The sequence below is a fragment of the Hakea prostrata genome, chromosome 9 (assembly GCF_041222555.1).
Source record: "Hakea prostrata isolate BN-2017 chromosome 9, UWA_Hpros_2, whole genome shotgun sequence".
Classification (NCBI taxonomy): Eukaryota; Viridiplantae; Streptophyta; class Magnoliopsida; order Proteales; family Proteaceae; genus Hakea; species Hakea prostrata.
In genome coordinates, this window is record NC_142608.1 from 7225823 (window position 1) to 7353102 (window position 127280).

The 127280-nt window shown below is 37.5% G+C and overlaps 11 protein-coding genes, 1 long non-coding RNA gene and 1 other non-coding gene across 14 annotated transcripts; 8 read left to right on the forward strand and 5 right to left on the reverse strand.

The window, feature by feature from the left end:
• Window positions 1-319: 319 nt before the first annotated feature.
• On the reverse strand, window positions 320-1547 carry LOC149004390 (protein VASCULATURE COMPLEXITY AND CONNECTIVITY-like). Its single transcript, XM_089135557.1, has 3 exons — window positions 1380-1547; window positions 1072-1280; window positions 320-641 (listed from the first exon to the last, which is right to left on the reverse strand). The coding sequence occupies exons 1-3, from the start codon at window positions 1500-1502 to the stop codon at window positions 425-427; spliced, it is 549 nt and encodes a 182-aa protein (XP_088991683.1). The 5' UTR covers window positions 1503-1547; the 3' UTR covers window positions 320-424.
• A 4096-nt stretch (window positions 1548-5643) lies between these two features.
• On the reverse strand, window positions 5644-7407 carry LOC149004391 (protein VASCULATURE COMPLEXITY AND CONNECTIVITY-like). Its single transcript, XM_089136074.1, has 3 exons — window positions 7251-7407; window positions 6925-7130; window positions 5644-5910 (listed from the first exon to the last, which is right to left on the reverse strand). The coding sequence occupies exons 1-3, from the start codon at window positions 7347-7349 to the stop codon at window positions 5667-5669; spliced, it is 549 nt and encodes a 182-aa protein (XP_088992200.1). The 5' UTR covers window positions 7350-7407; the 3' UTR covers window positions 5644-5666.
• Window positions 7408-8992: 1585 nt separating this feature from the next.
• On the forward strand, window positions 8993-16616 carry HSA32 (Aldolase-type TIM barrel family protein). Its single transcript, XM_089168832.1, has 5 exons — window positions 8993-9302; window positions 14683-14874; window positions 14974-15184; window positions 16085-16308; window positions 16413-16616. The coding sequence occupies exons 1-5, from the start codon at window positions 9180-9182 to the stop codon at window positions 16521-16523; spliced, it is 861 nt and encodes a 286-aa protein (XP_089024958.1). The 5' UTR covers window positions 8993-9179; the 3' UTR covers window positions 16524-16616.
• Window positions 16617-17827: 1211 nt separating this feature from the next.
• On the forward strand, window positions 17828-21061 carry LOC149004393 (uncharacterized). The gene is made up of 3 exons (XR_016175681.1): window positions 17828-18148; window positions 20045-20220; window positions 20316-21061. It is a non-coding gene; the product is annotated as an uncharacterized LOC149004393 (long non-coding RNA).
• A 9597-nt stretch (window positions 21062-30658) lies between these two features.
• On the forward strand, window positions 30659-35164 carry LOC149004394 (uncharacterized). The gene is made up of 2 exons (XM_089169523.1): window positions 30659-32084; window positions 32798-35164. The coding sequence occupies exons 1-2, from the start codon at window positions 31418-31420 to the stop codon at window positions 33424-33426; spliced, it is 1296 nt and encodes a 431-aa protein (XP_089025649.1). The 5' UTR covers window positions 30659-31417; the 3' UTR covers window positions 33427-35164.
• A 336-nt stretch (window positions 35165-35500) lies between these two features.
• Window positions 35501-38902, reverse strand: LOC149004395 (NAD(P)-binding Rossmann-fold superfamily protein). Its single transcript, XM_089168939.1, has 6 exons — window positions 38609-38902; window positions 37743-37910; window positions 36544-36761; window positions 36261-36420; window positions 35961-36171; window positions 35501-35867 (listed from the first exon to the last, which is right to left on the reverse strand). Exons 1-6 carry the CDS (start codon window positions 38838-38840, stop codon window positions 35717-35719), a joined length of 1140 nt encoding a protein of 379 aa, XP_089025065.1. The 5' UTR covers window positions 38841-38902; the 3' UTR covers window positions 35501-35716.
• A 13444-nt stretch (window positions 38903-52346) lies between these two features.
• On the forward strand, window positions 52347-55256 carry BAN (NAD(P)-binding Rossmann-fold superfamily protein). The gene is made up of 6 exons (XM_089167921.1): window positions 52347-52585; window positions 52780-52946; window positions 53042-53242; window positions 53325-53484; window positions 54508-54721; window positions 54997-55256. The coding sequence occupies exons 1-6, from the start codon at window positions 52474-52476 to the stop codon at window positions 55136-55138; spliced, it is 996 nt and encodes a 331-aa protein (XP_089024047.1). The 5' UTR covers window positions 52347-52473; the 3' UTR covers window positions 55139-55256.
• An 842-nt stretch (window positions 55257-56098) lies between these two features.
• Window positions 56099-63160, reverse strand: CRLK1 (Protein kinase superfamily protein). Its single transcript, XM_089167920.1, has 8 exons — window positions 62929-63160; window positions 61795-62157; window positions 61064-61217; window positions 58382-58508; window positions 57547-57632; window positions 57378-57449; window positions 56929-57132; window positions 56099-56688 (listed from the first exon to the last, which is right to left on the reverse strand). Exons 2-8 carry the CDS (start codon window positions 62103-62105, stop codon window positions 56350-56352), a joined length of 1293 nt encoding a protein of 430 aa, XP_089024046.1. The 5' UTR covers window positions 62106-62157; window positions 62929-63160; the 3' UTR covers window positions 56099-56349.
• Window positions 63161-70837: 7677 nt separating this feature from the next.
• Window positions 70838-75751, forward strand: LOC149004398 (putative amidase At4g34880). 2 transcript variants are annotated; one of them, XM_089169468.1, is made up of 6 exons: window positions 70838-71423; window positions 72833-73047; window positions 73752-73994; window positions 74343-74541; window positions 75165-75332; window positions 75427-75519. In XM_089169468.1, exons 1-6 carry the CDS (start codon window positions 70893-70895, stop codon window positions 75430-75432), a joined length of 1362 nt encoding a protein of 453 aa, XP_089025594.1. In that variant the 5' UTR covers window positions 70838-70892; the 3' UTR covers window positions 75433-75519. The 2 variants fall into 2 exon arrangements, with proteins under 2 accessions (XP_089025594.1, XP_089025593.1); XM_089169467.1 differs by having other exon boundaries at window positions 75165-75751.
• A 383-nt stretch (window positions 75752-76134) lies between these two features.
• On the forward strand, window positions 76135-76206 carry TRNAP-UGG (transfer RNA proline (anticodon UGG)). Its single transcript has one exon. It is a non-coding gene; the product is annotated as a tRNA-Pro (tRNA).
• A 7193-nt stretch (window positions 76207-83399) lies between these two features.
• Window positions 83400-86966, forward strand: LOC149004400 (chitin-inducible gibberellin-responsive protein 1-like). Its single transcript, XM_089169112.1, has 2 exons — window positions 83400-83508; window positions 84651-86966. Exon 2 carries the CDS (start codon window positions 84797-84799, stop codon window positions 86528-86530), a length of 1734 nt encoding a protein of 577 aa, XP_089025238.1. The 5' UTR covers window positions 83400-83508; window positions 84651-84796; the 3' UTR covers window positions 86531-86966.
• Window positions 86967-100273: 13307 nt separating this feature from the next.
• On the forward strand, window positions 100274-104549 carry OCT4 (organic cation/carnitine transporter4). The gene is made up of 2 exons (XM_089169663.1): window positions 100274-100930; window positions 102563-104549. Exons 1-2 carry the CDS (start codon window positions 100510-100512, stop codon window positions 103723-103725), a joined length of 1584 nt encoding a protein of 527 aa, XP_089025789.1. The 5' UTR covers window positions 100274-100509; the 3' UTR covers window positions 103726-104549.
• Window positions 104492-121641, reverse strand: LOC149004402 (histone-lysine N-methyltransferase ATXR3-like). The gene is made up of 20 exons (XM_089169662.1): window positions 121412-121641; window positions 118836-121177; window positions 118617-118673; window positions 116485-117675; window positions 115371-115747; window positions 114714-115283; window positions 114505-114605; window positions 110061-111111; window positions 109842-109913; window positions 109515-109625; window positions 109276-109376; window positions 107645-107744; window positions 107460-107555; window positions 107013-107180; window positions 106802-106927; window positions 106590-106643; window positions 106200-106447; window positions 106004-106112; window positions 105603-105908; window positions 104492-104765 (listed from the first exon to the last, which is right to left on the reverse strand). Exons 2-20 carry the CDS (start codon window positions 121066-121068, stop codon window positions 104589-104591), a joined length of 7248 nt encoding a protein of 2415 aa, XP_089025788.1. The 5' UTR covers window positions 121069-121177; window positions 121412-121641; the 3' UTR covers window positions 104492-104588.
• Window positions 121642-127280: the final 5639 nt, after the last annotated feature.

Below are 127280 nucleotides of genomic sequence, written 5' to 3' on the forward strand. Positions count from 1 at the left end.
TTTACAAAAATAACTCCTTGTGTTCACCCGAGAGCACCAAACTGAGATGCTACATATGGGATATAAGGATTATTATTATATATATTTTTTTGTGGGTTTTTTGGTTTGTTTTTTTTTTTTTTAAAGGGTTTTTTTTTTTCTTTTTTTTTTTTTTTTTTTTTTTTTTTTTTTTTTTTACGCGTTTTATTAGGGTTGGGGTGGAATTAAGGAACTACATATGCCGCCGGTAAGGATTGAACCCACAATGTTTCTGCTGGGAGGTGAGGTTCTCAACCACTCCACTATCCTTCCATTGACAGAAATATGAATCTTACCACTCTACATTCCCACACTTTCATTCATAACTGTTGAATTTATATTTATATTTACACTTACATTCCCGCACTTTCATTCATAGCTGTTGGATTTATATTTGCACACGTGGCTAGATCACAGCCGTGGCTACCGCAGATGACAATCCGGCATCACCCAGGGTAGCGTTAAAAGAAAAATAGAAAGCAATACAAAATAATCCATGAATAAAGCACAATATGCCTCCAATGCATAGCAAATGATGGTGTGAGAATCCACAAAAGTCTCTCGATCTTGAGTTTGCCAATGCTGCAATAACCAACATGGAGATTCCGACCACTGCTATGATCCTGATCATCACAACCAAATATTATTTGTCATGTATCGTATGATATATTAGGGTGAATTTATTGATCAGACCAAGCTCGGCCGGGTCGACTTGTAAAAACCCGATTAATCCAACCCAGCCCATCCTTAACTTAGGGCTTTCATGTATCAATCGAAGCTCACTATTAATAATATTAGAAAAGCCAACCCAGATTTAGTTTAGGCTTAGAAAAAACCAAGCCGGGTTTGAATTATCAGAACCAAATTGATAACTTACTCATAATTAGTAATATAGACAAATTAACCTGCATTTCCTGCTCCATGTAGTGGGAAAACCTTCCCAGGATCATGTCTTCTTGTGTTTTTAGTGCTACATCATTCAATTTCTCGTCTCATCTACAGTAACAAAGTTGATGATGACGATGAAAAAGCAAAGAACCAAGAGACACATACCATAAGACACAGATGCAAATCACTACAAATTGCTTGTTGCTTGAGGCGCCGGCGCTAGGAAGATGGTCTTTAATAATACACACAATAGCTCCCAGGAAGTTTACAATTACGTGTGCGAGAGCCAGAATTGATGCTGCAGCCAAACCTAGCCTGAACGCATCATGGCTTGGTTGTCTACACTCGAAAACCCACACCTTTTTATGCTTCGCCTGTAAATTTTTTAAGAGGACCAAGAAGGTGATGTTCATGCAGGGTTAAGAGAAGCTACATGTGAGTTTTGTCAGTTTAATTACTTAAAGCAAACTAACCTTGTTTTGTGTGATTTCTGCTTCGATGCCAAGTATTCCTGCTACAATGTCCAAGACAAGGATCAAAAGATAAACTATAGTAAAAGGAGAAAAGCAAGAATAGAGCCAAGGAAATCTTGCCATTCTTGCAGATTTGCAGTTCTAATCTGAAGAAATGGATGTGGAGGACAAGGAAATGGAGAAGATAGCTTTACTTCATTTATGAGGAAAGGGAGCTCTCCTCTTGTACTCCAGAGATCTAGATTTCTTTTTTTTTTTGGGTAATCTACTTAGATGAGTTGGAGGAGACTCTGGAGAATGGGAATAAAGTTCTAGAGTGTATGTAGAGACTCATTAATTCTCTTTTAGTGAGATGCATTCGGTTGTGATGAACATATAGTTTTCTTTCCTGTTTTTTGGGGATTCTCTAGGACAACTTTTGTCATTCTTACAAATTTGGAGCTTGGATCTGAAGGAAAGGAAGTGCTGGTGAAGGGAGGGATGGGCTTTCCCTCTTATATATGGAGAGAGCCCTTTAGCTCTAGAAATCTTTATGAGTTGAAGATTGGAGGATAGGAATCAAGTTCAAAGAGTGCATATGGGGGGACTGATCATGTAATGACCATTGGAAAGATGTGAGCTTAGCCGTGTTGAGCTTTCGTTTCTTCAATTTTGCTTCAGCACTGAGCTGCGAATGCTCTAGATCAAGCCATGTCGTCCAATTGAATGGGAACCCTTGATTAACACCATGTGGTATTTTGCTTGCTCTAAGGCTCTTTTTGGTATCAATTATCATTGTCTTTGAGAAATTTTCATTATTTTAAATTGCTTGGCATCAATTCTGAGTTTTTTAAATTAGAAAAACCCCAAAACCGCCTCTGAACTTTTCTTGCTCTCTCAAGTTCATCTACAGATTGATGGACTTCAATTCATTATCTCATTTGTGTAAGTTTACTTAAAGTTCTATAACTAAGATGAGGAAAATCTTCACCATTGTTTTGAGAACTAAAGCCTTTTCCTTCTTCTCTCCTTGTTTACTATCATGTAACTGTTCTTTATACCCAAATTATTTTAGTTTAGCTATTGATGTGTCCAAAAGTTCAGCCTCAACCATCTAGGTCTTTGAGGAATAATCTTGTACTTTTTATTTTAAATAGACATAATAGGATGAGAATGGCCCAGAGCCTAAGTAAAGAATCGGGAGGCCACCTCCGAGAGGTAAAAGCCAAACCGCCTATAAATCTGCTCTCACAAGTTCATCTACAGATTGATGGACGTGAATTGATATAATAATGAAGGGAAACGAAACCTTTTCTTCCCAAATACGCTTTTAGTTAGCACAATGATGCCAAAATCGCTTAACTATTTATATAGATTTTATCTCTCAATCCTGACCGTTGGATTTTTTTGCATCCTCCCTTGATCATCGTTGGATCTTTAGGATTTTACCATTTTTATTTGGAACTGTGGGTAGTTACCAATCTCGGCATTATTATGATTCGTGTACGTATCCCGAATTCTTTGAGATAATGTTTATATCTGTAACTCTAGTGTTCATCTTGCATACACCCGAAATCTTTGAGATAATGTTTATATCTGTAACTTTAGTGTTCATCTTCACGCAACCGATGGATTTTAATCCCAAACCGGTCCCGACCATGCCAAGGCCGTTACTAGCCGGGTTCAAAAACCCAATCATGGTTCAACTGGGTTCGGTATTATTTTGTCCACATCAAGCACCATGTGAAGTAGCTCCCTGTTTTCTGGCATTTAATTCGTTTTTATTTTAAATGCTAGGGTTTTTGCTCTAGCATCTAGAATGACGATTTTGAATGCCATTTTGGATCCTTTTAAGTACTTATAGGCCATCTCAGTTTGCAACTATTTCTATGTTTTTCTTTTTCCTTTTCCGTTGTAGAGCGAGAAGGAGCATTTTATTCTACTTGCTTCGTGTTCGCGTGTGCTTCTCATAGCTAGAATTATTACTGGTTTTTAACTCTTAAGCTTGATTTGGGAGAGAAAAGATGGTGGATTTGTTGCAGAGCTCAACTAGAAATATGTTTAATACGGCTGTGTGGGCTTTGAAGTTCAGTTTTCTTTCCATCGGATTCGTATCCACTGTTCTGTTACAAAAACACTCTGTTCGTTACTCTGTGAATGCCATCGTCGCTACCATTCCGTAACCATGGATCTCGTTTCGTTGTTGGTTAGCTCCTCAGTATGTGTACATCGTTGTTAATTTCATCATCATTAAGCTTCATCAAGTCTTCAGCATAAGAATTGGTTGATGAACAAAGAAGAAGCAGTCGTTGGAGCTGAGTCCGCAAAACCGAGTGATCTTGGCCATGGGCGAAGAATGAAAGTGAGATAACATTTCCGTTGAGGAAGCACGACACACATATTGTGTGGGCCTTTATAAGACTTATTGGGGGTCACATCTCTAAATTATTTTATTATATTAAGGAATAGATCTACATATATTTTGTGGGGCCCACACATATTTGAAAAAAATAGCTAAATTATTGATAGTGATATTATAATATATATATATATATATATATATATATATATATAAATATATATATAAATATAAGTATAGATATCCAGCTACATATATATTTGTCATATATATATATAAATACTAAATATGATATATATATAAATAAATATAGTATATAATATATATATTGACTTTAACCCTAAGAAGTTAGATGCAAGCTCAAATTTTCTTTGGTAGGAAATGTAAATCAAAATTTTTTTTTTCTTTTATTTTAAAATTGTTCTCAATATGGGGGAGGCGGCATATTGTGATATTTCACACGTGGGAAGATTAAAAAATTGGAAAAATTAAGTGAATTAATAGAAAAAACTAAAAATTTAAGGAATTAATATATTTTTTTTTAAATGGGGGGTGGCGCATGGCTCCTCGGACCCATTGTAGTTCCACCCTTGATCTTGGCTCTGATCATCAAAAAACCTTGACCGAGATATGGCCTGATTTGGAAGAAATTTCGATAGAGTCCATCGAGAAAGCATTGGTTTCTATTGAAAAATCATCGGTGACTTGGTCTGATATCTCTGCGTGATGGAATCAGATGAGAAAAAAATAGCGTCTCTCTCTGTTTCCTCTAACTTCTCTGTCAACAAAAAGTTGAAGACTTGTCGGATAATCGATGAATTGGAGGAGCGCCATAGAAGGCGGCGAAGGTACCAGAAAATCACAATGATACGTTAGATGCTACATGGAAAATGATCACCGAAGGGAAAGGATCACTGCAGCTGAAGAAGAGTGAGACATGGGATGTTTCACCTGTTGAGCCGAACTGGTCTACAGTTTTACTTCACTTAAAACAAGCAAAATACCACATGGTGTTAATCAACTGTTTCCATTTAATTGGACGACATGGCTTGATCTTGAGCATTCGTAGCTCAATGCTGCGCATTTAATGCGCAACACTAAAGCAAAATTGTTCCGTCTTAGGCTCTTTTATTTTTTTTATTTTTCACCTTTTTCTGCATTGGATGGATACCTTTCATGGGAGACAAGGAAAGTAGGGGATAATATGATACCTTGAGCTCGAATTTGGACTTATTTTTCATAATTTTCTTCTTTTTGTGTGTTGAGTTTAGTTTGTCCATTCAATTTACGCACATTTTAACTACATTCTCAGAGAGTAGCTTTTACATAGAATTCAAATATATGGAAGCTGCTAGGACTTTATTCCTGGCCTTGAAGAGATTCAAGTCTTGCTCTCATTCTATGAGACATTGATTTTTTTGCTAGTTTGGAGTTTTAAGTTTAGATGTATGTTTCATATATGGCTAAGTGATGACATCTATCAAGTTTTCTCTTCTTCACCTAATAAACGGAGTTTCTTGTTTTCTTTACCACCAAGTGTTTATTGATCATAGTATCAAAGAGGATGCAAGGTTGCATTGAATTTGTTTCCATCATTTACATTTGGCTTAGAAAATCAAAACAAGTGTCACGCATAACAGCATCAATATGTAGTTGAAAGCTTTATCATTATCAAAATTACCTAAAGCTCTATTGCATTGGTTGATTAGTCATCGACTTATTTACAAATATTCACACCATCATGATGAGAAATTTCATAAGACCAGGTACAGTTATATCATGTTAAATGTTGAGTAATATTAATCACAGTAAAAAACGAAATCATAAATTCTTTAATATCGATTCCAGTTACAGCAAGAGATTCTCCACAATTATTTGAAAAAAAAAAAAAGGAAAAAAGGAAAAGTTCAATTGACTGTAAAAATATTCAAGAACCCACCTAAGCAATCTTAAGGGACAGTGTGAGAATGAGAATGATGAGTTTGATGGTGAGCTACACCTGTGTGCCGGTTTTCTTCACCCATGGTAGCATTAGAAGAAACATAATAAGCGATACAAAATAATCCATGAATAAAGCACAATATGCCTCCAATGTATAACAAATGATGGTTTGAGAATCCACAAGAGTCTCTTGATCTTGAGTTTGCCAATGCTCCTATAACCAACATGGAGATTCCGACCCCTGCTATGATCCTGATCATCACAACAACCAAATATTATTTGGCTTTAACTCATGTATCGTATTATATATTAGGGAGAGGTGTTTTCGATATTTAACTAGTATGGAATAGATGCTCATTTTTGTCGGGATCTAGATCCTCTCCATCCAAGCCTCTCATCCTTCCTGTTTGTTCGAATGTTGGATATGCAAGGCATTGAATGAGAGGATGACAACCGAAAAAATGGAAAGGAATCACACTTTTTGAGAGTTTCAGCTATTTCTAAATGAGCTGATTCTATTTCAACATTTCATTCAAAAATTGAAATCTTACCCGTTCACTGTCTCAGTGTCTCCCATATGAGGATTGGATGGACAGGACAAAGGGCAATGTAGGACGGAGAGGATGCTTATCTCAGCGAAGTTCACATTAACCTTGACTCAAAGTCAGAAAATTTATACTGAAACATGATTTTTTTAGGTTTAGCTTGGCTCATGCCTATCCTGATTGACCTTGATCGGTCCAAGCTTGGCTGGCTGACTTTTATAGACCCGATTAGCCCCATTCAGCACTATCAGGTTGGATTGGGCCAAGGTCTAGATCTAGCCCAACCCAACCCACCTTAACTTAGGGAAATTGCTTGGGCGTTGCACAGCCCCTGTAGCGAACTGTCAAGATTGAGATCAAAACACATTTTTGATTTCGATCGTTTGCAACACAGCGTTGTGCAATAATTGTGCAGCACTGAAGTCAAACTCTTAACTTAGGGCTTGCATTTATCAATCGAAGCTCACCGTTAGTATTAGAAAAGCCAACCCAGATCTACTTTAGGTTTAGAAAAAACCAAGCCAGGCTTGGATCATCAGAATCAAATTGAGTAACTACTCATAATTAGTAATATAGACAATTAACCTCCATTTCCTGCTCCATGTAGTGGGAAAACTTTCCTATGTGTGCATGTGTTTTTAGTGCTACATTCAATTTCTCTTCTCATCTACAGTGACAAAGTTGATGATGATGAAAACGAAAAGAACCCAGAGACACATACCATAAGACAAAGAGGCAAATCACTGCAAATTGCCTGTTGATTGAGGCCCTCCGAAACTGGTCTTTGGAGAAAATACACACGCAGCCTCCCAGGAAGTGTACAATTATGTGTGCGAGAGCCAGAATTGATGCTGCAGCCAAACCTAGCCTGAACGCATCATGGCTTGGTTGTCTACACTCGAAAACCCACACCTTTTTATGCTTCGCCTGTAAATTTTTTTAAGAGGACCAAGAAGGTGATGTTCATGCAGGGTTAAGAGAAGCCATATGCGACTTTTGTCAATTTAATTATTTGCATTACATGCCCACAGCACAAAGCAGACTAACCTTGTTTTGTGTGATTTCTGCTTCGATGCCAAGTATTCCTGCTACAATGTCCAAGACAAGGATCAAAAGACAAATGAAGGCCCAAGCAGCTCTTGCCATTCTTGCAGATTTGGTGTTCTAATCTGAAGAAATGGATGTGGAGGATGAGGAGATGGAGAAGATGGGCTTTACTTCATTTATTAGGAAAGGGAGCTCTCCTCTTGTACTCCAGAGATCTAGATTTTTTTTTTCTTTTCTTTTTGGGTAATCTACTTAAACGAATTGGAGGAGACTATTGGGAATGGGAATAAAGTTCAAAGAGTGCATGTAGAGGTTCATTAATTCTCTCTTAATGAGATGCATTCGATTGTGATGAACACAGTTTTATTTTCTCCTCTTTTTGGATTTTTTTGGGACGAGTTTCTTCACTCATTCATTTACACTCACATAAGTGTCAGATCCACATGAGTGTAAGTGAACGGTGGAGGGGCACGTTGGGTGGAGAAGAACTTCATTAATAAGGAAAAGCCATACCAGACATTTATAAGAAAAATGGATCTTGCTAAACTAGGGTTGTCAATTTGCAATTTGAATCGTTAAAACTAAACCAAATCGGCCGTTATAGCCAGGAGGCCCAGGACCAGCTCAAACCAAATCTTAATGGGTTGTGTTTGGGCTAAGGGGGCAAAGCCCGAACTGTTTGGACGGGTTCGAGCCAGCCTCTGTGCGACCTATTAGTTTTACTAAAATATAGTTTTGAAGAGGTTTTAGTGGACTAGTTCTACTAGCCCTTTAGGTTTTTTTTTTTTTTTTTTTTGAGGCAGGCGAAGTGGAGGTCTTAATTCTCTACTAAGATATAGTTTTAGAGATAAGAGTTTTCTATCAATAACATCCACATTTATGACACATCCATATATTCAATTTTGAGCTTCAGTTGTCTAATATTAGGTTCAATTTTGAGCTTTAGATTTTTATTATATTTCAAATTTAACTTACACTGAGTGCCATCAAAATACTTTTTGTTTCAAATACTTTCTATTTTATGCTCAAAATTTATTGTTGAAAGTGAATAACAATATTTTGTAGTGGTCTCAAAACTGTCCCAACCCGAATCCAAACCGTTAACCAACCCAAACAACACTAAATTGAAACCATTATTTTGCAACTAGCTTGTGCTTGGGCTTGGTGTTTTTTAGCCCAAAACAGTTAAGCACAAACTGAAACAACCTCAAACTGTATTGTTGATACCTTAATGTTAGACCGGTGCGTCTGACATAATGTAGGTCACATACTCTTATGAGTGTAGATAAATGGGTGAAAGAGTAAGCTAAGTAGAGAACATCTTTACTAACAAGGACAGACAGTATCAAACTAATATAAGAAAAACCGAGCTTGCTAGACTGGTGCATCTGAAATAGTGGTGTCAATGGTACCTACTATTAGATGGATGCGATGTAGAAATTAGAATCTATTAAATCAAAACGACATTTTGAATGAAAAAAAAAAAAAATTTTAAAACTACACAAGTGATTTAGTGAAATTCAGGTGGCATCCATCTATATTGGGCACCACAGGGTTCACTGTATGAGAAGCATCAACTAGCCGGATCCGAAATCTGACATTTTGTTTATCCAACGTCTATAAAAGAAATCTAAATAATCGGTGGCATCAAGATGAGTTGGAATGTGGGACCCTATCTGTGGGTCCTGAACGTTACATTGTCGTTTAATTCCTGAAGTAGAAATTGGATGAGAAGAAGAGGCTAGACACCGTGTCCACCTTCCAGAACCAACTTCTAGCTTCCAGAGTCCCTCGACACCGCTCCAAGGGAGAAACAGCATTACAGTTCATGCTTTACCAGAAGAAGCGTTACGCGACCACAACTGAATCTTTGTGATCCTGATTCTGCTCTTTCTCTCCGTCTTCCATTTCGTAATCTCGTTCTGAATTATGTCGGCGTATCAATGGAAGAGCTTTTACGAGAACGAAGATCGACCGGAGAAGCCTCGGAGTTTTGGAGTCACCGAGATGAGGGGCCCTAATTACACAATTTTGACCCAAAATGTTCTGCAGGTGTGATCTTTATTCCCCTAAATAATAACTACTCATTTTGTTTCTCATTTGTAATCCCTGTGGAGCTTGTCCGAGTTTATATTATCATTAATTCTTCCTCTGTTTTTCGTCGTATGGGATTGAAGCATCTTATATTGACCCAGGTGCCAGTTGTTTCTGCTGAAGAGGATTCTTAAACTTTAGATGACTAGTTTTTGTTAAAAATGCTGTTCAATTTTATAATACTTCTTTATCAAACTTACTGGCCAAAAGAAATTACTTAAAATTCATTAAACTGGTTGAGCTTAGGTATCTAATGCTTTTCTGTGTAAAGTTTTCGAAGACTTGCACATATATATGTTAGTGAAGTTGAGATGATCAGCGCCATGGTCTTAAAACTTTATATCCAAATAGTTAGTAACGCAGGCAGATAGGAAGTTTGACCCCCGGGAAAAAGCTGATTGTTCCTAGTCATTGTAGCAGAGAGTGCTGGGATATGTGAATTAAGTTGTGGTTTTGTACATAGAGGCGATTATAGAGGATAAGGATTAGGTGGCTGCACTTAAGACCAATGAAATTGAGAATGTTAAGACTTATTTTAATGTATAACCTTCTTGGTTCTCTTTTTAAACATGTAATAACATCCCCTGTTAGGTTTTTTATTAAAATCTATATTATCTATATATTAAGTTTCAAAATTAGTTTTTGCATTTCTTTTATTTAATTGTTTTGTTTGTGTGTGGGACCCTTGAGGTAAGGGTGGTAATGAGGCACCATGAGTTAAGGAGGCCCTTCATGACCTTGGTTAAAGGAGGCCCTTCATGGCTTTGGTTATGAGGCTCTTCATGACATTGGTCATGGGTCTTAAAGGTCTTGATCATGGTGATGAGGTGGGCTAACTTGAATGGTGGAATTACTCAAATTCTAACTCTTGACCTTTATTTCTCATTTCAACTTCATGACCATTCATGGCCATTACCATGAGTGGGGGTTAAGGTCTTTGAATGGGTTAAAGCCTATTCATTCCAAAGAAGTGAATATGAGAGTTACTTCCCCAAGTAGTGGGGAGGTTAGGTCAAGGGGGTTTATTCACATTAGTGGAGGAGGGACAAACCATTGATTCTCCATTAGTGGAGAATTGATTATCCCCTTGTGGGGAGGTGTGGTTTGGGCCTATATAAACCCAACTCTTCCTTGCATATTGTGTGCTATTGTGACTCTCCTCACTCACATTATTTGTTTTACAAAGTTCATTCTTCTTGAGTTGTCTAAGTGTTGTGCTCTAGCTTTTGGCTCCTTTAAGGGACTAGAAGAACTACCTCATCTTCTAGTTGGAGGTTGCTTTATCTTGGAGGTGGTGGTGCGAAGAACCCTGGTAGTAGGGTGCATCAATTACCAAAGACAGATCAAGGTGTGACTCAACCCACAATCGGTGGCGTCGGTTGCAACTCGAGCCTTCAAATTTGCTAAAGACGATCTTCATCTCTCAATTGTATTACGATTTCATCTTTGTATGTTTGAAGAATTTGTAATACAATTACCCCAACATCCCCACATATATTTTATATAAAAAAAGGAGACAGACTTTTCTGTTCCTCTCCTCATAACAAGGAGGCGGATGGGTTCTCTTTGTAAAGAAATTATAATATACCACATATGTTCTGTATTAAAAAATGGGACAGTTTTCTGTCCAAGAGTATGGCTAAGCCAGCACTTTGATTAGTCTATCTCTCTCCTCCTCAAATGCTATTGGTGGCAGTCCCAGACAAAGTTCTTTTAGATGTTCCATGAGTAGTCTTGATTGTTTGAGCCTTTGTAATCATGTGAGCCAATTGCCAATGAGAGGTTAGTCTAGCGGTAAAAGACCCGCCCTCCCACAGGGAGGTCATGGGTTTGCACCCACTCGGCGGCATATAGAAGTAAACATTTAATTTCTGCATTAATATATAAAAAGCTACCTTGAGGATGTAATCGTGGCTAGCACAAGCTAGCCCGATGAACCTCAGATCCAAAAAAAAATATCATGTGAGCCAATTATTATTGTTAGAAGGAAAATCTCGAAGATCCCGTGGCATTAGTTAGCGCCAGCACAAGATCTCATGGATCTCATCCTTGGTCTTATTTTGAAAGTTTTGCCTCATAAAAGGCTGGTGTATTCTCTCTCAATCTGCAATACAATATTCAGCCCCTCTTCCTTTCTTTTCTCTTCTTCTCCATCTTTATCTCCATATTTTGGTTGAAATCATTATTATTGTTGTTATTATTATTATAATATCATTATTTAGACATTACAAATTAATACCAATGATTTCTTCATTAGTATATACTGCCTTGATATACTATGCTGCAGGCGTATATGCGCTCTTTACCATTATAAACTTTATTCTTTGCTTTTGACTATTGTAATGAACTGACATAGATGGCATAGGCTTTAACCATAAGGGGATAACCATCGTTAGTTTTCTTAAACATTAGGATTCATCATCGACATTATCTAAAGCCACAGACTCTGTTTTCTGTTTTGAATCCTGTTCCACCTACTTTAACAATTTTCCATGAATTTGCTTCATTATCAAGTCTGAATGCATACCTACCAGTTGTCAAGGATTCCTTAGTATCCAAACTTCAGTTTGCATCATGGTACTCTTTAGACACTGTTGAGATACCACTGTGGTGTAAGCTGTACCTCATCAAGCTTACTAGAGCGTACCTCATTGCTATACCTCATTCAAGTGGAGCATTGGTTGTTATCAGACACCTTATTTAGTTCAGCTTCATAGTAGCATGGATCATTAATAGAGACTGCGTTCCCAAGTTGTAATTATGATAGTGTTCTAGATGAGATGGTTGCAAAGTCTTCTTCATGTTTTATTGAATTCTTCCTCTTCTGCTTCAGACTAACTCAGGGCATGCGGTTGACTGGGTTAACCCCTTACTGCTGCTGTTATTTCTTCAAATAAGAATTCCAAGTTCTTACTTGCATTATGTGTTTCTCAGCAATCTGAACCCACTTGAGAAAGAGTTAAAGATTCCAGAGATTCTAACTGTGTGGTTTACAAAATTCTGAGGCACATTCTTCAATCCTTGAGGTTGAGTTGTCAATTCCTGTTTCGCAAAATTTCGTGGTTGCCAATTATGCATGAGATCCTTCTCTTGCTGTAAGAATTTCCCTTTCTTGATTGGGGCTATGCAACAACTATGTTTTGGTTGGATTTGTGAAGTGTTCCATGTTCCTTTTTCTCTCTTCCTGCAATAATGGTGAAGTTGCAGTAAGAAGTTTAATGAGGATGATGAATGATGATGCTTTTGACAGGAAATACTGTTTTTCAAGAAAAAAAGGTTAACACAAAAAGGGAGATGAACATTTCTCTAAATCAAATCAGCTCGATTCACGGTTTTGCAATCTGCCCATTGACATGTGATGGAAAGTTTTCAAATTTTTGTATGCTTTTCAGCTATTAGATAAGATAATTCTTTCACCCTTCGGCAGATTCTATTTGTTAAACAGTGCTAAAGTGATTATTGGTAGAGAAGTTATAAAATTACTAGTGCCCATGGTACAATTTTAATGGTATTTGCATAACTGTGAGAAATACTTGTGTTTCATGATGGCTTGAAACGAAACCCTATACTGTATGATGGACTGTATGTGTTTTGACAATTTTCAAGGTTTTGCTCAAATTTCAGTCAAGTGTTTAATTTTGCCAAAATTTGACCATGCTGGCAATACCACATTTCATATGAATAGATCTAATTTTCGATCCATTTCTCCCCCCCCCCTCCCGGTTTTGACTCAGAAGATAGGAAAACCGAGTTTTGCTGCTTTTTTGGTGAAAGTACTGCTGTACTAGGTTTGGGACAAGGATTTCAACAGTAGAGGAATAGAGTGGTAGTCATGATTTGCTGACATGTCGGATCATCTGTGCAAGATTCGAATTTGATGATATATCACCTTCTCCAAAAACTAAAATTTGCAAAATTATTGGTTTAATAGACTTGGTAGTTGGCATTCCAGTGGTTTTGGTCATGCTTGGACCTCGATGTGGTACTAGGAGGATAGAACTCTGGGATAGGCATAAGCGTGACTTTTTTTGGTACTCTGATTTGAAATGAATTACTATTGGATGTATGGCAATGTTGCATGTTTAACTTATTTTGCTTGATTGATGTGTTTAGAATTAAACATTGGGTGGCTGCTATATTAGAGAATGTATACCACATACAGTGGTGTAGTCAGAAGTCAAATTATCATTATGAGTGTTATTTTTAAGATCTAAGGGTTTCACTGTGTTTGAAGGAAATTGGGATTTCTACCATAGATACCAAGAAGGGAAAAAGCGAAAAATTGAGTCTCACTGTGTGAGACGTGCGTGCATGCCGCCTGCACTCTTAGTCAGGTAATAGGGGCTTTCCCAGATTTATGTAATATTCGAAAAGAAAATTGGAATGTAAAAAGGGCAGTACTGTCATATAAGTTGAGGAGTTTTTACTCTAATAACACATTCGTGAAGTGAGCATTTATGAATAAAGCTTGGCTCTGATCTCTAGCGACACAGGTCATGATTCTCCAATTACTTCCACTAAGTAATTACAAGTATTTCTTCTTCCTCTGCCAGATAGATTTGTTATCTTCCCACTTCCTGGTATTCCATTTGACGACTGGACTCAGAGAAATCAGTTTTCACTTTGTAAGAGAAAAAAGTTAGTTTATGAGGATCTAGAGACTCGTTTCAGTTATTTTTAATATGAGATAGGAGACATCATGACAAAGGGGATTTTTCCCCATAATTCAATTTTCTGTATGACAAATTAATGAAGATATCCCCCTCTTGCTTTATAGTGCATGTATGAGAAATGATGATTAAATTGAACAACTAATTTTTCAAGCAGAGGGGATACTTGGACATTGGAAGTGGTGGTACTAGTATGTTTGTGTATGTCTCTGTGGAATAGGGTTATGAGAGATTTGAAAGGGGGCTAGGTATATGGTTATGTTCAATGGTATTGGTCCTTTAATATAGGAAGGAACATTGCTGGTAATATTATGAACCCGAACAGTAGGTTTTGGAAATCCATATCTTTTCTTTTTTATTGTTTTGGGTTTTTATTTTTTTATCTTTTGTGTGGGAGAAAAGGTGTGGAGGGGTGGGGGGGACTCTTGTGTGTGTGGAAAGGAATGTATTCCAGTTTCTAGAAGTCAAATTGTTGGAAATGCAACAAACCATACCCCAGGTTTTGGTTTTTCATTTTACTTTGTTAGCTTTTTTGGCAATCATGGGGATCTTCAGGTTTTGACCATTACTGTTAGCTGTGTATTTGGTTCATTATATTCACTATTAAGTTAATTCTGGTAAGTGAAATCTCTCCTACTGATTCTGATGCTTGTTTAGTGCCATTGCAGGACATTTTAGAGTCTATGGGACCATTCGTTGATGGTTTGAAGTTCTCGGGGGGCTCTCACAGTCTGATGCCAAAGCAGTTTATGAAAGAAATAACTGACATGGCCCACAAACATGATGTCTATGTCAGTACTGGTGACTGGGCTGAACATTTGCTTCACAAAGGGCCATCTGCTTTTAAACAATATCTCGAGGTTTGTTGAAGTAGAAGTCTTGTCTCGTTTCTTTGCTTCTCTTGGATTTGTATTTAGATTTTTGTTCAATTAATTTTCTTTTCTTACTCATCCTTGCAGGAATGTAAGAATTTGGGATTTGACACAATTGAGCTGAATGTTGGTTCTCTTAAAGTTCCAGAAGATGCTCTATTGAGATTTGTACGCATGATAAAAAGTGGTGGCCTGAGAGCCAAGCCTCAGTTTGCTCTGAAGTTTGACAAGTCTGACATATCAACCATTGGGGATAGAGCATTTGGGGCATATGTAGTTCCAATTCCGCAAACATTTGGTACTCCTAAACTTTATTTGTGATATTATACTTTTATGTTACAAAAACAATCTACTTTGATGTATCTTCTAGATTGCTATCCCTTTCCCACCCCATATTGCCGACAACCCCAGAAATAGGTTCATTGTTAGTTTCTGGGGTCTCAGCTGCTCTCTCATCCCCCCTTGAGTTTGGTGCCCCCCCCCCCCCCCGGCGGCGTTCGGCTCCTTTGTAATCTTTTCTTGTTGTGTTGCTTGTTGCTTTTAATATATTATTTATTCATACAAAAAAAAAACAATTGACTACTAACAATCTAGTACCATCAGGAGTACTAGTATTGGTTAGAATCTTGGAATGCATTTCAGTATGTGTTGGTCTCTCCAAATTCCTTTTTGCATTTCTTCTTTTTTCCTTTGGAGTTGAGATGATCATCATTGAAAATACCAAAAGATAGTGGTGGTCTGCATTAAGGATTAAGGGACACTGGGGGACTATAAAGGGCATTTATGATGATCATTTTTCTTTTCTTTTAAGACTTACATGGGAAACTCTGTTTCCATGCTAGGCAGTCTCAAAATATCTTTGCCATCACTTTTTGTTGGCATCATTCCTTATTTTTTTTCAACCCTATCAAAGTATCTGCTATGAGATGATCATTTTTCTTGTCTTAAGACTTACATGGGAAACTCTGTTTCCATGCTAGGCAGTCTCAAAAGATCTTTGCCATCACTTTTTGTTGGCATCATTCCTTATTTTTTTGAACCCTATCCAAGTGTTTGCTATGAGATGTGTTGTTCTTTATTCCATTTTAAGTCCATTTTGGGTTGGACTTGATCTTTCTGATTTGTAGCTGGTTTTGGGAGATGTTAATATACCAAGTAAAATTTTTCTCTCTTAATTACTTATGTTCTTTTTATACAGAAACTGTTGAAGATGTGGACTTCTTGATCAGAAGGGCAGAAAGATGTTTGGAAGCCGGTGCAGACATGATCATGATTGATGCGGATGATGTTTGTAAACATCCTGAATCTCTCCGGGCAGACATTGTTGCAAAGATCATAGGTCGCCTGGGACTTGGGAGAACTATGTTTGAAGTACCAAACCTAAAAGCCTCTGAGTGGTTTGTTGAACGTTATGGACCAAGAGTACTGTTCTCGCTCTGAAATTCTCTTTCCTTGTTTGTATGTTCTTTGGGATGCTATCTCTTTAACAAATTGTGCATTATTTTCATCATGATATTTATTTTCAGGTCAATCTATTTGTGGATCATTCCCAAGTGACGGATTTGGAGCGCCTTCGAGGTCGAAGATTGGGCAAAAACCACACATCCATCCTCAGTCCGTCGTTTTTTCTGCTGTGAACTGGATGCCCTCATCGGTGTAACTAAACTATAGATTTATGCATTAACCCAGAAAAACTAGAGACCTATGCTGCTAGTGTGTGTGTGTTTTTTTTTTTTGGTTGGGGGGGGGGGGGGGTTGTAAGAATATATGTTGCTGGTGTTATGAGTCAACATGGTGTTCTGTTACATGGAGAAATGCAAGATTTGTCAGTTTTGGGTTATGTTTTCTGAGAACTAGTCACAGTATGTTTCACTTAACAAAACTTGAAGTTTGGGTAACAAACAAGGAGGAGACGATTTCTGGGAAAATCAAATGTAAAAGTTGTAAGGAGGGGAAATTTTTAGGAAATAGGATTTAAGTCAAGGGAACGACAGAGATTTTCCTTTTCTAGATTGGACATCTTCGTTGGGGGCAATGGTGGTTGCCACAAGAAACGCGGAAGCACTTCATCTAATCAGAAACCTGAAGCCATATGAATGTTGGTTGGAGGGTAATTCTTCGATTAGTAAGTGTAAATTTGCTTCAGTGCTGTGTAATTAAATGGTCTACAGCAAAACTTGTGGGTGAAAAGAAATTTTGACAACTTGTTTTGATTTATCTTATAAAGTTTTAACTATAAAAGGAATGGTTGAGATTTTGTTTCGATCACAAGTTTCAATCTTGACCGTAGGCTAAACATTTCAACATAGTAAAGTTTTAGTAAGTGAGGTTAAGGAGATTTTTGTTGGTGCCGGCAAGGACATCAATCGGTGCAGCCGCTGCAGCGTTTTAGTTTGACACCTACATTACGTGATCCAAGTAAGTTTAGACGTTGTGGTACTTCAGTAATTTACAAAATGCGAAGTACAAACTTTCATAAATATCAAAAGTTCGTCTCTAATTTAATTAAATTCATAAATGATAATTCACTAGAACCATTAGATTAAGTCTCGCCAGATGTCAAAACTCAAAAATGCTCTGCGCAGAAGCGGAACCGTGGTAGATTTTGTTACTTTTATTTTTTTTGTCAACAATTTATGTATTTATTTATGAGACCATAAGTTAGATTAGACTCTCCAAACACTAATCTAGGAGGATAGAAAAGAACCGCTCCCCATAAAGGGTTTTGCTTCAGAGCTGCGCATTTAATGCGCAGCTCTGAGCTGCGAACGGTGGAGATGAAGCCACATCCACAGGTTTGATAATAACCGTTGATTTTAAACATGTGAGATTTGAGGTGTTTTAAGTGAATTAACCGTTTGCTAGACCGGTTCGGCTCAATTCCATTTAAACCAAACCGATTTCAAAAAGTGCGAACCAATGCATTTTGAAATGCAAAAATCGAGGGAAACTTACCTCCTCTTCTTCATTCTGAAAATTGAAAAGCGAGGAGAGAGAGAGTCTGTGAACGTGAGAAAGAGAAAGAGAAAGAGAGCTGGTCCGTTTAGATGAGGGTTTCGACGACGACGAGTTATCCTGCTTCAGACGACGACGAGATTTATTGCTTCCAGTTGAAACCTGGTGTGAACCTGACCGTGTGATGGAGAGAAAGAGAGAGGTTAGGGTTCGAACGACATTTGTGTTGCGTTCTCGTCCTGCATCTGCTTCTTCATTCTCAAATAACCGAACGAGAGAGATCTGCGAACGGTGATTTACTGCAACGGTAAGGACACAGAGGGTCTTTATCTCATCGAAGTTTGAGGGTACTCATCGGCTCTCTTCTATGGGCTTTTAAATTTTCTTAAAAGTCGTGAAATCTTAAAGCTTTGTCTTTGAACCTTACTTTAAATAGCCTTTGATTTAGTCATTCTCTTAAATTTTCTTGAAGTTTGAGGGTCCTGCTTAGTGTCAACCACTTCTATTGACTCTGGTATTATTCTGTTCTTTTCTGATATATGATTTGGTTAAGATTGCATTCATTTAACCAGTATTATATAGGAAGACACCTGAAATGCATTATTACTTGTCAGATGATATCGGGTTTGTCTGTGATGAGATACTGCCTGTACGTTGATTCCAACTTATGGTTCAATATGAGTATTGTTGTAGCCTGATGTCAAGTTATCAAAACAGCCTCTCAGCAAAAATTGTTGGGATAAGGTTACATAGGAGAATTACACCCTCTGCTGGGGATTCGCTTGTGCGGAAGCCTTTGGTACCGGATTCGCCCTTTTATGAGTATTGCTTGTCATATATCAATTAAAGCACAACATCAAGTGTAAAATTGGCATCTGTGGCCTCGGCAACTGAGTATTATGTTTGAGCTATTTTACTCCTGGTGAATGGCTACTTTCTACCACGTTCCTTGCACATCTGTGCTTGTGCATTTGGCTTTCCTTTTATGAAAGCACACGATAACCAACTGGATACCTTGGTGGGGGGGGGGGTATCTTGAAAAGTCTGAAAATTCGAGAATTAGAAAACAGGGGCGGATGGAGGCTGCTAAATACTTGGAAGGCGGAACCTTATGGAGCTCAAGAGCATTGGGTTGAATGGTGATGGAATTTTGAAGCCTTTGAATTCAGCTACAGTAAGGAATGTTATGTTTTATTGGCTTTCTCTAGCCCAATTAGCAAAATTGATTCCAATCTGCTGATGTCTATGGCAGTATCACAGGGGTTTTACTTTTAGAGAGGTTAGCTCCAGATCTCTTTGTTTTGTCTTCTCCACTTTATTTGTTCTTGGAAACTTTCTTGCAAAGTTGTTTCTGCATTCTTTTATCAGTACTTTGCTGATCAGATTACTGCATGTGATTTTGATAAGCTTCATGAATTTTCTACGTCATAGTTGTTGGAGGATTTCTCTTCTAATGTAGTTTATATTCTATTTGAATTTTGTGTGACTTCCATAACCAAAATTCATCTGTTGAAAGCTTGGAATTCATTGCAATTCTGTATGAATGTCTCTCGTTCCATTTGTAATATTAAATTATCTTTTGAGACGCTGCATAACCTGAGTAATCAGTATTAGAAGGTTTCAACGCTCACATAATCTTTATTTTTAATGCTGTTGAAGTGGTATTTGGCTTTGGTCTTATCTTTCTGCTGCTTCTGAGTTTGAGAATTGTCTAATATTGCTCCCATTTGTATGTTCGTCTTATTATACGAAATCATGAAATCCCACTACATCATAAGCATTCATCTTTTGAACATTAAATTTCTTGCTGGCATCACTGCCTAAGAATGCTTAATCTATTAGGGAATGGTATAGGTATGCTCTAATTATCCTACTAAAGCTGGGGGGAATGATTTTTCTCTTCAATGATAAATATTAGGAATATGCTTTACCTAGCAGAGCAGATGCTGTCTCATACAATTCATATCTCTATTCTACATTTTTCCAATGAAGATAACTGCTGGTGCTCTTCCACGGGGCCTTCATGTATTAAATCTGTCTAAAAATAATATTTCCATCATTGAAGGCCTTCGTGAACTTACACACTTGACTGGATCTGAGCTATAATTGGATTTTCAAAACTGGTCATGGTAAGACGTATTGAATTTGGGTTTTCATGTTAGAAGTTTTTTTATTTAATGTTCTTTTGTATATCCTTCTTCAGGGCCATATTTGTGTCCGTTCATGATTTGGGGTGGAAAGAAAAGTTTGAACTGGGGGTGGGGATTCTAAAACAGAAAATAAAAAGAATGACTGGGGAAATGATGGTTTAAGGCAAGCAAGACTACAGAAGGTTCATAAATTCAGTTCTGTGGTTGTTTATTTCCTCAGTAGCTTCAGGTTAGTTGTGTCTCTTTAACTCTCTTCTCTTTGGTATATGATGGGTTTTTTTATTCATATGCTAGAGTAATATATAATCAAAACCCTCATTTCAGATTCTGCCATCAAGATGACATCCAGTGGTTAACTAATTACCGAAGAAACAAAGAAAGCTTGGATTATTCTGGCTGTTTCATTGTTTGCCAGTTTTTTATGGTGTTTCTCATAGTGACTCCGGTTGCGCATGTCTGATTTTGATGCGTTCCGCCGGCGTATTATGCACATCTGGCTGCACTCAGAGCACGCTTCTATATGGAGCTGGAGATATCCGACAGCGGGTGAATGACAAGTGGTGCAGCAGCGGCCTGTGCAGGTGTTGGTAGTGGTGGTCGTAGTACACGAATCACAGGTGCCAGTGTTGCTGTCCGAACACTCCCTACCCTCAAGGACAATGTGAAGAGGGTTATGTTCTATTGTTAGACAAGATGGTCATGGTCGTGGTCGTCACAAGAGGGTGCACCGGTTTTTGCATCGCATTGGAGAAATATTTCGGAGGTCATGCTATCAAAGCCCTTCGGAGTTGTCTACAAGGTCAAACATTTTCCAGTGAAGGAGATGAAGGCAATAAATAGTTTTGGTCATGAGGTCATGCTATCAAAGCCCTTGGAGTTGTCTATTGATATAATATATTTTACTAGAAAATGTAATGTTCTTAGTGGCTCAAACCTATTCCTTGTAAAGGTTGTAATTGCACTATATTTTAGTTTTTATACCTAGATTCTTACTGGGCTAGGATTTTGGAATTGAGTCATCAAACAATTATAAGATTTAACCCTTCAATCCAAGTTCTAACCATAGCATTCTTGACATATCTAGATAATCAAGATTATCAAGATTAGATTTTGATTTAAATCCATAGCAATGATGCTTGCAATGCAGGAAAAGATACTATTTCTTGAACCAACAATTTGTTAAGAAGATATGTGATTCATCCATGGCAAAAGGAGGGGAAAATTTTTAAAGAAAAAATAAAACGGCATCACGCCGTTTTACATCTAAGACCATGCTTTAGTGAAACGGCATAGTGTTGTTTCACGAAAAAGGAAGTAATGAAAAGGGCCTGTGAAACAGCCTTTAAAATTTAAAGGTTATGCCAAAGTGAAAGGGGAGAAATGGAAGAGAATGAAAAGGTGATGTTTTAAAGTGTTAAAGGCAACAAAATACAAGACTAAGCAATAGTGAGGGGAGAAAGAAGAGGATGAAAAGGGCCTGTGAAAAGTATGAAAGTGAAAGGCATGGTGAAAGCCTTTAAATAAAAGCCAAAAAAAGGGCCAAAAAAAGGTATGCCAAAGTGAAATGGGGGCAGAAAAAAGCAGCAAAGAAGGAAAGATGAAAGGGAAAGACAGCTTAAATAAAGGAGGAAAGGAAAACAAAGAAAGGAGATTCGGAGTGGATTAAAAAGCAAACAGCGACAAAAAAGGAAAGAGTTACATTCATAGGCAACACCACAGAATTTCAAGAAAAAGCTATCAGAAGTATATAAAATGAAAAAACACGAAGTTGAATGACATCAAGAAGTGAGCAAAAACAGCCTAGAACGAAATAGAAAAAAACATATAAGAACTTGAACTATAAAGTCATAGAGCAGAAAATCTATAGACAAGAAATGAAGTGCAGAGGAATCAAAAGAACAGTCAGAATGATGAAAATTGTAATATTCAAACAAAAACATTCAAATAGAAATGTTAAAACAAAGCATACTTTGATCTTAAAAACAAAAAAAAAAAGTGGAAGAAGAGAAATAAAAATGAATAGAGCGGAGTGTGGGGGAGAAAAAACACAGAAACAAAATAATGGGTCCAGCCCGGAGTAAACGCGCATGGGTAAACCACAGTGATGTCCAAAAAGTCGAAGGCTCTGAAACAGGATTTTAAGAAGCCAGAAGTCAGGGCAAGAAGCCAACCAGGAACAAAGATAAACCATGAGAGTCACAAAGAGTCAGAACATGATGAGAAGATGGAAAGAGCCAGTTTTAGAAAAACTACAAGTATAATTTATACATTTTCATATAGAAAAAAGTACTACGCTGCATGTTTTTGAATACAAAAATAAAAACCAAACATACAAAACCAGGTAGTTTACAGGAGATTCTCACATGATTCCATTTAAGAAAAGACGTACCTAGATGTTATAGATGCTTATCAAGATAAATTCTATGGTAAAAAAGAGAGAGGTTAAGATGTTATCAAGAGAAATCTATGGTTCCACACAATAAAAACAAAGAAAGTTTCTGAGCTAAACAAAGCCTTAGGTCCTCCAAAGCATGTAGAGAAGCATAGATGCCTAATTACACCCTTTCTTGAGACACTACTCAGGGTTTGGAAAAACGAACCGTACCAAGTCACTCTTCAACCATGAATTTGGACATTCCACAAATCAAGTATTTTGTCACCATCAAAACGTAAGTGTCAAAGGATCAACCATCAGAAACAAGAACTAGGGACCTCTCTTTCCTTTCCAGATACTTCCCTTGAAAAAGAGTCAATATGAACACCAGTAACTTGGGACTCGATAAAGAAAGAAATATCATCAGAGATATTGTCTCAAGATGCTTAATGGCAAGTAAAGCTCAAGTAAGAAAAGATAAGAGTAGCAATGAAATTTTATACCTACATGATGAAGCAAAAGCCCCTTAGATCACAGCATAAAGAAAATGCTCATTCCCAGACCATAAAGTTTGTGTGTTACTGGGTAGTGTATGCATGACAGTTGATCTTCAATAGGACATCCTGTTAAAACAGTTGGAACAGCATCAGGGATAGTTTCTAGGGTGTCTACAACATTTCCATTTCCATTTGGAGCTTCATTAGTAGCGCATTAACAAATGACACATTAAGAGAGTTAAGTGGGAAATCTAAAGTCCATAGAACTTGCAAGGATAAAGTGTGAGACGCTGGCAAAACATCAAACTAGATTATACGTGAAATGGAAAAGATTGCTGCTTGGTTGCATGGCTACTATACAGACACAGAGAAAAATTACAAGCCCCTAGAAGTTAAAAACCCATCAGTGAGAGACATGCCTCATTGGCTCCTGTGCTGGTGAAGGCTACGCAACCAAGCAACAATCTCTTGTCCATAGAAGAAACATTATAAAAAGCATCCAATAGTAGAGTAATTTGGCCCCCCAAAAGAAAAAGAAAAAAAAAAATTTATGTGACTTACATCTTCCTAACTCAAGAATGGTTCATTTGAAGGCTTATACACTATATGATCACTTGAACCTAGATTTCCTAAAATTGGTTGGGGTGGAAAAATAAAACTCATGATGCAACGATACCTATCATGTGCTTAAAGATTTGAGCAAAAACTGAAAGTTGCATCTGTAGTCAATCCCCTTCTGAAGATATCTCAGACAGAGAATTCCCCTTGCTCTACAGAAGGTTAAAAAAAAGCCATGGATAATACCATATACCATTATTTGCTAGTTTTGACTATTGAGTCAATAAGAATACAATGATGAAACTACAAAAGAGCAAATAAAAATATATTTCTAGACACCCCACGCTTCTTTTTTGTAATTGATAAAAAGTTGGGAAGTAAAAGTAAAAATTTCTAAAATAAGAAAAAAAAAAATGCAAAATTTTAACTCAGATTTTATAAGAATAGTAGATTCCCATTCAACTTAATGCCCTACTGCTTCACATCAAAGGACATTGGTGATTAATCAATCATTAATCATAACAGGAAATGACAAGGAAGTGGGAGTTGTTTTCTTTGAAGTCTGAATAAGACTTGTTCATTGCGTTTAGAGGGAATATAGAGGAATGGGGTGGGGGTACAAACATAAAGGAAGAAAAATATCAAATAGAATAGGAATTCCAAGAATGATGAGCCTCAAAGTTTCTCCTTAAGTTCAGCTATTAAAGTCCAAGTTTGAGAAAAAAGGTAAACACAAAGACCACAAACAAAAGCATCAAGGTTCATCCAGAATTAACATAAATCAGCACTCATTTGGCAACAAAGAAATTATTGAATGATAAAAAGAAATGATCAGTACAAACTGAAACACCTAGAAGAATCTACAATTAAATAACTATGCAGCAAATGAGGTCAAATGAAGGATCACTAGTACTCTGGAAGTAATAAGTAGAATAAGGAAAATGTTTTCACGAAACTGCAAAATATGACTGGTCAGTGTATCACTTGGTCATGGCTCACTGACATTAAATATCACAGATCGGGCCAAGCATCGTCAGTGCAAAGTGACCGGATGGAACTTTCTGTGGTTGCCAATCATCGAAGTAACACCAACATTTTTCCAAAGATGAAAAGATCCACAAGCCATGAGCTAAAATTGAATCTCCACTGGGACACCAATGGCAATAAAAACTAATGCCAATGACTTAGTTCTCCAAGAACACATTTTCCATCCCTAAGACCAAAGACAATACTAATCCCGCAGTTCTGCTAGTTCTCCAAAAGTAACCACATTCATCGAAGTTCTGACTTAGTTCTCCAAAAGTAAACAGATAGAGTTTCCAGACACGAAACACCCCATGAATTTCAAAATTTGGAGAAGTGTGAGAATAAACTGTTCAGAGGGAAGCACAATCCTTCAAGATTCAAGAAAGAAAAGATTATGGACAACATATAGGGCAAGCATTGAAGGTTTTACAGCTACAAGAAGGAAATGAGGATATGTTGAGGAAGGAAAGTTTAGGATGGAGGAAGAAGGCGAAAAGGTTTATTTCTGTTCTGTCTGTCTTCTCTAGAAACCTGTCGTTCGCAGGATCTCTCTCAGAAATCTCTGGTTCGCAGGATCTCTCTCAGAAATCTCTGGTTCGCAGGCTACCTCTCTCCTCCAATTTAGGCTCAAACAAACATTCCGAAGAACAGGTAGGTGTCAGCAGATTTTCGGAATGTTGAGCTCGTCTTCGTCGGAAGAACCAGGATTGGAGCTTTCTCTTTCTCTCTTTCGCAGGCTCTCTCTCCCCTTGGTTCATTCTCGGAAAAACCCTTATCGTCGTAGACAAAAACCCTTGTCGCAGCTCACTCGGAGATCCCTCTTTCTCTCTTTAGCATGCTCTCTCTCTTTCTCAAGCTTCGTTCGCAGACTGGAAAAACTAAAACGAAATGAAGAAGACGATTAGCTTTCCCTCGATTCTTCATTTCAAATTGCTTCTTTGAACCGGAAGCCTGAGCCGAACCGAATGAGCCGCATGAGCCGAACCAAATGAACCGATTATTTCACTTTAAAGTAAATAAGCCTCACATGTTATAAATCAACGACGGTAATTTATTTATATTTGCTGGCTCAATCTGAGCCGTTCGCAGCTCAGTGCTGCGCATTAAATGCGCAGCACTGAAGCAAGACCCCCCTATAAAAGGAGGGAATTACTTCAGTTCTACGCATTTAATGCTCAGGACTGTCAAGCCAAATTTCGAATCGTCGGATCCAAAATTTCGACCAAGATTCGATTCAACAACCAAAATTATTTTGCTTGGTAGTCCTGCGCATTAAACTGAAGCAAGGTCCCAATAGGAGGTTGGACTTGCCATCAAACCATATGCAAATTGCAAACTAATCATCTTGGTCCCAAAGGCAAAATAGTTGGCAAACATATTTTGGGGCCTGCTGGTATATTGAAAATATACACAATCAAATTTGAGACTTTGTTACTCAAATTTGTATGTTACCGCGTTTGAACTCGACAACAACTAGGAAGTTGGGAGTTAATGGAGAGCTAGTAGAATGGTTGAGAACTCACTTTTAGTGGAGGTCGTGGGTTAATCCCTTATTGGGGATTTTTATTTGCTACAAATCTAGGCCGTCGACAAGCTGGCTGTGGTTGTTGCCGTAAGTAAAAACCTCCCTTGTGGTAACATCCAATCTTGCCATATCCCATCTCCAATTTTTCTTTGTATTCATAATGTGAGATTTATACCTGTTTGGTTGTGAAAATTCTTGGATTCAGGTAATTTAGAGATTCATATTTTTATGTAAAAATATGAATCTGTAAATTTATGAGTATGAGATGAAACCCAAAAATTTCATAAAGGTACTAAATATTTTACAAAAGTCACGTTTAACCAAACAATTTTTCATAATAAAATTTTCACAAATTTAGGTTAAGCAAGTAGTTAAGTTTGGTTACATGAGTCTGGAGATTTCAAATCTATGGAGTTATAATTTATAAAATTAAATGTTTGGTTGCGGAATAAAATCTGTGGATTCATCCTAAAAAACTATTTGATCGATGTGATTTTTGTGGATGTGCAAATATATAGTTTTTTTGAAATCTATGGATTTCACCTCTTACCCATAAATCTACATATTCACGTTTTTAGTATAAAAAGGTGAATCTTTAGATTTCATAAATCCATAGATTTTTATAATCAAACGAGTGATTGTCTTATGTAATTAAAAATTACCCTAAAAAATCCCATGGTAGCGGAGGGAGAAAAAGTAAAAAAATGGAAAGATGGGACAGTCGGAGTCTGTTGACTGATTAAGCGGACTCGGCCCTGACAATAACTCAGTGACAGTCGCTGGATTTTTGTTGGGTGTTGTGTCAATCTGACTTCAGTCTTTGATGTAACCTTCCTCTGATTCCCTGTCTATGGATGGATCTGCTGTGATTTTGTCTTCACCATCAATAAGTATTTCTGTTTGCCAAAATTTTTTTTTCTTCTTTAAAGTGTTTTTGAACCTTTGAGTACCTGTCCACTTGTCACTTCTCTTCAATGGAGTGGATCAATTTTGGTTAATCTCGACCACCCACCTGGGAGAGAGCATATATAGGGGTTGATGTTTAACTATTGTACATTAAATGTGCATCATGTGTTGTCGACAGATGAAATCAAACTGAGATTTCGATCTCAATTGTCTGTTTCGATTTTCAGCACTTTCAAAATCTCGGTCGATATCAAAATTTCGATTGACAACAAATCTCGACCGTCGACAACACATGCTGCGCATTAAATGTGCAACCTTCGAGTGCACTCCCATTATCAGGTAGATGGTAGCTGTAGCTGTAGCTGATGGTTGAGAATATATTTTAAGAAAGGGAGAAAGATTTTGAATGGTGAATGCATGTGAGAGATGTTGGTAGAGGCTTATGTACTAAGGTTTCGCTTTTAATGGTCTCTGCAGCAGGTAGGTTGGTAGGAAGAAGTTGATATCATTAAATTGATAGAGGTCACAAACTTTGTGTCTCTAAGGAGCCCTGTGGTCCATATATAGAAGTAGTAGTAGTCCATACTATATAGTTATACTCTTCTTTCAATTAAGGCTGGGCCAAAATACGGCCTTTTCAAGTTCAATGCAGCATTGGAACCAGCAGATGCAGGGGATAAGGGCCGTAAGGTTAGGTTTGTGAAAACTGAGATTTCGTTTGAGAAATCAGAAGCCATCAAAAATTGAAATGAAAAAGAAGAAATATCCATTAAAAAACTAATTTACTAGTGTTATATAAATGCGCCCCTCCAGTGGAATTTTATCATTGTCTGAAATGAACCATTCATTTTCGTTTGGATGAATGATATTTCAGTCACATTTAAAGGTTGAGGTAAAATTTAAAAGGTAAAAAAATTTTATTTTAATTTAATCTAACCCTTTAGATGTTACTGATGAACATGTATCATTCATCTAAAGGAAAATGAATGATTTATTTATTTATATATTTTTTAGAAAAATGTGATTTGAATTAGAAATTGGAAAGAAAAGAGAGATTACATGCTTTGATAACGCTTCCCATGAGTGTCCTCTAAAACTAGTTCGGACAAGTCACGTGGGAGGTTACAGGGGTCCAAGATGGTTTCCGAACAAACCGTAGCAAAGTTAGCAAGAAAATCAGCATACATGTTAGATTCATGGACATGATGGAGGAACACAACCCTGTGAAATCTCTGTTTGATCTCTTGAATATCATCAAAAATATCCTGCACCACCCAAGGAGTGCTTAGCGATTCTGTAACGATTCGAATGGCTATTTGGGAGTCCAATCAAATTTGCAGCTTCGACACACCATGAAGATCAGCTTGAGTAAGGCCACAAAGAATTGCTTTTAATTCCATCTTCAGAACATTAGCTTCATCAGACCCGCTTGCAGCAGCAAATATTACCTGGCCAGTTGAGCTTCTTCCAATCGATCTATACCCACCTCGATTACCCCTTATAGAGCCGTCACAATTTACTGCTATCCAGTCATCAGGAGGTTTTACTCAATGATATAGAGTGCTTTGTTTATGTTTCATCTTCACTCTGATTCCCCATTTTTCAAAGAAACTCCGGTTATTATAGTTGTCTTTGATAAATTCTTGAGAGTTAGTGAATCGTTGATGAGTGTCGGCGACGATGTGCGCAAGAACAGCCACTGCCATAGAGTTATCTCCCTTGTGGATACGATTGTTTCTAGCATACCAAATGCGATAAATAGTTTTTGTGCATGCAAAGCATTTCACCTTGCTTTTGAGATTGGCTTTTGGCCAGTGAGAGGAGATCCAATTTAATTCATCAGTCCATGTGTTCAATGGAGAACGATGATATCACAGAGTGCAAGCACCTCTTGCCAAATAAACTTGGTAAATGAACAATTGAAGTACAAATAGTCCATGGATTCAGCTGCTTGATGACAAAAAACACATGTTGGATCGACTTGGATTCCCCATGATAACATGATGTCTTTAGTCGTCAGGCGTTTATGGCATGCAAGCCAAGAGATGAAGGCATAACGGGGGCAAGTACCATGATTCCAAACTAGCTTTGACCATGAGACTTCATCGTTGTGACGACGAAAGACATTCTAGGCGGACTCAATAGTAAATTCCCCATTTGCCACAGGGGTCCAGATGACTTTGTCTACTGCAAGACGGAAATGAAACCGAATAGATGAGATTTGGTTCCAATAGTTAAAAAGTAGTGTCGGTGATGTTTTATCTCCAAATCCCAGGGCTCGAACATAATGATGCCACTTTGTCCACAGGATTTCGACCGAGGGCTTCTACAATGAGCGTGTCATTCCGACGAATAGGGTTGTCCTGTATCCAAGGATCATCCCACAAAAATGAATGATTCATTTATTTGTCTAGTAAAGTTCCCTCATCGAATAGGACTTACTTGCAAGTTCCTACCTAAAAGATAGTTCCAATTAATAGATGCACAACCACGAACGGAAAACGGAGAAGAACACAAATAAAATTCACATAATAAATTTAACGTGGTTCGATAAAATCCTGCCCATGTCCACCAGAGAGAAAAAATTTCACTATTTCTACGAAACCTCACACTAGTCTTACGTAAGAGTGGATTCCTACAATTCCCTACAAAGATTGATCATTATGAATCATCTCACAAAGACTATTTATAAATAAACCTAAAATTATAATTTTAATATAATTACAATTTTAATCCAATATTAATAATTGACGTAAATTTTATTTCAATTATAAATACAAACTCAATCATAATTATACAAGTTACCAAACCCAACACCATCATCTTACTCAGAAAAGTGCAAATTTTAATTTTAAATTATGAAGTATTTTTTTCTCAAAAAACTATGAAGCATTGGCCTTCAACATTCGAATAACCGACACTTTTGAGTTGGGGCAGCCCTTTCTTTAATTTTATAAGGTCAGTCACTGTTGCTGTTTTCAGGGCTTTGGGTGGTTGACTTCAGTATTTAGAAACTCAAGAATGCCATACTCCCACATTTAACTCTACAGATTTACTATATTGAATGAATTCAGAAGCGCCTCCACATGTTTAGGCCTTTTAAAAACTTTTATGAGAAAGTTCCATGAGAGTCGGTCTTCAAAGCTAATAAAATAAGCTCTTCTTTCCCCTCCCACTTCCATTTGTCTTTGGAGCATCTGTTTCCCTTAAATTATTACCCTTTCCATCCGAATTTCAAATCAAGGGAACGAAAAAGAAAAAAAAAATTGACCAGTTACTGTTTAGGGACCAGTTTAGAATTTGGAATTAATTTTTCTTGTCTTTTCCTTTCTTCCTCTTGAAAGTTTCCCTTGAGATTTTCACATTATGGACACAAAATTACTTTGATATTGTCACCATTCAATCCTATGGTAACTTGATTCTTTTAATGTTGGAACCAGAAGATTTGCTACTGTAGCCTGGCAAGTTATAGGTGGGACATGTGTGTGTGTGTGGGGAGGGGGTGGGGGGAGAATGGTGAGCTCTTTGACCAAAAAACACAAAAAGAAAAAAGAATGGTGGGTTTTGATAGCAAGCATGAGATGAATTGACATATACTGATAGCTGCATTACCCATTTCTTGTCGCCTTGCTTGATTTAGAGACCCACATCATCGGTGGATTCTGAAACCAAGCTTTAAATTGTAACTTCTTCAGATAATGGAAATAATAAATGAGAGGTTACTGCTGTTCACCGCTAAGGCTCATTAATTACTATTTAGGGTTGTTACCATTCTGTTTGGATTCAAAATCACAAAAATAAAATCTTGAAAGAAAAAAAAATATTAGGACATGGCAGTACATCAACTCTGCAATTTCCTCTTGGACTATTCAATGCTATTCTACTAATGCTGTTAACAGTCTCTCTCTCTCTCTATTTCCATTTGTCTGTCTCAGACCTCTTCTCTCATGAATGTCTGGTAGAGGCAGTATGTGACTCTCTAGGTTTTCTCAGTACATTATTAATGCCATTGAAAAGGCTTTTGAGTTTGGTATCCATTTTTCCAAGAACAAAAGATTCCCTTTTTCTCGAATTCTTGTCTGCCTTTTTTTTATTAGCAACTCCTTTCCCTCTTTCTTCGAATCTCATTGGGAGAACAGGTTCTAACTTCTAAGTTGTTCGAACTTCGAAGTTTGAAATAATATAGATATATCTTGTCTGGGAGTTTCATGAAGATTTTTGAAATGGGTTTTTCTCAAACTTGCAGTGTTTACGGGAGTGAATGACTCTTTCTATTTTAGAGAGGAATACGCATTGCAGATATGGAGTGCTCTGTATCCAAAAACAGAAATAAGCTTGTGGGTTAGATTAACTTTCCTTGATATCTAGCTTCTTTTTGCCGGTAAGAGGTATCTAGCTTCTTTTCTCAGATCCAATGGTTGGTTCAAACTTTCTCTTGGAAATCGTTCTTGTCAAAAAAAGTAAGGAGTTGCAGAGCAGATTTTGAATATTATGTGAAAGCCGAGAAAAACCCAGTATATAGTTACAAGTTTAGAAGAAGATGCCTACTGTCTGGTTTTCTCTGAAGAAATCTCTCCATTGTAAATCAGAACCTTCAGATGTTCATGATCCTAAAGCTAGGGGACATTTGCGTACCATATTGACAAAAAAGGTTGGTAGGTCTGGCTGTTCAAGATCCATTGCTAACCTAAAGGATGTTATCCATGGGAGTAAGAGACATATGGAAAAGCCTCCAAGTTGCAGCCCAAGATCTATTGGGAGTAGTGAATTTCTTAACCCAATAACCCATGAAGTGATTCTCAGCAATTCAAGGTGTGAGCTCAAGATAACCGGCTTTGGAAGTTTACACGAAGGCGGCAGTGGCGGTGGCGGTGGCTGTGGTGGTGGTGGCGGTGGCTCAACCTTTGTTGGTACACTTAGACCTGGGACACCTGGTCCAGGAGGTCACCTTAACATGTATCCTTACAATCATTCTTTCAGTAGCTCAGAGACCCCTCCAAGGAAGTCTCCAGGTCTTCTCTCCAATAGAGAATGCTCTGCATTTGGGGGTTCTGCTCTCTCTGGTGGAGTTAGTGAAGGTGGTGTCTTTCCGAGGGCATCTCATGCGGTAGAATCTCGTCGCTCCTCTTCTGTGACTTGTCATAGATGTGGGGAGCAGTTCGGGAAGTGGGAATCCTTAGAGTCTCATCATCTCTCCAAGCATGCTGGTAAGTTTATGGTTCCTGCCTGGTTTGAAGTTTATACTTTTAGTGTTTGCTCTATTCTCAGCATCTTCTCTTTCTTTTTTTGGTTCATTCCCATAAAATTGAAATGGGCATTACGGTTGCTTGTGATTATTTGTGTTTTTGATGGGTTGCTGAATCTAAAACTGGTTGAGATGCCCTTGCTGAGTTTCTATCTGAATCAACATGAGACAGTCTTCTGTGAATATAAATTAAATTCCCCTTCTGGATTGCTCTCAATTTGGAAAACATAATGATTTCAGATCCTTCACTGCTGTTTAATCTATTTGGCTAAAAGATAATTTCCCTGCTCAAACTTCTGCAACTTGTTTTCTTGGTGGATCATACTGTGCCTACACCCTGGTGAATTATTGTCAAAATCTACTGAAACTTTTGGAAATCAAAATTCGTCCTAGGTATTCATTCAAAGACACTCATTTAGATCTTTCAGGCTTGGTCCCCAATTTTATAGACATTCTCGTGAAAGTAAAGAAATCGGAACCACACTCAGTTTTGCCTTTCCTACATCATTTTCATGTCTGTCGTTCAATTTATTACATTTCAGTGCAGAGGTTCTGCTTCATCTAGCCCTCATCTGCATCTGGTGCTCATGTTTCAAAATAAATTCTATCTCGTTCAAGTTAAACTTTTTACTCATTCAAATTAACTTTTTATATCACATTCCTTTGCTTTTGCAGTTACTGAACTTGTTGAAGGAGACTCCTCTAGAAAGATTGTGGAGATCATTTGCCGGGCAAGCTTGCCTAAGTCTGAGAACAACTACGGGAGGATTGAAAAGGTTTTGAAGGTCCATAACATGCCGAAGACCCTTGCTCGGTTTGAAGAGTATAGGGAGATTGTGAAACTCAAAGCCAGCAAACTCCCCAAGAAGCACCCACGATGCCTGGCTGATGGGAATGAGCTTTTGAGATTCTATGGCACCACTGTAGCATGTTCTCTTGGAATGAATGGCTCTTCCAACCTGTGTATTTCTGAGAAATGCAGTGTGTGTTGGATTATAAGACATGGGTTCTTCATGAGAAAAGAGGGAGGCATCGGTGTTTTCACTACTTCGACAAGTGGAAGAGCATTTGAGTGTATTGAACTCCATGAAGAACATCTTTCCTCTGTGAGGAAGGCTTTGATAGTCTGCAGGGTGATTGCAGGAAGGGTGCATAAGCCTTTGGAGAACATCCAAGATATAGCAGGCCAAACAGGGTTTGACTCATTGGCCGGGAAAGTTGGTCTTTATTCAAATATTGAGGAACTCTATTTACTCAACCCCAGAGCTCTCCTCCCTTGTTTTGTGGTAATCTGCAAACCCTGAAAGGAAAACAAAATCTGTGCCAGTCATAGTTTTTGTAGTCAAATATTCATTATCACCCCCTGTTACATGCTTTGATTGGTGCTTGAATGCTTTTTCTAGCGCCTTATTTCAAAGATGATGATTCTTTCATTACCACCTCAATGCATGCAGATGTCAATAGATGTATACTTGTGCTTTTCTTCTACATTGATTTCCATGATAATATTCCAGATAGGAGGCAAGGCAGGCTTAGACATGGAAAAAAAAAATCCTCTGCAGAGTGCAAAAATCATACCAAATAAAAAAAGGCTGAGATTAATAGTTTAATTTTAAATTTAAAAAGTCCAAAATAGCCTTTTAGTTCCTTTGTTTTCTCAGCCTTTTATTTGGTATATATGTACACTGCTGTGCACAACAGAGGATGTTTACTTCTTAGACATAGTCAAAGGGAAGTAATTCAAGAAACGGGGCACAATCTTGACTTTCATCAATGAACAAATCTTGCAAATTCAGGTCAACTGTAAAAGAAGAGAATGAAGGAGATTGAATTAAATAATACCAGAATTAGGCTCTTGTGACTTGATCTACAGAAAGTCATGAAAATCCCATTGATTAAGGGAAGGCCAGTGGTTTAAGATAATAGGATTTTAAGTTTTGCACATGTTCTTCAATATGGAATCTCTACAAATAGCAAATAAATTAATGTCAGCATGCATTAGATAATCTAAAGTGGACATGTGGTCCTATTTGTTTTACATTTCATACAAAAAGTTGGTCCAGAATGTGACAAGTGAGAGAACTGAATCCTCTGTGCCCTAGATTTTTGATTAAGTATTGTCTTCTTGTCTGTATCTATCCTGGGTTTGAATTTTTCTGTTGTAATTGTTCTCTCTCTCTCTCTCTCTCTGTGTTCATTTATCTCTTGGGGAATTTTCACACCAGAATTTCTGTAGATGCATTAGTAGTAGTATTCTTTGCTGCACAGCGACTACAGTGGTTTTGAAAGAGCCTCTCCATAGGTATGCTCAAAGTATATAATTGTACCACCTGTTGTGAAGTGAATTCATAGATATTAGGATGGGACACTGAAGATAAAGCTGAAAGCTACAGTATGAAATTGGTACAAGAGGATTGTAGATTGTTCACATGCTGGTGTATGTGGGTGGACCTCTTTTTCCTGCTTTGGATATTTAGCAAGGCCGAGGTGCCCTGTGAGGGGGAGAACAAAAATGGAATTGCAGTGGTCCTAGGGTTCCAGCTTTGCAACAACTGAGCACCATCTCTATATTGAAATTAGCATCACCATTGCTGTAGAACCTTATGAAAGCTTTGAAAACTTGTGTTATTTATGACTTCTTGAAAAGGTTCATGGTAGAAAGTTTAAATCCTGTTATTGTTGCAAGAACTTCTCATGCAGTTGGTATGATTCAGTGAATCTGGTTATTTTCATTTTCAGTTTCAAGCCAGTTGGGGTCGTTGTTATGCCTGTCTCAGGTTAATCTCAATGACAGACTGTTCTCCTCAGGACCACATGCTCTGAGCAAAAGAACCCCCACGCCGCTCCCAACCCTGTTCTCTTGGTTCCATCTTAATTGACTCAATACAACATTGAATGCAGGAACAATCAGCTGTTCTGTTTAAAGTTATCTGGATTATTAGTTGAACATAAGCTAGCTGCAGCAATGCTCAATTGAAAAAACTATAATGAATCAACAGCAAGTGGTCCTTGAGTTTGCAATAGAGATTACTCCTAGTTGAAAGTGAAAGCTTTTTAAAGGCTGAAATCTAACTTTATCACTAGCAAAAGAGAGTGATAGGTGACACAACCTCTGTTGTGTGTGTGTGTGTGTGGGGGGGGGGGGGGGGGGGGGGTTGGTCCCCTGAAAGATGTATACCATTAACTTCTGAAAAAATCAGCGGCTGGTAATAAAGTCAGGCATTCGGGTACAGGATCTGAATGCCCACCTTCGACAATGCCATCAATGTGGAGACAAAATGGAAAATGATCAAAGACTCTCCTAAGAAGGAAAGAGAAAGCTATCAAAATACACTTAAGAGGGCTCAAAAAAAAAAAGAAAAAAAAACCAAAAAATCCTTTTCCTTTGTTAGTTGCTAAGATGCAATATTTAGAGGATGAACCCAGAATCAATTTGCAACTTCTTCATCATTTGTACTCAAATTATTATTTGTTGACTGCACTGGAGATCTGTTTATCAAGATTAAGTTGAATTCTTAACAAACATTACTATTATTGATATTATTTGTTTTATTATCACAAAGGAATTGTCCAAACTGAGCACTGGTATCCACACTATGGCTGACTTAGAAATCCATACTGTAAACAACTAGTCACACTGTGCTGGATTATCTCTTCTAGACCGTGCTTGTATTCAAAGCCCAAACCTATTAACTTCTTGGAAGAAATCTCTGCAGGGATCATACCACTATCTACCTCACAAGACCTGGAGGAAAAAAGCACAGGAAGTAATTACTGACAATGCTATCCAACCCAGCTAAATATTTGTATCTAATGAGGCTTAAAGTGTATAGTTTACCTTGTTATCTTCTTCCAAGGACACTCCCGAGCAAGTTGGTCTTCCAATTCGGACATAACACAGCTGTGTGCAGAGCAAATATATCGTCCTTCTGCTGAAGGTTCCTCCATCAGAAATATGTGGGCATTGCATATATCTTCAATATGAACAACACAGATGGATCCCAATCTGGAATGGACTGCAGATAATATTGGGTATAGAACAGGGTCACCTGGAGAAGTATCAGTGTTAGGAGGTTGCTTACAGAAATTTCATGCATGAATGAACAGAGATTCAAGTGTCAAATGTTTGAGTGAGCACCTGTGATAGGTGATAAGAGAACCTGAACACTTGAAGGGACTGTTGAAGTGAAGAATGGACCAGCCACTGTGGTTGTTATTACAGATACAAGATCAATACCCTTTTCTTTTGCAAATTCAAATGCTGCTTCCTCTGATAGAAGTTTTGAGAGGACATACACCTGTAATTTACAAATATGTTGATAAGCTAGCATGTCCATTGATATTGTCCGTCTTTCTGGAACTACAAACACATGAGATGAGATGTTATGGAAAACAGTAGTAAGGGTACAGAATATATTTACCCATCCACTAGCCTTCATTTTCCAAACATGGTCGACAGAGTTCAGGCAAGATTCATCTACTGTGGATTTCCATCTCCCAGCATTATCTTTTGCAGTAATAGTACTGATGGAGGAGGTGAAAACTACCCTTTTCACAGATTCTGTCCTTGAGCATGACTGAAGAAGGTTCAAGGTTCCTTTGATTGCTGGTTCTATTATTTTCGTTTGAACATAACTCTCTTCAATCATGAACAGCTGTGTTAGTAGCATTCATCTACAAATTTTATTGCCAATTCTAATTACTTGAATCATGCTCCATACTTAGCCCATAATTAAATCCTTAAACCCATGGACCTACCACCGGAGGTGGCGGTCTAGTGGTCCCAAGCGGTTTGGTGACCCCATGTCCTAGGTTCGAATCTCCTATGTTCATCTATTTCTTGCATTGGGTAGTTGTGTGTTCTTTGGCTTGGGCATAAGATCATATAGCAACTTCTGTGGACTATACTAGGCCTCCGGTGGGGCTACATTGATGGAGCCATGCAGTGCTTTTGTTGATGGTTCACAGGGCTAATGTTTGCATAGGACAAACTTGAAAATCCAAACATTGTGTAATGAAGGGGACAAAGTCGCTACTATTGCATCCCCTCTTCTCTTTACTAGAAATAACAAACCCATGGACCTGGTGCAACCTGAGCCCATCTCACTTGCAGCCCAAACCTTTTGGCCAAGACATAATACATTATGATTTGGTCATGATATTTCTCATGGAGACATGTTCGGGTCCAAATTTTCTACCTTTGGGGATTTTAGAGATTTATGCTTCATTACATCTCTTTACCACATATTAAGAGGGGCCTTCCTCTAAGTTTTGACAAAATGAATCAAAGCTAGAACCCCCCTCTCTCCGGTGGACCTCCTTCTAATGTGTGGTGAAGAGGTATAAAGGAAACAGAGACATCAATCTTGATGGGTAAAAGATCTAGACTCAAAATGTTCTCTATGGGCCTGTGCTGGACTCACATTTATACAAAATGACCATCCTACCCTTTACAAGAATAGTACATATCACGATGTGCAATTCCATTGATTACCCACCAAGGACTTTCGCCACAAGAGTTTCTCCATGAATTCTTCTATTCTTATCGACCTTTTATGCTTCTTCATGGAATAATTTTTACTTAATATATAAGAGACAGAAGAGAAATGAAGAACATTACCAACATCCTCATCGGCTTTCACCTCAAACTCCATAGATGCTGCTACATGGAATACACCATGGCAACCTTCTACAGCTTCATTGAAGCTACCTTCTTCTTGAAGATCAGCTCTGAACACCTTTAACCTGTCACCACCATCCCATGCTGACAGAAGAGCAGAAACTTTTTCTGCATTTAGTGATTAAAGAGATTAGAACCCAGCAATCCAAGTCTGCTTTTCGTCCATAAACTAGACACAGAAGGATTTTTTTTCTTTTCTTCTACAGATAATTTGAAATCATATACATCCTACATTGCACGTGTATCATTGCATGTATGCATCTTGATTTTGGCCTACTACGTGTGAGCCAATGTGACAATTCAGCCATGGCTGGATCAGTTGCCCACCTGGTGGGAACCATAGGGTCTGAATTTTCTATTCACTAGGGTAGAGGTCTCTGCTTTCGATCTTCATATTTCTTCACCATACAATTGGGAATGGAAGAATCCACGTGAGATCCACTAGGAATCATACATTTGATTCATTTTATCAGTACTCAAATGCGAGTCGTCCTTATTGTATGACAGATAAATGTGAAGAAAGCATGAACTTCTAGCTAGAGAATCCAAACTCAGAGATCTATACATGACCTACTGTTAACCCATATGCTAATGAAGTGTATGATCTTATGGGTAGATGATGGAAAGAGAATCTCTCCTTCCCTCATTAGTTCACAAGTATACTCTCTTAGGTTACAAATATTTTTCAAGAAAATTTTTAGAATTGGAGTGGGATTTAGTTTCGAAGCCTGTGATTATGGACTGTAGAAAAATATTGGCTGCGCGATTTGCAGTAAAATGTATTCAGAGAGAGAGAGAGAGAGAACCTGGGTTTCGAACAGTGGCGTGGACGGAATAGCCTCTTTGAAGGAGAGACTTAACCAGCCATGATCCAATGTAGCCGGTTGCTCCGGTAACGCAGAAGATTGTTGAAGCCCGATCTTCTGTGGTTTGATCGTTTACTAGATGATCACCACCTTCTTCCATGTCTCCGGCCACTTCCACCTCTCCGTTTGATGGATTCCGAGGATGAAGTCGATCTCTCAAGAAACTACACATATATAAAAGATTTGGTTGAGTTAGGTTAATTAGATCGTCATATATAAACAAGAATAACAGATCTAGTTGGTTGGTAAGAAAAGATAGTGTGTGTTCTCTCTCTCTCTATCTCTCTTCTTCTTTTTTTATCTCATCCACCCTATATTTAACCCTAGCCATCAATGCATTAACGCCTTGATTCCCAAGACAGAATACCATATTTGTTAATTATTGTCATCCCCATAATATTATATATAATCTACTACACAGAAGTGAACCTGCATGTAGGGGAGGTGCGATCTATATGCATGTGTAGATAGGTTCTCGAGCTACTAAGAAAAGATTTTACGTTGGCAAACTAAATTAGAATTGTAATGTGTCAGTCATTGCATGGCTAAGATTTAAGATCTGGAACCTACTTGGTACCACCTTCGATCACTTTTCTTTTTCCTTTTTCATTTTGTTTGTTTGCTGCTGTCCGCCTTGAAATCTACCGTGGTTTGATCCATTGGAAGGACATCTTTCTGGGATGTATTGTGTTCTTTCATTGTAAGACTCTTTGGTTTCATTCCATTTTGTTTGTATATTATGTGTTAATTATCTTTTAATATATAGATTTTTTACTAAAAAAATATACATTTTTCATCAGCCATCAATATCATCGTTCTTTGTTTACTAGTATTTAGATATGGTTAATAAGTTCTTCAAGATTGCATTTGATTGCCTAGAGTTGATCTTATCTTTATTGACTGTTCACCTGTTTTTTTCCGTCTATGGATATCTTATATAATTATTTTTCCAACTTACTTAAAAAAGATTTCAATATAATCATCATCATGGTTTCTTTTCGGCTAGGTACATAGCATAGGCTAGGAGAAGCCCTTTTACCAAAAAGAGATTAAGATAAACCAATGCCAAACCCCATAAGGGCACAGAATGGGTTTGGCCTTTAATGGTCAAATATATTTTTTTTTTGGATGAATAAATAATTGTATTAAGGGACAAAAACACACATACAATCTGACAACAAAGGAGCCAAATTTAAAGAGCACCAATAAGCAACAGGGCTGGACCCAAAGAAAATTGGCCCGAACAAGGCCCAAGATACTATTTCTTAGATTTTTTTTCTTGTTCTTCCTATTCTTGGAGGACCTGGGCTCAACTAAGAAGTCGTCGCCGAAGGGATTATGCCCTTTAGAAGGACGGCTACTTCTTCCACACTCAACACTATCAAGGGCAAGCGAATTGGGGGAGAACTGAGGATCTATATCGGGCTCAACAGGAGTTGAATCATCAGGCTGAGAGAAGTCAGAGCAACCAATTTTAGGGGAGTGGGCTAACAGGCTTTGAATAGGGAGGGTGGAGGATTTATGGGCAGAGCAAGGATTAAAGGAATTTGGCCCATGGGCCTTGGGGCCCAATATTGAGCACAAAGGGGATGGATTATTTTAAGGTTTGAATAAGTAAAAAATGTTATGTCATCACTTAACTAACAGAACTTAAAAGGCAGGAGCATCGATAATAACAAGCAAAGTCTAAGGTTGAATTCATACTTTCAAAAATATATAGGACAAAGTAGTAATTAAGCTATATTAAGGGGGGGCAACAATTTTTATCCCAAACTATTATATATACCATCAAGAAAAGTCAAACTTGTGACATCTTCACTAATAAGAGATATTGATCATTGCCAACCCTTTGATAATAATTTATGAGTTCTTTATTACTCGCATAACAAAACCAGAATATTAATAAACAATGACACATTTGTACTTTTCCCATTTTCATGACTCAAAATGATTATAGCCCGATACCTAATAAAATATTTAATCTATTTTTTTCCCAAGATTTTTATGTCTTCATTAATACCCTTATTGACCTAAGGGTGTCAATTGGTATTGACCGTTTTAAATTCAGTACGGTATGTATCAAAATCGAACTTTTAAGTAGCATACCATTCGTATGTATCGAATACTGTACCGTATTATCGTATACTGAATACCATTCCGAATTTGACACCCTTAAAGTGATGGTGGATTTTATAACGAATATGGGTGGGCAGTGTTGAGTTTTGTAATGGATATGGGCTTTGAGAAAATAAGTTCAGTAATGTCGATGGGCTCAGATGTGGTAGGTTTCGTAATGGATATGGGCTGCACAATGTTGGTTTTCATACTAATCACATTCCCAAACCATGCATGAGAGGTATATTAAGAAACTAAAGTTACGTTTGGTACAGCAATCCATTCTTCAAGACAAAATAAAACTATATTGTGGTTTCTACTCATGTCAGTTTTTTACCTGATAAATAAAACTAATACTTTCAGCTGGAATTTTGCAGGCTAAGTGGAATCTGCATTGAATAATTAAATTGTTTCATAAATGTTGAAAACCAATTTGTCCAATTGCCTATCCACCATGAATAAATGGTTTAAGAAAATAGATAAGAGAAAATACAATTCTTCTCTTATTCTTTTCTCGTATTATTCAAAGAAAAAATTATACCGAAAAGAATGGTTTATTTCCTACCAATATTATACAGTATTTACACCATTTTTAAGCATCGTTTTCATACTAAAAATGTACCATAACGTTTTGCAAAATATCATTTTCATATTGTACCGTATAAATTCGGTTCATTATGGTACAGTACCGAATTGACATTGGGGATTAATCCAAAACATGAAACTATATCCATATACTTCCCGGATCTCTCCTATATATATTTATTAGAAATAAATACACAAAACGTATGTAGGAAAATAAAACCAAGTGTAAAGTTGGGACGAAGACAAACTATTCTTACACTTTTCTACCTCATAGTCAATAGTGGGATACTACATTTCAACATTGACAAGGTGGACCTTGACCCTGAACATGAGGTGGAAGAGAATAAGTAGAATCGAATTGCATGATCCTCACATTCCCCCATTATATATTTAGGAGGGGGCCTACCAATGAGGTGGACCATAGGTAGGCTCTTCTTAGTAGTGGAGATACGTAGACAAGGGCGGAGCTTGGATTTTAACATTGTGAGAGGCCAAGCACTGATATTGCACACACGGAAAGAAGGCCAAAGAGAAAAATTTAAGAAGTCACAAAGTGAAGGAGGAAATTTCTAAACATGAGAGGGGACAAGTGCTGATATTTCACACGTAAAAATAAGGTTAAAGGAGAAATTTTAAAAATGGTGGGCCATGGCCCCCCTTGGACCTAGGGTAACTCCCCATGAATGTAAAATATTGTATATGACAAGACAATGTGTGACAAGGTAGTGTCAGTTTCATTAAATTTAAACTAAGATGAGGGGACAAAACCATAGAAAAACAAATTGCCGAAATTCAATCTTTTCGGCATTTGGCATTTTTCTTTTAATTGAAACTAAAACAATGCAAGTATCGCTGGCAATATCTCCGGATAAATCACCGAATCGATGAAATGTCGGTGAAAATCAAAGATCTCTCCGTCTTCCTTCTTCCTCTCACTCTACTCTTTGTCTTCTCTCTCTCACTCTTTGCTCTCTGTCTGTCTCTCTCGTCACTCTCCGTCTTCTCTTTATCTCGCTCTCTCTGTCTTCTCTTTGTCTCTTGCTCTACTCTCTGTCTCGCTCTCTCCATCTTCTCTCTGTCTCTCACTCAACTCTCCGTCTTCTCTCTACTGTTCTCATAGTTGGAATAGGAATGAATGTGAGGAATGGTGAAAAAAAAATGATTCAACATGTAAGAAAAATCCAATCTCCATTTAAGGCTTGGGCCAAAGTGAAAATGACATTGACCTTTAACATTTTTTAGCCACACACGTGTAAGCTTTTGTGTTATACTCTTGTTATAATATAGCGATAATTACTGTTGCCCCTCTGTATTATAGTTTTATTACCAAAAGAACCTTGCTCTTTATGAAATTACTATTGCCCCCCTCAATTCTAACAGTGTTAAATGACCATTAAGGTTGAATTTTTAATATCTGTTTTGCCCTTTTATGATTAAGAAGGGGGATAATTACTCTTGTTCCCTAATACTTTGGTTTTATTACTAATCAAACATCCTATTTTGTGAAATTACTATTGCCCCCCCTCACTTCTAAAAGTGTTAAATGGCTGTTAACATCGAATATGTAATGTCTATTTTGTCATTCATTAAAATTGAGAAGTCAAAAAGTTGACATTATCCTTATTTATGGATACTATATTGAATGCAAATTATATCTTTAAAATCTTATATTTTAGAATCAATTTTGGATTTGAAATAATACTAATCGTCTCCATTTAAAACATGATGAAGACCTATTTCAAAAAAGTTTGTGAATGAATTACCCGCTTGAAATCTTGCTTCTTTGTCTTTAACTACATCAAAATGTGCATCATGGTAACGATGAATTGTCCACAGTATAAATTTAAGTTCTAACAGCAAGAGCAATGATCGGGGAGAACATAAATGAATCTCTTTGTATGTGTTGTAATTCTTAGAATTTACATAAAAGAACAAAACAACAATGATCTCTGCTGCAGTGGGATACTTATTAATGAGGGTCTTATTATTGCACTAAAAAATATAAATTATATAGATTTTCAGGTAAGGTTCATTTTTAAAGGAACTATTGTCTTGAAATTTTTTTTTTTCTTTGAGAATTTAATTGGAGACCGGTGGATCACACACTTATGGTTGTTGAAACTCTCATGCTCCACTTAAATTTCCTTCGTTGTGATTGTGAAAATTTAAGTGGAGCATGAGAGTTTCAACAACCATAAGTGAGTGGTCCACTTAAATTTCCACAATCACAATGATGGAAGAAACAACAAGCTCTTTCTCAATCTTTAGTTAAATCTCCGAGTCATGATACCAATGTCATGATGCATCTCTCAACTACCTGGCCGTTTTGTTGCACACCTTAAATCCTTTAGTTTCTTTTGCTCAATCCTACAAGTGTAATTCCTCTCTTTTCTCTTTTTCCTTTTAGGGGCCTTCTTGATTTAAAATCAGTGGTGATTCATGGTAAGAGATCTGGTAGATGTAGCATTTAATCCAGTCATTTGATGCCCAGTTCAAATTTTACTCAACCCCTCTTTTTAATTCCCCTACCCAACCCCACCCACTCTTGTCTGCATTTAGGAATTTTTCCAATTCGAGTGGCCTTACTGCTCCCTAACTCACGTTAATGTCTATATCTATCTTTCCCATTTCTAGTTCATTGTCCTCTTTTAAATAGGTCATTTTCTTGACTTTCCTCACTCCTGAACTCTTTATTCCACTCATCTCTCTCATTACCGGTGAAATCAACACTTTCTACTTTATCTTTTTCTCTTCTCCCTCTTTTCCACTTCCGATCAGGGTTCAAAGAGTTTTGGTGGATGGGTCACTCCAGCTCTACTCATAGTGTGGGTGAACCAACTCCTCAAAATGCTTCTCAATCCGGCCTTGCTTGGTCGCTCTCTTTCTACCAGTCGCACAATCTCTGGTGATGATGGAAGATAAAGGGATTCTGTAGTATGGAATGTTGCAAGTGCAAGTGCTAAACCAATGGAAGGCTCCATCTCGAAGCTTTTGCCGAGCAAATCTAACCCATTGGCATGCTTTGGTTATGCGATGGGTCATCCAAAACTTTCTGCCAATTTCTTGGTGGATTGATAGATATCTGCTTGGGGTAGCCATGGGGCCACTTTCATTTTGGGCTATGGCGGAGGACACTTCACCGCATAATTTGTCTCTGAAGATCACCGCAACAAAGTTCTGTCTCAAGCACCGTGGTGGCTTGACCACGTGATCCAACTTTTCTCTCTTGAGCCATTCCCACCAAACTATCATCCTGGAGATCCTACACCACCTATTGCTTTATGACTGCAGTTACATGATATCCCAGATGCATGCTACTCTGAGAGTTGTGTGGCTGAAGCAGCTACCACAGTGGGAAACGTAGTGGACATCCAACTTGACCTGAAAGTCTTGGGGCTTTCAAGGAATGCTGCAAGAATGAAAGCTATGGTCGAGCTAGACCAACCTGTTGAACTAAAGCCATCATCCGAAATAGTAGAGGTGATATTTTCTATGCTACATGCAAGTTTGAAGTGTGCTTGCTCTGCACCAAATGTGGAAGACTTACACATGCTGACTCCCAATGCAATAAAAAACGGATGCCGGATGGCTCTGTCAACCTGGACTTGCCCTTATCAGGCTTCTTTAAGGATGTGATGGTGCGGCCTCTCTGAACAGGTTCATCCAAATCGGATCCTGCAACAAAAAGCAGTGATAGAAAATATGGTTACTTCGGCTATGGAGTGTGATGGAGTCTTTGATGACTCTTCAAAAATTATGGAAGATCCATGTGATGATTTTAATCGCTCCTCTCTGTTCAAAGACAATGAACCAATTCAATATGTAACAAATGCACCAAAGATACAAAAACTTAAAGGAAAAGCTATTGTTAATGAGGGAATGGGTAGTGGTGAAACAGACTACCTTCTCAATGCTCAGATTGTAAATATCTACCATGTCCACTATTGCCACTCTAAAGCTTATGGTGTCGGTCGTGGGAATAGCCATGGGAATGGAATCTCTGGGACTTCTGAAGAAACTTATGGTGCCAGAAGCAGGGAGAAGGGGTTGGAGCACCCACCACGTAAACGAAAGAAGCCATGTAGTTCTTTTATCCAACCGATGGATCCTATGGAATCTTTCACATCCTTTGTTGACTCCTTAACCCTGAACTCCTCTAATCAGGATCTTCTTCTTTCCCAAATGAGGGATAACATCCTTCACAAAATCAACACCCGAACTAGGCCGGCCATCTTATCCACATCTCCTGTTGTGTTCTTCCAAACTCCTACCACAGATCAGCCATTGATGGAAAATCAAGTGACCCCTGTATCTCACTTCTTATCCTTTCTTGACTTCATTGTGATTCATATTTTTAGTTTTCTTTCCTTTTGTCGTGATTGGCTTGGTAGAGTTTTCAATCTTTCACTTTGGTTTTCTATCCTATTGGCTCTCTTTTGCGGCTAATTTGAATTGTGTTTGTCTTTTGTGCTACTTTCATCAGGTTAATACTAGTACTTTTACTAAATACTAGTGCTAGATCTACCTCTATGTTCTTGTGTATTGTCTGTAGTTATCTATCATTTAGTAAGCCTACTCCTGTGTATGATCTCTGTTTTGTGGCTCTGCTCTTCTGGTTGATCAAGTGGTGTTTCTTTTTTGACTCAAGAATGTATGTTCTAAGCTGAATGTAAGAGGAATTAATGGAAACTTCACTCAAACTAGGTTGGAAAAATTGTGTAAAAAATTTCAACTAGATCTTTCGTTTATTTGTGAGCCAAGATGTAAAACCTTTAGTGAAATTTTAAAAGGTATCTCTGAAACTTTGTCCCATTATATATCCATTTGGGAAGTACCTAGTTCTGGTATCAAGGGTTATCGAGGTGGCTTCTGGCTTTTGTCTTCTAGGCACCATTCTCCAACTATCTTATTTTCATCTCAATACTTTGTGGTTGTAAACATCACAATCAAGCTCTTATCTCTCGTGGTTGTCTTCATCTATGCCCCTCCCCAATACTCAACTCGTATTGATTGTTGGAAATCCTTATACTAAGCTTTAACCTCCCTTTATCAACCTTTTATTCTTTGTAGAGATCTAAATGAACTCATTTCCCCTTCGGATAAAATAGGAGGCGTGTTTAGACCAACCCCGGCTCTCAATGATCTTAAGACTATCTTGGATACCTTCTCTCTCTTTTAAGACGTGGGGATGGGCCCAAATTTACTTGGAGTACTCTAAAAAACCTCTACACTTAACTAAGGAAATCTTGGACAAAGTCTTTCTTTCCCCTCAAGCATTGGTCTCCTTTCCCAATCTGAAAGTTTCAAAATTACCTGCCATTGGATCTGACCACATTCCTTTATTAATCAATACTAACGCTTGTTTTGCCACAGGTAGGAAAATCTTTCATTACCAGATGGCCTAGCATAGTCATCCTCAGTTTGAACAGGATGTGTACAAAGAATGGACAGGTTGGCATGGGGACCCTCTTCATCTTAAACTAGCTAATCCATCCCATTTTCTCTCTCAATGGAATACAACGAAGTTTGGAAATATTTCCACTCTGTGTTCTAGATTAGAATATGAGCTGCTTGTAATTAAAGAGTCCCAATGGCCTGATTGAGACCTTTACCATCAGAAGTTAAGCTGGCTGAGTGGGCTCTATTATGCTCAAGAATTGTTTTGGTTTCAAAAGTCAAGAATGAATTATGTGATGGATGGGGATAGAAACACCAGGTTCTACCATCTTGCTTCTAAAATCAATATAAAAAAAGGAAGAGAAGGTGATGATTGTTTCTCTGAACCATCCTTAATTGCTTGTTGTTTTAGTAAATTTATGCAAGCTTTCTACACCTCCTCTCAACCTACTCGAATTTAGTTCATTGATGTGTTGTTTCAGTCAATTGAATCTATTAGAATGAATCAGAGTTTAACAAAAATGTTTGATGCTTGTGAAATAAAGAATGTTGTTTTTTCTATAGGAGCTTTTAAGGCCCCTGATTTTGATAGTTTCCAAGCATTTTTTTTTCATAAAATGTGGGATGTTTGTCCATAATTTTTTTCATTCTACATCTTTACCTCATGGAGTGAATCATACTTTGTTGTGCTTTATTACAAAAAATACTGTTGAATTAGTGACTGATTTCTATCGTATTAATCTTTGTAATGTGACCTACAAGATTCTTTCTAAATTGATGGCTAGAAAACTCAAACCACTGTTATCGGATTTTGTGTCCCCTTTTCAAAGGGGCTTTGTACCTCAAAGGCAAATTACTGATAACATCTTCATTGCACAAGAAAATTTTCATTTCATGAACAAGACAAAGTCCAAACAGGGTTTCGTTGCTCTTAAGTTAAATATGTCTAAAGCTTATGACAGGATTGAATGGGGTTCTCTACTTAGAATATTAGCATGTTTAGGCTTCAGTCAACAGTGGTGTGAGTTGGTCAAAACCCTCATCTCTTCCTCCTCTTTATCTGTTAAGATCAATGGAAGCCCTTTTGGTTGGTTTCAAGGATCTAGGGGTCTTAGACAGGGTTGCCCATTGAACCCCTACCTTTTTCTCCTAGTAATGGAGGTGCTATCAAGACTTCTAGACCTTTTTAGGAATGCTAATGCTTTCAAGGGAATTTTTGTTGCCCGAATGGCTCCTGAGATCTCACATCTCTTTTTTGCAAATGATACCTTCATTTTTTGTAGGGCTACTGTTGATGATGTATGTGTTATTAAAACCATTTTGGATATGTTCTCCAGTATCACTGGCAAATAGTTAGTTTTGAAAAAAGCAAAGCCTTCTTTAGTAGGAATGTGCCTACACCCCATAGACAAAAACTGCTTGATGTTCTTGGTCTTAAGGAGATGGATTTTAAAGCTTCCTACCTTGGGACTTCCCTGTTTCATGGTAGGAGCCGAACAAAGTATTTGGACTATATCATCAAAAAAATCCACTCATGGTTAGCTAACTGGAAAGCTAGCTCTCTCTCTCTCTCTCTTTTGCTGGGCGAGCTGTGTTGATACAGTCTGTGATTCAAGCACTTCCTTTCTTCCATATGCAGTATTGCTTGTTTCCTAAACAGGTTTGCAGGAAAATGGATTCCCTTTGGCAGCATTTTTGGTTTGGACATCCAAAGCCTAGTAAGCATCTTACTCTTATTTCTTGGGAGAAATGTTGTGTCCCAAAATCGCATGGTGGTCTAGGTTTTAAAAAAATAGAAACCACAAATAAGGCCTTATTTATAAAGCATGGGTGGAGAATTTTGACCGAGACTGACTCTCTAAGGGTTATATGCATAAAAGCGAAATACTTTCCCAAGTCTACTATTTTTTTACCCAAAAGTCTACAACAGATTTGGGTCTTATACTTGGAATAGTCTAAGAAAGGTGTTCCCACTTTTGGCTCAGATGGTGTGCAAAAAGTTTGGGAATAGAATTGACGCTTCCTTCTAGTTTGACCCTTGGCTTCCTACAGTCCTGTGGACCAGGTTAGGTGGAAATATGCCCAACTCTCTTCGACAAAATTTTATTCTAGCTGAGGTGGTTGACAATTGGTCTTCTCTAGAATATAGTTTGACTAGTGTGGTACCTGATATTGCCTCGAATATTCATCAATTGATCCTCACTCAGTGCAAGAATGAATGGAAGTCCAAGCTATCTACAAATGGCTAGCTTACTACAAAATTAGCATACAAAGAGCTAACTCGTGCCTCTCCTCAGTGCTCTTATAACTTAAATACTAATTGGTGGAAGTTCTTTTGGAAAATAAAGGTACACCCCAAATTTACAATGTGTTTTTGGCGTCCTATGCATGCAGGAATAACTGTCAAGGAGATATTGGCTCAACGAACGGGGGTATGAGTCTTTATGTGCTATGTGTGGCAACAGTAGTGTATCAGCTTGGCATCTATTTGATGATTGTGATTGGGCTCAGCGGGTTTGGGCCATAGGTCACCTGGGCCTTTGGATGGATAGACTACCTTTCTGCATTCTCATAGATATATGGATTTATTTTCGTTCATAGCTTGATAAACCCTTGTTGGATTGGTTTATGTCCATTTGGATAATAACTTGCTACGATATTTGGAATGTTAGAATGAGGTGGTGTTTAAAAAAATACAATATAATCCTCTTTTAGTTCTACAATATGTTAATAAACAATATGTTAATAAATAGGTGAAGGATTTACATAGTCAACCTCCAAAAACCAAAGAACTACAAATGCCTAACCATACATATAAACCCAATATGGACTGTGTTTGTAGAATATTCAAAGAATTAAGAATCAACAATGACACGACTCTTATGTGCGCAGGGATCTTCTCTCAGACAACACCAAACAAGGTGTTGCTGGGTCTTGCTCAATACAAATATGACATGGGAAGGGGCGGTTGCAATTTTCAATAATGAGGAAGCTGGATGTGAACAGAGGTATAGTTGCCAGATTATTGGAAGGAATAAGAGCAGCACAAACCAAAAGGTATTTGGGTTACAACCATTTGGAACAACTGTCAACACCTGTCAAGTTGGATGTGCTACAACATTATCATGGCTTATCAACCTGTGTCAACATATGTTCATTGCCGACCAAACCGTAGAATGGATGTATATAACCCATTGTGACCTTTGTACTCATTAGTTTGTGCTTTTGCTATGAACAAAAAAAAAATCACAATGATGGAAGTTTAACAAACAAATTAGTATATATGATGCTAATTGATAGAAAATTTGGTAACATGCACAATGATTAGCATATATTATATGATTTTCAATTTCTAACTTTGAATTAAATTTGATGTTTCATCATGTTTAGTTTCTTTTTGAGTTTTATTTGATCACATATTTCCTTTATTCGCTAGTTTCTTTTTTGAGAAGAAAATATATTTAAGGTTAATTTTTTGGGAAAATTACGTGATTAGCTGCTTTTAGGTTTTTCTTTACAAAAATAGCTACTCAATGTTTCACTTTACAAAATTAGCTAAAATTGAGTTTGCATTTACAAAACTAGCCAAAATATTGATTTTTCACATTTTTTTTACATTTTTTTACCCCTAAAACTAATCACATTGAGCAGAAAAATCACTATTTTGTCCAAAAGGGAAAAGTCATTATTTTTTCATATTCTTTGGACATTTTCACCCCTATGCCGGTATGATCAATTTTAGGGCTAAAAATGTCCAAAGATGTGAAAAAACACTATTTTAGCTAGTTTTGTAAATGCAAACTCAATATTAACTACTTGAGTGGCTATTTTTGTAAGGGGAAACTTAAAAACAGATAATCACGTAATTTTCCCAAATAATTGTTGTTGTCCTATTGTATTTTGATTTTATTAGTACTTTATCTTTTATACTTTTTAAAATTACTAATCTAATCTTTAACTTTGTTTATAATTATTAGTCATTCAATGTTTCACTTTACAAAACTAACTAAAACTGAGTTTGCATTTACAAAACTAGTCAAAATAGTTTTTTTTTTTTTTTTCACTTCTTTGGACATTTTTAGCCCTAAAATTGACTATACAGGCATAGGGGTGAAAATGTCCAAAGGATATGAAAAAATAATGACTTTTCACTTTTGGACAAAATAGTGATTTTTTCGCTCAATGTGATTAGTTTTAGGGGTAAAAAATGTCAAAAAATGTGAAAAATCAATATTTTGGCTAGTTTTGTAAATGCAAACTCAATTTTAGCTAATTTTGTAAAGTAAAACATTGAGTAGCTATTTTTGTAAAGAGAAACCTAAAAACAGCTAATCACGTAATTTTCCCTAATTATTCCTGATTCCATTCTACCTGAAAAGAAATAATAAAAAAGAATACCATGAAAGCAAAGCCATGACCCACCCATTCATCCCTCTACCCCATCTATCTACCACACGTGAATTCAAAAGTGGGTAGCTTATCTAACCTTCCTTTCACACCAACTCCCTAAGTCCCCACCTCTTCCCCACACCACCCCACCCCACACCACCACCACCACCACCACCACCATTGCTCTCTGCTCACACTACTTTTACAAAAATTATGGTTTTCTTCGTATTACTGTGACATAGGACTAGAAAGAACCTGAGAGTGATCCAGTAACAAAAACCGATTAAATAATAGATCAGCCCAGCTGCAAACAGAAATTTATTCAACCCTACAAGAATCAAACAAAATGGATCAAATTGAATTTCTTACTCTGTTTTATTTTTGTCTTCATGCTGGTGTCCTTGGTAGGGCCTTTTCTTTTTTTTATCAATAACCCATTTCTAAGATATCAAAAGTACTATCTAGTGTTAGAAGATGAGCCTCTCTACTAATGGTATTATGTGTGAACAAACATTAGGTAATATTAGATGTGACACATTTCACACATCAATTTGATGTAGTAAATGTATGGGCAAACCCGAAAAAAGGTATCACTATTTACATAATATGATTGACATCATAGACTCTTGAGTCTCACCCAAACTCCGAGTCGAAAATTCAGCGGCAGAGCGACCCTAGGGCTAGATTACTGCCAAAATATCTTTAAACTAACAAGAATTTTAGGCGAGTTTATTTTTAATGGACAGGTGTTCTAGATGGGAGAATACAACTCCAATTCACGTATTTAATCAGAATACATTTGATATTAATGACGATTTTGTTGGATCGGGTTGAGTTTGGATTCTTCCAGCGATCTGTGAAGATAGAGGAGTCTTGTATTTTCATAATTTTCTATCACACATTTAGAAGAGAAATCCATCTTTAAACACCAATCTCTACACTGACGGATAGAAGATTCGAATTCAAGGGAGGGGCTGATGGATTTTAGCCTTTCTCCTGTGTTATTGATTTGTTCTTTGAATTTCCTGAAACAGGGGAATCTATACTCTTTTATAGACGGTCAACTGGAGGGAGGGAAGTGATGGTTTGATTTGCAGGTATGGGAAGATAGAATCACGTGCTTACCTTCTTCTAAGATTCTCTGTTTCTCCATTTTATGAACTAAAGACTTTGAAAGCAGTGGCAGGTGTAACAGGGGTCTTTTTTTTGTGTGGGTAAACAAGTGTATCAAAAGTCTATTTAAGAAGGAAACTTAAGCAGAGATTCATCACTCTGAGAAAGAAACTATTATTGAACCTAAAACAGAGGAAGTAGTAACCATGGCAAAGAAGATGGCTTGTGTGACTGGTGGCACTGGTTATGTCGCCTCACTACTCGTCAAGTGTTTGCTTGACAAAGGCTATGCCGTCAACGCCACTGTCAGAGATCTTGGTTTGTTCCTTCTCCTCTCCTCTGTTCTTCCTTTCCAAAGATTAGTTCTATTTTTTTTTTACTTTTGATATTTTTGATTTTGGCCTGGTTTGCAGTCTCTGTTCACAGAAATTCTCTTTGATTGATTGTAGAGAATAAGAATTGAGATTATGTCAACCCAACAAAGACTCACTTATATTTGTTTCTGGGTGTAGATAATCAAAAGAAAATCTCTCATCTGCTGGAGCTACAAAGTTCTGGTGACCTAAAATTGTTCCAAGCTAACCTGACTGATGAAGGGAGTTTTGATGCTGCTTTGGCTGGTTGTGACCTGCTCTTCCACTTGGCAACCCCAGTAAACTTTGGTTCTCAAGACCCAGAGGTAACAGACAGACTATGAGTGGCAAGCGATTTAAGATTGATTTCCAGGGTTCAATTTTCAACTCTTACTAACTTGATTGCAATTTGGATGATTAGAATGACATGATCAAGCCAGCAATTCAAGGGACTCTAAACGTTCTGAAAGCTTGTGTTAAGGCAAAGACGGTGAAACGAGTGGTCCTGACATCCTCTGCTGCTGCTGTATCCATAAACAATTCCACTGGAACAGGTTTAGTGATGGACGAGCAATGCTGGAGTGATGTTGATTTCTTGGCTTCTGAAAAACCACCAACTTGGGTAATCCATTTATCTCCTCCCCTGGAAGGCATTTGAGAATCTTGAGATGTTGACAAAGAGTGACTGATAAAGAAAATTGCAGGGATATCCAGCGTCCAAAACACTAGCAGAGAAGGCAGCCTGGACATTTGCAAAAGAAAACAAAATTGACCTTGTCACTATTATTCCTTGTCTCATGGCTGGTCCTGCTATAACTCCGGAAGTTCCCAGTAGCATCTGTCTCGCCATGTCCCTGCTCACAGGTACCTAATATTACTAATTTACTAGAATCTTGGCTAACAAATAGACAGAGGTGTACGATTTAAAATCGGATGAAATAAGTACTGGTATTTCACACATAAAAAGAGGGTCCGAAGAGTTTCTCTAGTGAAATGTCAAAGAACAGCAGGAAGGGAGAGAGGCCAAGTGCTGATATTTCATATAGATGAAAAGGGCCAGAGGGGTCTCTCAAGAAAAATTTCAAAAAATGAAAGGGAATCGGGGAGGGGGTAAATGTTGGAATTTCACACATGGAAAGAGGCCTGTCCACAAAAATTTCAAAAGGTGAGGAGAGGGTAAGGGGGTGAGTGTTGATATTTTATAAGTGGAAAGAGACAAGAAAGGTCTCTCTAAGGAAATTTCAAAAAATAGGAACTGAGTTTTTTTTTTTTTTTCCAAAATTGGGAGCCACACATTGAAGTAGAATTACCCCCACTTTTTGTTTGTGGAATATTGTAACCCTACTGCTGTAGGTTTGCCATATTAGCATATGAGATGATCCAGGTGGTTGGACCTCTTATTTTTTGAGTGTTAATTTTTTTTTTTTTAATTTAAAATTTATTGCTAACCATTATATCAACATATTTGTTGATGTGACATACCTATAACTATTAGACACACAATAGACGTCAATGCAGGGTTGGTAGAGTAGTAAGATCCATACTTCTCAATGGAGAGGTCATGGGTTCGACCCTTGCAGACGACAAACCTCCCTCTGAGGATGTAATCGAGGGCACGACGGGGGCCCGGCCAAAAAATACAAGACATAAAAATCGCAAATTGAGTAGCTCAAATCATGTATGTAATTTTGCTAGCTAGAAGGTTGGGTGGGGGGGGGGAATTGGGAAAAAATGAAAATCAAATATAATTATAAATCCATGTCAAATGAGAATCAATAAGGATCAAAATCCATGCTAGACCTGGATTTTCCAGACCTTATGGTCTTTTGGCTGCTGCAGTAATTCGGGAGAACTACACCTGACTGATATATTCCTGAAACCATGTAGGGAATGAATTCCTAATCAATGGAATGAAAGGGATGCAAATGCTGTCTGGTTCTATCTCAATGACACATGTGGAAGATGTTGTCCGTGCACAAGTATTTTTAGCTGAGAAGGAATCGGCTTCTGGTCGATACAACTGCTGTGGTGTCAACACCTGTGTTACTGAGCTTGCCAAGTTCCTCAACAAAAGATACCCTCAGTACAAAGTCCCCACAGAGTAAGCTTTTCTTTCCAAACACAATACTACAATGAATTACACTCACCAAATCAATGATTTAATCAGTTGGTAATGGTTAAACAGAGATGGGTGCAAGATTTGACCTATATATATATATATATATATATATATATATATATATATATATATATATATATATATATATATATATATATATATATATATATATATATATTTTTTTTTTTTTTTTTTTTTTTTTTTTTCTTTATATGTATAAACAGCTACTTGACTTTTTTATTTTCAATCAAGTGCAGTTTTGGAGAATTTCCCACCAAAGCCAAGTTGATCATCTCCTCTGAAAAGCTTACTAAAGAAGGATTCAGCTTTAAGTATGGCATTGAAGAAATATATGACCAGTCAGTCGAGTATTTCAGGGCTAAGGGACTGTTGCAGTAATGAATACACTGGGTTTTCCTACTTGCTTCTGAGTCCTATATCCGAGTTCATGTAGAACCATCTATGTTTTAGCCCTGCTACTACAACTTTATGAATAACATCATCATCATTCCCTGTATCAGTTATAATGGATCTTTTTCAAAGTCACAAATCTCTTGCTGCCTCTCTCTATATATTTTTACAGTCAAGAAACAGTCACATTCCCTCTTCAATACCATGTACATCCAATTCCTAGTAAAAAGAAAAAGACTAAAAAGCTCAGAACAGCAACCTAAAGTCGGAAGGACAACAGCACAATAATGGTAAAAATCATATAAACTATGAGCAATCTATTCAGAAACCAAGACAGATAAATTCTGTTCTGTCCAATGCTTCAGAATAGAGGTATTGCAAATGTAGTTTGCCTTTTATATCACTATGTTTACAGATTCATGAAGACAGCAGTATTGATGCAAGATTTTAACCAGCCCTTCTAGGATTTTACTACAACTGTGCCACTGAGATCTACAGAACAATATAACAATGGTGCTTCAACAAAACAAATCCACATTTCACCAAAAAAATAAAAAACAGAAAAACAAGAAACAAAAACAAAGCAAATGCACAATATTCAGGAGAACCAAATGCTTCATACTTTGATGTGGGCTTTAGCTAGTTGGTTTGAAATGCTTAGTAAACTCAGATATTCAAGGGACTCGTAAGATCATCTAAATTCAACACTTCAGCAATGCGATCCACATAGTTCTTGATAATGTTGATCTACATCAATCAAAGGGTACATGTGAATACGTCGATAGGTGAAAAATAGACTGGAAGATACACTTAACAGATGACTGGACATCCCACTGGACTGTAATTTTTACCACTTAGACCTCACATCATATGTGCTTCACTCTCTTACAGAAGGAATACAATTTTATACATCATGAACTGAACTGGTTATGACAGTTAAAAATTAAGAAAAAAATATAATATATACAATGAAAAAGAAAAACAAAATTCATGTTTTACCCCAGTTAAAGATGGGGAATTTACAATGATGGTAATATGATACAATGAAAACAGGATGCCAGGGAAACTCACTAACAATGACTACAAATGATCAGAATTCCTGTTCAGTGTCTCTAACAATACAATGAAGATATATCACAACCAAAATTTTGCAAAGAAAAAATAAGGAATTAAACAGAGGCCAAACAACAGAATCACTGTCAAACTTCGGAATGGTGAGCTGTGCTGCTATCAATGGATTCTTCTTTTGTTAGTTCTACAGTTGGAGTCTGAGTACCTGACTGAACCACATCAATGTAAGGATCCTCCATTGATGCAGATTGGGTTCGTTTGTGATTCTTCCTACTGTCCCCCATTTTTAGGATTCTAGACAGTGACAGCACAATATCCCTCATACAAGGACGTTTTCTTGAGACACTGTTTACACATTTGTATGCAAGAGCTGCCATATCATTGAATTCTTGCACATCAAACTTTCCATCCAGCCTGGAATCAGCAATCTCCTCCCACCCACGTCTTCCCTCAGTGCTCAGTGCCGCCTAAGTATCAGCATGAAACATAAATGTTATCAGCTTTAAAAATTCTTTAGAAAATAAATTGCAGATATTCATGGATATTTGGCACTGTAGAGCTCAAAACATTTTCAGTAAGGGCATTGCAATTTTACAAGCAGAAATGCACAGGCTTAACCTGATATAGTTATGATCAGCAATCAAGTGCCTAATTCGTCTCCTAAATTTTTAAGCAATCAGTATTGCTTTATGAGAAAGAGAGCTTACGAGTTCAACATATTCCATAAGACCCTGTTGAGGATTCCGGCCAGCAAGCAATTCAAAGAGCAAAACTCCAAAACTGTAAACATCACTTTTCTTAGTGAATGCCCTTGTTGATACATACTCAGGATCAAGATAACCAAAAGTTCCCCGGACATTTGATGCATGTGGATTAACCATCTCTTCCCTTGAAAGTCCAAAATCAGCCACCTGCTCAGAAAGTTAGTTATTATCTATATATGCGGGCCAAAGAAACCAATGGTTCAAATATAAGAATGAAACTTTTTAATTTCCTATGTTCATTATGTATCAGTTTGTCTGAAAGATCATATCATAATGGAGGGAAAACCAAGAATGTAAAATATATATATATATATATATAAGATCTTATTCAAGGAGCAATCTCATGAGCCATGACATAAATAAACTGCAAGAAAGGAAGCTTTTGACAGTACCCTGGCTTTCATTGCCTGATCCAATAGTATGTTGGCAGATTTGATGTCCCGATGCACTACAGGTGGAACGGCCTGATGGTAGGAGAAAGGAATAAAGCCCAGTAAGCAGACAATCGAATTATATTCTAAGTTCTGAGTGATTTTTTTCAAGAAATAGAAAAAAGTTTACCCCATCGTGAAGATACTCCAAACCTCTAGCTACGTCCAGAGCTATCAAAACCCTCAAATCCCAGCGTAGTGTTTCATGTTTTGCACCTGTAACCCCAGTGTTAATAACAGAATGTATGTGAAATAAAAAGAGGATAATGGCCTATTTTTCGAACTTATTGATATATATTTTCCTTCCTAACGTCAAAATGAAGGATCTGATATAGAAGATTGTTTTCCTCTGAATCAATATATGGCTTTAGAAAATCCTAGATGCCATATACATGGGACAAGATATTCTCCTTAAAATCAATAAATATGGTAACTTTAAAATCAACGTATTGAATCAACTGGACAATGCCAAAATGGTTCAAATTTTCAGGTTTGTGCAGCAGCAAAAATGTACCATCAATCACAAGAATAAGGACACTTTAATCCCAAGCAAGAAATGAAAGACAAATGCTTAAAACGCCCCACAACCAAGCATAGTGTCAAATACCCCGGCTCAAAGAATTTAATCTTGCAAGTATATGCAACAAAGATGTACACCACAAAAGCAGGACAACAATTCAAATCTATAACACAAAACCAAAAAGTTGAACAAATTGGACGTTTCAAAATTTCAAATCCTGAAGCATTTTTATAAATACCCTGGATCATAGACTTTATTCTTGCAAGTATGCAATATTGGAACTCTTCATTAAAGTCGTTCAACCATTAAAATCTGACACTCCAGCTAAAAAGTTGAACCAATCAGATCCATCAAATCCTAAAGAATTTTCTTATACAATTGATTCTTACATTTTGTCTGCCTAGTCAATTGAAAAGAGTGAGGAATCAGTTGGGTGGCAGCTTACTGTATAAATGAGATGCAAGACTGCCATTGCACATGTACACATAAACAAGCATATGCCGCCCTTTTTCTGCACAGTATCCCACCAAATTCACAAGGTTTCTGTGATGTAATCTGCCAAGCAACATAACCTGGAAACAAAAAAGGGAAAAAAAGTTTCAGTACTAAAGCAAGTGAAGTTATTTTCACAGCTGAGCCAAAAAATTTATTTCTTGAGTGTAAAACTATTTCATAAGAACAACACAACTTGAAGGCATGAATTTGAAGGGGCCTATGGTTTGATCATGAACCAAAAATAAGTAGCCGTTTGGCTCATGTTAGACAAAGATCAAGATAATTCTCACTGATAATCAATGCACAAAAGGCACCCTTTAAAAGGTATAGTAACAAAAAGCTGGTTTTAGTAAAGAACAAGACCAGATCAAAGGTGCCACCAAGCCAAAAACTAAACAAAATAGTAGAAGACAAAAGCAAGAAATAAAAAGGGTACAAAATCTTGTATTATTAATTGTTTGGCATCCAAGACCCTGTTTTTTATTATTTAAAAATGGAAGTAGTTGTGATTGGAAAATTACCCAAGCATCACTTTCTAGACACTTGGTCATGGATTCAAGTTTTGGAAACAGCCTTTCTAGAAACAAGAGTAAGGCTGCATGCATTAGACCTTCCCAGGATCCTGCTAAAAGTGGAGGCCTCATGAAGTGGGTACCACTTTATGGGTTAAAGATAGAGTGAATATTTCTTTTCATATTGCTATGATTTCAGACCCAATTTCTTCTTTTCTTTCCCCACCCCCCAAAATATAGCAATTAGCAACTTACCAGGTTACATACAGGATGTTGGTGCAATGGCTGCATCTACTTGTCGTCAATGTTGGCAATGGATTTGTGGCAATGAAGTGAAGACGGTGATCAATTGGTTAGTAGAGGATAATTTTGGACAGAAAATCTTGCCCAATTTTGGGCATTAAATCTCACTCTAATTTTGGAGGATTTGTTGGAGCCAGTATCTCTATACATGCAATTTCCTCAGAAACCAAAGTTACTACTTGAAGGATTGGAAAATGTGCAGAAAAATAAGGCCAACCCTTACCATTTCAATGCACTGTTGAGGGCTCATGAGCAATAGAAAATAGCACCAGCTGCTTTGGTGGTGATGGTTTGACTGATTGATTGCATTCCGTCAGACTTCAGGTGTCATCTTTGAGGTGGTAATCATGTTTACAAATCCTTGTGTGTTCTAGGCTGCTATGATTGGTTTTTACTGTATTTGAGAGAGCCTAAAGTGGGTTCAGTTGGTTTGTATTCAATTTTATTTTGATTATCACAGAGGTTGAGGCCGAATGTAATGGTGGGTTTTAAATCCAAGACTTATTGAAGTGAAGCCTAAACAAGGGCAAGGGGTACCTTGGCCGTAGGGGTGTCATATTGTATATAGAAAAGTATTGAACATATACAAACCCCAAGGGATACTGCTCCATGAAGTAACTTTCACACACTGTGAGGTGAACCATGTATATCGTAATTCACTGTTTGAATACATGTGTGGAAGACTAATCCCTCTCTTGTAGAGTGCGTCTTGGTAGACCCAACCACATTCTAGTGGTGTGATGTGAAATTACAAATGAATTTGTGATCCATACAACACAATGAGAAGACTGGAACTGATTCACCCCCGCCCCCCTCTGTTGGATCTGTCATCAACAAAGGAGTAAATAGAAACCTTCAATACATAATACAATTATACCAGTGGTGGAAGGATGAAACTGATCCAGTCAAGTTATGGCATCTCCATGAGTAGGGAACACTAGTAACAACTAAATCAACATGAAACCTCCCCAGCCAGTTTCTGGATTATCTTGCATATGAAGCACAGACCAGAAAAAGCTTACATTTAGTAAGCAAGCTACCAATAATATGAAAGATCATTTTGGAAGTATTCAAGCTCCATTCTACAGGAAAAAGAAAAAGCACTGGAGCTTTGTTTCATCTACCCATGGAGCATCTGGAAAGAAGATGAACGTTTGGGCAGAGAAAAACTGACATCTGGGAAAACAGCGTAAGTTTCTTTTGTAGTTTCTGTAAAATGATTCTTCTATTTTTCAAAGGCCTTGCAGTGCCCTCCTGAATGCAGACATACTATTTTGGGTTCTCTTTGTATATACTTGATATTTGTATGAATTCCACAAATCAATGAAAATGATTGCATCTCTTTTGTCCAGCATCTTATTCAGAATATTTTCTTTTCAGATAGATAGCCATGTAATGGTATCTGTATGGTATTGAGGGTGCCCAAGCTTTTGCTCCAGTAAAGCACTCATCCATAGGATGAACAGTAACAACAAATTCCACTGGTCTCGAAATTTGTAGATGAGGTCTTGTACTCATGTGAACCAATTAGCGAACCAATTTTATCTAGAATGATCTTTAGTTGTTATGCATCACTACTTATTTTTCAACAATTATTTTTATACCATGTTTAAAAATCCAAATATATTAGCTTAGCATCACAATTTGCATGGAACAGAACTTCTAACTAAAATTTAAAAAGAAAAAAATAAGCTGTGTCTAAATAAAATAAATTGTATCGATTAGTCAACACTTGGATGCTGAGGTTAGAACTTCACAGGTTTAAGTGTTTATGCATGTGTATGCAGACATGCCTACAAAATTGAAAGTATCATTACCTCAGCTTGGAATTCCCTTCCTACTTGCTTGGAATCTGTATCAAGGACTTTAACTGCGACAGTCTCACCAGTTGGCATCTGAGCTTTGTACACAGAACCAAATGCCCCTTGACCTATTACTGTTGTGAAATTGTGAGTCCCTTTTTGAAGATCTCTGAAATCATCAGCTTAGATATTGTTAACTGAATGTTGAGAAATAAAAACCACATTATACTATACCTAATAGTGATTGGACAGGAGGTTTTAAAAATGATAGATGCCAACTAAATCGAACACAAAGTTTTCACCTTCTAGTACAGACTTAAATTCAGTCCCTATTTGTCTGATTCCAAACTTAAGTTATAGATGGCAAAGAACATCAGACACAGAAGCTTAGTACTTAGTAGAACACCAAGAAGATTAATTTATTGTGCTTTAAAACAAGGATGACTTGAAATTTACAGAAACCCAAGTAGATACATACAATCTATAAACCACTGATCGTGATATAACAACCTTAAGGATCAATACAGCTGATAGCACAATTTTTCATAAGATAATATGCAGAAACTGTCATCATAAATATCAATGATTATCAATAACGAATAGAATGATATCCTTCTCATGGCACAAGAATAACTCTTTGATTGTGTATTCTTACTAAGAAAAGAAGTAGATTGAATCAGCAATGAAATGAAATTTAGGTTCTGTGAAGCTAAAATAGACGATTAGTGCAAAAATATATAATATACCTGTAAGAATACTTAGGAATTCCAGATGAAGACAGACTCTTTTCCCTAGGTCTTTCTATCCACAAGAAGTGGCCATTCATTTCAATTCCTTTGGGAGAATCTGGACCCATCGTTGAGTCTGATAATATATTGCACGAATCAATGCCATTAGTACGGATAGGAGTTGTGGCAGCCCTACGTGAACTGCTGCTGGCTATCTGTGAACGTTTCCTGCGGCACCAAATGCAAACCGAGGCAAAAATGGCAAGAAGAAGTCCAAGTATCAACCCTATTGAGATCCCAATTATCAGCCCCGTCGACTCGCCTTTCATCTCCTAGATCTTGATAGGCTTTCCTACTCAAATCTAAGCTCCATTAGCAGACCTGCAAATAGACCAATAATTTTCAAACAGAAAATTGGATTATATTGAAATTTCTCTGTTTGTCATATAACGGACTGCTGACCTAATAATTGAATTAGAAATTTTATTAAGAGGACGAGGGGGCAAAGATTCTCATTATATTTCAACAACGAGGAAAAATATTTTGACACAAAATTTTCAGCTTCCATATTTATGAGAGGGGATTGATGCCCAAAGCCAGTAGCAATGGTGTTGTCGAATAATTAAATAGTAATAAGACTAAACGTATCAGAGATTGTCAAAGAACTTCTCGAAAAAGAGTAACGGTGAGATCCTAAGGTACATATAGATCTTAAACTACAGTTGGAAGCTCTACTTGTGCACGTAAAGTCAGTGAATAAATTAAGCAAGCTGAGCTTTTTGATTCCACACTCATCTTAGCTGACTAGAACTACAAATCATTAAAGACAGCAGAAATTCTAGCCGTATACGGCTTTGCATTGGGATTCATAGCCTTACTAACCAAACAGCTTCTTGAAACACACATTTCCACAAGAAAATTTAGAGCAGAGAGACAGTAATGGACAAGACTGAAAGCATCGGGAGGGGAAAACAGAATTGGATCTCACTAGTACAATTCATCCAGGAATTACAGAATAACAAATAACGGCAAAGAAAACATAATAACTTCAATAACCTAACCTCCGTAAAGAATTAAACATGTTAAATACAAGAGAAAAAAGAGAGATTATCAAGCAAGTGTAACGGTGAGGAAGAAGAGAAGCTGTGTTACCGATTCAAGAGCACATCGATTGACGAAGAACGACGAACGAAGTAAATTGGATGCGAAATGAGAAAAAAATTTAGAGAGATAATGATGACGATACGAGCTGAATTGCGGTAAACTGAGCTCTGCGAAGACGTAACGGTATCTTCTTCTTCTTCTCCTCCCTTGGTTCACTCTGGAAAAACCGTAGAGACAGCTGCAGAAGAGAAGAGGTTGATTTTGATTTGTTATTTTTTTTTGTTTTTGTTTTTGTTTTAAATTTGTTCCCGTGCGACGCCATTGGAATAATGGAAAGCGCTTAGAAAAGTAATATTGTTTTTTATTTCCCAAAATACCCCTGAGTTCATAATAACTTTCCATGGTGGTTGCTTGGTTGGTTCCATGTTCTTTGCTGCTTAGAGTGCTGTTGTCTGTCACACACACACGAAGAACGGATCAACGGTCAAACCTAACTAACGCATGTCTTGCTTGAAATCCCCTCTCTAACACGAAACTGGTTAACCAATCAGGAACTCGACTTACGAATCTTTGACTTTTTAAGTTGATGTTGGCATGACTAAATTTGACCTTGGCTGCCTAGCATTGGTTCTGTCACCGATTAAGCATGGAACATGGGTTTTCAGAGGTAAGGAGATTTGAGATTCAGATTCGTAATCGACGGTCGTGATTCTCGACGGTTTGATTCAAAATCAACGCTGATCATGCTGTGGAAGGTGTAAGGCTATTTTGGACATTTAATCAGAAAAATGGCGGGGTTAGACTAGAGAGAGAAAAGGTGTTTTATTTTTGTTTAGGGAAGAAAAGAAGGGACTTTACGAAAGAAGAATGTTGTTTATATTTGAAAGAGAGAGAGAGAGAGAGTGGAAAGGAACAATTGAAAGTGACAGGTTGGCGACATCAAGAAGCTAACTTTGTGATTAAAGAACCAACGGGAGAATGTAAATTGAATTTCCCACCTGGCACGTTCGAATGTATCAGACAAATTTTTCTTTTCCTTTTCTTTTCTTTGTATTTTGAGGTTAATTATCCAATAAAATTTTCTCTTTTTTTTTTTTTCTATAAAAGATAAAACATTTTTTTAGGAAGTACTAATTTCACTTTTTTTCTTAATCATGATATATGATGTCGTCATATATTTAAATAAATAATAATAAAATTATTCTGTGGATGTGCTTCGGTATAGTAGTGGTGTTTGCGACCTTCTTGTGTAATAGGATAAGATCAATGAGGTCTTCTTGTAAGGGTGTCAATTGCGTATCGAAACTATTTAACCGTACCGAACCGTGCCATCTAAAACCGCATCGTACCGTACCGTTCAAAACTCGGTACGGTACGTACCAAAACCAAATTTCTTCGGTACGATTCGGTTTTAGATACTCATACCGTCGGTACGTAACAAAACCGTACCGAATTGGTACCGTACCAAATTCCCTATTTCAAATTTTTGGTTCATCATTCACTCATCTTCTTAGATTTACTTGTTTTGTCCCTATCAATTAGATTTATTTGTTTTATCTATGTTAATTTCAAATTATATTGATTGGTTGATCACAATTTCATTAGGATCGTAATAAACTAATAACAAAAGTGGCATAAATTCATTCGTATCAAAATTGCACTACATTAGATATCATGTTTAAACCGTTTTCCCATACTGATTTAATATTGAAACCGCACGCACCATTTAAATTGCATGATGACTGTTCGTTTTTCGGTATTCAAAGTTGGTACCGTATCGAATTACCGAAACCGTACCGATTGACACCCTTATCTTCTTGGATTCAAATCTATCTTTTGATACCTTCTCCCACCGACTTTCCATGCCCTAGGTCTAACACTTAGTCCTTGTGATCGATTCACGATAAATAAAAGACTTGACCCTTTTCGTATCAAATTCATGAGTATTTCTTCTTTATACATTGCTTGGAAGAAGAAGTTTTCTCGTGGCTAAGAAATTACAAAAAATAATATAATGCAAATAAAATATTTTCCCTTCAAAAGTTTGAGTAGGGATGGAGGAATGAAGAAAATAAAGTGACTTTCTCCATCAAATAAATCGTGAGAATTATTTAAATGACATATTTATAGATGTATTTAAAACATTTTATTATGTATTTAGAACTTCTTGGATTTTATTTTCAATAATCTTGTTTAGTATTTGTTGGACTTTTCATGTGATTTATTGTGAGTTTCATTCAAGAAAGAGAGTCAAGATTTTTGGGCTAAGATCTAAAGAAATATTTGACTTAATTTGGCCTCTTATTTATATATATATTATGTAAATTTATACAACTCAACTATATTCTTATGGTAATTTTTATATATAATTTAAGTATATGAGGAGACTTTGTCCTTGAACCCTAATTTTTTTTGTTTGGTTAGACTCCTCTATTTGATCTTGAAACAAGGGATGAATAAAAAAAACCTTATCATCAACTATGGTTGATCAATTTTCTTCTTATACATTGCTTGAAAGAAGAGGTTTCTCGTGGCTAAAAAATTGTAAAAAATAATGTAATGAAAATAAATTATTTTCCTTTCAAAAGTTTGAGTAGGGATGGAGCAATGAAGAAAATAAAGTAACTTTCTCTATCAAACAAAGTCCATTAATAATTGTAAGAATTATTTAAATTACATATTTATAGATGTATTTAGCACTTCTTAGACTTTGTTTTCAATAATCTTGTTCAATATTTGTTGGACTTTTCATATGGGAGTTATTGTTAGTTTTATTCAAGAAAGAGAGTCAAGATTTTTGGGCTATGTTCTTATGGTAGCTTTTATATATAATTTAGAGCAAATTGCACCGGTACCTAAAGATGGAGACTTTAAAGCATGAACACCCTACTTTATATTTAAAAAACACAGACACCCCAATTTATAAAACACATTAATCCATTATGTTAGTGAAACAATTAATCCTTTATTTATTTTTCTTTAATTCCAAAAATATCCTTACCAAAATCTGAGGAGAAAAAAAAAAAGTTAAAAGTCCAAAACAATATTTTCATCAAATAATCTTTGTAGGCAGAACTCAGAAGAATGTCTTTTCTTTTTTGATAAATGAAAATAACATTTATTAGAAGAGTATAATAGTATTTACGATAATATAACTAATTATTCTAACAGAATAGGACCTATGGGCTTTTTAAACATAAATGGGGTGTCATTGTTTTAAGCCTCTATTTTGAGGTGTTAGTGCAATTTTTAAATATATCACGAGACTTCGTCCTTAAACCCTGAACCCTAATTTTTTTTGTTTGTTTTGTAACACTCCTCTATTTAATCTTGAAACAAGAGATAAAAACAAAAACCTTAGCATCAACTATGGTTGATCAATTTTTATTTGTTAAATGATGAAGATAAGATCTTAAGTCAAGAGTATTGATTAGAAGTTACCCACATAGGTGTCACACATGAACCATGTTGGTCAAAACTGAAGAACTACACATAATTAAACAAGATTAAGATCTTTGTTAACTTTGTAAAGCAAGATTAATACCAACCTAATCAGATAATCTATTTTGTTGGTTAGGAATAATGCTTCCAAGGGCACTAGGTTGAGGTGGTGAACTAACAGTGGTTAGGGCTTTGGTCCCTTTCCTCTCTCACCAGTCTTCTTGGTAGATCCTCTCTCACCAGTCTATTTAATCTTTAGCTCAAGCTAGTTAAGGGGTTAAACATCATGCCACCTAAGCTTGGAACCTAGCTATTTATTAAACTATTCAATAAGATAATTATAAGAGTTGATTTTATGAGATTTTTTTTTTTTTTTTTTGCCAAACACAGAAAAAAAAAATTCATTAAGAGAAACAAGTTTGGAGAAATCCTCCCAGTAGGAACAGAGTACGAATGATCAAGACATCGTGGTGGCTGCATCCACCAAACTTTAGACATACCCAAATAACGAGATTCATTATTGAATGGGATGGGACGTTCTGAAATTCTTCTCCTTTCATTTCCAACAAAAATAAGGAATGAAAGAAAATGAAAGAATGTTCTTTTTTCTATTTATTAACATTGATAAATGTCTCATCCTGATTACAGCTTTATACATAACTGAAAATTAAATGTTATCATTGAATAAATACCCTGGGGTTGAATGCTTTTTTTGTTTGAATTTGATAGAAAGGAGGAAGATTTTTGCATGCAATTTCAACTACTTGATGTGCTAAAACTAAATCAAGAAATCACAAATAGAAATTGAAGACAAATCAGATGAACACAGATATTTAACATGTTTATACACCATGAACACGGGTGAAGTAAAATTTTCTCTGTGTAAGAAGAACATTATAATGGAGACCCCGCAACCAATCATCAAAGCAACGTTAAAAAAAACTCACCCGTAATCCTAAGACAAAAATCTCAAATCTCAAATCTCACAATGGCTCAATAAGATAATTTAATTGAGTAAACAAATCCATCCATCTAATTGGATGGTGTTGTACCATGGGGACATAGCTCCCACATCCTCACCACAAAACGAGATCAGTGATGGGCTCCAAGTTATTTACATTCATCACATATCTCACGAATTGGATCATTCAGATCGCCTACCAAAAGCGTTGTGGGGGGGGGGGGGGACAGGACAATGATTTATTTCTCCATTTTCTCAATATATTGGTCTATTTCTTTACATCTGTCACCCATTTTTTAAGAATCCATTTTAATCCCATCAAAGTATGTCTTTTTTTGGTAAAGAAAAGGGAAGGGGGGGGCAATAGATGGCATGGCGCCCTGGCCCCCCTAGGCAATGTTCGTACTTTCAGGTCAGGTCCATAGCATTTGAAGGCTGTAAACTACCAAGACAACAACTGATCTTGTTAGCGTTGCTCCACCGGAGGCCTAGTATAATCCACATAAGCTGGTACTACCCATGCCCTGGCTGAGGAGCACACAATTGCCCAATGTAAGAAACAAATGTAAGAGTGAGTTTGGGACCACTAGACCACTGCCGCCGATGGTCCATTAAAGTATGTCAAAAAAGAATCTTTCTTTAAAACATTTGAAAAAAAATAATCCTAGCATGTAAGTTGTTTTTGTTGAAAAAAATGTACATAAGATATGAATGTATATAAGGTGTGCGATCTTTCTTCAAAACCAACTACAAGATTCAAAGCACACATTATATACATAGATATCTTATGTAGATTTTTGTTCAACAAAAGCAACTTCCATATTTGGATTAAAAATTTTCAAATTCAATCAAAACTAATTAGAACTTGCAAAAGTCAATAAATACAATTAAAATCAAATAAAAAATAAGAACATTGTTAAAAGATGATGGAAGGGGAAAGAGACTTCATAAGGTAGATAATATTATAAAGGGTAAATATCACACCTCCCCCAGATGGACAAACACCACCCCCTAGGGAAAACTACCTCCCCTCACCAGCAAACAACAAACACCTCCCCCATCCCGAAGTTAAATTAACTTTATCGTAAATATTTCAAAACCCCAAACACCGGCCAAAAATAATAAAAACCGAAATCGAATCATCCAACGAGAAAAACTAAAACCACAATTAAAATAATGTTAAAAACCAAAATAACATAATAAAACCCAAATTATCTTTAATTATTAAAAGCCAACATACATTTTTTTAATTGCATTTAAATACTGATAGTAGACGCGTTTTTAATTGTTTCATCAAATTAAAAAAAAAAAAGTATGTTGGGCTTAATAATTAAAGATAATTTGATTTTTAACTATGGTGTTTGGTTTATGATAATTATTTTAATTGAGGGTAATTTAGAATTAATTGTTAGGGTGATCGGAATTTAGGGTTTAAAATAAAAAATATTTTTAGCCAAGGGTAGTTTGGGGTTTTAGAAAATATTTAACAAAAGTTAAATTACCGGAAAGTTAATGGGGGGAGGTGTTTGATATATTTGCTAGGTAAGAGGGGAGGTAAGTGATATTATCCAACTAAGAGGGGGTGTAAGTGCTATTTGTCTAGCTAAGAGGGGAGGTAAGTGATATTTACCCTATTATAAATGAAGCTAATGTTGATGTAGTGGTATAGTTGTCTTAATCAAATCTCTTGTTTCATATTTGATAACGTTTATGGATTATTTTTCCTTGATAAATTATTATTACCAGAGAAGGTGGTGATCAATAAACACATGAACACGTGAAGACATGCATCTCCATTATTCTCTTCCTTTCTTTAAATAATCCTTCTACGGATCTATAATACAATTGACTTATTTGTCGTGTTAATCATAATTCTTTATACTAATTTTATGCTTAGAAATCTTAAGTTATCTACTTTGATTAGTGATTAATTAGAATGGCTAAACATTACAAACATTAATTTTTTTTTCCATCAATTAATGCTGAGCCATTCTTTTACAGGTTAGAAACTAGAATGTCTATTTGAGAACTCTGTCAGATAGGCTTATATGGGCTTTAGCTTTTGCAACCCATTTCTTCTGTGAGTAAACATATATGAATATCAAAACCCTAAGTTCTAACCCAATCATGGCTGCTTATTGTGGAGTTAGATTCAAAAGATTTGATATTTTGATTCAACATTTCTTTTATACTTGTTCCGGTTTTAGGTACTCATATCGTCGGTATGTACCGAAACCGTAGCAAATTGGTATCATACCAAATTAAAGGATATAAATGTAATTTTATAATAGAACACTTTATCTTTATCCTATCCCTAATTCTTTGTTTCCATGTTTCAATTTCATCCTTTGCTCCTCTCCTTTGTTTTATTTGATTTGTCTTTATTAATTAGATATATTTGTTTTGTCTCTGTTAATATTATATTATATCGATTGTTTGATTGCAATTTCATGAGGATCTAAATAAACTAATAATAAAAGTGGTATGAGTTCGTTCATACCAAAAGTGCATCGCACTAGATACGGTGTTTAACCGTTTTCCCGCACCAATTTAATACCGAAACCGTATAGTACCATATTATACAATATAGTACGATTTTGGTTTTCGGTACTCAAAGTTGGTACCATGCCGAAACCGTATCGATTGATACCCTTACATGCATAAGCCTCAAATTTTATGTTCTAACCAAATTTATGTTGTTTTTTTCTTTTCTTCATCTTAAATAGGGATTCAAATATACATCCTACGACAAGATAAAAGAAACTAGTTTGAATCTTCTATTCACTGATGTAAAAATATTATGATTTTCTTACACTCCTTCGTCATGTCTTACTTTTAAATACTGATGACGAAATTAGAGATAGATTTACTTTCTAAATAAACGATGAGATACTTCTAAATATTGATGACGTAAATTAGAAATAGATTTACTTTCTAAATAAACGATGAGAAAAAAAATGTGAAACGAACACCGACCTCTAACCTGTGACATAAAAGAATCTCAACCCGTAACATGGAGAGGGAACAAACCACGTAAAATTCAAATTAAAATATTTAAATTCAAAAGCAAATAGTGCACCATCACTTTTTCAAGGGTTCAACTTCAATGCTAGCGCATTAAATGCACAACACAAGATTTTGATATCGACCCTCTGTCTCACTTTTAATCATGTGAGACGAACGATAGAGATTGAAATCTTGACTTTAATGGTTGGCAGTAGGTGCAGCGTGGCATTCAAATCTGCACCGTTTCAAACGAGTCCGGATCCTCATCCCATCGGGGGAGCACATCGACAGCTTCCCAACCACACAAATATGTGGGGCCCACAGGTGGAAAACACTTTTTTTAATGGGAAAAATTTTCAAATTTTCACCTGTGGGCCCCACGTGTTTGTGTGGTTGGGAAGCGGTCGGCGAACAGTCTATGCTCCCCGGACGGGGGCGAGGGGGCGAGGATCCGGACTCGTTTCAAACCCGGTAGCATAGAAATTCGAATCTTCCTGTACGTCGTAGTGGTCGTACCACACGGCCACACTAGCTTTATAAGCCAAAATCCAAATGCCAGAAAAAGGTCCTCGAAATCACCTGAACACTCCAAAGCACACTCACCATGCTTTCCACTCACCACTCAATTCCCTTCTTCCTTCTTCTCCCCCAAACCCTAGTTATCCTACTTCTTTCAACTTCCTCTGCTTTTCCCATCAAAGAAGCCACAATTCAAGACCTCCAATTAGCTTTCAAGAACAACTCATTAACTTCAAGAAAGTTAGTTCAGTTCTACCTCCATCAGATTCACAACCTCAACCCTCTTCTTCGAGGGGTTATCGAAGTAAACCCTGATGCGCTAAATGAGGCTGATAAGGCTGACAGACAACGGAAAGCGAAGTTGCAGAAAGGGTTACCAGCGCTGCATGGAATTCCGGTACTTCTCAAGGACAATATAGCAAGTAAGGACAAGCTTAACACCACTGCCGGATCGTACGCGCTGCTGGGATCGGTGGTTCCACGCGATGCCGGCGTTGTGAACAAACTGAGAAAATCTGGGGCAATCATTTTGGGGAAGGCTAGCCTTACTGAGTGGGCTAATTTTCGTTCTTTCGGTATGCCTAGCGGCTGGAGCGCTCGGGGCGGCCAAGGAAAGGTGAGTCAAAACCTTCTGAAGTACTTCATTTCACTGAATCAATTACTGGTCTAATCTCTTCATCACAAGAAACAAGCTGAACAAATGTGTCTGGCTATAAAAGGAACTGAAATGGAGGTTATACCCATTCAAGCAGTAGTCTAAGGAGTGATTAAAATAAAATTAAAGCTGTATTAAATTTATAAGAATACCCATTAAATCTGAAATGGATAAAGTTTGACTTTAGTTTAAGGTGTTTTCTTTATTAGTTTTAGTTGAACTTAACTACCCCCCAAATATTTAAAAAAAAAGAGCAGCTAGTGAGAGAAGTGAGGAGTATACCATCAAGTGTGTTTGTATAGGGTTTACCAATGCAATTGCTTTGTGATATGAGGCTTGTCCCGGTTTGGGACATGCTTAATTTCATTTGTGAACGAAACTACAGTATATATATAGCTCTTAAAAGTATTCATTTGCTCAATAAATCTGTTGATTCAGAATCATGGGAAGAGCAGATGTTATGACCTAATTTTTATTAGAAAAAACGGGTAATTACCATCCAAATGGTTGGTTTGGTTGTTTTGATTGCATGGTTAGTAAAGTAATTTCTTCCTTTCTAATAACACAATTAATGACCCTTTTATCTTTATGTTATTATCATTATTTTGTGGTTGCTCATACTTGATTTCCTTTTTCAACCATATTATCCTCTTGATGATAATTTAAGGGAAGGGCGTAGTGGGAATTCAAGTTTTATTGGAACTTGAGTCCCCCCCCCTACAATTTGGTAATTCATTTGGAAGAATGTTTGATGGACATGTTATCAACATTATCTTCCATCTATATTAAAATTGAGTCAACTTTGGGGCGTAAAATATATAAAAATTGCCAACCAATGCTAAAACAGGCTAGAACAACTTCAACAAAAGCTCTGATTGGCTTGGGTCAGGTCATGATTCAGACCAAAAAAAGTTATGGCAGCAGTATAAGACTTATCTGTTTGTATGGCAGTTTATATATCATTGAGATACCCTTCTAATAGTTAATATAGGTATATCACCAATATATTTATCATTGGAACAGAAGACAATAGAATTGAATTGTATCAAAGTGATACTCTTTGTAAGGTTTTTAAATGTCATAATTTCTGCTATAGGGGTGAGTGTGTCTTTAACTCCAAGATGAAACAGCTGTCAAATCACATAGGTTGCACTACCAAAAGTGATTACCAAGAGAGTTCAGAGGCTATACTCACTAATTCAGTGGATTGACATGCTACAGCAGGGATGCAAATAGTATAAAAATTTGTTAGAGAAATGAAAGACCACCATGTTTTGAATATTTAATTGTAAAGATCATTAAAGAAGATCCAAAAATTCCTCTTTCCAATCTGTGTTTAGGAATTGAGAACATTTGAATTATGTTTGCAGAATCCCTATCTTCTGTCTGCCGAGCCATGTGGCTCAAGCAGTGGATCTGCTATATCAGTAGCAGCAAATATGGTAGCAGTATCATTGGGGACAGAGACAGATGGTTCAATTCTCTGTCCATCCAGTGCTAATTCAGTTGTTGGAATCAAGCCCACCGTTGGACTCACAAGCCGGGCTGGGGTTATCCCAATCACTCCAAGACAGGATACCGTTGGGTAAGCATTTCAAAGTTCAATCACAGTTGTCATTTAAGTTGAATCATTACAGGAAGTTTTGGCCCCTTCAATTCAATTGACAAGTTTGGGCTTGATTTAGGTATCAATTTTGTGATTAATCTCTGCCCTGTTGGGACCACATTTTCAGGTGCCGTCACATAGTTCTTGAACTTTGTGGAAATTGTAGTAATTTATTGTTTTCCAGAACCAAACCAAACAACAGGTGTTTAGAATCTTAAATTCATTTAAAAACCCCTTAAAATTAGTGTTAGTGCAGAATCAAATATTGAGTGTGTTTCCATTGTTCAGTGTCTTGTTATTTTTACAGGTCAAAACTTATACCCCAATCGGATACAGAAATGGACATGTTCTGAAGTCATTCACCGCTTTAGGGTTTATTTAGTCCCCCTTTTTTTCTTTTTCGTCCCTTTTTTTTTTTTTTGGTTGAGAGGGGTGCTTTAATACTTTACCTCCTCTCACTCACTCTCTATGTTGTTTATGCATTTATTCCTGGTTGTCAAATGATGGCCATGTTTTACAAAAGATTGGTGACACTCCAGTAAGAGCTTTAAAGACAACATCTGCCTTGTATCAGGACTTATGTTGCTTTGTTATCCTAGTGAAAAAGTAGAATGTCAACCAAGCCATCCTTCATATATTTATCATAATCTGATGAAAAGTTTCCACACTTCTGCTTTGGATAGGCCAATCTGCCGGACAGTTTCAGATGCAGTATATGTATTAGATGCAATCGTGGGCTTGGACCAAAATGATGCTGAAGCAACCAAAGAGGCATTGAAGTTCATACCTCGTGGTGGCTACAAACAGTTTTTGAATGCCACTGGGCTCAAAGGGAAGAGACTGGGAATAGTGCGGAATCCGTTCTTTAGATTCTCCAGTGACTCAGTCATCGCTGAAGCTTTTGAGAATCATTTTCACATTTTAAGGTGAGAGTACACATTTCAATCACCTAGTATTTTTCAATCCAAATAATAATGGAGTCTCTTTCTATTACTGAATTCTGTATTTTTTTTGGGTTTAAGTTGGAATTGTCTCAGCTTTGAACCAAATCAGGCATGGATTTGCTGTTGGCTCATGCTCAGTTTGGCTCGAAGTTCATCAATTTTCCATCCCACAATATCACCACTGTATATAGCTATAGGCGGATACAGTAGGATAGTACAACTTTGGGTGACAGTTTATTTTGAATGTCCTGGATTTATGCTTTTCGTCATCTAGTAAATTTGGAACTGATTATCTCATTGTTGTGGATATTTTGGGCTCACCACAAAAAGACAAAGAGGTGCTACTTTGGTAGACAATTTGAGAATAGCTAATGTCGACGTGATACTAGATTACTCCAAAAGTGGAGAGCTAAGAGTAATGTCTGCCGAGTTCAAGCCATCCTTAAATGCCTATCTAGAAGAGCTGATTGCTTCTCCAGTGAGATCTTTGGCTGAAGTCATAGCTTTCAACAATAAATTCTCAGATCTGGTAAGGTCTCTTCTCTTGGCTTTGGTTACTGATTAGTCATACTAGCATGGATCATCAGATAACAAACAGGTCCTGTTGCAAGTGAGCCCTACAGTGTTTTGTATGAGCCATGGGCTTGTTTTTCTAATTTAACAAAGATGGGTACCACTATCCTCTCATATTCAAGCATCATGGATGAAAACAAGAGGTGCTTTTATATTGTGTTCAAAGTTGTTGAATATTTCAGAATTTCCCAGCGATTTCATTAAAACAGAGTGGATTTCTAATGAGAAGTATGAAATCCCGATTCTTCAGAGAATCAGATCAGTTCTATTGAGGACAGGTCGTATTGCTGACCAAGGGAAGTCTTCCGAAGAAGCAAAGCTTCAATGCTCCCCAGGACAACAGAGCCATCATTGTGGGGAGGATTTGTAAAACTTAACATATTCCATTTAAAGCCATAATCATTGCTTTCTTCAGTTTGAAAATTAACGAGTAAGATAAGCATGTTTTCCTCCCTATTACATGGATCTATCCAAGCCCATCAAATCTTCAATGTGGCAAGAAGAGCATTGATCAAATGCCACTGACTGTCAGTTACTTCTGGTTTTTCCTGTTATGGATTTTGCTTCTTTGATGTGCAGGAAATGATAACCGATTATGGCCAAGACATCTTTTTAGAATCTGAGAAAATAAATGATACAGGAAAGGCAGAAAATGCGTCATTGTTCATTATGAAGAGATTGACAAGAGATGGGTTTGAGAAGCTGATGATGAAGAACAAACTGGATGCTTTGGTGGCAGCAGACTCTGTAATATCTGTTGTTCTTGCAATTGGGGGTTTTCCTGGGATTAGTGTTCCAGCAGGGTATGACAAAGGCGTGCCTTTTGGTATTTTCTTTGCAGGCTTGAAGGGTTCTGAGCCCAAGTTGATTGAGATTGCTTATGCATTTGAGCAAGCAACCAAGATCAGGAAACCCCCCATTCTCCAAACTAAGCCATCCCAGTAAGGGTCTGTCTCCTCTCTTTTGAACTTTTCTTATGAATTACAGATTTGTATTATTCTGAGAGCTATTTATTTACAGTTCTGTCTCTGATACATCAGTGCAACCACCAATGTTTCTTAATTAGGTGGTGCATAAAGGTTAAACTAACTACGTGACAGTGGCAAGGGTTTCTTAGTTGGCAATGACTAGCACCTCTTAGTGAAGAGGTCATGGATTCAAGTCTTTGTGTGTGTGTGTGAGAGAGAGAGAGAGAGAGAGAGAGAGAGAGAGAGAGAGGGGGGGGGACACGGTCTCATTTATAAACAAGGGAAGGGGTAAAACGCCTTGACTTTCTACATTTCAGCCGCACATGAGTCTTGCATGCAAATCCTCTCTAGCCAATTGTCTATCCTCCCGTCTTTCCCCCACCCGTCCTTTTCACGACTTAGTATGTGCAAGTACCACGGGCAGGCTTGGTCAGGCCCTCTGTGAAGGTGGGGCTATGGGGTATAACCTCCCTTGGAGAGAGGGTCTAGATCCATATAATTCCTCTGGCAGTTAGAAAACAGAAGAGGCCAACTGCGAATTTCCTGTGTCTAAACCTTCTTGAAACCTAAAGTTATCAACCGGGCATTTGGTCTAGTGGTATGATTCTCGCTTTGGGTGCGAGAGGTCCCGAGTTCAATTCTCGGAATGCCCCGTTTAAGGATTTTACCAACACTCAAATTTTTTTCTTTTTTCTGGAATTTTCAGATGTTTTCCTCCATTCAGATTTCAGAGCTCATAAATACAATTACCTCACGCCAAATTTATTAACTATTTTCATGTAACGTGCAATGACGTAATTGCCCAATCATGTTTCCACTCTTCCCTCAAAAAATAAAATAATAATAATGCAGTCTGGTTTACATTTTGTTGGGAACTGAAAGCCCATAATCAAGCCCAAGTACACACCGATATGGGCTTAGTAGTCTTAAGTCCAATCTGCGGTCCTAGCTTCTGGGGGAGAGGTCAAGGCATGATCGTAAAATAATCCGAGATTAAGGGTAATTTAGGAATTATAAAATTATTTAATCCTTCTTTTGGTAGAATTGTTAAATTATTTCACAATGATTTAACAGAGTATGTTAATGGAATATACTATTGTACATACTTAAGATACATTTAAGGTATCATTGCCAATTTGGTATAGTTTTGAGGGACTGTGACATTGGTCAATATCGATAACCTAAGTTTTGTCGCTCTGCAACATCTCCAAGTCGTGGAAAGCTTGAGGTGGAGAGGCTCGCCTGAATCTGCGTAGTCTCTCCGCCTCCCCTGTTTCTCTTCCATTCCTCCGATCTCCCCTGCTTCTCTTCTACTCCTCCGATCTCCTCTTGGTCTCTCATCTCCTCTCCACCTCCTGCCCCTGTTTCACTCTTCCGTATCCTTTTCCACCTCTCCGTCTCTGATCTCCTCTTCCGCCTCCCGCCTCTCCGCCTCCCGCCTCCCGCCTCTTTGTCACCTCACATCTCCGGTCTCCGCTCCCGCCTCCTGCCTTTCCGATCTCTTCCACCCCAAGTCTTTCCGTCTCCGATCTCCGCCTCCCGCCTGCCTCCCGCCTCTTCGTCATCTCACGTCTCCGGTCTCCGCTCCCGCCTCCTGCCTTTCCGATCTCTTCCACCCCAAGTCTTTCCATCTCCGATCTCCGCCTTTCTCCCCTTGACAACTTTGGTTGCGTCGTTGGTGCCTCCGTCTCCTCGGGCGTTTTCTGCGGCGCTTGCCCTCCGATCTCTTTCCTCCTCTTTCGCCTCTTGTGTCCACCGATCTCTGTGGCGTGTTGCTCCTTCGGGTCCGCCTCTTGGGCGTGTTTTTGTCCCTTGTGGGGACACTTTATCGGGTTTTGTTTTTTTACGGCTCGCTTTCTCTCCGGTGGTTGGCAGCACTTTTTTTTCTTCTTTATCCCTTTCTTCAATCAAAATTTTAAAATAACAAATAATTTCTTTGGTTGTAGCGATCGTTGGTGCACACCGCCAAGAAACTCCAAATCGGGATACAAGTTTTTCTGCGGCAAGCTTGAACACCTTTACGGCAGCGCTGGATGGTAGGTCTGACCCTCCTCCGCACTTTTGATGTTACCACTGCGACAACCAAACGACTTTTGTGTCCGCCCTTGAGGCGTGTTGTGTGTCTGTGTCCGCCCTTGTGGCGTGTTGAAAGTCCGCCTTTGAGGCGTGTATTTTGTTCCCCTATGTGGGTGCCCATGCTTATTTGGTGCTGCTTTATTTCTAAGGGTATATTGGGCTTGACCCCATCCCATTGAACAACTCTGGTGATGCCCTCCTATTGCATGTATGAAATCCCGAAAAATCGTTCAAGAATGGCAGTGTCTTCCAAGTTCCAGCCTCTTCTTTGGGAGTTTGTGAACCTTGTGTTTTCATGCACGGTAGAGGTGATCAATCAAACTCTTCTTTAACTTTTCTTTCTTTAACTGAATGAAGTAGACAGGGTTGGCTGAGAACGTGAATGGGAAAAAAAAACATTTGTCAATTATTTTGAAATGCCTCTAACAAATTTCAAGATTTTCAAAAATAAACAATAAACTGAAATCCATATTGAAATATTTTGCTGCTACCATAGTATACTATCCAGCTTGGATTAAAGAGAAAATTTTTAAAAATAGAATACCAACCCATGAATAACCTAAGAAGGTAATTACCAACCCATGTATTTAATTTAATTGGACACGTGCAATGATGAAAAGAAATGAAAATTCCTACCATGAATGAAATCTTTCTAGTATAAACGTAATCCTTTTTAAATATATCAAAATCTAAAAAGATACTTCCAAAATTATAGATAAAAATGTTATTCCATTTGAGCATGTATTTATTGAAAATCTTGGGAAGTTTATATTAATTGCGACGCGTAGTCCACACTCTTTTCCCACGACTAGAAAAGAGTTCAGTTGAAAATTGAAAATTTTATAGTCATTGTGTATGAACAATTCAAACTATGAATACCCCAACTTAGACTTGACAAATTCTAATACTTTTAAATGAAAATCTAATGAATTACATGTTGAAGCAAGGAAGAAAAATAGAGATGTTGGAACCTAACTTGTTTTATATGATATTTAAATCAATGCTATTGTCATGAGAAAATAATATTAGTTGAGACACTAAATAAAAAAAATTAGCATGTTTTTGTTCCTAGTCAATTTTGGAGGACCACTTGATAAAAAGAAATAGTCATCAAATGGTGTCCCCTCCTCCTTATCCATTCTTATAATCTTTCAAAATTACATGATGGATGACCAGAATTAAATGTTAATCAATGCTTATAATATTTTATGTGATTAGTTAATAAGACTAATATAAGTCATCTTCATCTACTCTAGCAGCTTCAATTAAATTAGTTAAGAGCTACAAATGTGATGCATGAGGACTTTATATCTTTAATAAATTTGGACGAAATTTCGGTGCTACTTAGGTAGCAGAGGTGTTACTGTTTCCCTTCTAGCAGGAAAGTAAATGGAATCCAACTTAGAAGTATTAAAGAATTCCATGTCATTGGTTGTTGACAATTAAGGTAGGTTTTAAAAAAGAAAGTTGTTGATAATGTAGCAATACATTTCAATTTTTCATGAGACACCAATAATATTATGATTCGAAACATAGGACAAATTACATATAGACCCTTTGGATCTACAACCAATTATATTTATTATTCTTGAAAATAAATCAATTACAAATGCCTCCTTATTGTTAAGTAGTAAAACTAAATGATGATATGAACAATAAAGGGGCAATTTAAGGGGTATATATATATGTGTGTGTGTGTGTGTGTGTGTGTGTGTGTGTGTGTGTGTGTGTGTGTGTGTGTGTGTGTGTGTGTGTGTGTGTGTGTTGAACCGGAGAGTGAAGATCATCTTTTTTGGTCATCTTCGATCTTGGCGACAATTTGGATTCGTCTTCTATTTTTAAATGCGTTTAATCGTGCTTTTTTGCCGCATGGCATGAAGAAGTCCAGTGGATTCAAAATCACTTTCAGAGGACTTCCTTGATGCAGGAGGTCCTAAAATTTAGCTTCACTGCTGCAATTTATAGAATATGGGCGCGAAACAATGCCATCTTTTGGAATGAGTGCACAAATATCTCGTTGCTTCTCTAGTTAATCATTCAGATATTTGTGGAAGGTTCTCATCACCATGTTGTTGTGTGGAAGATAACCCAATCCACCGGGAATTCTTCAGCCGGTGGAACATTATGGTAATATATTATCATACATAGGAACGTCCATTAATTTGGCCCAAACCACCAGGGGGTGGGTCACAATCAATTGTGATGGCTCCCTTACTGGGGAGCATGGCGCTATGGTACCATAGCACGGAATAGTTATGGACAGGTGTTGTTTGCATTTGTTAGAGGGTGTGTGGCAAACAGTGTTTTAAAGATGGAATTAAAAGTTATTTCAAGTAGATTTATTTGCAGCAAAACGTGGCGGTTATGACCAAGTTGAAATTCGTAGTGACTGGCTCCAAGCAATAAACTTCATTAATGAATTACTTATCATCCCATGGCAAATGCAGGATTTGCTGGAAGAGACTTGGTCCTTATGCGATTCTTTCCGACGATACCAATTTGTACATCACTTGCAAGAGGTTAATGCCACTGCAGACTTCCTAGCAGGGCATGTGGATACAGAGATCGAAATTGCATATTTGGTTTCTTATTTGCCTGACGAACTCAGTGCAATCACTGAGGCTGATCGGAATGGGCGTATTTATTTTCATCGTTAGTTTTTCTTTCTAAATATATACTAGTTTTTTTTAATTATATTAATATAAAAACGACTATTTATTGAAAACAAGATCGACAAAGAAGGTTTTGGATTAACTTCCATTTTTCCACACTTCCTTTCCTTTTCCCATATCCTAGGCCTATGAGCCTTCCATCCTCATGACTAGTTTAATGATGACCAAAAAAAGTTTGGTGGATTAAGGGATTCTTTCTTCACTATAAATAAAAAATCATGGATACCATGTGGATTTCAAAACAAATGAAAAGTAGGGTTCTAATATTTAATGGACAGAGTAGCCTAATGTGTTTTCATATCTGCATTTGTTCTTGGGAATTACCTTCTTAGGCAATATTTTAATTATGTATTATTGTTTTTAGATGAAGAGTTCTAGATCAATATTACTTTAATGGGCAACAAGGTACATACCACCTCATAGAATCTTTTTTTATACATAATTTTCTGTTTTGCTGAATAATTTGGAGTTTCATTGTCAAAAGCTTCACCTTTTCTTCTTCTTTCATTTTTGTTTTATTTTATTAGAAACAATATTCTAAATTAAACAAATGACACAGAACAACATACCAATAAAATACGATAAAATATATATTATCTTCTATGTGAGGATAGTAAAATTCTTTCATTCTACCAAGAAAGAGACATATATGAGATCATGCAAACATTCAAAAAATATATAGCAAATTAAACTTGCACCTCAAAATGGAGGTCTTAAAGCACTAAAACCCAACTTTATGTTTAAAAAGCACAGAGAACTCAAAATTGGATTTTCATTGGATATATTTGTCCAATTTATCAATGAAAATCTTTCAGACACTATTTATTATAAAGATATTTTTGAAAGTGATTTAATTATTTTTAATGATAAATTTGACAAATATATTCAATGAAAATCCAATTTTGAAATTTTTGTGCTTTTAAACGTAAATTAAAGTGTCATGTTTTAAGGCCTCCATTTTGAAATGATGATTTGCTCAAAAATATATTGTTATTATGATTTATGAAAATACATTTGTCATTCCTTTCCCCAATTTCCTAGTTCTGAAAACATCTTTTTCACCTTATTATCCATAGTATTCTTTAATCATAAACTGTTTGAAAAATATAACATAGACGAAAAATCCTATGATGTCAAAAAGACATCATAAAAGCAGATATTTTAGATAAGAAGAGATGTAAAGATAGACGAGGAAAGAATCCAATGAAATGGTGTTTTGGAAGAAAAGCAACAATGACATTCAATGAGAGCTTTCATGGTGTTTTGGAAGTGAAGGAACAATGACTCTCAATGAGAGCTTTTGTTTAATCCAAATTCGAATGAGTTCAAGAAGAAAACAAAAAAGCATTCAATGTGCATAAGGATAGGAAAGGGAAAAATATGTACCTAAAATGCATACAAAAATCATATCTGGTTTGTCACTCTTCTTATGTCATCAATTATAAATTGGAGAAATTTCAACCAGTTGTTAGAAAATAGTTTTGTCACCATCTTAGGGTCTTAATTACTTTCATTACACTTGGTGAAAAAAAAATCTCTCTTACTATTCTTTGATGAGTTGATGTCCATAGCCGATATTTGATTCAAGATCATGATCTCATGAAAATTTACAAAAATGTATATCATGCGTTACTACATTCATTTCCTATGAAATCTATTCAGGGGCGGAGTCAAAATTCAATAATGGGAGAAAGGATAGATAATGAGATTCTAGATCATCTCCCCATTAAGAGAGCACTAATGTTTTTTCACCACACATTGTATAGGCCCATGTGGAACCCATTAAAGATCTCACCTTTGAATTATATTATCATGTTTAGACAGGGCTCTCATTGAGTAAAAATAATGACATTGTTACCCTTACAAAAAATATAAGTAAATTATTTACCTTTGATATATTAAGTACACTTTTTTTCTATGGCTTTACTCATATTGTAGTCGTAGTATTTTTATTTCTTTCTATCGTACATTTAGAAAGGAAGATCAACTTTCTCAGTGTTGAAACATGCGCCAACTATATTTGAATGTGTGATAAAAAGATACCAAAATCATTTAGAACAAATGTACAACCATATAGAAAAACACTAGCAAAGCACACTTAAGGGATTTAATATGACTTGATAAAATTGCCTACATCTAACAGAGAGAAAAAGAAGATTCTCCGCTCAGGCAAGATGTCAATCCAATTGCCCTGCACTTTGTCGTGAGTTGGCAATGCTATCTAGAGTGGGAGCAGAGGTGCACGAGACGATCTGGATCCACGTTGTCGAGGGTAGGATTTCCTAACCCATCAATGGATGGTTTGGATCCATTCCCACCAGTATCACGTGGTGGCAAATCTGACCTTGTGGAAAACCCTTCTCAGCTGGTTTTTTGCAACGGCTGCAAATGATACACGTGCCTGCGTAGTCAACTTTGTCAACTTTCTCGTGCATGGCTGAGAAGCTCGTTAAAAGCGGCTTCGTAAATCCCCTACAGTAGTAAACTGTGCATGAATGAATGCTCACGTAATCTCTTACGTGGCATATCATATGCTGATTCCCCATCTGGCATCTGCATGAGCGCCACGTTTGACGTTTTCCAGGCTTATTGCCTGACAGCGTGTAATCTCTCACGCGTGCCACGTGGCTAACAAGGGCCCCCAAAGACAAACTTCTTAATTACGCCACCTGATCAAGCTCTGTGGTCACGTTAGGGTCACTTTCTCGTTACCTTCCCACATCCCCACGCATCGAATGCGCATCGTCGTATAATTTAGCATATATAAACTAGTAATACTAAAGTACGCAGGAGAATTGGATTGTTGTTATGGGCAGTACTATAACATAAATAAAATACACCTTTCAAAAACGAACGGTCGAGATTAAAATGCATTTGTTGCACATTAATTATGCAACACCCATGTAATTTCGTTTACCGTGTGGTCGGCAGGTTCAAACGTGAACTTCCCGTGACGTTTGTTCGTCAAAACACGCGGACAATGAGTCAACAGGTCCTTCACGAGGCTGACGTTTTCCGTTACCGTTAGTTTCCGAACCCTCATTTCCTTGACTTTTCCTTTGTTTATAAATATTATAAACTAATGTGACTCGGATTCCATGTTCTCTGCAATATCTACTTACTTGCCTGTTTCAGTTTTTAAGCGAAACTCACAACCTCGGAACCACGAACTAGGAAGAGAACCAGTGGAGAGGAACCTTAACGAAGGTGAGGATTTCGTTCTTTCTCTGAGTCAAAAACCCTAGTCTTTCTTTTAATTAAACTGTATTGTATTTAATCCATGCCATTTCTCTTTGAGGGTTCTTTTGTTTGAGTTGAATTTCGTTGTGTTTGCTAGATGGGTTTCTCGTTTGTAGATACTGTTTTTGGTAGATGGGATTCGTTTCTTATAGTTGTCTTATAGTTGTTTTATAGTCATATGACCGCTGTTATGGCGGTTCTATTCGGTTTATGAGTCTCACGGTGTCGCCTGTGGCCTATGGAGGTTGAGCTAGGGTTTTCAACATCTAAGGAAGCACAAAAAATTGTAAAATTTTCCTTTTCTAGGTTCCGGTAAACTGGAATCTGTGGCTTTTTTTGGCTGTTACATCCATCTCTGGTGGTTGTTGCCCTTATGACTGTTGCATCCATCTCTGGTAGTTGTTGCAGTTGTTATCTCTAACGCCTGATTTTGATGTTTGCTTTTAAGTTAAGCTCCATGGTCTAATGCCTGTAAAATATTGAAAACTAAATTCTTACTCTTTTTGTTCTTTTTGGGAACTTGTTGAAGCCTTTTTTTTTATGTTTGGCTCAATTTTAAGGTTTTAGTACAATCAAGAAATGTTTGAAGAATTCTCTATTTTCATGTCATCACAGAATAATTCTTCATCGTGCCAAGTATGAATCTTCATCGTTATGGGTGTTAAGTTTCTTACTTGTGCAGCAGAGAATAAGTTTCCTCCTGAATAAATATATTTGATTCTGGAGTTCATTGTTAGTGATGAAAGAAAATACTTATTTTCAGAATAACAGTTTCCCCTCTTTGTGTGTTTAGCATGTAGTCAACCTAATTTAATTCTCTAGTTAATATATGTAATATAGAGTCAGGGAAGCCCCAGCTGAGGCTCTATATTTATTTTGTGTTTGTGACTGTTGCTATGGAGCGGCACATTAATCTTCACACGGCTATACTCTTCCTCATTGAGTTGGTATCCTTTTGAGTGTCAGATTTCGATGCACTTTTTATTGCAAACTGGATGATGGTTGAGTTGTTATGCCGAAATAAATAATTCCTAGAAGCTTCATTCCTGTTTCATTCCAAACTTTTTTGAGTATTGCCTCATCTTATGAACTCTTGAATTTAATTGCAGTTGAGACTTGGAGGAGGGTTAGCCTGATCAGATCGGAAAGCTGGTCCAAATTCTTCACGACCATAGGACTTGTGAGATCCAAATCTAAACCTTCAATGTGCTGGTAGCAATCACCAGAAGCTATCAACAGATGCAAGCCTCATATCATGGATTCACACCAACATTATGGTAGCACGAGCAGGGACGTTTCGTACGGGTTTTCTCACATCAATTCCTCTCCAATTTCTGAGTGGGCTGGTGGACCTTTGAAATTTAATTCAAAGAGCTCACCTATCTCTCCTCTTGCCAGCCACTTTGACTGTGATACCTTTACTTCACTAAGCAATAGTCAGGAGCAGTATAGCTCCACTGAGAATCACTCAGGAGTCGGTCCTTCAAGTAATTCTTCAATTGAAGCCAACAGTTCTTTTCACTGGGTTAATCGCTCACCGGTGAGTCCTCGAGAAAATCTTGAACCCTGTTCTAGTGGGAGGAGTGTACGCTCACAGGATGCCAGTTGTGGTCAGAGCATAAAAGACGCTCTGCTGGAACTGGAGACTGCATTAATGGGTGACGGTGATGAAGATGAAGCAATAACATCAAATGCTACTGCTGAGGGAACTAGACAGCCTCAAATTTCACCTCAAATATCAAGGCCTCAGAGCGAGGAACCTCGCCTAGAGCCAAATGTCATTCAACCCCTACAGTCTGTTGTTTTCAGTAATCGGGAGTCTACCAATGGAGTTCATGGAGCATCTCAGGAGATCAGAGGGAGTGATCTGAGACAACTGCTGATCGAGTGTGCAAGGTCCCTTTCTGAAAACAGGTTAGCTGACTTTGAGAAGTTGGTTCAAGAGGCTAGCAATGCTGTTTCTGTTAGTGGAGAACCGATCCAGCGTCTAGGTGCTTATATGATTGAAGGGCTGATTGCAAGAAAGGTTGCTTCAGGGCCTAGCATATACCGCGCCCTGAAGTGTAGAGAACCACAACCAGAAAGCAAAGACTTGCTCTCTTATATGCACATTCTGTATGAAATCTGCCCATACCTCAAGTTTGGTTACATGGCAGCCAATGGAGCAATTGCTGAAGCATTCAGAAACGAGGATCGGGTGCACATAATAGATTTTCAGATTGCACAGGGTACCCAGTGGTTAACCCTGATACAAGCACTAGCAGCAAGGCCTGGTGGTCCTCCACATGTTCGAATCACCGGGATTGATGATCCAGTCTCCCAGTATGCGCGTGGGGGTGGTTTAGAGTTCGTTGAAAAGAGGCTTGCTACAATGTCTGCAAAGTTCAATATTCCTGTCGAGTTCCATGCTCTGCCAGTGTTTGCACCGGATGTCAAAAGGGAGATGTTTGATGTGAGGCCTGGTGAGGCCCTGGCTATAAACTTCACTCTGCAACTCCACCACACACCAGATGAGAGTGTCGATGTTAACAATCCAAGAGATGGACTGCTGAGGATGTTAAGGTCACTTTCGCCGAAAGTGTTCACCCTTGTTGAGCAGGAGTCAAACACGAACACAACACCCTTCCTGGCGAGGTTCAAGGAGACGTTGGATTTCTACTTAGCAATGTTCGAGTCTATCGACGTTGCTATGCCCAGAGACAATAAACAGCGGATCAATGTGGAGATGCACTGCTTGGCGAGGGATCTAGTGAATGTCATAGCCTGCGAGGGGAAGGATAGAGTGGAAAGGCATGAGCTGCTGGGAAAGTGGAGATCTAGAATGATGATGGCTGGGTTTCGAACGTTTCCGCTGAGCTCTTATGTCAACTCTGTGATACGTAGTCTATTGGGGTGTTACTCGGAGCATTATATCCTGGAGGAGAAGGATGGAGCTATGCTGTTGGGTTGGAAGTATAGACACTTGATTTCAGCTTCTGCCTGGCACTGAAGGAGTAATAGTTTGAGCCCTGTAGATGTAAACCCCCCTTTCACCTTCACCCACTTAGTTATCTGTATTTGTAGAATGATGAGAACCCCTTTCACCCACTTAGTTATCTGTATTTGTAGAATTGATGTGAGCCCCTTTCACCCACTTGGTTATCTGTATTTCTTCTTTCTTTATAGGAGTCTTTTGATTGATGCAGATAGTTCATAAGTCTTCACTCTCGTCTTCCTCTTTATGCGTTCCTCAGATGGAGCACCCACATCCTGTTGTTGTATATGTAGTTTTGACTTCAATAATATCTCCGTTTATAATATTTTGTGTGGGTGTGGATTTTGATTGAAAACCCATAACTGAATTATCTGAAAGACGAAGCTACAGGACACACAAAAGGAATGATAGCTCCAAGAAAAAGCTTTAAATGCTTTTCCCACGTAGGTGGAGAAACAAGACACCATCGGTTTAAAAGAAAGCTGTGGCGAGAGTCCGCGGCTGCCATTGTTGTTTGTGCACAATTTGGATGAATATCATCGCAGGTTTTGTATCCATGGAATGATGAGGTTGAAACTTGGGTCCCAGTGAAGATGTCCAAGTTTGAATCAGAGCCAAGTTTGAATCAGATATTCAACCCCAACGTGTTTCAGGTGGCCTAGTGTGACTTTTTGCTTGGACCTGCATTCATTTGTCAAATGGGTACTGCCTGCAATTTGTGGATTTTTGAGTTCCCATTCCATTGTTGTTGATTACCACGAAAAAAGAAAGAAAAAAGATTCCCATTGTTGTTGAATGCTTGAAATTGGAAGCAGGGTTTCAAAAACTGGGAATTGGGGAGGAATCAGATCTGTCAAGTAAATTAGTTTGTGCCAATCACGAGCCAAATCAACTGATTTAGTGGATCCAATTCAGTCTGTCCAATCCTCATAATAGAAAGTTAGAAACCATTTTCTAGGTAATCGTTGATCTTGTGATGTTTTGGCGATTCTTGTGAATTTCATATGCTTTCTTGTGATATTTTTGAGCAAATTTTTACTCAATTTTTTTTGCTTTTTATATAATTTCTCCAATTTCTTGCATTCTTGTTCTATTTTGCTTTAATTTTCCTCATTGATACATTATTGATACAAAATTCTATGAACTCTCATAAACTAAAAGTTATTATTATTGAAAAGTAAGAACCTCTATATAGGATAACAATGATCGTATATATAACTAAAAATATTAAGAAAACTAAATGAGTAAAAATTAGAAATTCAAATCTAACTAGAAATTAAATTTGACTCAAAATCCACTACACTTTAGAATTTAACAGTAAAAATAATTGATATTGGATAAAGCCCAATAAAAATGCTACAAAACTTTCTAAAACCTTTAATGTTGATATGTTATAAGTCCAGTAATTTCTTTCGGATCAAAAGTTGCACTTGTCCAAAAAATTACCATAAAACCGAACATATGCCAATCAAAAACTTCTATTTAAATAATATTTTAAGCCAAAATAGTACTTCAGTGCATTAATTAATATGCTACACCTACACGGCTACCCCCAAATTTTGAGCGAATATTTCCTTTTCGACAAAACAAAATTCGTTGAAATTTCGCATGTTAACGTAAGATGAGGATCATCATATAATACACGGAGTTTCAGAGATATTTGGAAAGTTAGAAAACTGACAACAGAAGACGTCATTGCAAACGTAACGTCTTTTTACCTCCCAAGTTTGAAATTCTCATTCTTTCCCTTCACTTTTCCCCACAAACAAACCAAACCACATGTATAGATAGGGTGGAGGAATACGGATATAAAAAATATATATATATATATATAATATCCCCGTCGGGTGATCCCCTATATATCCTGAACACATATATCAGTAGGTCTCACAGATATATATAAAAAAAAATATATATATTATTCCAGTTAATTCTCTACTTGTTTGATATTGGGAACGATTTCATTGTTTTTATCTCAAGTTCTGAAGCCATTTTTACATAATAGAATAGAATATCAAATCTTATCTTTTCAGGTCTAATTTGTTATGAGATTCACAAGCCATTTGTTGTCTTCATCAGCGAGTTCACTATTGAAGGATCAGCGTGTTCGAACCCTAAAGGAAAGAGGACATTATTGCAGTAATGCTCTACTTGTTGGCGAGGACCATATGCGTGGGAACGATCTTCATTGTTTGTTATGCCAACTCAAAGCTCTACTTGAATGTTGCGCAATTACCATACAATTTATAAAAATCACTTATGTGAAAAAAGTGATCGAGATTTTGTCTTGATCACAAATTTCGATCCTGGACCGTAGACTGCACAATACTGCACATTAATTGCACATCATTGAAGCAATTTCATAGTCCCTCCAGGTATTGAGTTTGGCATCAAGTCTAAGGTATATGTTCCTGAACAATTTAGTGTCAAAGAATTCCACAAGTAGAGTTTATGTTAGGATTAGAACAATCAATCATACACAATTGAATAGAAAACAAGAAAGAAAAATACACAAATTTTACCCTGGTTCACCTCAATGTGAGACTACGTCCAATATTAGGTTTTTCACTATATTCTTCTCAAAACAACTATTACATAAATTTTGTTACAAGATAAAGTCATAGCTATTCATGGGCCCAACTATAAAGAAACTCTAAGGCTCAAAGAAACGTGGATCCACTATAGGCTCCGAAGACGCTACCTCCACACCTCCGCCGGGGTGGCTTCCCCGAACCCTTGCTTGCTCACTAAAGAGCGAAACCCTCCTATCTTTCGATAACACAATGTGAAGCATGAACCATACTCAACAGTTTAGGGTGACAATTTTCCTATGCAGCCTTCATTGGCATGTTCACCCAGCCTCGGCCCATCTCACAATTAACTAACTGGGCCTTGAAACAACCCAACCTTACTTGATTGAATTTGGGATACATAACGAGAGGAACAGAATTGCAACATGAAGGCCCATCAAAAGAAAAGTGGTAGTCAAGCTGTGTTCCTGAACTCTCATCATTTGAGAATTTCAGATCATTATTGAACACTGCTTGTGGAAGCAAAATGGATATTCACCATCACTGCATGACACCAAGAACATCTAAATTATCTTGATAGAGAAGAATGGAGAGCACCAGAGCAGCAGATTTGATTGAAGGAATGCATAGTTGGCTCAAATGGGTGGTGGTGGTGGTCATTAATTTCCAGATGACATGCCAGACACTTTTATGTTTACACAAGTGAGCCTCACTAGACATACAACCCATTAACATTCTTTACATTAAACTTCTTCAAGCTTCATTTTCCAACCAAAAGAATTGATAGGATATCATGAGAACCAAAGCCTTCAATCTTACACTTTCGCCCTAAACATGTGAGGTGGTCCACTGAAAGATATTCATATTCACTTAGTCTCTGTTTTTTTGTCTTGTAATTTTTCATATTCACTTGGGGGATTAACAGCGTTGCTGACTCCTTTTCTAAGAAGGTCATGTCCTTGACAAGGACTAGTTGGTCTACTTTCTCACCGTAGGTTTTTGAACTTTATGAGTCAGTTTTTTATTTTCTCGTTGTCGAGAATGAAGTTTGATGCTCCCCATAAAAAATAAAAATAAAAGAGGGGCCGAGAAGGACCCCAAACCAACTTTTATTCTCGACCGTGCCATCGTTCTCAAAAATACCCATCTTGACAAAAAATGGTCCCCAACATTTTTTGTTATCTCTGAGAAAAATATTTTATTATTATTTTATCTTGATAAAATATATTATATACGGTCTTGTATGAGGCATGATTATATTTTCTACCATCAAATGAGATATAAATTATCATATACAATCATAATATTTAATGGTTGAGAATTCAATAATATAAATACACAATTATAAGCAAAAACCTTTTCCTTTGTCCTTTTTATCTTCTAAATATTTTTTCTTTCTTCCTCTTGCTCTTGGCTTGGCACTTAAAAAAGAAAACATTTTCCATCCCTTTAAATTCAAAAACCCTTAAAGGTTTGCACCATGAAGATGTGGCTTCTCTACTTCCATTCTTCTCTTGTGGGTGAAACTGCACCAATTTGTGCTGCTATGTTTTATGTCATATGTCATAACAAAATCCATGTTTTACCCAAAAAAAAAAAAATTCATGTTGAGGAATTATACTATAGAGATCTAATCGACTGCCTATAAAATCTTAAAAATAGAAAACCTATGAAGAGATAGACAAGAAATAGAATAACCCTTTTCTTGGGAAGACAGTGTGGGGCCAGAGTGACCTAGTTCCTTGTAGATAATTATTTTTAAAAGAAGGAGACAAATAAAGATAGATACTGGACAATGTAATATTAATAAAGTGGATTAAGACTGATGTTTGTGAAATTAAGTCAAAGATGGTGAACTGGGATTGGTGGGCCTTACATATCTTGGAGTCATTTTTTAATGAATGAGTAATATTTGAAACAAGTAAGAGCTGTTGTTAACCACAAATTACATGGGAGCCCACAGGGTTAGGTGATGAAATTTATTTTTTAAAAATATTTTATTATTTTTACTTGTAGACTTTTTTGTGGCTGTGAAACCATCAAGGAAGCATTCTGTGTTTTCCGTCAGAAGAGATGATCCACACTGAAAGGGAAGGGGTGGGGGGAGAAATTAATTATAGGCTTGTTGCAGCTTAGGGCTGTGAGAGGTATGGTATCAAAATAGAAATATCAAGCCCTTAGGTAACAACAATGAATTTACTTCTTGGATATTAACAAGAGTGAAGTGGAGATTCTATAGCTGGTATCACTACATATGGCCTTTCGAAGTTGATCATTAAAGCAAGATTTGACGAAGCATATGTAGAAATTACGCTCAAACCAAATGTTAGAAATAGTAACACTGAACTACAATTCAAAGGTATATATATCCAAGAGCCAATGGCATTCTTATCGAGGGAAAGAGGACGTTTGCAATGACCCCATATAGAGGCAAGGCTTGGCTTATAGAAGAGGGTGAGAGAAGAAGAGATTTGGGGGCATCTCTGGTGTCCACAAAAGGTGAAAAGAAGGTTAATAAGGATATAACGGCTACAAAGGAAAGAGAGGATGGCGAGACAGTGGAAAAGGACTCTCCAAATAATAAAGGAGTATCGAAAAATGCAAACCTTGAACCAAAGGACAAAGTGGAAGGAGATTAGGATAGAATGCTAAGCCGAAGCGGTGGAAAAGATGTGGTTGAAAGAAAGGAGCCAAATGAATTTATTAAGAAGAGAAGGAGATCTATGAAAGAGAGTGGGAAAGGAGGACCAGAAAGGTAATAAGAAGACAAAGAGGAGAGATTTGTCTTGGAATCTTATTCAGTTCCATAGTCAATATAAATGACTGCTACACTTTGGCTACTGATGACTTTTAAATTGTCTCCAGTGAGAAATTGTATTATAATCTTCTTGTTTTCATTTTTAAAATCTTGATTTCACCTAAAACCAAAAAGATTATTCTTGACGCCTAAGAGAATCTCTGAATGCATGGTTTCTAAGTTAAAACCAGACTTAACTCCTAGACTATTACAACTAAAATGATTACAAAACACCACCATGCTAATTACACAACCAAATAGCATTGCATTCTCAAAAATCTCTACAATTTAATCATTACTAAAATTTTAAATCACTTGTCAAGTGATTATATCCTCTCCAATGACATCTAATCACCTGAATCAATTGTCAATCAGCATTCATTAGTTTTGTTTAACACTTTTCTTTGGGTTAAGAAAAAGAAAAAGAGAACTTTATCAAAATAAAAAAGACAAAGAAAAGAAATACCAACTTTAACATACAAGTTTTTTCCTTTTCGTTAAGAAAAAGAAAAAGGAAACTTTATCAAAATAAAATAAAATAAAGAGAAGAGAAGAAATACCAACTTACAAGTTTTTTTTTTTTTTTTTTTTTTTTGGGGGGGGGGGGGTTGGGGGAGGAGAGGATAAATCAAAATACGGGATGCAACAGTGGTGATCTTGCATCCTTGCTACGCAATATACGGACTTTCGAATTTGACCTGTGCAAGCATTAGCCCTGTGAACTACCAGCGCAAGCATTGGCTCTATTAGCGTAGTACCACGGAGGCTTAGTACAGTCCACAGAAGTTGATAGCGATCCCATACTCAGGTCAAAGAATACACAACTGCGCTGAGAAACAGAAGAGTAGAGGGAATTTGAACCTTGAACATGAATCGTATGAGAGTAAATTTAGAACCACTAAACCATCACCCCTGGTGTTACCAATTGAGACAAAGTAAACAACTGCACGCCTGCCATCTTCATATCCTATGTCTTATATATACAAATATGTCCCCTATGGGCATGTGTAATGTGTATAATATGTATACTAAAACCTATTAATTTGTCTTGATTTTGATCCAATTTAGTAATTCACCATTAGGATGCACCGAATAATATATTGGATCGGACTTGGAAAGATGGAGTTTTTTTCCCTTCTAGTTGAAGTTTGGAATTTGGTATAAGGAAGAAAATCCAAATCACTGGTAGCTCACTAAATGACTAAATGCTATGCATCCTTCTAGTCTCTGTCTTATATTAATGGATAAAGATGATGGAATTAATAACCTTATCTTGTTTTTTTTATTAAAAGTGAGATTCTGGGATTCTCCACCTGTAAGTATATACCAATATGTTTCTCTTATATTGTCCATTAGCAAAAATGGATGCTTGAAGATGCTGGTTAATGAGGTTACAATTTTATTTTTTTTAATTTCTTAAAAAAATAGATCTGTGAATTGAAATTAATTTTTTTCCCAGTAAGTGGAAGATTCAGACTCACATTCTTTCACTAAATATTCAGAAGTTGGGGTTCAACTTTAGTCTATCTTATCAATGGTTTAATGCTGAAAGTTAGATCCTCTATCAAATGATAGCAAACAAAAATAGGACAACAATCCTCTATCTACAAAGATAGAGAACCTAGACTTGTATGCTCCCTAAGAAGCAAGGTACAAGGTGCCAGCGATATATCATCGTGTCGATGGTAGGCGACACAACGATGAGCGACATCAACTTTTCAAAAAATCGCAGAAAAATCAAAGATATATCGTGAAAAATCGATTTTTCAGCGATTCATTGTATTAGCTGAATTTTGTTCAATTTTTCACCAATTTTTTTTTAGATTTTTGTCAAAGTGACGTAGAAACCTCTAAAGACTTCGGGGTGCTACCCCCACACACCCTCCTGAGCGGCTTTCTCGGCCACCACCCACTCACCGAGGAGTGGGATCCCCGTGTTCTTCCCAATAGAATGTGAAGCATAAGCCATACTCAACATAATTGTATAATGAATTGTAGATTTTAGTACTTCTCTTCACTAGTTTTGTACTTGTGTTCTCTTTGCATGTTTACATTAGTTTATCTGAGTTTTCTAGACTTCCAATTTTGCCTACATATAGCAGGGCATGTGCCAATCAGGTATTTTAGATTAAGTGATGTTTTATGCCAAAATAATGCTCCCAGTATATTCATTGGCTTCAAATTAAGTTGCACATTAAAATTTAAGCCAAAATGACTCTAAATACCCCTCCAAAACCAGGGGTCGAATTTTCATCGACACTCTGCCAAAAGTCGCTGACATTATCAACGAAATGTTGAACCTTGCTAAGAAGTAAGTTGTTTGGCAATATCCTAGACTTGTATGCTCCCTTCAAAGTAAGTTGCTTGGCAATATCCTAGACTTGTATGCTCCCTACAAAGTAAGTTGCTTGGCAATATCTGATAACAGAGTTATGGATATCAAATTAATTACTATTAAGTTAGCGAAAGTAAATTTCAAGAGTTTGATTTTTTTTGTAAATAAATTATTATTATGCCACCACTATTAAATCTTTAACCTTAACTAAACTGAATGTTTGTGTATGAAAAACAATCTAAAAGGACACACATTATAGATTAGATTTGTGTGGTTTATCCGTAGACTACATCCATTGTTGAACATAGATTGTAATTCACTATGAGAAAGAAGAACAAGAGAGTACAAACAAATCATTTCAACTCTTTTGAAAGACAATAAATATAATTGTGGAGATATTTTTTTTTAAATTTTCATTAACCCATGCTTGTAGAAAGGGAAGAGAATAAATAAGAAGAAAAGAAGAGAGAATAAATAGAGATTGAGGAGTTAGTTTCTTATTAGGAATGACATTTTGAATGCATAATAAGTTTTTTTTTTCAAAAATTTCCTTAATCCACGCAAGATGAGAGAGAAGAGAGAGGAGAATAAATAGAAATTGAAAAGTTAGTTTCTAATTAGGAATGACATTTTGAATACTTAATAAGATTTTTTTTTTCTAGAACTTTTTTAACCCACATTTATAGAAACAGAAGAGAATAAATAAGAAAAAAAAGATGAGAGAGAAGAGAATAAATAGGAAAAAAAGATGAGAAAGAAGAGGGGGAAATAAATAAGGACTGAGAAGTTAGTTTTTAATTAAGAATGACATTTATACCATTAGTTTACCTTTAAAAATGATTCACAATATTGAGGGGAGCGGGCCAAATAGTGATATTTCACATGTGAAAAGAGAAAAAACTAAAAAAATTAAAGACACTAATTAAAATTTTTAGAAAATGGGGGGCCATGACCCTGGCCTCAATGTAGATCGATCCGTCTCTACAGTATTAGTTAAACCCACAACCCAACAAAATATTGTAACAATGAATATTCACCATCACTAGAAGTTAACAAGAACATCTAAAACTGTTATGATAGAGAAGAATAGAGCGCACCAGAAGAGCAGATTTGATTGAAGGAATGCATAATTGGCTCATATGGTGGTGGTGGTGGTTATTAATTTCCAGATGACATGCCAGAACACTTTTATGTTTACACAAGTGAGCCTCACTAGACATACAACCCATTATCATTCTTTACATTAAACTTCTTCAAGCTTCATTTTTCTACCAAAAGAATTTATAGTATATCATGAGAACCAAAGCCTTCAATCTAACTCTCACGCCCTAAGCATGTGTGGTGGCCAACTGAAAGATTTTCTTATTCAGATTCTATTTGATAAACGGGATATCCAGCACTCAGTCTCTATTAATTTTTTATTCTTTTTTATCTTGTAGTTTTTCTTATTCACCATGAAGATGTGCTTTCTCTACTTCCATTCTTCTCTTGTGGGTGAAACTACACCAATTTGTGCTGCTATGCTTTATGTCATATGCCATAACAAAATCCATGTTTTACCCAAAAAAACAAAATCCATGTTGAGGAATTATACTATAGAGATCTAATCGACTGCCAGAAACATATGAAAAGATAGAAAGAAAGAAAAAAAACAGAATAACCCTTTTCTTGGAAAGACAGATAACTCTTTTCTTGGGAAGACAGTATGGGGCAGAGGGATTTTTATTCGCTCCAGTACTGACACCCTAGTTCCTTGTAGATATTTATTTATTTTTAATAGGAGACAAATGGAGATAGACACTAGACATCGTAATACTTATAAAGTGGATTAAGATTGATGTTTTTTAAATTAAGTCAAAGATGGCAAACTGGGATTGTTGGGCCTCACATATTTTGGAATCATTTTTTAATGAATGAGTTTTTAATATCTAAAACAATTAAAAAACAAAGAGGGGAAGGGAGGGGACATTATAGGCTTGCAGCTTAGGGTTGTGGGAGGTATCAAAATGGAAATGTCAAGCCCTTAGCCCTTAGAAGAGGGTGAGAGAAGAAGAGATGAGGGGGGTATCTCTGGTGTCTGCAAAAGGTAAAAAGAAGGTTAATAAAGATATAACGGCTACAAAGGAAAGAGAGGATAGCGAGACAGTGGGAAACGACTCTCCAAATAATACAGGAGTGTCGAAAAATACAAACCTTGAACCAAAGGACAAAATGGGAGGAGATTATGATAGAATGCTAAGCCGAAGCGGTGGAGAAGATGCGGTTGAAAGAAAGGAGCCAAATGAATTTATTAAGAAGAGAAGGAGATCTATGGAAGAGAGTGGGAAAGGAGGATCAGAAAGGTAATAAGAAGACAAAGAGGAGAGATTTGTCTTGGAATCTTATTCAGTTCATAGTCAATATAGATGACTACTACACTTTGGCTACTGATGAGTTTTATATTGTCTCTAGTGAGAAATTGTATTATAATCTTGTTTTCATTTTTAAAGTCTTGATTTCACCTAAAACCAAAAATATTATTCTTGAGGCCTAAGAGAATCTTTGAATAAATGGTTTCCAAGCTAAAACCAGATTGGTTGCTGTCACATAACTCCTAAACCCATTACAACCACATTTGTAAAATGATTATGCATCAAAACACCACCATGCTAACTACAAAACCAAATAGCATTGCATTCTCAAAAACCTCTACAATTTAATCATAACTAAAATTTTAAATCACTTGTCAAGTGATTATATCTTCTCCAATGACATCTAGTCACCAGAATCAATTGTCCATCAGCACTCATTAGTTTTGTTTAACACTTTTCTTTGGGTTAAGAAAAAGAAAAAGAGAACTTTATCAAAATAAAAAAGACAGAAAAGATATACCAACTTTAACAGACAAGTTTTATCTTTTCGATAAAAAAAAGAAAGAAAAAGAGAACTTTTTCAAAATAAAATAAAATAGAAAGAAAAGAAAAGAAATATCAACTTTATCTTTATTTTTTGGGAAGGAAGGTAAATCAAAATAGGGGATGCAGCGGTGGTGACCTTGCACCCTGCTACGCAATGTTCGGACTTTCAAATTTGACCTGTGCAAACATTAGTCCTATGAATTTCTAGCGCAAGCATTAACTTTGTTAGCAGAGTACCACCAGAGGCTTAGTATAGTCCACATAAGTTGACAGTGATCCCATACCCAAGTCAAAGAATACACAACTGTTCCAAAAAACAGAAGATTAGAGGGAATTTGAACTTTGAACATGAATCGTATAAAAGTAAACTTGAGACCACTAGACTACCACCCCCGATGGTATTAAACAACTGCAAGCCTGCATCTTCATATCATTTGTTTTATATATACAAATATGTCAACAATGGACGACAATGGGCATGTGTAATGTGTATAATATGTATACTAAAAACTATTTATTTGGTAGGGGATGTGTGCCCAATGTTCATCCATAAATGGGTTGATCAATTTGTCTTGATTTTGATCCAATTCACCGAATAATATATTGGACTTGGAAAGATACAGTTGCTTCTTCCTTTTTTCTTTTTTCTTTTTCTTTTTCCTTCTAATTGAAGTTTGGAATTTGGGATAAGGAAGAAAATCCAAATCATTGCTACCTCACTAAATGCCTCACTAAATGCCATGCATGCTTCTACTCTCTGTCTTATATTAATAGATAAAGATGATGGAATTAATAACCTTATCTCTGTTCTTTCTTTCTTTTTTTTATATTAGGTGTTAACAAAAAAGGGTGCTTGATTATATGATTAATGAAGTTTCATTTCATTTTTGTTAATTTCCTAACAAACAAGATCTTGAAATTTATTCCTCTTCATGTAGATGATGGATCTCAACTTATAGTCTTTCACTAAATATTTAAGAGGTGTGGTTCAATTTTGAGTGATATCTTATCAATGGTTGAATGCTCAAAGATAGATTCCCTACTAAATGCATAGTAAAAAAAAAAGATAGAAGACTACAATCAGCTACCCGTGAGAATAGAGAAGTAAGTTGCTTGAAAATATCTGATAACAAAGTTATGGATATTGAATTAATTACTATTAAGTTAGCGAAAGTAAATTTCAGGCATTTGGAATTTATATGATTCATTCAATGACTACATCCACTGTTGAAATAAAAGAAAAAAGCCAATAATTTCACCCTTGAGAGACAATAGAAATAAGCGATGAAACTAAAATGCCAAATCCCACCCAAAACAACAACATAGAGTCCTATAGTTGAGGCCTAAGAGAAAAAATGAACGTAAAGTTATAGTGAAGACCAATTGCCACCATATAAATTTTTCTAGTCCTAACTCCACCTTTGCAAAAGCCTTTGGCATCAAAGTCGTTTTCTTTTTTTTTTTTTATTTATTTATTTATTTTTAATTTATAGAGGAGGTCATTAATCTAAGTAAATGATCCACAAAAAACGAAAAAAAAATCTTAGTAAATGAAAGTAATGATTGATTAACGGATCAATTGCTTGCCCTTTTCAATCTATCTTCTAATCATTAACTTTACCTTTCTTTCTTCCAATATCCAAAAAAACCATTTTGGATCTTCTGTTTTTCACTCCCTCTCGAGTCTTATCATCTTCAAAAGTCACCGTCATGACAAATGAAGAAAACGCTACTTAAAAGGAGTGGTTCCATTCTTATATGATCTTCTTCTCTTTTTCCCCCTTTATATCCTTCCGGATTCATCTTTTGCAGCTCCACCGTTGGAATCAAACTCTAAAGATGATGGGAATATCTACAAAAATCTTTCCTACTTATGTGGGAGATTTAAGAGAGTAGAGAGCAGAATTATCTTGATCTGTCACCATTTTCTATCTGATTTTTGCTTGTAATAAATTTGAAGGTCCTCATTCCATTCTGGTTATTAGTCTAATCGGTAGCCACCAATTTAAGGTTAACATACTATTCAATCTTATTGCTTGTCCACCCTAAGGTCTTCAGCTCATATGATACAAGGAACATGTGGCAATTGGTGAAAGATTCCACTTGGATGCATGGGTTCAAGGTTGACATCCCATATGGGTAGATGATCCAGATCCTGAAGAGAGGAGACAATTTCACATCACACAAAAGGAACAAGAGGAGACCTATTAATGTCCCTGTATGGAGAAGTGATTTGATTCAGATTGAATGAATTATAAGAGTTAGGGGTGACCTAAGATAACCTTAAGAGAAGTGATGAAAAAGGATATGCATAGCTTTAGCCTTGTATCTTACATGGCCTTTAAACAGAACTGACTGAAAGACAAAAATCCATGACTCTTAGGTGGGATCCTCATCCAATGTATCTTGTGAAACTGTCCCTCCCTTTGCCCCATTACAATAGGTGATGTAAATTCTACCCATATTGGTAGAAAGAATCTTAACTCCAAACACCCAATCTCGAGTAAACACAAACCAACTTTTGACATTAATATCGTTTTCTTGACAAACGAGAGCCGAAGAAAGCATCCAATGCTAATGACTAACATTATGAAATCAAAAGTTCAAATCCCTTGAGACTTAACACATATATTCTATTCTAAACATTAGTTTAGGCGTGCATAGATTGACCCAAACGCCTCCATTCAACTCAAAGAAGAAAGAAAACCCAAAAAGTAGCACCCACCAACACTAATAATTGTTGTGCCATGCTCATGGAACTTTATAGATATCCATCCATTGACAAGAGGAGAGGGATCTATTTCTGATACCCTTACCTTAAAGTCCAAATTGATGGCGAAATACCAAAATTTTAAGAGAAATTTTTAGTCCAATTAAACTCTTTAATAAGACAACAATACTCTTGACTGAAAAATCTTACTGTCAACTTGTTTTCGTCTTCCTCTACCATCTATGGCTACTCTTCTTTTTCCATTCTTGTGCCTTCATGAGTTTTATTTTTGGGCGAATATTTGTTTTTTCCTCCTTTACCATTAAAATTGATAGGCAAAAGAAGGGATATTGAAGATAGATGAATAAAAACTAATTGAGAATGACCATATTAATAATAGAGGATCTAACTGTAAATTGGAAAACTCAGAGGATGACACTGATAACTCATGAAGCCTTAGGAGGTATATGTATATATTGGGGTGGGGAGGTAATGAAAGATTAGATCTTGTTGAAGATAGATATGTGTAACGGAACAAATCCAAAGGTACATGAACGTCTCTATATTTCCTATTACCAAGGAAAAAAACTTCTCTATATTTCCTCTTTCTTCTCACACCATTTTTGAGGGAACCCAACCCAATTGCTTTCCATGCTTATAGGGAGGCTGATGACACCAGATATCTAAGCGTTCTCTGCCTCTCTTCATCAATCTCATATTGCAAATGCCGCCGGCGATGTCTGATTCCGGCAATAATGACCTCAAATCGGCTTTGCTACCCCAGTCTAAGGAGACAGCCGATGAGAAAATCGGTATCGATGATATGCTCCAGAGATACGTTGGGGAGTTTGGAAAATGGCAACTCAGGCACTTCATTCTCACAAGCTTAGCTTGGGCCTTGGAAGCTTTCCATACCATGGTCATGATTTTTGCAGATCGTGAACCAGTTTGGAGATGTGTTCCAGGTGAAGCAGGTTCGAGTTGTTATAACTCGACCCACAAAGATATGTGCGGATTGGAACCCTATTCTTGGGAATGGGTAGGTGGTTCTGGAGGTTCTGTAATCTCTGAATGGGGTTTGATATGCGAAAAGAAGTACTTGGTGGGTTTGGTTCAATCTACTTTCTTCGCTGGCTGTATGATTGGTTAGTATTTTCTTCTTCCTAGATTTCCTTCAATTTGTTCTTTGATCATCTTCGAAACTAGTTGCAAGATTGCCTGTTCTCTTAAATTCATTATATGAGTTAATTCTCTGAATTTTTTTATTTTTATTTTTTTTCTCCTCTTCAGCTCTTCTTATCTGCTTGTGTTCTTTTAAGCTCTTGACTTTAACCTGTTACAGTATATTCCAAGTATAAAACGATCTTTCGTGGATCTTCCCTCGGTTTCCTGGGTTTCCTGGATTTCCTGGGTTTTTGAAATGCAACTTGGTAATCCTATGTTTGGACCTACATGTTTCACAAACTTAATCTCGGATTAGCAGGAAACTAATCCCACTTGCATATTAAATTCAAGAAGACATCTCAATCGTGATGATAAGCATGGATGGAGTTTGTGGTGGGACCTTCAATCTCACTTTCTGGTAGAAGAAGAAGAAAAACCCAGAAATTAGAATGATGGAAGATGACTTGGGTGGCACTGGAAACGCCCAAAGACTTGGAAGTTAACAGAGCAAACACGCTTCTGAAGATTGATGGATTAGGTGGACAAGTTGGAACATGCGAAGATGATGAAAGCAAAAGAAAAGCTGAAAACGTGTGGTTGGTTGACTGATAAAGCAAGCTCTGATGAACTGTTAGTCATGTCGTTAGTTTGATTATTATTATTATATTAAGTGATGATTATAAATGGATCAACAGATTTTAATTTCGGTAGAAGGATAGACAGATGTTTAAGCTAACTGGGAACTAGAGCTTGAAGAAGATAAAATCCTCTGTTCTTAGTTTAGCCCGTTCTCTAAATTTGCCTCTTTAGAACAGAAAATACATCTGTGAACAGTAACTAATGATGAGAATTAAACATTAGGGAAGGCGATCTTGAGAAGGATCTGGGAATAAGTTAAACTGCTGCAATCTGATGCTTCAGATTGCTATAAGTAATTACAAAGGCAATCCAAAAAATACCTACTTTTCAGAATATAAAAATTACATTTTTTTTTTCGTCTTTCTTACAAAGAATCTCATATGGTCTTTGTTGACCTATAAAAACCAACGATAGAATCTTTAGAAAGTTAAACTAGCAAGTATTAGGCCGACAGTTTCTAATCCATGGCTTTATAAGGCCGATGCTTTTAATAGAATTGTGTTTCACACTCTCACCAGAATCAGAGGAGAATAGTGTTTCAAATAAATATGCAGATCTACTTATGGATGCTAATGTGTTGGAATTCAGGGTGGTAAGTCCTCAATTACAGTTTTATCACATCAGGGATAAGCTTTGATGCCTTATTTGTTGATGATTGTCAAATCTTAGACTTTAAAGACGAGGTTCTCTGGTGTCGTTGATCAATCTAAGAATCAAAGGGTCTTGCAATAAATAGTGAAAATCAATGAGAGAGATCTAATTTTTTTTAGGTGTCTAGACTCAACCATAATAGAAGAGATGTATCACCAGTTGTTCAGTTAGGATCAATATCCAGTTGGTTCCTGTAGGAACCTTAATTTTGGCACGAGCTCATGGGTCCTTCATTAATCCTATAAGCCACATAAGCTTGCTTGAAAGTAAGGATACAGAATTGGATAAAAAAATTGATATAGATGTTTCAATATTTCTTTCAGGTGCTGGAGTGTTTGGTCATCTTGCAGATTCATTTCTCGGAAGGAAAGGTGCTCTAACAATTGTTTGCATCATAAATGCTATTTGTGGGTGTTTGACAGCATTATCTCCAACCTACTGGGTCTATATTGTTCTTCGTTTCATGACTGGCCTCAGCACAGGTGGGGTGGGGCTTTGTGCTTTTATACTTGCCACTGAACCTGTTGGCCCCTCTAAGCGCGGTGCGGCAGGAATGTCAACATTCTACTTCTTCTCCACAGGCATTGCAATTCTTTCAGGCGTAGCTTATGTCTTTCAGTCATGGCGTGTTCTCTATGTTGCTTCCTCTGTTCCTTCTTTCCTCTTTCTAGTACTGGTCATCCCCTTTATTTCTGAATCCCCTCGGTGGTACCTTATTCGTGGAAAGATCAAGGAAGTCATGAGTGTCATGCGTAGCATTGCTCAATGCAATGGAAAACATCTTCCTGAGGGTGTGCAGATTGCTCTAGATGAGGATTTAAATGATAAAACAACTTCAAATGGTTTCAGTGACAAGGAATCAACAACTGTGGCTGTTACGGGTTCCCTTCTTGATGTCATTCGATCTCCTGTTACCCGGAAGCGCCTCTTTCTATCGTCTGCCATCAGCTTCTTGAGTGCTGTCGTATACTACGGATTGAGCCTGAACGTCGTCAATCTTAAAACCAATCTTTACTTGAGTGTGTTCCTTAATTCAGTTTCAGAGATGCCAGCATTCACATTAACAGCAATCCTGCTGGACAGGTTTGGAAGGAAGCCATTGACAATAGGGACAATGTGGTTTAGTGGATTGTTCTGCTTGGTGGGGAGCATGGTTGGGAACCATGGCGTGTGGAGGGTGGTGCGGATGGTTTGTGGAATTGGTGGTATCTTTGGAATGGCTGGAACATACAATTTGTTGTTTATTTATGTAGCAGAACTATTTCCAACAGTTGTTAGGAGTGCAGCGCTCGGGTGTGCAACTCAGGCTGGGCAACTCGGAGCAATATTAGCTCCATTAGTGGTGGTTTTAGGTGGGGGTTTGCCATTTGCAGTATTTGGAGGGAGTGCAATTGTTGGTGGTTTGCTTGCTTTCTTCCTGCCAGAGACTTTGAACCAGCCATTGTATGACACCATGGCCGGAGTAGAGGATGCAGCCATTGTATAGGCACTACCATGAAGCTAAGCTGTTTTCTTGCTATATAGGTTTCATGTTTCGTAAAGCCTTTTTGACAATGCTCTGCTCTTGTAAGATAGTTGATTACCTCATTAGTGCTATTCGACTTGATACCCCCAGATTTTGACAAAACAAGCTCAAAAATTGTTACAGCAGGATTGGAGATGTCTGTGACCTGATAAATGCTCTGTTTTCAAATGTACTTTTTCATTTGATCTACCCAACATACTCATACAACTTATCCGGAGGATTAACATGATTCAGCTTTGGCGAAACGATATGCTACCTGTAGTACATGAATACAATAAGCTTATCAGCCAAAGGTTTCTGATCTGCCGAACCAGTCTGCAACTGCTATACCCTTCTTCGTTTACATTTTCCAAAAAGAAAATTAATTATTTTAGCACCCTCTCCTTGTGACTTTTGACACTCAAGACTCTCAAGCTGTTAGTAATTCCGAGATGACATACCCAACAAAATAAAAAGGACAATACGACAGAACAAGAAATGCTTCACTCCATAGCCGAAATTTCTACTGCCATTCAAATGAATCAGCGATCCTTGAAAGTTAAGACGAGAAGTGGTAAAACGCACTACAGAATGTGAACATGGAATGAAACCTTTCTCTTTTCAGATTATTTATAAAAAGAAAGAACCAATGTTCTACTGCTGAACAATGAATAGAAATTACAAGAAGAGAATTGATCTGTACAAAGGAATCGAGGACGAAGAGAAGCACAAGGGAATCTCCTGTTTTGAAATGATTACCAGCTCCCAGGTTAAAAAGGGTAGCTGTGTGAAATAAAACAGAATAATCATTCCAAATCAAATAGTCCCAGGCACTCGCTCCATGTTCATTGGTCCCACATAGCATGGAATACGGAAGGTCTGCTTTTCAGCCAATGTACCATTTCCTTGTCCAATGGGGATTTCTTCAAAACAGCATCGAGCATCGGACTACCAAAAACTCGTGGGGCACCATCGAATGACCATATCCTGTCCTTGGGCCATGGTCTCTGGGGCTGTTTCTCCTGATACGAACACAAGAAATCTCATTAGCATCTTAAAACCAGACACAACCCACCTCTCTTCCCCTTGGAAGCTCAATAGAGCTGGCACTACCCAGCAACCCAACAGATACTGGAGCCAATGCATGGAAACAATCAGAAGGTTTGTGTCTATATAGCATACCAACCCAGAAAAGATAACCATCTAAAATATTACGCAAAATACAAGATGTGGCCAATTGAAAGGGCCCCTGATTTCTCCAGCTAGCTCAAAGTAGCTACATTATAAGCCACCTAACTAATAAATCTTTTACAAGTCTAGTAAGTTTACATAGCAGTCCCATGCCATTGACAGTCCTTGCTCCTACTGTCTAGACAACAGACTTTTTTTCTCATGTAGAGAAACATTGAAGATCAGTTCTCTCAAATGCAAAGCGTGCAAAAATACCAGCCAAATACGGACAGGCGTGATCTGGGGAGGAAAGGGATTAAACAAACAAATGGCATATGGACCATATGTGAATCATCAATAGTGGCACATAAAACTTAGATTGTCCCGTCATCCCATCTTTGACGAACTAATGGCAGCGTACATTTTTATACATAACAGACTTGTCCTAAACATTTTTAGATTGAACATGACATAACTATTTGGATTGTAAAATGAACCAGATGCATTGCTAGTGGCTAAGACATCATATAAAACTCAACCAAACTAGTCATTAAAAACTCAACAAATCACAGATATATCCACATTTCACATTATTCATCCTCCCAAGGCCCCATCACCCTACCCTCCCAGAAAAGGAAAAGTAAGTAAAAACTAAAAGGAGCTGAATGAAGCTTAGCATGTATTCTCACCATTCTTGCAAGCATAAATCTGAGGGTTCTCTGGCCATAAACACGTTGTCGCATTGATGGCTTCTGAGCCTTGGCATAGAAGGAAGCAATGTCGGGCAATAACAAACAACCCCTTCTTGCTCTCCCAAGCTGGCAGTCTGGATTAGCATAATTCTGAATATGCCAATAAATCAACTGTCCTAAACAATAATTCTCACCATATGTCTTCCGGTACTCCTGAAAACCTGATCCTAATTTATCAGTGTACTTAGGGCCCAAGTCAAGAGGGCTAATGTAAACAGGGGGAGATGTTAAAGTCTTGTATTCCTGCAAATAGAAAATTCTCCACGGTTAGAGGAAGAGAAAACTATAGCCTAGCACATCAAATTAATTTACGTGAATCCTGAAGAATTCCAACTCACACGAACTCTAAAAAAACATTTTGTATGGGCGTAAATATGGATCAAGTCAGCAGCAGCATCATGCCGGCACTTATACGTACAAGGCAGATTCCGGACCTCATCCCTCAACCTTATAATAGTGCAAAATGAAATTAGTCAGGATCTCAACTAGGGAAGGCTGCAGTGCAGCAGAAGCAGCAAGATTAATCACGCTTACCATAACAGAGACTTTTTCAGTTCAGTCTGGAGATCAGCAGAACCCCATGGGTCATGCAGATCAATCTTGGCCTTGAGATCATTTATTAAATTCCCTTCTACATGAGGAGCCATGCACTGAAGTAACTCTTGGACGAGTGATCCCTCCCCCTTCCAAAGAACATAAACTACTTCCTCAGGAGTTAGCTTCTCCAGCGGGGGTGGAGCTTTCTTTGGGTCACCAAATACACTTCTCATTACATACCTCACCTGAAACAATAATTTCAGGCAGAACAATCTTAAATTAATCCAGACAACAGATTAAAGCAATGAAACTACACCAGGGAAGTCCTCAGTTCATAATGCAATAACATGACCAGGAAGGCCAAATTGAGGGAAGAAAGCCAAGCACCTTGTCAAGAGTTACCGCCAAATTTTGAAGTCTTTGGTTGTAGACACCCTCTGCCTGTGGTACAAATAAATAAAATATTAGTAAGCTAGCTATAAACCTAATCCCATGCATGCGAGCCCATCATCACATCTGATGTGCATCTCACATGCACGCACGAGAGAGAGAGAGAGAGAGAGAGAGAGAGAGAGATTGTCAGAATTAAAAACAGTTACCTGGACCTCCGCCTCACTCTTCTCAGTTTCTAGGCAAATATCTAGAAAGAATTTCCTCTTCTCTTCTATATTATGGGTCAAAATCTCCTCAGGAAGTCTTGTCCTCTCAAAATTTATGAATCTCACCTTCAACCACATATGCAACTATTTCAGAAACCAAACGGAGAAATTTTATTCAGATACAGAGCAACAAAGACAGCAAAAGACCTACCAGACGAGCTGAATATGCAATCAGCCAATCAGGCAAACCATCAAGCAAACAAGCACCTAGACCAGCTCTTCCCAAGTCCATGTAATCGTCTTCAGATACAAAATTCAACTCACATGCTTCTAACATCAACTGATGGCGGTGTAGCATCCCATGAGACTCTTTCAGTATCTGACAGAAATAGCAAAACAGATGTTAACAGTGCAAATAAAGAATTAAAATTAAACATCAGCCAGAGAAAAGAAAAAATAGGTGACCAAAAACACATGATCCTGGTAGGTCCACCAATAGTCCCCTTCAATAGTATCAAATTTTTTTTTTTTTGGTTTAATCTTCCAAACCCTGAACAACTGAGGACACTTGATTGGTTCCTCTACCATGAATGTAAACAATGAGAAATCCCTCTCCTGTGAAAGTAAACAATGAAAAAGTTTCACTTGTAATGTGCACCTTTTGAAAAGCACCTTCACCAGTCAAATTCAAATAGCTTCCCCGGCAGACATGGCAGCCACATAGACAAACAGATGCTTCATACTCTTCCTTACTCTGAAGTTAAAAAAAAAAAAAAAAAAGTGAAATGAATTACTAAGTACTAATTTAAATACTTAAGACACAAAGAGATAGAAGATACACACCTCCGTTACAGAATTATAATCAAATGTGATCTCCTCACCATAACCAATTGGTCGCACGGAGTACACTCCAATTTGGTACCGACCATCTACTGCAGTAACTCTGTTCCCACAAAGAACCAAGGTACTTAATCGAGTGAAAAAGGAGTTGTACAAAGGAAAAACAACTTAAAAGCATAAGATTCAGAGAATCGGTATTCAAGTGACTGATGAATCCACAGAATATAAGATAAATACTAATAAATAATATGCAAAAAGTCAAAGCATTCAGTTACAGTTAACACTAAAATATTTAGGTCACTGTATATTTAGATGTACAACACACACAAAATAAACATTGGAAAGGCATCATTCAAGTAATAATACGAGCAATTTATTTTGCGCACCAGTCAAGAACCTAATTCAATGAACTGTGGCACAATATTCATTTTTAATGGATCTCCTATGTCTTTGGTCCACCTCTTACATGGCATAATTTTTCAACCTTGCATAGCAAGAGGAACTGTGATTTAGTATATATGGATCAGGAAGAAATTGGAAGCCATGAAGACTGCTTAGCAATCTTAATTTTATTATCCTCATGATTATTATTACTTATTAACTCTTTCTAGTTTCAGCCTAGAGTAGGACTCGTAAATTCCAGTCCTGTTTTCAGTCTTCTCACAACTCCCAGAACACAAGCTGCAACCAGGGTGTTTCCTAGTAAATTTTGCTTCTTCTGCCCTTCTTAATAGCCATTTATATCATTTTAAAGGTGTCTTACTATCTTCACATCAAACACGGATTCTTCTCAGTTCTTTTCCCCTTCTCTATCTATCTGGTTAATCGGCCAACCTTGTGAAAGGCCACCAATGCATCATGTGCGGACAAAAGTTGCTATATGTCAACAATGGCAGAAAAGACGAGACATTTGAACTTTTCAAGTACAGTTCATGTTTGAACTTTTCAAAGATTTTGTGCTAGAACCTTTTCAAATCTAAACTTTTCTGAGCATTGCATCTGATTCTTCTAATTCTGGTTGCTCAAATATTTATTGATTCTAAAATTATTCATTCATTGCAGCCTCTTTTTAATGCTTAAAGCCCTTGGAAGAGGTTGCCATTGTGTTTCATTATCCAATTTCGTGGTTGAAGTAAGAATATAAAGTAACACCATATCATGTAATCTGACCATCAAATTTGCATCACATTTAGCTGTCTCGCTTTATCTATCAGTAACCAACCAGGATGTTGGCCAAACCAGACAAGAGGTTATTGAATACTGCATTTTCTTTCGGTATGATTATGGCTGCTGTCCCACGATCCTGGATTTAGGAGGGTTTTCTCCATGGTTCCTTGCACATCTTTTACTGTTCTGCCGCTGAAGCACCAGTTACGTGATTCACTGGTGCCCCTGGTCATAACGAATTATCCTTATGTTAGATTAGGTATACCTCCTGGCTCCCTTTAAATACAGAAACTCTACAGTTCCAAGACTTCCAATGTTATTCCCTTCTCTAAGGTGGTAGAGCCACATTTGACAAAAATAACTCTTAACCACTCCTCAACTCTCACTGTAAGCAACAAATAATTCTGGGAAGCGTATTTCAGCTGAAAAGCATGGAAAAAGCAGAAATTAATACTAGTAAAACTTACTTTGCTTCACAATTAGGCCTGCATGAGTGACAAATACGACTTGCGTAGTTTGCCTTGTGCATCGCATCGACAACGACTAAATCATAACCATCACGGTCTCCCTGCCAAAGGAATCCATTAAATGTGTCATCAAAGAAGAAAAGAACATACATATGATCTGAAACCTAAGATTAAAAAAAAAAACGCATTTTCAGAATCAGCTCTAGAGGAAAACTCTAAGTAAAGGGGGAAAAAAGAACCTTTGGCCTCTCTAGATATATGTTGTAGAACTCTGGAGCTGGATCATTATTGTTTTTTTGCAGCATTCTGATGCCATCTTGCTTTTCAAACCATTTCCAAGCTGGATAAACCTAAAACACAACAGAAATTTCGGGGTTCAGAGATCTCCAACAAACATTTCAAATCCCAACTCAAAAAGATAATATGACGGAAGAATTAAAAAAAGGAGATGAGATACTGAAGATCAATATTGTGATTGCTTCAAAAATCAAGAATATGAAGAACAAAACAGAGAGAGGGGGCATCTAAAAAACAAATCAGTTAACTAGCAGCTATAGCATCTTTACCTCTCCCAGAAACTCCACAACAAAATCATCGTCACCAAAACCTTCTTGACTATTGCAAACTACTCCTAGCCCCTGGAACCACATCCAAACAGAGAAGTAGTACACCAGACAAAACCAGAATTAGTGAAAATCGAGCCAAATCAAATGGTGAGGTGAGGTAACAAAAACAAAAAGTGAAAACCAAGTTTAGCTCATGGAGGAGAGTTACCAGAGCTATACCTTTCTATATGCAACATAACTGTCTCCACGACGATCTTCCATGGACTTCAAGATGCATTGGCATATCTTCAAAATGCGTTTGTCCCCACCTTCCTGAGCAGTCTTGAGGATCTCTTCAACAACACGCTGCAAAGGATACTTCATGGGAGTGTTTCCAGTACCCGTAAACGACCTGACTTGCTTATTCAGAACTTGCAGAAGGACACCCTCAACAAACATATGCTTATCTAGAAGCGTCCAATCCAAATCGCCTGGCATGGAGTCGAGAAGCAGATTATGAGTGTAAGGATCAATACCATAGACTTCCTGTTCTAGGACCTCATTTCCAAGTTGTTTCCTAGGTTTGTAGTCCTTTACTTCAGGGATTTCCATATCTGACTCCTCAGTGGAATTCTTTTGTGCCTTGAGCTTCTCAGAATAGTCATCGGGTAGACAAACCCGCATCTTTCGTTGCACTTCCTCCTCATCTGCCACAATAACATACCGATCAATGACTTCATACTTCCTAGTTACAGGAGGGACGAGGCTTGCTTTCGTCATCCGAGCACCCCATTCACGGTCGTCAGCAATAGAATCGAAAGAGGCATCTGCCCCAAAGCATCTATCTCCAGTTAAATCACCAGTTCCTCCTTCAGATTGGAACCCTATGTCACTTTCTGTATCTGAGGAAGAACAGTTCCCATCACCACTAGAAATTTCAGAAGACTGATCGGGGTCATCAGAAGTGTCACTTCCTGAATCTATTTCTCTCTTATTCAATTTGGATAAGCGTCTTCTTATTTCCCGATCAGATGCACATTCTCCATTAATACCACCATTGACATATGATGAGCCATTACGCATGATTTTCTTCTCATTCACCATTTTATTTAGTTTCTTCCCATACTTGGAGGCCACAGAGCAAAACCCAGCAGCTGCATTGTCCTTAAATATCTTCATTATGTCATATCTTTCATGAGAGGACTTAGAATTCTCATCTAAACTTCTCGCAAGTCGAATGAATAGCATAATGATATGATTCATATCTCCAGCGTCACCACGATTTTTGGCTCTGCGTTGATGCAAAATATTAAACAAAGAAAAAGGCGAAACTGCAAAATAGTAGTAATAATCAAGCTACCAATACCTAACAGGATCAAGCCAGGATTATTAACAACTATTTTACGGGAGGCAACAAAATCACCTTTACCTGCTCACATTTCTAAAATTAGAGGAAATGACAAAAATATGCTGCTTTACATAGAGTGATACCGAAGGTCATTTTTTCTGTTACTTTTAGAGTGATACTGAGGCATATTTTTGTGTTACTTCTCATGCTATTCTTAATAATTATTCTCAAGGTGTTCACAATGTTTTTGTTGGATTAGATATCTGGATCTTCTATAACTTCTATTTTGGTGTTGCTTTCTATAGTTTCTATTTTGGTGTTGCAGTTTCTGTTTTCTGTAGTTTCCTTTTTCTTGTTTCCTGTTTTTTTGTGAACAGAATATTGGGCTGAATACTCTGTCTAGATCTCTTGCAATATTTGTTTTTATTTTAGTGGACAGAATATTCTGTCCTATTATATCGTAATTGCAGCCTATAAATAAAGTGGCCTGCGATTCTGGGAGATCTATTCAGAATTGCAGAATTGCAAGGAATTATCCTATCTCTGCTGGTTCATTCTTCTTCTTTCTTTGCTTCCTTCATTCTGATTCTGGGAGATCTATTCAGAATTGCAAGGATTTATCCTATCTCTGCAATTCTCATTCTAATTTAATTCTTAGACCCTGGTTTTTAACATGGTATCAGAGCATTAATCTGATTCTTGGGTAGCTATTTTTCACCTGCCGGTTTGAGAGTCATCTCCAAGGATAGTTCAATTCTACCTACAGAAACCACCCGGCACTGCTTTACATATGATTTAGATTCTTCTTTAAAAGATATATGAAGTGATCTAATTTTTGCTGCTGCTACGTTTGAAGAACCTAGAGAAGCTTAGCATTATCAGTTTCCTTCTTCTATCCAGATCCTGGTTCTGTTACAAAGAAAAATATGTTTGAACCAGCACCACTTTCAATCTACTCTTGTCTGGCTCTCTGGGCTGCGTTACTGGACTAGCGCTATGAGTAATCTACCAAACAGATTCATTGCGCATGTTAGCCGTTGATTCCTGAGTTTTTGCAGACCTATTGTACCTACCAGGAGAGAGGCCATCTGAACTTGAGATCTGTATTTCTCAGGTTTGCGTTGTCTTGGGAAAACTTCATAATTGATGTCCTAAAAATTCTTATAGTAATATTTCTATCTTGTACTACCTGCTGGTATGGGTGCTAGTTTGAGAATCTCCAAATCTACTCAAAAGGATCTTCAATCCATGTTTGGTGACTGGAATCAATTTCCGGCAATTCCATTCATAACAAAACTTGTGGCTGACCTGCTCTTTTTATAGCTTCCTTGGTCTATGGAGTCCTCTTCTTCTTCAAACTCTGCTTAGGACTATGTCATTACAGCTTTTTTTTTTTTTTTTTTTTTTTTGCCCTCAGTCTGGTTTTAATCTTATAGGAAGGAGAAAACTAAGAATTTTCCGTTGTTTAGTTTACACTGGTTAGGATTTTAGAGCCATGACTGTCAAGAGGTAGAAGACAGCCACGACTCAAGACCAATCCCCCTTCTTAGGTTTAGGTTAATTAGTTTCTTTTCTGATTGACATTATTACCCCTGTACTTTCTCTTATTCCACCTTTACATCTCTCTTTTTTTCAGGGCTGCATGTTACATCCTTTGACTTCTTTTTCAGTTTTATAATTATTTGGGATCCCATCTCTAATTATTACCCATACATCCCAAATTATATACATGTTGCCGTTGAAGCTTTTTTCCCTACCAAGTTCACCCTTCGGCTTTAATTTGTAGTTCCTTTTGAAATTTCTCCTAGTTACATTCATGCCATTCTCATTTCAATTTTGTGATATTTACATATTAGATATTCATTTTCCTATAGGCTGCGTTTGTTTGTTGGAATAAAGGTGGGGTGGGAAAATTCTTGAAAAAAACAAATTTTTGCTGCTTTTCCTTTAAATCCTAAAAGTGTACATTGTTAGGTTGCTTGGGGTGGGAAAGTTAGAGACAATTAAGGAAACTTGTCTGGTGAAGTGGCAACCCAATTTTCCCACCCCAAGCCTTTTCAAAACCCTACAAAATGTGTGGGACTTTGTGGAAAAGTAAAATGTGGGACCCACAATTAACACTTTTCCACAATTTCATTTCCTTCCCTTTCTTTCTCCCTCACCCCACTACACGTGGGGCCCACATGTTTTTTTTTCACCTCTTTTTCCCCACCCCACCTTTGCAAACAAATGCAACCATACTGGAAATTGGTTGTTGTGCTGGTTATTATTTTATCTAATCCACGAGTAATGCCACACGTGAGGGGGAGATTGGAGCCTTATTCTATATCTACCGAAGGTTTGTTGAAGAGTATTATTTATGAAGATTTTTATTCTCATAAGATGATATTATATACCTTTCACTTACCTAGTCCGCAGTAACCCACACTACATTTTACCTACCTGGTCTGCAGTACCTCATACTATCTTTAACCTACCTACTTGATACGCAGTAACCCATTCTACCTTTACCTACCTACTTGGTCTGCACTAACCCATATTATCTTTTACCTACCTACTTGGTCTGCGGTAACCTATATAGTTTTTTATCTACACATACTTCTACTTACTACTTGTCTTCTTATGAAAAGTTTATATTCAATTTGGGGCTGCATATTTTATCTTATTGATTGGAGATTTCTTCCTACTACTAGCATTATTTGGATAGTGCCTTTGATCATGTTATACTCATGGATATGGTTCTTCTTCAATATAACCTATTGTTCTCATTGTTTGATACTTTGATGGTTCATTCGACATGAAGATTGTTGCCTGGTGAAGTAATCTTGGTGTTTATCAGTGTTGGTTTGTACTCAAGATTAATGAAGTTTTTTAGTATATATTCTTGTTATTCCAAGATGGAGAACGGGAGATTTGTATGCTCCAACTTGAGAGGGAGCATCAAAAATTTGCAAGATAGATGGATACAGCTTTTGTTGGATTGGATATCTGGATTTCTACAATTTCTCTTTTGCCATTACCTTCTATAGTTTCTATTTTGGTGTTGCAGTTTCCTTTTTCTGCAGTTTCCAAGACTGAATATTCTCTCTTGATCTCTTGTAATATTTGTTTCTATTTTAGTGGACAAAATATTCTGTCCTAATATATTGCAATTGCAGCCTATAAATAAAGTGGCCTGCAATTCTGGGAGATCTATACAGAATTGCAAGGAGTTATCCTATCTCTGCTGATTCATTCTTCTTATTTTCCTTCTTCATTCTAGATTCTGGTTTAAATCTTAGACTCTGGTCTGACAGTTTTTTAATTAAAGAAGAAACAAATAGCAAGCAAGCTTACTTTATTGCATCTCGACACATTCGACTGATATCCTCCTTAACAGAGTGCGAGCCATGACCAATGTAATAACCATTCTTCATCTTATCTTCAATCTCAGCAACCTGATCAATTGAAATTGACAAGTAGTTAAGAATCAGAACAAAGGAAGTTCAAATGGATGGATAGCATTAGTATTTCTTCAAGGTCAAGTAACAAGCAAACGACCGTACCTTAGGTACAAAGAAATCAAAGGTGTTCTCCTTCATGATGTCCCTAAGACTGATAGCGAGGAATTCTTCCATTCTTTTGTACCCATTTTCAGATTTCTTTCGAAGTAGCCACCTTAATTGAGCATCCCTTGAAAGGAGAGATCTGGGCATTTTGACATCACGTAATTTTGTGCGTCTGTAAGAGCTTTGCCGGAATGATTGACTGACTGAGTCTCTCCTATTCACAGTGATATCATGATCTAAAGGATCTCGAGGCTTATTGCAATCATCCAAATGACTATTTGAGCCCTTCAAAGCTTTAGAAACTGAGAAACTTTTTTCTGTTATATGACTGAGGCTCCTTATCTTTAGATGTGACTCTTCAAAATTTGTAGTGTCATGGGAAACACGACTTTTTATCCAGTTCAAATTTGGAAATTTCTTTGTCAACTCACTGTATTGGCTGCAGCCCCTGATATCTATAGAAGATATACAAGGGAACAAATGGAGAATTTGTTCAAGGGCATTAGCACTAATATTGGTGCACCCAACAAGGATAATTGATGTTATCTTCTCTTTCTTATAACCATCCTGCAGGCAGATCAGGATGAGCACCAACTAAGAGAAAACTAAGAATTATCTCAATGACCAGTATCACCAAACAGGAAGAAAGCATACCATAATGGACCGGAACATGACGTCAGTGCACTTCGGGCCTGCAGATGAAAAGTTGATCTGTCTTGAGATATCCCTGTAAACCCTGACAACATCATTCCAGCGCTTACAAGTAGCTGCACAGAAAGCTAGGGATATCAGATCAGTTCTCAGAAAATGAAGAACTCGTGCCAGTATGTTGCCACTGAGCAGCCCCCAGGCCTCCCTCTCAATTTCAGCAAGTGCACCATTTCTTTCATCAAAAACATTATCCCCACATAATTCTTCAAAGGAGCAGTCATCTTCATGTTCTATAAGGAGATCCTCCGCTCCCTCATCTTCTCCATTTTCATTGACCACAATGCGAGCTCTTTTACCAGCACGGAGAGATGCTTCATCATCTGTAATTGAAAAGGCACCAAAGAATTACCAGTCAAAACAAATGAAGCATGGTGCTAAACTGTATAAAAATACAGATAATAACATAAGGCTCAGCCCTTGAAGAAAAAAAATTAACTCGAGCTTCTTACCCAAAAAAAAAAACAATAACTGGAGCCGAACAGCAAAGCTCCTGACCAAAATCAGGGATTTTTGCTCTTGTGATGATCAGAACACACAACCTTATAGGGGATTCCATGTAACATCCTCCATTCCATGACCCACCCACCCCGACCCCATCCTAACCCAATAACCAAAAAAAATCATTGTTCAGTTCAACTAATTAAATTCTAGGTGGGGCTATCACGTAAATGATCCTAGTCACTGGCATCTGAGCAAACAATACGACCCAGAAGAAGCAACTTCTCATCTTCATCAGGCTTGTTCATGTGATGATCACACCACACAACCTATAGGGGTTTCCACATAACATTCTCTATTTCATGACCCACCCAATCCCAATCCCAATCCCAACCCCAACCCCAACCCCCCCCGGGCGCTTCTCAAAACAGAATAAGGAAAAATGTCGTTGTTAAGTTTAGCAAATTAAATTCTAGCTGGGGCTACCAACTGAAAGATCATTGTCTCCAGCATCTGAGCGAACAATACGACCGAGCTCCTATTTAGGATTAGCATTTCTATTCACAAAATAAAATGAAATAGACAAATTTTGCATGACTGTTCAATGATTTCTTCCCACCTGATTTTTGGAACTTGTACATTGCATAATTTTGTGTGAAAGAACTTTTTGTGACAGCCGAGGTAAAAGGCTGTTTGTCTAATTCCTTCTTCGGTTGCTTAGCATTGATCCATGGTTCCAAGACCTCATTTATTGCTGCAGCAAATTCCCGACCCTTATAAGATTTCATGACCAACTCATGAAGTTTACCACGTGTATACCCAATAAATTGAGGGTGTAAATTATGAAAGGAACTGCAAGCTATATTGTGCCCATTCCGTGTTGCATCCTGCAACCTAGCTACAGAAGAGTCACAAACTGGTGCTCCATCAGAGGCTTCTGCAGTAGAGACAACCGGAACCCAGATGTTATCGTCCTTCCTGAAGACACTAGTGGACCTTGGGATAGTGCCTTTGTTAACCAAAGTTTGCAGCTTAGAAAAAGATAACGGACCATGTTCATGGCCTGCACCATCCAAGTAGTACCAATCACCCAAATGCAACTGCAATTCATCAACTGTGCAAACATGATCTTTTGGGGTGTCAATGGGTGTGATGCTTTTTGGCAAACCTTGTAAGTTCCGCTCATTATGTTTTCCAGATCGAGAAGTACCCTCTGCTGACAAGTTCTTGCCATCACTACTTCCAGCAGAAGATTGATGGGGTCTTGATGAGTGAAGCTCATTTCCCCTAATTCTCATGTGGGGTTCAGAAATGAAGGAGCCATGGTCTTTGACAACACAAGCATTTATCCTGACAACTGATAGCATGGTTCCCCTCACTCCCCTTGCATTAAGTGCCTTGATTTGGCCCGCTCTACTGATACCCTTGCAATCATTCATCTCTTCTGGCCAGGAAAAAGCCCAAGGAGGTAGATCAAGCCTTCGGCTCAGGGAGGGATAGTATAACTCATCTTTCCTGTGCCACCGAGGATCCTCGTGGCTGGATTTTGGCAACTGACATAATGCACTGCCATCATTAAGGACAAGTTTCTTCTTAGATGACCTATCCAGAGAAGCTTCATCATTCCTCTTCCAGTCACCACCCTTGCAGGACCATCGACTGGAAACCCAGTCACTATAGTTCATGCTGGCAACGGCATCAGTTGACCTCGTATCCGAAACTTCTTTTGACATGGCATCAAGAGATCTCTCAAAGTTCACATCTCTTCGCTGTGTGGAATACCAGGTGGAAGATTGGAACCTCGTGAAACCTGTAATGCAGATAACTCAGCATCATCAGATCAAGATAGCTGGAAAGGTGAGCCTGCATAGACTTTTCAAGCTAGATACTCCAAGTACAGTTCTTACTAATTTATTTATTTCTAGTAAAATAGTTGCCTATAAAATATTGCCAATTTTCACCCTTAAACTGATTAGTCTTTCCATCAACCTATATTCCTTAAGCATAACTGTAAACTTAAGAAAGAGATCTGAAAGCAAAACTTAGCAAACATAGGCAGATAAATTAGATTTAGATAAGGAAATATCCCCTCAACACTTTCACCTATAAGCTCACAGGACAGCACTTATGTTACCTTAACATGATACCATCACATATTACTTGCATTATACCTCTGAACCAAGGATTAGTAATAACTGTTCATAGAGATGATATTTTTATTTTATATGCAGGAAACTTGTGCTTTCTTCTATTCCATCAGCTTTCACATGATTTACAGTTTTACAGGGCTCTCCTTAACTATACCCTAATATAGTCAGAACCACCCAATAAATGGAGTTTCTTAGATAATTCAATTGAATATTAAAAAAAAACACACACACACACACAAAATGTAACAGTGAAAAGCCATAGCACCAAATCTTGTTTAATTTATGGACAAAGAGGTCTGTTAAACAAGACAAAATAACTAAAAACCCATGCCTGTTTCTCTCTTCATGCTTCCAACAACGAGAAGAACTAATGGAAGAGAAATGGAATTTTTTTATGTTCTGCACATAGCATAAACATGTTCCTCAGAGAGCACAAATTGCATGTGCAGAAACTACCAATATATAAAGTAATACTAAAGCTAATAGCATTTTTTTCAGTGTATGACATGGAATGTCTATTCAGAGAATGGTAAAGCAACCTCACTACAGAATGAGTCATGCAGCAAAGCAAATGAATTTTACAATGCAAATGAAGAATTACCTTCAGAGCTGCCCCAATTTTCCCAGTCCACACGCTCAAATGTCATCTGCAAAGCTTCTGCATCAACAAAGATGTCCAGAAAATGTCAAAATATTCAAACACCAAGTCTTGAATGAAGATGAGGAATGATAAGACAAGTTCTCCTGAAAACAAAATGTTAGAATCCAGACATAGAGAAAGATCATTGATATAAGAAATAGAGATCAACGGAGAACAAACCTCCAAGAGTCTCGAGCTCCATCCCAGAAGTAAGAGTATAACCACTTAGCAAGGCTCCAACCCTTTCATCAATGTAGAGATCCTCTAAAGGCTCCAAAGGTCCTGAAATGCTCTGCAGGTGGGAAAATGACTGCAGTGAAGAGGCAGGTGAAGAGGCAGGCAATTCCTCCCCCTGCTGATCAACAGATTGCCCAGCTGGAAGATCTGCCAACAGATTGCCAGGAGCCTCAGGAGGACTCACCAACTGAGTTATGGCATCCGAAACAACTGATGGGAAATTCACAGGCACCATTGGAGAAACAGCATTTTCAACAGTTACCCACCGGTCACTCTCTGAATGCTTTATCATATGATCCGACAGCATAAACCCTTCCTCCACAAGCCTCTTAAGGTCAAACAATTTAGAAGGGCCTCTTTCCATGCCGGAATGATCAAGATAAAACCATTTTCCTGCATCTGACATAGCTGGAACGTGAGGTGGTGTGTCACTGATATCCATGTCCTCTTCCATGGACAGCAACTCTTCAGAAGCTTCATTAACTTGAAAAGAAGGTTCTCTGGGATCCATGTTTACATTCTGCAAGTCTTCATCCTGGTGACACTGAACATTGATACTTTTATCATCAGAAGCACTACCATTGTTGCATAAAGTGCTGCTATAGTGGGGTTGAGAGTTCGATGAATGCTTGCGAGAATCCCTTTCAGCTGAATCCCTCTGGCTAAGCTTTTCTTCATTCACCTGGTTTGTATGCCGATGCCTTTCACTTCCTCCACCCTTACGACCAGATTCCTGGTAATCTGGGAGCCGCCCCCGTTCACACGGCAATCTTTCCTGGTAACTTGGAGTCCGGTCCCTGCAGTCATCCCTCCGGTCATAGTGCCGCGATCGATCACGTGGAGACCGCTCCACAGGACTTCGGTTTTTGTGATCATGGTAACGGCGACCATCATGTGGCGAACGCTCAGAGCGGCCTGGACTTCGGTCGCGATGGTCATTGTGGCGCCCCCGATCATGTGGGGACCTCTCAGAGCGGCCTGGACTTCGACCATGCCTGGCTTCCACCATCCTAGAAGACAAAGAAGAATCTAAATGCCTAGAAGAGAACCTGCTGGAGGATGGCATCCTTGATGATGAAGAAGAAGAATTTCTGTAAGCCTCCTGTAAACTTCGTGAATAGTGTTTCTCATGGCCAGCACGGTGACCATCATCAAATACCCTCCTGCTTTTACTACCCAGATAATCTTCTCCATGGTATTTGCGGCTGCTACTCTCTGATTCAGTACAATGACGTTTCAGCCATGTTCCAGATGATCGTTCTCTTCCGTGATTCTTGCCATCACTGTATTCATGTTTATATGAGCCCAATTCCTCATCTACAATTCTTGAACTAGTCTTCAACTCCCTGTCATGACCATGATCCCACCTGGAAGTGGAAGACCTCTTTCTACGCTCACTTCCACTCCTACTATACTCTCTTTTTTGAGATGCATCCTCTTCAGAGAACTTCACAGCAGGTGGTGTTCGGTCGCGCTCGTACTTCCATCCCTTATCCTTGGCATTGTCGTCTTTCTCCGGTTCCCATTTCCGACCTTTAGCGTAGTCTTCTTTCACCACTTCACTTTTCCTCCATTTGTCGGGGATAAACTCACCCTTCTCAAGTTCCCCTCTCCGACATCTCCACGAGTTGGCTTTTTCCAATTCCCCTCTTCTAGACTTTCCTGTTATGAACTCTCCCTTCTCAACTTCCCTCCGTGCTCTTCCTGTAAGAAGTTCCCCGTTTTCAACTTCTCCTTTCCGCCACTTCTCCGGAACAAACTCTCCCTTCTCCACTTCACCACCCTTTCTCCACTTATCAGGGACAAACTCACCATTTTCAATTTCTCTTCTTCGTGACTTCTCGGGAACAAATTCCCCGTTCTCGACTCGGCCTTTCACCCCCTGCAAAGAACCCAATTCTCCCTCCTCCACTTCTTCCTTGGGCAGCTTTTCGGATACAATCTCTCCCTTCTCAACTTCCCCTTTCCTCCCTCTCTCGGACTTCCGCCCTTTCTCTGAACTGAATTCTTCTTTCTCTACTTCCATCTTCTTCTCATGTTTTCGCTGAAGCTGTGATTCTGCATATTGGAGAGACTTGGAATTGAAACCACCATTGCCTCCGCAGAACGTATCAGAAACTGGAAATCTTTCGGTAACATGCTGCGAAGGCACGCAGGCGACTCCGCCATCGCCCATGGAATTCCAAGACTGCAGAAAAGAACCCTAATTCCCCCGGTCCCTGGGGCTGTCGATGCTCATATTGCGAATTCTTCTGCCCTACTACTCCAGCGAACGAACTTGAAACCTAATTTCAACCAAAACATAAAATGAAACAAATCAGTACAATAATTCCATCAATGCAATGTAGGGTTTCGGAAGAAAGGAAGAGAAGAATAAGCGAAGCCGGGGACGGCGAATCAAGAAATACAATGTTAAACCTAAAAATATTTACGGAATTCACTCCCCTCTCTCGCATGCTTCGAGTAAAACAGAAATAAAAGTGATGAAACCGAAAATTAATAGCAGCGGAAAAACTTACAAGGCAAAACTCGAAGAGCCCAAGCAACGGATCCGACAAAAGATTTCAGGAGCTTCGAAGGTGACGAGAATCGTGTGTAGGCTCGCTTGTGAGAGAATCGAGATACACCATGGAAGAGCTGAAGAAGCTCGTTCTCTTTGCTACCTCTTGCTCTCTCTGTATCTTTTCTCTTCTCTCTTCTCCGTTGTGTCGTTTCTCTATTACCCCTTTCTCCGGAACGAAAGCTTCCGTTGTTTGTTTCTCGTTAATCTTTTTTTCTCTTCCGTTTTCCTTTTATCCTTCTTTTGTCTGCTCTTTACCAGTTTTACCCCCAAAATAATTACGGTCTGAGTGTATGAATACACGGGAATACGTATATAACTAGGACTGTATATCCATATTATAATTCAACCAAAAAAATATATATATATTCATATTATAATTATTGATCTCATGTTTTACACGGACAGAGATCTCTGTTGGAAAATTAAAACCATCATCCAAGATCAAAACCTTCCAATAAGTAGAGGAGAAGTTCAAGGGTGGAAGCATAATCTTCTATCACAAGCTCGAAGAGAGGTATTACTCATATATGTTGCTTTCTCAATTTCAAACTTTGTTTGCTCACATTTTAAAATTTCAAAATCTATACATTCGGAGATGAGGAAGGCTGCAACTAGGTTCTATTGGGAGACCATGATAAAGAAAATGAGATTCACTAGGTGTCATGGGATAGAATGAGTTTGCCAAAGGATAAGGGCGGGCTTGCCTTTAAGGACCCGGACATACAAAATAGAGCTCTTCTAACAAAATTGGCATGGAAGTTATAGAATGACCAGGAATCAATGTGGGCCAAGATGAGGAAGAGTACCTATTTTCCTATATGTTCATTCATTGAAGCTCGAGTAGGTCCATCACCTTCATGGGCTTAGAAAAGTATCCTTGAGGGGTGTGAAAGATTAAAGGTTGGATTGTGCTGGATGATTGGAAAGGGTGATAGAATTAAAAGTTGGGAAGACGGTTGGATTCTCATGCTCCCACTTTATAAGGTGAAAACAAAGCACCCTATAGGAAGCACTGTTTAGTGGGTAAGTGAATTGATTGATCAAAGGGAAAGGGTATGGAAGAGAGAATAAATTCAAAGCTTGTTCTGCAAAGAAGAAGCGGATGAGATAATGAAGATTAATTTAAGCCTCCTCCCATAGGACAATAAACAATATTAGGTAGCTACTTGGAATGGAGATTCAGTGTCAAAACTGCTTATAGAGCCTTCTGCCAACTGATTGAGGAAGAAAAGAAAACAAAGCCATCGACATCTAATGAAAGTTGTTCAACGCATATTATAAGTCATGTTTGCGAAACAGTCTGGAAGTTTGAAGGCCCTCCAAAGCTTAAACAACTCATGTGGAGGATTCTAGCAGAGGGTCTTGCATTGGCTGATGGGTTAAACAAGAGACAGGTTCAAATCTACCCATTTTGTTGCATATGTCAAGATGTGGATGACAAATTGAAACAATTAGCCATCTTAACATGATTTGCGAGAATGGTGTGGTTTTGATCTCCATTATCCTATATTGTTCCAAAGGGTGAAGATGTTCATATGTATATGTGGATTAGCTATTGGAAGAACATGTTTCAAAGTGGGGCGAGTAGTAGGAATGAAATCATGGGCTTGGTGGCATCTATTTTGTTACAGATTCGGGTGGCAAGGAATGAACTTGTATTCAAGAAGAATTGTTGGACTCCTGAAGAGGTTGTTAAAAAGGCATGCAAGGCGTTTGAAGAATATCAGGAGGTCAGGAAGAAAACATTGAAGCTCCCTTTCGTTAGAGAAGCAATATGCCCCCTACTTTGGTCTCCACTTGAAGATGGATGAGTGAAGCTCAATACTGGCGCATCATAATTTTTTTTTTATCAAATATGTGAAATCTCCCGGATTTCTAACACTAAACTGCAAACTCGAAACCTAAGTCGGTGACAGCTGTGGGCCATTCAAGCTAGACATGAAGATTCAAAAGTGGACCCAATGCTAGTGGATGAACCTTGTGATGACTCTACCTCTCTCCTAGGGTTTAAGAGGAGAGAGAATGTCAATCACGACGGTATTAAAAGACGATTTTGGCACGTTCGGAAATTGACGACGAATATTCCAATCGACGAGGTAAATATACCCAAACAAAGATAATGGAAAGACCTTTCTTTAAAGCCAAAAACCATCGGAATCGGACCTTGGTTGAGAGGTCAACCAAGGGCTAGTCGAACGGACTAGTAGACCGGTCTAGATTGACCGCCCCTCCCCAGTGTCAGGGCAGATTAGGGAATTTGTGTTTTAAAACCCTATTTCAAGTTTCTCTTGACCTCGACACTCATTTTATAATGCTAGTGCGAGGCTGAAGCTTGGGGAGGAGAGGAAATCAAGAAAAAATTTGGATTCCACTCACACGAAGGCACGTCGAGACCCAAATCATAGCAGCACTGTTGGGAAAGGTGAAAACTCTTCAAACCCTCTTCTTTAAACCTAAGTTTGTGGGGTTCCTTCATAACTATTACTATATTTCGATAGTTGGGGCATGTTAAGTGCAATGAATGCTTGTAAATAGTTTTATTTATGTTTCCCTTTAGTTTGTGAGTGGTTTTTGCGAATCGATGCAAACGATTTTGCATTTTGACTCTCAGAGACGCCCACAGGCACTAGCGAGAGCCAAATTAGGGGCTTTTTCATCGAGACCAAATTGGGTCAAATTGATGATACCTTTAGGACCCTATAACTATTAATTAGATATTCCTAAAGTTTCAATTCGATTCAACTTCGAATCGGTGGTGAAATAATGATTTTTCGACGAAACTAGGTTGAGAACGGGGGGTTTGAAGCCACATGACAGATTGGGTTTTTGTGGGATGATTTCGGATCTCTTTTGAAACCCAATTGAATTCTAATTAATTTCAATTACTTCTCTTATATGATTAGGATTATTTTGAGTATAACCACCGGCTTTTAAGAGTGAATTTGTGACTTTGAAGAATGAAATCAAGTTGGAACTTGGAAGGTGAGGAATAAACTAACCATGTCTTGTATGTTTAAGTATTGTTATTTTCATTCTACTAATGATATAAATTGCTTTATTTATATATATTATGATATGTTTGTGTGTGGCTTTGTGCGAACGGGAGGTAAGATTATATGATTGTGTATTATTTATTATTTGGAATTTATATTATCGATATGAGAATGATATGAGAATGTATGAGAATAAATGACATTGAATGAGATTATTCCTCTTATTCTATTTTTACTAGCTAGGGTTGTGGGTCTGCCCATCACCCTAGTAACCTTATGTGATTGCATCTAGACCTAAGTACATGAATGATAAGTGTCTAGAAGTGTTGGGCTAAGTATCCTTATAAGTGCTAACTACCCTTCCGGCGGGGATATTGAGGCTGGTTAACCCGTGATGCCAGTGGCTGGGTCTTGTGTGTCCAGTAGGCCCACTGTCATCATAGTTTGGTAGAGTTGCATATAATAGATAAGGGCTCCTGGGCGCTCAAGACCGATAATCAACCCGTGAGAGGACATGGAGAGCGTCCTGTCCATTATATATGGATGACAATTGGGTTAAGGAATGGAATCTAACAAATGCCTCCCGTTGAGAAGACCATTCATAGGTGGAAAGGTATCGAACGAAAAGGGCACTAGGCATGAGGGGAGATATATGGACCATATGTAGTACGAGACCGTACGACTTCACATTGGGCCTTGAATCATCCCTGACACGCGTCAAATCTCATGTCAAACAGTGATGTGAGAGAGTGGTGACCTATACTCCAACCATGGCTTGACAAAACTTTACTCGACAACCGCAGATAACCCAATAGACGTCTCTTGTTGAGGGAGAGTGATTCAGACCGCCCAAAGGAGATTGGTATTTAAACTTAATGTGTGTCTACCATAAAGACTTCATGATAGACTTAGGGGCATACATCATAATCTTGCTCCATCAAACCCAGTGTGGACCACGAGGGTAGTGAAACTTGTCTTTCAAGATAAAGGGGGAGGATTCGCTTTGCGAACCACCACCGTTGACAAGTCTCCTTAACGAAACAGAAAAGGTCGTCGAGGCGCCGAGCATGAGCTTTGTCCAGAGCTTGACCATCACTGACATCTCCTTTTTTGTCTTTTTCGGACCCCAAGAATGGATTGGATCAAAACGACTTTCCTGTCGAAGCCCTTTGTGTCTGTATGAATCTCTAACCGCGTAGAATCTCCATACCCAATTTTCCATTTTTTATTATGAAATCAGAGTATGGTACTACTCTTATTTCACACGATCCATGAACTTCCATAACATTGGCATGATTTGGTTTGAGCAACAAATCCTGACGTGAGACATCTTCATAATGAAAATGAAGTGGAAACATGAGTTGGCTCATTTATATATTAAGGTCATCATCTATGAATTTGATGTGGAAACTGTGTTTGGATGCAAGCTATAAATGTTAGTTGACCTCACTTGAGTTCGTAGAATTCTTTCCTTTATATGTGTGTGTTCTTTAGATTTCTTTACAGGCTATGAGGATTCCTCTCAAATGGAGGATTCGTCACAGGGAGGCTATTTGGATGGAACAATTGAGGAGGAAGTGGAAGCACACAAAGCTTCGTGCTCTTACCATGACTACTCCTACAGAGTCGACTTTTAGTAATAGAGATCTCACCGTACTTAGAAAATCTCATGTCATTTATAGCACTTTTCTATATTTACACTTTGATTTCATTTGAGACAGAGGTGTGGGTATCTTTTACCAAAATTCATGAACATTTTCCGCTACAACACTTTTTCCTTTCTTCAAACTCTAATATTTATGCTTTTGTTTTGAGTCTTGGATGATTGTAACTAATATTTCAGATTTCATAATTGAATATTTGAACTTGATTTATTATTGTCCTTTTGATTATGTTATATCATATATTTGTATGGAATTGTCACTAAACCTAGGTCCTGCAGTGTATCACCCCCACGGATATTTGGGTATGATCGGATCCGGCTAGGTGGGGTGTGACAAAATATATATAGAATATGAACGATTGGCTATCAGCTCAGCCTACTCAGACACGAGCATCATCTCCATAATATTAGTTGGATTGGGTTTGTATTCTAATTGAACCAATTGCAAAATAGGTTACAAGTGATTATATTTGCACTCCAATTCATCTCATGATTGTGTCTGCATTTTCACAGATGCCGCTTGGGAAGCAGCTTCTAAGATTGGAGCGAGAGGTTGCATCGTATGGATTCGGGAGGAGGTTTCCTAATTGCAAAAACTCAAGTAAGCCAGGGTCAAACAATTTTGGCAATGGAACTCGAGGCACTCTAGGATGGTGTCAACTGGGCATCACAGCTTTGGCAGTATATGATACACCTTATATTGTATTCGAAACCTACGATTTGGGCTCTCAACAAGTACCCCATCTCACTTGATTGGGCCTCTTGTACTATATATATGATGAAATATTGAAGTTAGCTTATAGTTTTCAATTTACACCTTGTAGTTATGCAAATAGGTAAAGTAATCAATTTGCATAATTTATTGCAGAAGGGGCGCTAAAGTTTTCCCTTCATATGACTTGTGGCATGTTCCCCCACCATTTATTGTACAAAATTCTCTGTTGGCTTCCAGGAACGGGGTTTTAGAGAGCTTAATTTAAGTTATCTTTTGACCCCCAAAAAAAAAACAATTGCAGTAGAGACAACGAGAAAATTTTATGCAAAAGAAAATAGAAAAAGAAGGCTATACAGTGGGGTGGCCCTCACATTGCACCACATGAGAGTGAAAAAGTGTGTCCTGCATCATTCAGCCAAAATATGAATAGAGAGAGTGTTACTTGCATATGAGT

Coding starts and splice junctions, on each gene's coding strand:
- LOC149004390 (XM_089135557.1), bottom strand. CDS start 1,502: ATGGCAAGATTTCCTTGGCTCTATTCTTGCTTTTCTCCTTTTACTATA. Junction 1,281..1,379: donor CAGAAATCACACAAAACAAG/GTTAGTTTGCTT, acceptor AAAAATTTACAG/GCGAAGCATAAAAAGGTGTG. Junction 642..1,071: donor ATTTGCATCTGTGTCTTATG/GTATGTGTCTCT, acceptor TGTGATGATCAG/GATCATAGCAGTGGTCGGAA.
- LOC149004391 (XM_089136074.1), bottom strand. CDS start 7,349: ATGGCAAGAGCTGCTTGGGCCTTCATTTGTCTTTTGATCCTTGTCTTG. Junction 7,131..7,250: donor CAGAAATCACACAAAACAAG/GTTAGTCTGCTT, acceptor AAAAATTTACAG/GCGAAGCATAAAAAGGTGTG. Junction 5,911..6,924: donor ATTTGCCTCTTTGTCTTATG/GTATGTGTCTCT, acceptor TGTGATGATCAG/GATCATAGCAGGGGTCGGAA.
- HSA32 (XM_089168832.1), top strand. CDS start 9,180: ATGTCGGCGTATCAATGGAAGAGCTTTTACGAGAACGAAGATCGACCG. Junction 9,303..14,682: donor TGACCCAAAATGTTCTGCAG/GTGTGATCTTTA, acceptor GTGCCATTGCAG/GACATTTTAGAGTCTATGGG. Junction 15,185..16,084: donor TCCAATTCCGCAAACATTTG/GTACTCCTAAAC, acceptor CTTTTTATACAG/AAACTGTTGAAGATGTGGAC.
- LOC149004394 (XM_089169523.1), top strand. CDS start 31,418: ATGCCTACTGTCTGGTTTTCTCTGAAGAAATCTCTCCATTGTAAATCA. Junction 32,085..32,797: donor TCATCTCTCCAAGCATGCTG/GTAAGTTTATGG, acceptor TTGCTTTTGCAG/TTACTGAACTTGTTGAAGGA.
- LOC149004395 (XM_089168939.1), bottom strand. CDS start 38,840: ATGTGTAGTTTCTTGAGAGATCGACTTCATCCTCGGAATCCATCAAAC. Junction 36,172..36,260: donor TCTCTTATCACCTATCACAG/GTGCTCACTCAA, acceptor ATACTTCTCCAG/GTGACCCTGTTCTATACCCA. Junction 35,868..35,960: donor CCTTGGAAGAAGATAACAAG/GTAAACTATACA, acceptor TTTTTCCTCCAG/GTCTTGTGAGGTAGATAGTG.
- BAN (XM_089167921.1), top strand. CDS start 52,474: ATGGCAAAGAAGATGGCTTGTGTGACTGGTGGCACTGGTTATGTCGCC. Junction 52,947..53,041: donor TTGGTTCTCAAGACCCAGAG/GTAACAGACAGA, acceptor TTGGATGATTAG/AATGACATGATCAAGCCAGC. Junction 53,243..53,324: donor CTGAAAAACCACCAACTTGG/GTAATCCATTTA, acceptor AGAAAATTGCAG/GGATATCCAGCGTCCAAAAC.
- CRLK1 (XM_089167920.1), bottom strand. CDS start 62,105: ATGAAAGGCGAGTCGACGGGGCTGATAATTGGGATCTCAATAGGGTTG. Junction 61,218..61,794: donor ATTCCTAAGTATTCTTACAG/GTATATTATATA, acceptor TGATGATTTCAG/AGATCTTCAAAAAGGGACTC. Junction 56,689..56,928: donor TTATGGAATATGTTGAACTC/GTAAGCTCTCTT, acceptor GCTGATACTTAG/GCGGCACTGAGCACTGAGGG.
- LOC149004398 (XM_089169467.1), top strand. CDS start 70,893: ATGCTTTCCACTCACCACTCAATTCCCTTCTTCCTTCTTCTCCCCCAA. Junction 71,424..72,832: donor CTCGGGGCGGCCAAGGAAAG/GTGAGTCAAAAC, acceptor TTATGTTTGCAG/AATCCCTATCTTCTGTCTGC. Junction 73,995..74,342: donor AATCATTTTCACATTTTAAG/GTGAGAGTACAC, acceptor CACCACAAAAAG/ACAAAGAGGTGCTACTTTGG.
- LOC149004400 (XM_089169112.1), top strand. CDS start 84,797: ATGGATTCACACCAACATTATGGTAGCACGAGCAGGGACGTTTCGTAC.
- OCT4 (XM_089169663.1), top strand. CDS start 100,510: ATGCCGCCGGCGATGTCTGATTCCGGCAATAATGACCTCAAATCGGCT. Junction 100,931..102,562: donor CTTCGCTGGCTGTATGATTG/GTTAGTATTTTC, acceptor TATTTCTTTCAG/GTGCTGGAGTGTTTGGTCAT.
- LOC149004402 (XM_089169662.1), bottom strand. CDS start 121,068: ATGGGCGATGGCGGAGTCGCCTGCGTGCCTTCGCAGCATGTTACCGAA. Junction 109,626..109,841: donor TTGTGGAGTTTCTGGGAGAG/GTAAAGATGCTA, acceptor GTTGTGTTTTAG/GTTTATCCAGCTTGGAAATG. Junction 104,766..105,602: donor GATTTATGCTTGCAAGAATG/GTGAGAATACAT, acceptor TGTTCGTATCAG/GAGAAACAGCCCCAGAGACC.